The sequence below is a fragment of the Cannabis sativa genome, chromosome 6 (genome assembly GCF_029168945.1).
Source record: "Cannabis sativa cultivar Pink pepper isolate KNU-18-1 chromosome 6, ASM2916894v1, whole genome shotgun sequence".
Lineage (NCBI taxonomy): Eukaryota > Viridiplantae > Streptophyta > Magnoliopsida > Rosales > Cannabaceae > Cannabis > Cannabis sativa.
In genome coordinates, this window is record NC_083606.1 from 27,063,024 (window position 1) to 27,207,202 (window position 144,179).

At 33.9% G+C, this 144,179-nt stretch overlaps 9 protein-coding genes, 2 long non-coding RNA genes and 1 other non-coding gene across 12 annotated transcripts in view; 7 read left to right on the forward strand and 5 right to left on the reverse strand.

Annotated features, from left to right (window-relative positions):
* Positions 1-1,444, forward strand: part of LOC133039222 (uncharacterized) — a 3,572-nt gene extending 2,128 nt beyond the window's left edge. The window contains exon 4 of the mRNA XM_061118063.1: positions 1,260-1,444. Within this exon, the coding sequence (XP_060974046.1) occupies positions 1,260-1,444 (185 nt within the window). The remainder of the gene's footprint in view (positions 1-1,259) is intronic.
* Positions 1,445-25,892: 24,448 nt separating this feature from the next.
* LOC115724933 (protein CHLORORESPIRATORY REDUCTION 41, chloroplastic) lies at positions 25,893-26,853 on the forward strand. Its single transcript, XM_030654310.2, has one exon. The coding sequence runs from the start codon at positions 26,121-26,123 to the stop codon at positions 26,751-26,753; it is 633 nt and encodes a 210-aa protein (XP_030510170.1). The 5' UTR covers positions 25,893-26,120; the 3' UTR covers positions 26,754-26,853.
* Positions 26,854-33,842: 6,989 nt separating this feature from the next.
* On the reverse strand, positions 33,843-48,158 carry LOC115724932 (pentatricopeptide repeat-containing protein At4g04790, mitochondrial). Its single transcript, XM_030654307.2, has 16 exons — positions 47,766-48,158; positions 47,486-47,572; positions 46,377-47,000; positions 45,537-45,716; positions 44,988-45,052; positions 43,942-44,049; positions 43,624-43,737; positions 42,947-43,042; positions 42,768-42,866; positions 41,572-41,691; positions 35,923-36,027; positions 35,335-35,499; positions 35,062-35,189; positions 34,842-34,923; positions 34,406-34,623; positions 33,843-34,273 (listed from the first exon to the last, which is right to left on the reverse strand). Exons 1-16 carry the CDS (start codon positions 48,121-48,123, stop codon positions 34,099-34,101), a joined length of 2,724 nt encoding a protein of 907 aa, XP_030510167.1. The 5' UTR covers positions 48,124-48,158; the 3' UTR covers positions 33,843-34,098.
* A 17,898-nt stretch (positions 48,159-66,056) lies between these two features.
* Positions 66,057-66,901, reverse strand: LOC115702451 (uncharacterized). Its single transcript, XR_004008880.2, has 2 exons — positions 66,504-66,901; positions 66,057-66,276 (listed from the first exon to the last, which is right to left on the reverse strand). It is a non-coding gene; the product is annotated as an uncharacterized LOC115702451 (long non-coding RNA).
* A 6,407-nt stretch (positions 66,902-73,308) lies between these two features.
* On the forward strand, positions 73,309-73,847 carry LOC133038827 (uncharacterized). Its single transcript, XR_009688337.1, has 2 exons — positions 73,309-73,342; positions 73,422-73,847. It is a non-coding gene; the product is annotated as an uncharacterized LOC133038827 (long non-coding RNA).
* Positions 73,848-75,204: 1,357 nt separating this feature from the next.
* Positions 75,205-75,977, forward strand: LOC133039458 (uncharacterized). Its single transcript, XM_061118373.1, has 2 exons — positions 75,205-75,514; positions 75,615-75,977. The coding sequence occupies exons 1-2, from the start codon at positions 75,219-75,221 to the stop codon at positions 75,808-75,810; spliced, it is 492 nt and encodes a 163-aa protein (XP_060974356.1). The 5' UTR covers positions 75,205-75,218; the 3' UTR covers positions 75,811-75,977.
* An 8-nt stretch (positions 75,978-75,985) lies between these two features.
* Positions 75,986-77,187, reverse strand: LOC133039223 (uncharacterized). Its single transcript, XM_061118064.1, has 3 exons — positions 76,824-77,187; positions 76,305-76,730; positions 75,986-76,027 (listed from the first exon to the last, which is right to left on the reverse strand). Exons 1-3 carry the CDS (start codon positions 77,028-77,030, stop codon positions 75,986-75,988), a joined length of 675 nt encoding a protein of 224 aa, XP_060974047.1. The 5' UTR covers positions 77,031-77,187.
* Positions 77,188-77,276: 89 nt separating this feature from the next.
* LOC133039224 (uncharacterized) lies at positions 77,277-79,960 on the reverse strand. Its single transcript, XM_061118065.1, has 4 exons — positions 79,499-79,960; positions 78,336-79,036; positions 77,864-78,225; positions 77,277-77,746 (listed from the first exon to the last, which is right to left on the reverse strand). Exons 1-4 carry the CDS (start codon positions 79,523-79,525, stop codon positions 77,277-77,279), a joined length of 1,560 nt encoding a protein of 519 aa, XP_060974048.1. The 5' UTR covers positions 79,526-79,960.
* Positions 79,961-83,033: 3,073 nt separating this feature from the next.
* On the reverse strand, positions 83,034-83,139 carry LOC115703364 (small nucleolar RNA R71). The gene has a single exon (XR_004009136.1). It is a non-coding gene; the product is annotated as a small nucleolar RNA R71 (small nucleolar RNA).
* A 320-nt stretch (positions 83,140-83,459) lies between these two features.
* LOC133039225 (uncharacterized) lies at positions 83,460-84,263 on the forward strand. Its single transcript, XM_061118066.1, has one exon. The coding sequence runs from the start codon at positions 83,460-83,462 to the stop codon at positions 84,261-84,263; it is 804 nt and encodes a 267-aa protein (XP_060974049.1).
* Positions 84,264-124,110: 39,847 nt separating this feature from the next.
* LOC133039226 (uncharacterized) lies at positions 124,111-125,363 on the forward strand. Its single transcript, XM_061118067.1, has 3 exons — positions 124,111-124,546; positions 124,650-124,746; positions 124,850-125,363. Exons 1-3 carry the CDS (start codon positions 124,111-124,113, stop codon positions 125,361-125,363), a joined length of 1,047 nt encoding a protein of 348 aa, XP_060974050.1.
* A 12,619-nt stretch (positions 125,364-137,982) lies between these two features.
* LOC115724940 (putative multidrug resistance protein) lies at positions 137,983-143,004 on the forward strand. The gene is made up of 7 exons (XM_061118374.1): positions 137,983-138,165; positions 138,340-138,394; positions 138,499-138,686; positions 138,908-139,365; positions 139,471-140,011; positions 140,236-142,196; positions 142,523-143,004. The coding sequence occupies exons 1-7, from the start codon at positions 137,983-137,985 to the stop codon at positions 142,890-142,892; spliced, it is 3,756 nt and encodes a 1,251-aa protein (XP_060974357.1). The 3' UTR covers positions 142,893-143,004.
* Positions 143,005-144,179: the final 1,175 nt, after the last annotated feature.

The window sequence follows — 144,179 nt, forward strand, 5'->3', positions numbered from 1 at the left end:
TATATCGTGGAACATATAGATCACTCTATATAATTGATAGTGCAATTCCAAATCTATAGTGGTGCAAGGACGCATTAATAAGTTAGGAAATTTACTTGGTAAATTATAGATCTACTTATTGGAAGCTCGGTTATATAGGCTCATGGTCTCCATACTAGTTGAGACAATATTGCTTGTAAGACTCAGTTGATTGATTTTAATTAATCAATTATAATTTTAAATTAGACTATGTCTTATTTATGAATTTTCACTAAGTTATGGCTTGATTGTGAAGAAAAAGGATTTTAGGATTTATTTGTTAATTAAGAGACTTTTGTGGAGTCTAATTAATAATTAATATAAATGACAATTTTATTTGATAATTAATTATAATTATCAAATAAATAGTTTTGGCATTTATAGAATTGAAATTGAAAAATATGGTACTTGTGAAATAATAGATAAATGGTTGAAAAATGGCAAAAATATAATTATAGAGGCCCACTATCATGGCCGGCCACTATAGTCTTATTTTAGCTATCATTTTATCATTTTTGATTCCATATAATTCAATTCTAACCCTAAGTGAATTAGTACAAAAAGAAAAGAATAGTCTCATAATCCAACTAATGACTCTAGACCTAGTTTACATCTTGTCAGACAACTAGAGAGTTTTGAGACTTCTTCTTCTTCTTCTTTCCTTCTTCTACATTTCGAATCCTAGAGTGTTCTTCACATAAAATTTTGAGCCTTAGTGATTGAGTGCATGCGCACCCATAGCAAGTTAGTCCTCAATCATAGTGTGTAAGACTGTGAAGAATCCAAACAACTGAAGGAGAATCGGACTTAGATCTTGATAATACTCTGCGACAGAAAGGAACAAGGGTTAGAGATCTAAGTGGGAGGAGTTATTATATTCAGCTACAATCAATGTAAGGTTACTCAAACTTTATATGTGTTTAAGTTTCATTATTTTAGAAATTCATATTTAGGATATTAATAAACATACATGTTAGTAAATCTAGATCCTGGTAAAGTATATTCCAACAAGTAGATCCCCTAGTTCCGATCCATCTGCTCCAGTAGTCGTTGTAGTTGAATGCTGGTGTGTTGTTTGGTTCGGTGGCATTCCTGTGACCGCTGGACGTTGGCCTAAGTTTGTCATAAGAGTGGAATCAATGGATTCTAGAACACGAAACCTTGACTGAGATTCCGTCGTACTATGTTGAACGGACTCCAGTATCTCCACCTTTGATTTCAGAAGAGCATTCTCTTCCCAGAATCATTTATTCTCTTCTTGTACCATTTTGAGGCTTTCAGTTATTTCCCTCATTTGAGACATAAGAGTAGGTATCTGGACTTGAACGTCGATCTCTCATTCTTCCAAATTTGCCATGGTATTCGATATGTGTCCCTTGCTCCCGATTCAGTTTTCCAGGGCCCCACAGTGGGCGCCAAATTGTAGAGGGTAAAATCTTCAATGATCGAAATGGAAGGATCGCAAGCATTGACAACCTGTAGAACAAAGGAAAAAGGACCGTTGAGACCTTGGGACACTGGGATGGTGCCAGCAGAAGGGACTCTGATGATCAAGTCAATAAATAATTCAAATAAAGAATAGCCGAATGTAAATCAAAAAGATAGAAAATAAATATTTCCACAGTAGATTAATGGAAAAGGGCTGGTAATAATAATAGTAATGTATTGCGTGAATGCTTGAGTAAGTGTTCAGTGAGTGAAGATGAGATGATCCTTCAGGACTCTTGGGTTCTCCTTTTATAGAGCCTTTGATGGTTAAATTCATCAGTTTTGAAGAACGAACATGGGAAGTGGTCTTTTCCTTTTGCGGGAGGAAGGATCGATTCTTATGGATTAGTTATAAACTCGTTCATATCCTTTGTATTTGATTGCTCTTGTAGCTACTAAGCTCGTTTGGGCCTTGTTTTTTAACCAAAGCCCAATGTATTTTGGATGAGTGGGTTATATTTACGGACTTGGTTTTGAAGGATTGTAATTGTTGGAATTATTTTACCAGGATCTTAGATTTACTAACAAGTATGTTGTTTAACATCCTAAATATGAACTTCTAAAACGATATGAAATAAACACATATAAAGTTTAGGAAACCTTACATTGGGTGCAGCAGAATAATATGTCTCCTTCCACTCAGATCTCTAACCCTTGTATCCTTTCTGTCGCAGAGTATCACCAAGATCTGAGTCTGAATGTCCTTCTCTTCAATTTGGATTCTTCACAATCTTCCAGACTATGATTAAGATACCACTTGATGTGCGTGGGCACTACTCTATCCCTCAAGGTTTTTGAAAATTAGAAGAAGAAGAGAGAGAGGGGGGGGGGGGGGTCGGCTATAGAAGGATAGTGAGAGGCTCAATTTTTCTGATTTTCAATCTCTTGAATCCCCTGTTAAGTGTGAGCCATCACTATCTATTTATAGGTAACAACTAGGTTTAGGTTAGTAATTATTTGGTGTTATAGTGAGATTTCTCTCACCTAGAAACTCGAGACCAGACCCCTCTTTGAAGGACATGTGTATCCAGACTTCCAGTGAAGGCTGAAATGTCCAGGAGAGGCTTCTCGAAGTTTAGACCTCGCCCAGGATAAAACCAGCGAGGTATCGCGGATGCGACTTAATTCATACCGCATAACCGTAATCCTCATCATACAGGGTAGACCCAACTCGCATATGTCAGAACATGTGCGACTGCCTCCCTCTATACCTCCGCGGCAAGTATAGAGGCCAATGCCCTATGATGCAATTTTGGTCCCAATGACCCAATAGCCCTAACGGACCAATGTAAGTTCGCATGTCCAGATGTTACCAACTTCAGCATGCGACGTCTGTAACGAGCGATCATCTAAGGACGCAGACGTTCCAAACGTACGTGCGACCCTACGAACTCAACAGACGGAACACGAACGGTCAACTCGCAGATGCGAAGGACGCATACGTTGATGAGTTCAGTAACTGTCATATACTTATTAATGTTAACGTTGTCTGAGTTTAATCATGACAATTTAATGTGTAAATAATGGATTAACAATAAATGTGATCCTCATGTAACCGATTGGGCACCTGCTTTGTATATAAAGGGGTGATCCACCGTGAAAATGCAGCTACGAATCCCTTGCTACAGTGGACTAAGCAGAACAAAATCTGACTGAACCACTATATTTCATTGTCTTCTGTATTTTTTCCAGCTTTATTGTCTGTTATCGCATTCCTATTTGAGTACTCGCCGTTTTAGGTTGAATACTCGCATTTATCATCTCTCAAACAATTCTATCTTTTACCAGCTAAATTACACTTCTTGGTGTTGTGAAATTCTAGTAACAACATTTGGCGCCGTCTGTGGGAAAACTCTGATTGTAAGAGTTTATTTACCTCAAAGAACATCACTCAACATGGCTGGAAATCACGCTAACAGAGCTAACAATGAATCCATCAACATTGGAACGATGAACGTACCATTGCCTGGAACCGGAGTGCCACCTGTAGACGTCATCAATGGCGGGGTAGGGAGGAGCAACATCAGACCACTCAACCTGTTTCCAGAAACAACTGGTCCTCAAGCTGGAGGCACATCCACACCGCCGCAACCATGCACTTTCCCCCGTCACCCCACGGCCGTGTCCGAAGGAATGGTCCACTCACGACCGATCAATACGCCGCAATCCAGATCGACCGCGAGCACTACAAGCCGAGGTAGACGGAAGAGTCGCGCTCGACACCCTCCTCGGGTCCCTGCCGTTTCATAATGAAAACCCTCAGGTAACAGTTTCTCGACGTCAAACTAACCGTGTACGCAGGGAGCGAAGAACTGATCCTGAAATCTTGGATTTGAATCACCCGACGTCGAGAGACCAATATGCAAGGTTGCCTAACCAGAGCACGCGAACCGACGAGGATCCCGAGCGCCGCAACCCTCGCAGTCGTCATCTTCGAGATAACGACGCAGAATCAGCCTCTTCATCCTCGCATAACCGCACTCCAAGCAGATATACGAGGTCTGGCTCTGTGCAAACACAAGCAGGAGGACGCTACCGTGTACACCAAGGTGATCTGCGCGATCATCTCAATGCAGTCTTTAGGGCGCGCTCCCGCGCCCGCGCAACACGGAGACACTCCATGATCCCCATATGGGCGATCAGGGTGTCAACGCAGTTGCCAACCCGCCTATCGCGCCGATCGCGACCGCAGGGATTAACATCCCTTCAAACCTTGCCGCAGGGTCGCGAGCCCCACCGTTGTAGCGACTCCACCTCCCGCGACAGAGGAATCGATCAAAGTATGCTTCGCAAGCTTTGAAAATACTCGAACAAAGACGTAAGCCCGTATACAAGCCGCACGGCACCTCGCCGTTTACCGCAGAAGTACGACAGGCCCAACTTCCAAAGGGATTCCGTTTATCTGAATCCCTCAAGTATAAAGGTACATCTAACCCGTTAGACTACCTAGAGAAATTTAACACCATAATGGAAGTGGACCAGGTGCCGCAACTCGCGAAGTGTCGCATTCTCGCGGCTACGCTTGAAGAGAATGCCCATGATTGGTTCACCCAATTGCCAGAGGCATCGATATCGACATGGGAGAACTTCGTCGATCTATTTCTCACACACTTCCAAAGCCACGATGACGTATAGGCCACCCTATACGACTTTGGCGAACATCAAGCAAGAATGCGGTGAGTCTTTGCAGAATTATTTCAAGCGTTTTAACGCGGAGGTAACAAAAGTTGAGAAGGCTCCCGAGTCTTCGCTTGTTTGCATGTTAATAACGGGTGTCCCGCCAAGAACCGACTTCGGAAAGAGCCGCAGCCCGAAGGCCGAATCCTTGGTAGAATTCTTCGCCATGGCCGAACCTCATAAGAGAATCGAGAACTCCACCGGCGGAATTGGAAAAGGGCAAGAACAAGAGGCGATCACCCATACCGCGGTCGCGATCCCGCAGTCCGCGAGGAAAGAATTCCAGGGGCCGAAGCCCCAGAAGACGCAGTCCACGCAAACCGCGGAGCCCGAAGTTGGCCAAGTCGCCTCCTAAAAAGGAGTCCTCGCCCAAAAGAAAAGGAGGACCTCGCTTCGTCAACTATACTGAACTCGCCGTCCCTCGAGACCACATCTATGCGGTTGAGGAAAGGAACGGCGTCTTCAAGAAGCCGCCCCCCATCAGGGGCAATCGCGACCGAAGAGACCCCAAGAAGTTCTCGTAAGTACCACAAGGATATCGGTCACACTACCCTTGAATGTTGGGTCTTGCAGACGAGATTGAAGAATTAATCGGACGGGGAAAATTCGATAAGTATAGAAGAAACGAGGAAAGTCATCCCCGAGCGGATGACAAAGGAGAAAATCGAATGCGAGTGGCTCTGAGCACCTCGCAATATCTCGACTATAATCGGAGGACCACACATCGCGGGCGACTCTCGCAAATCCCAAGAACGGTATGCCGTAGAAGCCAAGGAAAAGCCGCTTACCAATGTGAACAATCTTGGTGAACGGCCGTAGAAGCTCTTCAAGAGAGACTGCGAGGACATTGTCTTCATGGAGAGCGATGCGAGATGGGTCCACCACCCGCATTCTGACGCACTTGTGATAATTGCCAATATAGGTGGAGATAACGTCCATCGCATATTGGTCGACAATGGAAGCTCCGGTAAATTTACCGAACTTCCAAGCTTTCAAACAAATGGGGCTACAAGAAAAAGATTTGCGGCCCATGACATCGAGCATCTATGGCTTCACGGGAGATGTCATAGCTATAAGAGGGATGATCAAACTCCCAATCACTTTGGGAACTGCCCCGCTCACTGCCAAGTCGATGGCCGACTTCGCGGTAATTGATCAATATTCGGCATACAACGCCGTGATTGGACGGCCGATTCTAAAGGAGATGAAGATCGTAACTTCGATCTATCATCTAACAATGAAGTTCCCCACTCCTTCCGGAGTAGGATCGATGAGGGGAGTCCAATCGACTCTCGAGAATGTTACAACGCAGCTCGTAAAGCTCGCGAGAAAAAGGACGGTGAACGTTATCCACCTTTTGGACGCACCACCACCTCGCCGGGAGGTCCTTCGGATCGAAGAGGTACCGCATATAGACAAACCGGACTTGGATCCGAGAATCCTTGATCACACCGCCGCAGCCTCAAGCCGCGAAGATACACTCGAGGTACCTATAGATCCTATAGACAATAACAAGGTTTTGAAAATTGGTTCTAGATTAAATAAACAATTGCGAGAACAATTAACGACTTTTCTAAAACAAAATCTTGATATTTTTGCTCGGAAACATTCGGTATATGGTCGGGATATCTCCACAGGTCATGTGTCATCGCTTGAACATTGACCCCGAAGTGCGAGGTGTCCGACAAAAGCGCCGCAAAATGGACCCCGCGAGGTACCTAGCGCCGAAAGAAGAAGTTGACCGCCTCCTTGCTGCGGCTTTATACGGGAGTCATTTTACCCCGACTGGTTAGCCAATCCGGTACTTGTGCCAAAGCCCAATGGCTCATGGCGTACCTGCGTTGACTTTACAGATTTGAACAAAGCCTGTCCCAAAGACAGCTTTCCTCTTCCTAGCATTGACCAGCTTGTCGATGCCACTGCAGGCCACGCACTTTTAAGCTTCATGGATGCATACTCGGGATATAATCAAATCCCGATGTACGAACCAGACCAAGAACATACCTCGTTCATTACTGATCGAGGACTATACTGTTATAAGGTAATGCCCTTTGGTTTAATAAACGCAGGTGCGACTTATCAAAGGCTAGTAAATATGATGTTCGCAGACCTCATTGGAAAGACAATGGAGGTATATGTTGACGATATGCTCGTAAAATCGCAACATGCGAAGGATCATGTCACGCACCTACAAGCCATGTTCGGCATATTGCGAAGATATAAGATGCGTCTAAACCCTTTAAAATGCGTCTTTGGAGTGGGTTCCGGAAAGTTCCTCGGTTTTATGGTAAATCAACGAGGAATAGAAGCCAATCCTGCGAAGATTAAAGCGTTGGTAGAAATGCCATCACCGACTAAGCCAAAGGAGGTTCAGAGCCTCACAGGCAAAGTCGCGGCTCTAAACCGCTTCATATCCAGATCCTCTGACAAGTGTAAAGAGTTTTTTCAGATCTTAAAGGGTAACAAGAGGTTCCAATGGGATGAGAAGTGCGAGCAGGCTTTTCAGGCGTTAAAGACGCATCTGGGGCAACCTCCAATTCTATCAAAACCGTTGCCCGGCGAGGTCTTGTCAATGTATTTAGCCGTCTCCGAATATGCGGTCAGTTCGGTACTTGTCCGCGAGGACCAAGGACATCAACACCCTGTGTACTACGTCAGTAAGCGATTACTAGACGCCGAGACACGTTACCCTCAGATGGAGAAACTAGCCTTTGCCTTAATAATATCGTCAAGAAAATTGCGACCTTATTTCCAGGCTCACAGCATTGAAGTTCTGACAAACTTCCCCTTAAGGCAAGTTTTAGCGAAGCCAGAGGCATCGGGGAGAATATTAAAGTGGGCCGTAGAATTGAGTCAGTTCGATATCAGGTATAAACCAAGAACTGCGATCAAGGGGCAAGCCCTCGCGGATTTTATACTTGAGCTACCGAGAACAGAGATAGCGGTTGTAGACGGTGGAAATGACGTCGTCATGACAGGCAAAGACATATGGACATTGTATGTCGATGGGGCCTCAAATAATGAGGGTTCTGGTAGTGGGATATTGTTAATCAGTCCCAACAATTTCAAGGTACACGCTGCTCTACGTTTCGAATTCTCTGCATCTAACAATGAGGCCGAGTATGAGGCTTTAATCGCAGGTCTGAAATTGGCCCTCGAGATGAAAGTCGAATACCTACAAGCATTTAGCGACTCTCAAATCGTGGTATGTCAAGTAAGTGGAGAATACTTAGCGAGAGGCGGAAGATTGGTTAAATACTTAGCCATCGTCCGTGAAATCATGCAGAAATTCAAACATGTAGTTATATCTCGAGTACCGCGTACTCAAAATGCCCATGCGTACGCCCCGGCCCGACCGGCCTCCACTGCAGAAGCCGAGTTACTCGACGTAATTCCGGTAGACGTATTGTCACATCCAACCATAGATCGAGAAACAGTCATGGAGATCGATGACGCTCAGGAAATTACCTGGATGAGTCCTATCGTCGCATACCTCGACAAGGGGGTCTTACCTAATGATAAAATAGAAGCAAGGAAATTGCGACAACGAGCAGCCCGCTATGTGATATATGACCAGAGCTTGTATCGCAGAAGTTTTAGTCAACCACTTCTCAAGTGTATCAGTGGTGAAGACTGCGGTTATATACTGCGAGAAGTACATGAGGGAATTTGCGGCAATCACACGGGAGGCAATTCCCTTGCCTTAAAGATCATGCGGCAAGGGTATTACTGGCCAACATTGCGACAAGATGCCCTCACATTTGCAAAAAGGTGTGATAGATGTCAGCGAATAGCCACCTACACGCACCAGCCTCCGAGTAACCTCCATTCTATCACGAGTCCCCGGCCCTTTGCAATATGGGGAATTGATTTAATTGGCGAGTTACCCAAGGGAAAAGGCGGAGTCAAATACGCCGTAGTCGCAGCTTGACTATTTCACAAAGTGGGTCGAAGCAAAAGCACTCGCGACTATCACCGCAAGGAAATTGCGCGAGTTCGTCTACACTTCCATCATCTCGCCGTTTCGGCATCCCGCACACGCTCATTTCGTATAATGGAAAACAGCTTCGATCCGTAAAGAAATGCGGCGTATGCGATGATTTGGGGATTAAAAAAGCCTTTTCCGCGCCGCTTACCCGCGAGTAATGGACAGACCGGCTACCAACAAAATAATTAAGCACACCCTAAAGGGAAAATTAGAAGATCGCAAAGTGGGCATGGCCGGATGAATTACCGCAAGTCTTATGGTCCTACAACACGACCCCTCGATCTACAATGGCGAAACACCCTTCTCACTTTCTTATGGGTGCGAGGCCATGTTGCCGCAGAGGTTGGGGCCGGATCCTTGCGCGAGAGACGCTTTGGACGTCTCGCGGAACAACGAGAATCGCTACTTTACCTTGATTTTTTAGAAGAAAAGCGTGATAAAGCGCAACTACAAAACGCGGCTTATCAACAACGAACTGCAAGGTACTTTAACTCGAAAGTTAAGATAAAACCTCTGCGAGTAGGGGACCTGGTCCTAAGAAAAGTAATGCCAAACACCAAAGTCCAATCCCACGGAGTCTTCGGAGACAATTGGGAAGGACCGTACATGATCGCAGATCAAATTGGTGATGCCACTTATCGACTCGCAACACTCGATGGGACCGCGATCCCACGAGCATGGAATAGCGAGAGTTTGAAATTCTATTATCAGTAATATTCGCGTCCTTTGATTCGAGTACTTATACTTAGACATTTATTATTCAACATAATTCCTAAGTATAGGGGCATGTATACCCGCATGTATTACTGATTGTTTGAATAAAAGTGCCTGTTAAGTTTTTTCTACTTTGTTACACCAATTTGTAATTAAAGTCGTATATATATATATAATCGCGGTCACACCAAGTTGTGATCAAAGTTGAAAATAAAATCGCAAGTACCCATGTACTGCGTAAATATTAAAATGCATACTATCCCCGCGAGGATAGAAATTTGTCCAAAAAGCAAGAGGAAATTCTTTAAGTACAAAAGTGCGAGTACCCGTGTACCGCATATATAAAAAAAAAAAAAAAGCAAAACAAGAGTGAAACTAAGATAGAAAATAATCAACGCGGGAGTAGTCTCATCAGAGCGGCCTCATCCACGATCTTGCTCACAACTTCATTCTCGACCTCCTCACCGCACTCCCTCGATTTCATCCGGAAGGTTGCCTTGAGTCCGGTAGGAGACATCGAGCGAAAGGCTTCAGCCATTTCGGCGGCTTCATCTCCAAGCAGCGAGAAGTCGAAGTCAGGGACCTTAGAGAGAGTAGTATAAATGTAATCAGACACAGCCTGATCATACTGTTTTTTCCCACTCTCTTTCTCTTCCTCATAAGGAATCTCGGCCAGTAATTTTTCCTGCATAGCCAGGAAGTCGCGAGGGCGAACCGGAGAATCAATGACAACCTTCTTCCCCTTATCCTGAGTGGTCTTGGCCAACTTCTTGGAGGAATCTCAGCCGAGCGTAGTCATCACATCGCTCTTCCTCTTCCGGGCGACGACCGGTGAAGATGCCGTGTCCCACCCTTTTGCTTGATCTTCAGACGAGTGCGTACTTCGGAAAGTCATGTCTACAAGCATAAAAGACGGATAAGTAAAAATCACGACTCTACCCATCACGTTATAAAGCAAAAGGACGAGTTACCCGAAGTTTCTCGAGGAGTTTGCTTGGAAAGCCGTTTATCTATCCGCTCCGCTCGTCTCTCGCATGGTTCTTTATATACCGGCTCCCGTTGAAGACTCGCGTTCTCGGGGATCGGTTTGTGTTCTCGCAATTTGGCGGTCGTACACAAGAATCGCCGGCCGCGATCTTGTACCGAAGACTCCCAAGAATTTCACTACCCCCTTCTTATGAGCGCTAAGCGTTGGTCGAGCTGGTCTATCTGCGATGACAACAAAAGAGCGAGTTAGCAAAAGATCTCGAAAAACAGAGTAACAAACTTTATCTAAGTCAACAAATATGCGACATACTGGGTCTGCGATTAAAGTCGGTTCTGATCCCAGGAACCTTAAAAACGTAAAACCATTTTGACTTCCAGTCACCCATGTTCGAAACCATCCCCTCAACCCCGTTGATTTCAGAAGTCGCCCATTTACTAAAGCAAAAGAAGCCGTTATGAAGGCCCACGCTCTTTATGTCATAAAAATAACTAAATTCCTCTACTGACGGAGCTCTATGGGCGTACTCCATGTACATCGCATAGAAGGCTAGAACAGTGCGATAACTGTTGGGTGTTAGCTGAAAAGGCGATACGTCATAGCGTCTAAGAATGGCTGCGACGAAAGGATGAAATGGGACTGATACACCACATCGAAGAATAGGTATTGAGATGACCACGTCCTCTGTGGGGATGATCGCAGGGTTGGTGAACGGAAGATGCGCTCTCTGGGAGGGTTTGGGACTTTGAAACGCAAGCCGCAACAAATTTAACCTCACGAAAGTGGTGAAGTCAGATTTGACGACTCTCGAGACTAGGTCTTCGCATGAGAAAGGCTCGTTCAGTTGGGAGTCGTCAACCGAGTCCGTCCCGCTCCCTTCCGCTTCCTCTTCTTCCCCACCTGACTCACGGGCTGGAGTAGTCCATCCCTCCTCCACCTCTTCGACCTCGATGTCAGGAGCCTGCCTCGTATGGATGAGGTAGTCGCGTGCTGACACTGTGGATTCGCTATCTCGGATATCGATTGCCCTGTGTTCGCAAGCTCCCGTACCATCTTCTCGATCTCCACAGAAGACATAGGACCTAACTCTATCTCCGCAGCCTCCATTTCGGAGATGTCCGTAGGGAGAAAACTGTCCCTCTCCTGGTCCGATTCCCCATCAAAGGCGCGACCTCCTGATCCGAGCTGCTGGCTGTCCGATAGATCGCTCATCTGAAAGATACAAGATCTTTTCAGCGTGATGAATGTGTGAAAAGATAAAGATAAGTGATCTCACCCGCAGTAAACTATAAAAGTCGCATTCAACAAGAAAGTCAGACTCTGTGCGAAAACTGACCCTTCTATCGATATGCGAGAAGAAACGTAACTATCTTTGGGCGAGTAATTCACGCATCTTCGGTTGTGCGGTTTACCTCCAGAAACGGCTGGGCGTTTCCCAGTGACTCAAGAAGTATGCATTTTCGAGCATAACCCTGAAGTTACTGGGAGACACCCACCGTTTCGAGACAACCTACCAACCAAAAAGTACGATCATTCGAGCATTAACGCACGTCAACAAATGGCTGGGCGTATCACAGTATCTCAAGGGACATATAATCGCGTATATGGCCATTAGAATACTGTGACACACCCACCATTTGAAAAGGCAGTTAATACTCTTACCACTCAGCCCGCGACACGAAAAGATCCTAAAAGGTCTAATCAACAGTTAAACAGAAATAAGTTTGGAAACATGCGATTATTCAAGTTGTTCAACCGAACCCTCGCGAGTATTCAAATTGTTCATCCGAATATCCGCGAGCATTCGAAGACGTGAATCAGTAGTGATCGCTTTGCGGTTATGTCAATTTACAGGCCCTACACTATGAGTATTACCCAGTATCATTGACCAAAACACGTAAATACCCACTAGCATACCCTCCTAAAAGAGTTTTCCATGAGCACCCAAAACCAGAAACACATTTTCTTCAAAAAACAAAAAACGAAAATGCAGGGATTTAGAAGCTAACCTTTAGTTTCGATTCCTGCGGTTGTTCTCGATCACTTCTGAGAATGAAAATGCTGTGGGAAATGACAGAAAAGTTGGAATGAATTTCTTTTTTCTGGGGTGTATATACTGGGGAGAAGTTAAGAGAAAGGAGGGAAAAATGGGATATTTGATTCGTATCAAAGCGTTTAAATACCCCTATCCCTTATTTATTGGGATTGTGACACGTGGCAACCAGAATGCCTAAGGTCGCCCAATCTAACGGCCAGCTATGGCCACGCCTACACGAAAACCGAAGAGTTTCGTGACGTGGCATCCTAGAGATAATGAAAATTAATCATTACAGCCGTCATTTTTCGAAACCCTCGATGGGACAACCAAAAGGTCACCTCCTCGTGACAACCTTTCACGTGTCTCTCGAGCAGTAGTTTCCCTCAGTGACCGCTCAAGTCACATCGCGAAACTAGGGGCATGTGTTATAGTGAGATTTCTCTCACCTAGAAACTCGAGACCAGACCCCTCTTTGAAGGACATGTGTATCCAGACTTCCAGTGAAGGCTGAAATGTCCAGGAGAGGCTTCTCGAAGTTTAGACCTCGCCCAGGATAAAACCAGCGAGGTATCGCGGATGCGACTTAATTCATACCGCATAACCGTAATCCTCATCATACAGGGTAGACCCAACTCGCATATGTCAGAACATGTGCGACTGCCTCCCTCTATACCTCCGCGGCAAGTATAGAGGCCAATGCCCTATGATGCAATTTTGGTCCCAATGACCCAATAGCCCTAACGGACCAATGTAAGTTCGCATGTCCAGATGTTACCAACTTCAGCATGCGATGTCTGTAACGAGCGATCATCTAAGGACGCAGACGTTCCAAACGTACGTGCGACCCTACGAACTCAACAGACGGAACACGAACGGTCAACTCGCAGATGCGAAGGACGCATACGTTGATGAGTTCAGTAACTGTCATATACTTATTAATGTTAACGTTGTCTGAGTTTAATCATGACAATTTAATGTGTAAATAATGGATTAACAATAAATGTGATCCTCATGTAACCGATTGGGCACCTGCTTTGTATATAAAGGGGTGATCCACCGTGAAAATGCAGCTACGAATCCCTTGCTACAGTGGACTAAGCAGAACAAAATCTGACTGAACCACTATATTTCATTGTCTTCTGTATTTTTTCCAGCTTTATTGTCTGTTATCGCATTCCTATTTGAGTACTCGCCGTTTTAGGTTGAATACTCACATTTATCATCTCTCAAACAATTCTATCTTTTACCAGCTAAATTACACTTCTTGGTGTTGTGAAATTCTAGTAACAACATTTGGCATTAAAATAATGAAAATATTACTTGGAAAAAACCTCTCCAAGTGGCCGGCCATAGAGTTAATGGGCCCCACTTGGTATTTTGCAATTTTGACAATTTTCATTTCTATTTTCTCAAAAACACCAATTTTCCAATTCTAACCATTTAAATGCCAAAACTAATTATGTAATAACTAAAATAAATTATTAAATAATCTTGTCATTTAATATAATTATTAATTAGACATTTAAAGTCTCTTAATTAATAAATAAAACCTAGAATCTCTTTTCTTCACAATTTTGCCATTGCTTAGTGAAAATTCATAAACTAGACATAGTCTAATTTTAGAATTATAATTTATTAACCAAAGTCAATTATCTGAGTCTTACAAGCAGTATGGTCTCAACTAGAATAGGTACCATGGACCTATATTACTGAGCTTCCAATAAGCTGAACCGAATTTACCAAGTAAATTCCCTAACTTATTAATTCCTTGTTGCATCCACTCTTAGAACTTAAAATTGCACTCTCAGTTATATAGAACGCTCTATATGTTCCACCATATAGATACGCTATCACATTTAAACATCGTTATAATCTCAATTGATCAAAGATCCTCTATATAGATGATTTACACTTAGTAGGGATAAATTTACCGTTTCACCCCTCAATGTATTTTGCTCCTTAAAACACTTAGCTACCTGTAAATGATGTTTTAGTGAACTAAAATATAATCACTGAAACAAGAGCTCTTCCATTTACCTCTATTTAGCTAAGCTTGAAGGAAATCATCACTTGACTTCTAAATACCTATAGAAGCTATAGATTCCATATTTATGTTTAGCGCTCCCACTCAATCATACTATCATGTTCCCAAAATGTACGTATCACCTTGACCAAAAAGTAGGCTTAACTAACAAATCAAAGAACATGAATAACACTCCTGAGATTGAACCTAAGCATATCAGGATTAAGATCTTTTGATCTAAGATCAACTAGTGATATTGTCTTGGAAAGATACAACGGTAAGTATTATAATATCTTAACTCAGATCAATATCGGTCCAGTCCAATGTATACTCCATACATTCGAAGCTAGTATACTTCGCCAATATTCTGGAAAGAACATAACACTTATGCAAAGTGTAAGTACACTTCCTCGCTGATTATCACATCAGTGTAAATCCAAAGCACTGATGAAACAGGGACTTAGTCTTTCGAATCATATAATCACAATCACATTCCACTGTGTTGACATCACTGTAACTGTGAATGATTATATGTTCTGTACTTAACACATTTTGTACATATATTAAACCATAATCATGAAAACAACATGTAAACATAAATGACTTCTAATCACTTATTGATAACAAATCAGATTAGATTGTAATGGGTTTTATTCAGGGCATAAAATCCCAACAAACTCCCACTTGCACTAACATAAAACAAGTTGTGCATTCCAATCAATCTGTTGTCTTGATCTTCAGATCAAGTGTGTATATTTGACTCAACCCAAAATTTCTGGAACCATGTTCATAAAACATTATGCAACATCCTTTACTATATGCATTACTCATCAAGGGATACTGAAATCCTTACTGCTTTTTAAGTACATCTGAATAAACAGAAGACATATCTCTCATTCTTTACAGAATGAAATAGAGATAATACAGTGTAGAATTTTCTTCAGTTGAATAACTTTCTGGTAATTTCGAATTTACAAAGTTATATATCTTCACTGATGGAGCTTGAATTATTATAGATGGGTTTTTACACTCTTCTAGAAAAACTCCTCTACCCCTAGAGTAACCACCATCTCGAATTCTTTATGAGTTGGTGTAGATATAAGGACTACTAATGTATAGTTCCTTATTATCTAACATATAGGTCACTTTCATAAATCTTTCTTGACTGTCCCCTAATGTTCCTTGTTTGATTACATCTCAGATGGCTCCCACTCAACAGTAGATGTCTGGTTAAATTATACATAAAAGTACATTTAACCTCTAACTATTGTTTTGAGGGATAACTTTGCAAGAAATTTAGGACATTGGGGTTTCCAGTGTCCTTTTTCATTGCAATAGAAGCATTTTCCTTTTAGTGTATCACCAAGAGTCGCAGCCTTTTTCTTTTTAACTGTTTTCACAGCTTGAACAGGCTTCTTGCTATTCTTCCACTTCTTCTTGTTCTTGGGTTTGGAAGTAGAGGCAAAGTTTTCCTCAGGTTTAGTCGTCCCATTACCATTTCCAGAATTATGAGGTTTACTCCCTTTCTTCTTCGGTCCTCCAATCAAATTTTCATATGTCTGAAGGTTATTGACTAACATGTGAAAGTCTTGTTCCTTCTTATTCATGACATAATTTGAGGTGTAGGGCAGAAAGGCTGGAGTTAGACTATTCAAGATAAGACTTACTTGAGTTGTTTGATCCATTTCAGCTCCATGATTCTGGGCTTCCTGGAAATAACTTGCCATCTGGAGAAGGTGATCACGCACATTCTGATCAGGTTCCATACGTGCATTGATAAATTTCTTTGTCGCGTCAAAGCGAGACTGAATTGATGCCATTCCGAATAGTTCAGTTAACTGTGTCATGATTTCTGCAGCCGTGACAGTGTTTGCAAACCTTGTTTTCAAGGTGTCAACCATGCTGGAAAGCATGAAGTATCGAGCTTTGTTGTTAGCATTCTGCCAACGTTCGTACTTCTCTTTTACAGCTTTGGTTGCATTGTCACCCAGCTGTTCAGGAGACGGTTCAATTAACACAAACAAGGCACTTTCACCTATGAGAGCAATGTTAATGTTCTCTCTCCATTTAGGGAAGTTAGATCCACTCAGCTTATTATCAGTCAACAGTGATAACATGGGATTGGTCATGGTCATATTGGATACTACAAATAACAATAAATAGAAATTAAGTAAGGTTTAACACAAAATCTAGCACATAGCAAGTAGGAGTGACAAGTGAAGATACTAAAACATACAATCCTAAATAATTTCTAAGGTTTTCAACAAACTGATATCAGCGTCCCGTTTAGGCGAGAGTCAAAGTTATCATCCATTGAATAGAGTTGTCAGCTCATCTAAAATGATAAACATCCTAGCAACATTTTATTCGATCAAGATGAGAATCTCCCGTTTAGGCGAGAGTCAAGGCTATTCTATCTTATGAGCTTCCACCATTGTTTCATACTTTTGTAAGCCCTATTAAAGTCGCCACCATTAGGGTGATCCATACTAAAATAAACACTTACAAATAGTACTTATCTTTCGAGATTTTACGGCATTAAGTTGCTAATGAACGTTCCTCCATTAGGGAGGATTACTCACTAAAACAATAACTATGTAAAACCAACAATGGACATCGAATATCCTATTGATAATAAAACTCATTATTTAAAATGTATTTTCTTCTAATATTCATTTTAATCTATTTATTTTAAACATATATTTATTCAATTAAAATTTCTAATTTAGAATAAAATTCTAAATAAAATTTTAATTGAATATTTATAAAATTATACTTAGATGGATATGAAAATAAAATGAATTATTTCCATCTTAGTAATAATTTTTCAATAAATATTAAGAAAATTATTTAATTTAAGTTGTATTAATTTAAATTAATTTACAACTCAAATTTAATTTTCTATAAATATATATTGCATTTTGAAAAATTAAAGTATACATAATAATAAAATTTTTGAAATGCTCTAAAATAAAAAAAAATAAATACTACTAGAAAAATACTTCAAGCAAAACAGATAATATCTATCTAGATTTTTATTGACTAATTAATTCACTAATTATAATATATTTTAGTTCTTTTCTTTTAAATTAATCATTAAATGAAAAAAATTATTGATTTAAGTTAGTTCAAAATTAATTAAAATAAATAATTAATTTTCAACTTTAATCTATTTTTCAAAAAAATTTCAAAAATATCTTGCATAATTAAATGCAATTTCGAAAATTGATTAATAAAATAAAAAAAATGTATATTTTGAAAATTATTCAAATTTAAGTTGTTATGAAATTTTTAAAAAAAAAATCAACCTTAAAATAATTCTCTGTTTAATTAAATATCATGAAAATAATAATATTTAAGTATCATGATGAAAATTAACTTAGATATTTTAATTTTCAATTTAATTAAATATTTTAAATTCAAGAAATAAATAATTAAGTATAGATGAGACTTAATTATTAAATCTAGTTTAATACTAGGAAAATATCCTTGATCCAAAATTAATTAAAATAAATAATTAAATTTCAATTTAAATCATTTTCCTATTTTAATATTAGAAAAAATAATTAATACTAGAAATAACTATCTAGAATATATTTCAATTAACTAAGTGTTTTTCTAAAATTTGAAAAAAAAAATAAATAAAAATAAAAAAATAATTTAAGTTGTTATAGAAAGAATCTAAAAAAAAATCCAACTTAAATATTTTTCAAATAAAATTTAATTAAATATCAAAATTAAGTTGTAACCACCTAATTTTAAAAAAAATATTTCATTTTAAGTTGATTCAAATTTTTTTAAAAAAAATATCAACTTAAAAAGAATATCTTAAGAATCTTCAATAACCAATTCCTAGAATACCTCAACTTAATTTTAAATTCAAAATATATTCAAATTTAAGTTGATAAAAAATTAGTTAGAAATAACTAATTTTCAACTTAAATAGGAATATTTAATGAAATAATTAAAAATAAGCTTCAGAAAGAATCTAGTTAGTTAAAATTCTTTATTTAATTAAATACAAGAAAAATACATATAGTTTATCTAGAAATAATTTCATTAAACTAAGTGTGTTTTCCTTAAAATTAACTTTAAAATATTAAAATGAAAAAAAAATCATATATTTTAAAAGTTAATTATGTTGCTAAATCAATTTTAATTAGGTTAAACTAATTTAATTAACCTAGTACAGTTATCCAAATCAGGCAAATGGGCCTTCAAAGTTGGGGTAGTTCATGTGAGGGAGGGTTGGGTCTAGCATGTCGTACCCACTGCTATTGGCTCCCTAACTCTTACACAAGGCCCAAAAGAGAGGAATTTAACCTTAAAATGAACAACTGTTATTAATTGAATAGGCCCAAAAACTAAATGGGCCTAAATAAAATCTATCATGGTGTGACATTTTATTTAGCAACCTAGTTCATCTTAATTAAAAAATTAAATGAACAACCTATATGCATCTAAACATAAAGTAAACATATAGGCTCACACAGGCACACAGATTTGGATGGATCCTATCATGTTACTAGGTCATACACAGATGAAAGAAGAATGTAAAATTTACTTGTTACAAATTATTTACTTGACCTATTGACCATTGAACCATGTGTTAAAATCAGATTATTGGATCTGTCAACAAGTTAACCATGACAATTTAGATCAAGCAATAATAGGTTCTATAAAACTTATAAACAAGCTAAAACACATACTCCTGCAACAAGTTGAATTGGATAGTTGGACGTAGGATTTATTTAATTTTAAATTAATTAATTAAAAAAATCAAAAATAATAAATAAATAAAAAATATTTTCGGTTTTTAAATTCAAATAAAAAAAAATTAAAATTAAAACCTACAATTTTGAAAATTAGGTTTAACTAACCTACATATCATTTCAAAAAAAATTTGCTAACCATCTTTTAAATTTCATGTTCTTTTATAAATTAAATATTCAATAAAATAAAATGATAATAAATATCCTTTTCTGATTTTATAATTTAATTTAAATAAAAAATAACAAAAATTTAAAAGTTAGCAAAATATCTTATTTCTATTCAAAATATCATAATTATAGTAATCTTAGTTTAAATTTAAATAAGGTCAAAAAATTTAAAATAGAATAATTTTAAAAAAAAAAAATATTAATATCTGACCTTAAATTTTTTTAAAAAAAAGATTAAATAATCAAATTTAAAAAACATAAGATAAAAAATTAAGCAAAAAGATAGATTTTTACCTATTTTCAAGTTTAAATTACACAAATATCTTAAATTAATTTTAAAAAATCTAATTAATTTATTTCTGATAATTAGATTTGAAATATGAAAAGTAAAAAATCAAAACACAAAACTACACAAAAAATCAGAAGTTGATTCCATGAAATAGCATGAAAAATCGAAGAAAACGAAGAAAATTGTAAGTGGTACGGACAGTATGCATTGCATAAATGCATATTGTCCACACGCATGAGATGGGGGGACTGACCGAGGAAGCACGGTGCAGGAGGCTGCATGCAGCCTCTCCGCGCGCGCCCAAGGTCGGATTCAGACAGACGCCCATGTCTTGACCGAGAAAACTCGGACACAAGGCTGTCCGAAGCCCACGCGTCCGAGGAATGAGGCTCATTCGCGCGTGTGCATGTGGGTGATGACACCTTAATTTTTCCGATTTTCAAAAATTCACAACTAATTCAAATAAAATCGAAATTAAGTTCTGTAAAAAAGTGAATTGTTTAATTTTTTTCAAACTATCCAACAAAAATAATTCCAGAAACAAAAATTCAATTATTTTTCATAAAATTTCACAAGCATCAATCAATCATCATATAACACACAGATCAACATGAAACCATCCAAATCACACACAAATCGTTTTAAGTCCAAATTTCTTGAAAGTAAATCAGTTACCATGGCTCTGAGGCCAGTTGTTGGAATTATTTTACTAGGATCTTAGATTTACTAACAAGTATGTTGTTTAACATCCTAAATATGAACTTCTAAAACGATAATAAACACATATAAAGTTTAGGAAACCTTACATTGGGTGCAGCGGTATAATATGTCTCCTTCCACTCAGATTTCTAACCCTTGTATCTTTTCTGTCGCAGAGTATCACCAAGATCTGAGTCTGAATGTCCTTCTCTTCAATTTGGATTCTTCACAATCTTCCAGACTATGATTGAGATACCACTTGATGTGTGTGGGCACTACTCTATCACTCAAGGTTTTCAAAAATTAGAAGAAGAAGAGAGAGAGAGGGGGGGGGGGGGTCGGCTATAGAAGGATAGTGAGAGGCTCAATTTTTCTGATTTTCAATCTCTTGAATCCCCTGTTAAGTGTGAGCCATCACTATCTATTTATAGGTATCCACTAGGTTTAGGTTAGTAATTATTTGACATTAAAATAATGAAAAATATTACTTGGAAAAAACCTCTCCAAGTGGCCGGTCATTGAGTTAATGGGCCCCACTTGGTATTTTGCAATTTTGACAATTTTCATTTCTATTTTCTCAAAAACGCAAATTTTCCAATTCTAACCATTTAAATGCCAAAACTAATTATTTAATAACTAAAATAAATTATTAAATAATATTGTCATTTAATATAATTATTAATTAGACATTTAACGTCTCTTAATTAATAAATAAAACCTAAAATCTCTTTTCTTCATAATTTTGCCCTTGATTAGTAAAAATTCATAAACTAGGCATAGTCTAATTTTAGAATTATAATTGCTTAATCAAAGTCAATTATCTGAGTCTTACAAGCAGTATGGTCTCAACTAGAATGGGGACCATGGACCTATATTACTGAGCTTCCAATAAGCTGAACCGAATTTACCAAGTAAATTCCTTAACTTATTAATTCCTTGTTGCATCCACTCTTAGAACTTAGAATTGCACTCTCAGTTATATAGAACGCTCTATATGTTCCACCATATATATACGCTATCACATTTAACCATCGTTATAATCTCAATTGATCAAAGATCCTCTATACAGATGATTTACACCGAGTAGGGATAAATTTATCGTTTCACCCCTCAATGTATTTTGCTCCTTAAAACACTTAGCTACCTGTAAATGATGTTTTAGTGAACTAAAATATAATCACTGAAACAAGAGCTTTTCCATTTACCTCTATTTAGCTAAGCTCGAAGGAAATCATCACTTGACTTCTAAATACCTATAGAAGCTATAAATTACATATTTATGTTTAGCGCTCCCACTCAATCATACTATCATGTTCCCAAAATGTACGTATCACCCTGACCCAAAAGTAAGCTTAACTAACAAATCAAAGAACATGAATAGCACTCCTGAGATTGAACCTAAGCATATCAGGATTAAGATCTTTTGATCTAAGATCAACTAGTGATATTGTCTTGGAAAGATACAACGGTAAGTATTATAATATCTTAACTCAGATCAATATCAATCCATTCCAATGTATACTCCATACATTCAAAGCTAGTATACTTTGCCAATATTCTAGAAAGAACATAACACTTATGCAAAGTGTAAGTACACTTCCTCGCTGATTATCACATCAGTGTAAATCCAAAGCACTGATGAAACATGGACTTAGTCTTTCGAATCATATAATCACAATCACATTCCACTGTGTTGACATCACTGTAATTGTGAATGACTATATGTTCTGGACTTAACACATTTTGTACATATATTAAACCATAATCATGAAAACAACATGTAAACATAAGTGACTTCTAATCTCTTATTGATAACAAATCAGATTAGATTGTAATAGGTTTTATTTAGGACATAAAATCCCAACAGTAATTCCATTTGGGTCGTAAGAGGCATTTGGGCCTGTGCAATTTTTGGCCATTATAGGCATCTTCATGAGTTGGTCAGTGCTAGACTTGGGTGGAGGAATCACCATTGTTGGGGAGCTGATATCCGATTGTCGTGGCTCGTGGTGGACGAGGAACACGAGGAGCCCGAGTAGAATGGGGTGATTGTGACTGAATAGGTGTAATACCCAGAATTAAGAAATGGATTAGCAAAACCCTATCTAGATAATTATGTATAATGGAGAAATTATATTATTATATAGTTCAATATATGTGATTTATATGAATTTTAATATATTAAAGACCCCGTTGGTGAGCCAGGGGCATTTTGGTAATTATGACCCGAGAAGGGTAAAATGATGAAATTAATTTAATTACGTGCTTAATAGAACTATATTATTATATAGTATGCCTGTGTTGTCTTTTCAGGTGTGTTCTGACAGGTTAGCGCGGTATAGTCACAACCGGGAATTTGAAATGTAAATTGGATTGATTATTTGGCATTTTATTTGATGAATGATAATCTGAAAATTATTTGAAATTAATTGAGTATTGAAATGACTTATTTACCCTTGTGAGGGTGTAGGTGTGAATAATAAGCCATGAGGGCATTTTGGTCATTTGACCCCTATTTACTATGTTTGATTAAAATTAATTTTTGATGAAATGAAATGCAATTTTCTGGTTTTGCTTTCAATCTTGGCCGACCCTTCCCCTCTCTCAAACCCTCTCTTAATTTTCAATCTAAGTTGTGAGAAATAGCTTGATTTTGTGGTGGATTGTGAGGAAAAATTTGTTGGAAGCTTGGAGCTTGTTTGGGCAAGAGATTAAGGTAGCTTTCCATGATCTTAAACTTGTTTTAGCTGCTGAATTATTATGGGAAAAAGCATGAATTATGTGATGTTCTCTTGATATGCATGTGTTTGGATTTAAGGGTTTTCATGATATTATGTCTTTGTTCATGCTTGAAGGTTGTTGTGGGTGATTTTAGGTTGTGATATTATTGAAAATTATGAGTTAGAATGATTCTTTAGTTGATCTTTGCAGCTGTGAATTGGTGTAGAGTTTATCCTTGAACTCAAGCTCTTGTATGTGTATTCATGGAGGAATTTTGCTCAAAGTATTGAGCTTGTGTTTATCTTGCTTAAATCTGAATTTTTGATGTGTTTTAAATCCTTAATATTTGCTAGCTGCTGTAAGTGGATTAATTGTGAATTTGGTTGTGAAAAGCAAGCTTGAGTTCATGGAACTCAAGCTTGGTGCTTTAATGGCACTTTTTGATTTTTAGTGCAATTGTTGGGTTTAAGTTGTGGAATATGTTTATTATGACATATATTGATGCTCTGGAAAGTTTGGGAATGTTTGGGGATGATTTGAGTGAGTTTTGGGGGTTTAAAGATTGAGAAATTTCGTGTTCTTCGCCGGACAACCTAATTCGGTTGGAGTTCATCGGGAAATGCTGAAATTTGTTTTGGCCATAACTTTTGACTCGGGACTCCGTTTGGGACGTTCTTTATACCGTTGGAAAGCTCTTTTCGAGCTCTATGTGATTATCTGTATTTGAAATGCCATGAATTTATTTTATGAATGTGAAATCAGGGGTTAACCCTATTTGTGAAAATCTTAGATTGTGTGTGACTAGGATTACCGACACCTGGTCAGGAGCACCCGGGGATTTGGAATCTCTACTATTGTGGGACAACAGGTAAGACAGTGATTAGCACGTAGAGTATACGCAGTGGCGCTTATATTGAGAATGATATGCATGAATGTTTAAGTAACCGGGATTAGGGTTATTACCCTAATAGGAACGATCTAATAGCCTAGGGTTATTACCCTAGTGATATATGTGTATAAATGCCATGCCATGTTAATTGAAATGAGATTTAAGGATTATGTGCTCAAGGCATAATCAGGTTGGACTCGGTACTCATAACCGAGATGAACCACTTCTAAGGCCTTAATGTATTTAGACGTGTGAGAGTAACACGTGGGTCTACGTCATGTAGATTTAATTAGATGTGTGAGCGCAACACATAGGTCTACGCCACGTAGACATAAATGGGCATGATGAAATAATGATCAGGTCTGTGCTATACAGACATATGTGAATGAGCATAATATATTTGTTATGATTTATATTGTCTTGCTGGGCTTGGCTCACGGGTGCTCTACTGTGCAGGAAAGGGTAAGGCATTAGCTGATCAGCCATGAGTTTCAGGAGCAGGGCGAAGAATGTACATGTTCATGCCACTTCAGACCAAGCGGGTTATGGGTCTAACAGTGTTGACTTTTGTATTCTGTTTTGCCGCTTAGGTCGGCTAGTAAGAAAGAACTTGTAATAAGTTTGTAAATATTTTTGGGATCCCAACTATTTTGAAAAGTTTAAATATACTGCGCTATTTTAATTAGTAATCCCGATTAGGGGATTAGGGTTTTATAAGCATTTTGGGTAGCGTGCCTAATTATTTAGGGCGTTACAATAGGTGTATGAGAGGTTTGGGCATCAACGTCAGAGTGTTGAGATCCATCAACGTTGGAGGTCTCATTGACAGTGCCAGCTCTGGCTCGCACCATTAAAGAAGGAGAGAATCGAAAAAGACTTAGGATTTTTTTGTTTCTAAGCGTGTGATACCATATTATGACAAAAAAGGAAATCTTTTATTAATGAATTGTCTAATTAATTAATTAATTATAGTCAAGCCTTACTAGACAATTATTTTGGGTATAACTAATTATAATAATATACTTAATACATGTTGTACTTTTTTTTTTGGCCGAATTTTTGTTCTGTTAGGTTTTTTGACAAGGTTTTTAATGAGACAGTGCTTATGGACATCCAATGAGGAGCGTTATGAAATATTATATATATAGATGTCCAATTCACCCAAATGTTTTCTATCAATTACCATTAATTGTAATTACTATTCCTCTCCTTAAATTTCTTAATCTATAACTCGCATATTTGTATAAACTAGATTGATGTTACGTGCAATGCACATATAATTAGTTTTTTTTTTAATTAGGTTCAATTAGGTGATGTTAAGTACAATACACGTATGTTTATTTTTTTTTTAATAAGGTAATGTATTTTTTTTTTTAATTTTTGAAATAAAGTTTGAGATTTTGATCTTTAAGAAAAAAAAATTAGCTATTGCTACATTAGTGTGTCATTTGAATGCGATGTGATTATATATATATACGTATTTTTAAATTTTTTAATTTTTTTAATCAAGTAACGTATTTGATAATGCATAATATATTGTAATTTACTTTATCCTTAACTAAATTCACATAACCAAATATTTGAGTGTGTTTATATATAAGTGTGTGAATTGGTTTACCATAACTTAATCAAAAAAGAATCAATTCTTTACTTCAACTATTTCAATTTAAAATATAAAATAAATAATAATAAAGTTAGGTTAATAAAGTGCTAAAAAAATCTCTTTTTTCTCTTTCTCTATTTATTTATCTATTCTATCTTATGTTAAAATAATTATTTAATTATTATTAAATAAAAGAATAAATTATTTCATATATATAAAATAAATTTTTTTAAACACACTCGTAAAATGTGGATTATTTACTAGTTTATTATTATTTCTATATTTTTTTTCCTGGACATTTAAATTAGACCATATTATCATCACAATAGTTCTACTTCACTAATTTATTTAAAAAAAATAAGCAAAATGTAATGATAATGATATTTACAAAGATTTTTGTAGTATTGGATATAATTTTTTTTTCAGAAAAAATCTAGTTCTTTGAGTCCGCCGATAAAAATTTGGTTTGCAATATTTTATTTTTGTACTATACGAAACAACGGAAAGGATAAATATCGTTATCTTACTTTGGAAAATCAAGCTCAGCCATGGCTTCTACTTCCACTCTCCTTCGACTTCACTTCCACACTGTCCCTCTTCCTCTTCTTCCATCACCCAACCCATACACATCTCACTTTCGTCCCAAATTCTCCATCAAATGCAGTTCCACTCCTACCCCTGAACCCCTCGATCCCTCATTCCCCATTCCCAGTTCCAAAACCACCATTCCTCCCGAATCATTCCCCATCGAAAAGCGAAGGAGATCCGAGATTATCCAAGACCCGAAATCGCGAACCGAGCTGACGATACCGGAGCCCCCGAGTTTCGAGATCGGCTGGAAGAGGACGAAGGAGATTAAGCTGGAAAAGCCAAAAGGATATGTGATAGCGGATTTCTTGGAAAAGTTGGAGGGCTTGATGGGGAAGGAGTTCGGGTCGACGGAGCTTTTGGCGAAGGCGGGAGAGATTGTGACGGAGAGGGCGAGAGAGGAGGCGGAGGTGCTTAGAGAGAAGGGGGAAGTGGAAGAGAGGCTAATTACAGAGCTGTTTAGGGTTTTGAGGTTGATTGAGATGGATATGGCAATGGTGAAAGCGGCGGTTAAGGAAGAGACTCTGAATGAGAGACTTGAGCAAGCCAAGGCTAGGTGTAGGCAAGCTATTCTTGTTGCTTTGTCGTTTTGAATGCCATTGCGTGCAGTGAATAGTATAAAACAGGTTAGGAATTAAATTAACTGAATCAATCATTTTTTGCTTATGAAATCATATAAATATAAATATATATATTTCTTACCTATTATATAAACGGATTGTTGTTGTGCTTTTGAGAGAATACACCCAACAAAAATTTAATTTTAGAATTTCACAACATTATTATAATTGCATCTTTTCACCTCTTTTCTTGTTTAAACAATTCCATCTTTTCCTTGTAAAAAAAAGGCACCTCCCTCTTTCCTTGTAAAAAAAATGGCACCTTGGGAAATTTGATTTTTTATGCTTACATGTAGTTAAAAAATTTTTTCTAAACAAATAATAACTAATATTTGTAAAATATGACAATTTTTATGATATCCCTAAAATACCCCTATTTACATCACCCCATTTACACCATCGGACCACCCATCGGGCTACCCATCGGACCATCCATCGGGCCACCCCATCGGGCCACCATCGGACCACTCATCGGGCCACCCATCGGACCACCCATCGGACCAAATCTGCTACCAATTTTTTTTTTATGTTTTTGTACATACAAAAGTAGCATCAGGTGACCATCGGACCACCATCGGACTACCATCGGACCCCATCGGACTACCAATTTTTTTTTTTTTTATGTTTTTGCACTAAAAAAATGTATGGAAAATTTGAGAGGGGTATTTTTGGGTTTTAGATAAAGTGGTCATATATTTTCAATGATGATATGTATTAGTTTAGAAATAAAATATTAGGTATATGTAAGTATAGAAAATCAAATTTCCCCTTTCCATATTGTTAGAATTGAGGTAGATTTATCTTAAATTTAGGTGCCGTTTGATAATACTTTTGTTTTTTAATTTTTTAATCACAAAATGAAAGTAAAATTTTTATTTTTAAAAAATTTATTTTTGAAAAACAAAAATGCGTTCTGTAACTACTTTTGTTTTTCAATTTTAAAAACAGAAAACAAAAGTGTGTTCTGTAAAATTCATTTTTATTTTTATTTTTTGATTTTATTTAAGTTGGGTCTAGGTCCGCGGTCGGATTCGAGTTCAAGTCAAAAGTCGGGTTCAGCGCCAGGGTCGTGGGGAGGGGATTTGGGTACGGGTCTGGTCGTAATCCAAAAGATTGATTAAGAAAAAAAAAAACTGTTTAAAAAAATATTGAAAGTGATTTTTTTTTTTTTTTGCTTTTAAAATTTTGATTTCTAATTATAAAATTGAAAAGTAAAAACAGTTTTATAGAACATGTTTTTGAAAAATATTTTCACTTTTCTACTTTTAAAAACAGAAAATTGATTAAAAAAATGTTACAAAACGCCACCTTAATTAACAAATTCATCTTATATATAGTATTTTATTTTTAGACATTATAGGACTAACTTAATACATATTGACAAAGCATTTTTTGCTCTTCATAATTATTTAATGAATAACAATATACTGTTAAGTAAAATTTTAACATTTAGAATATTAATTGGAGATCATTCTCGTGCGGGCAAGGAGATCCTCATAAAGACGGTGGCTCAATCTTTACTAAATTATGCAATGAGTGTTTTTTTGTTACCGGTGGAGATTGGTAAAGACATTGAGTGTCAAATGGCAAATTTTTTGTGGAAATCATCCTTTGGGGGCAACAAGGGGATTAATTGGATGTCGTGGGATCGTATGTGTCGTCATAAAATTGTGGGTGGCATGGGTTTTTGTAACTTGCGTGATTTCAATCTTGCTCTTCTTGGAAAACAGGGATGGCGTCTACTTTCTAGGCCTCACTCTTTGGTTGCAAAAGTGTACAAAGCGCGTTATTTTCCAAATGAGAGTTTTCTCACAGCATAATTGGGAAACAATCTAAGTTTTATATGGAGGAGTATTTGGGAAACTCAGGATATCGTTCGGAAGGGCATAAGGTGGCAAGTGGGGGATGGCGGTTCAATCTCTGTCTTGGGTGATCCGTGGTTGCCTGATGTTGATAAACCGTATGTTCTTTCATCCCATCCAGGCTTGGAAGGGGTTAAAGTTTGTAGTCTCATGCGCTTGAATGAAAGATGTTGGGATATGGAGATTTTGCAGGACATGTTTGGGGATCGGGATATCAGATTGATCATTAAAATTCCTTTGCAAGTGTCCCCGTTGTCGGATCAATATTTTTGGCATATGGAGAATTCAGGCCTTTACACAGTCAAAAGCACGTACAGTCTTATCGAACAGAGCAAGGGGTTAATCTATGAGGACAGCTTCTCCATTTTTTGGAAGCACTTATGGGCATTGCGCATTCCTCCAAAGGTCAAGAATTTGATTTGGCGTGCAGGTATGCAGTGTCTTCCAACTATGTGTCAATTTCTTACTAAGCGGGTAGCAGTTAGTGCGGTAGTCCTATGTGTGAACTCGAGGAGGAGACTATCCTTCACTGCTTGTTTACTTGCCATCATGTGCATCCTTGTTGGGACAGGGTAGGGATAGGAACTCAGATATCTGATAATCATAATTTCTTATCCTGGATGGCTTTTCTTTTTGAGAAGTTAGAGGTTGATAAAAGGGGGATGGTTGCTACTCTTTTGTTGGGCTATATAAAATGCCGGAAATGAGCTAGTGTGGAAATAGAAAAGTGTAACACCCTAACTAGCATAGGCGTGTTTACGTGATTTTTAAACGTACTATGCAGCTCGTTGCTAATCAACGAGGTTTATGGAAATCGTGATTAATTAAAATTTTGCTTATTTAATTAAATACTTATAACATTTCATACAAAATACTTTGGGATCCCATTTACAAAATACTTTACAAAAAGTTTACTATTCATTACAAAATACTTGTCGTCCAGCGACTAACTACAGAAGCCCTGATGTCCCGAGGATCATACGCTCCAGGCCTAACCGCCCTGACATGTACAATCTTCATCGGCTCGTCCTCACGGTTCCTCAGCTTTGGCCTTGCCCTTACCTACACATAAACATAGCACTGTGAGTCGACAGACTCAGTAAGAAAAGCATAAATCACAAAACATACATAAATCTCGGGTTATGATCAGACGCCCATACCCCTGACCACAACCCTAATCCTTGTGTCCCACACGGTACTGAGTCTCGAACGTTCGTACGACGGTACTTTTGACAGAGTAACAGCCTATACTCGGTACACTGGTCATACTCCAGCCGCTAGTCATACTCTAGCCTTACCAATGTGTTACAGTATCAGCCTATACTCGATACGCTAGTCATACTCTAGCTGCTAGTCATACTCTTGCCTTACCGATGTGATACAGTCAAACTGTACAGTACCATCGACCATAATATCAGCCTATACTCGGTACGCTAGTCATACTCTAGCCGTACCGATGTGATACTGTCGGATGGTACGAAGCCAACATACATATCTAATGTAATCTAACAGGCTTCCTAACATGCACGCTAAACATGTAAATACATATGCATTCTGTTATACTAATCTTACCTCGATTCCGAATTCAGGTGTGCCGGTCAACCTGAGTGGAACGAACTGCTCGGTGAATTACAGGCTCCTAAACCATAATAATCACAACACTGATAAGTCACACGCTAAATCACTTCCCGGGGACTTAAACTAGAAACTAAAAGTTTCCCTATCGATAAAAAGCATGGCAATACCCTAAGCAACACAAAAATGGGAAGAACTAGGGTTCCCAATTTTTCCCCAACCGGTAGACCGATTCTACAACCGGTAGACCGGTTCTACAACCGGTAGACCGTTTCTACAACCGGAATTCCGGTTCTAGGAGGAACCCAAAAGACCAACCGGAATTTCGGTTTTCACAGCCTATACTGAACCGAAATTCCGGTTCAGTGCAGGAAACTTAAAAAATTCATTTCTCATGCAATTCAATCCCAAACCATATCAAACCTTCCAGACCTGTTCTAAATACCCCAAAGAACATTCTCAAAGCATCAAAACAACCCAGTAAGCACAGATACAAAAAATGCCATTAAAGCTCCAAGCTTTGAGTTCAAAACTCAAGCTTGGCTAAACCCCACTAACATGCATCTAAACCAGCTTGAATCTACTCAAATATGCATAACTAAGTCTCTGAAAACAACAGCAAACAACTACAAACAGCACAGCAACAGATTTATCATTTCACCATAAAAATCCTAAGTTTTGAGTTAAAATTCCAAACTTGAACAAAACAACTAGCATGCATCACAACCTATTCTATTGAACTCCATTAAACATATATAAATTACAGAAAACAACCCATAAACCCAGCAGCAACAACATCAAATTACTAAGCATGCAACTTACAAACTTTTATTAAAATTCAAGAAATTTAGAAGAAAGCTATAAGAATCTTACCAACAATATGAGATCACTAAATCTTGAGAAACTAGCTTGAATTACCAAAGAAAACCCAAGATTTTTTGCTGCTCAAAGAGGGCCGAAAGAGAGAGAGCTAGAGAGAAAAATAGAATTTTACTTTTTCTTTGATTTTTTTCCAATTTTGAATAAATGACAAAATGCATAACCTTTCTTTATTTCAGCTAACATAACATCAAGTAATTCAATTATTTCATAACTCTAAGTCCACTAAAGGACAAAAGCTTATGGGGTAAAATGACTATTTTGCCCCTCCCACACTAAAAGGATTAAAAGACACTAAAGGGTATTTTCAGAAAACTCTAAATTCCCAACTAATCTCGACATTCCCAATGTCTAAATAAATTGCCCCAATATACTAAAATACTAAGTTGTGATTCTACTGAGCCATACACCGCGTTCCATGTTGTCGGGCACCGAAAATGCAAAATTATGAAATTTCACTATATGACACAAAAATGCATTCTGAATTCAAATATAACGACATAAATAATTATTCAAATATCTATAAATAATTTTCATAATTAAATCTTAATTAACTGCTAATTTCCAAATTTAAGCTAAGCGGTCTTTACAAAAAGAGTGTGTGCCTCGGATATTGTTGTGTTGGCGAGAAACTATCTTGACCAATGGAGAAATGCTCAGAAATCTCAAATTGAGATATCATGGCTTAGTTTTCAGGCGGGTGATGGAGCTGAGCAATGGTCATGTCCACCTGAGAATAGTGTCAAGATTAATGTTGATGCAGCGTTGTTCGACGATGGGAATCGAGCGGGAGTGGGAGTAGTAGTCAGGGATGCAAAGGGATTCTTCATTGAAGGTTTCACAAAAATGTTCCATGAAGCCTTAGATCCAGCTCTTGTGGAAGCAATTGGAGTTCGAGAAGCACTAAGTTGGTTTAAGAGAAGACCAAGGCAGCAAGCTTTTGTTGAAACCAATTGCCTTAGGGTGGTGCAAGCACTTCGGAGTCAGGTGAAGATGATTTCATTATTTGGTATTGTTATTTCAGATTGTAAATGTATTCTTCAAGAGTTGAAAAATATCTCAATTTGTTTTGTTAAGCGGTCAGCTAATATAGTAGCTCATAGTCTTCCAAGAGCTTCCATTTTACATCCTGATCGTAGTTTCAGTTCGGGGATGTCCCAACTGATCTGCTACCTTATTTGGTAGCTGAATTTGCTGGCTAATAAAAATTATTTTGCCTTCAAAAAAAATAAATAAATACAAAACATAATTTCACTTATGCCGAATTTATAGCATGAGAGTTTATTAATTTAAGTTTGACGATTTTAAGAATGATCTCTTAATTACAATCCTTTTGTTTTAAGGAAATACCTTTTGATTCTAATTACGATGATATTAAATAATTTGAAATAATGTGAGAAAATTTAAGGTGAATTTAGATTTGCAACTGAACTCAATAAATTTAACTAATCGAGCTGCCTACATACTTTTTTTTATGAAGGATCAAGCCACTTGTAGTACGGGATAAGGTATTTTAAAATTTGAATATAAAAATTCCTGTATATGACCACTTTCAAGAATTCATTGTTATTTAAAAGTTTGGAAAAATTCTTAGGTGTATGACTTTTTATGGAATTTTGAGATTTGTATTTTATACTTTTTTCCAGTATCGGTGACTTAGCCTTAGCAACTAAGTTGCATACGTATTCTTTTATTGGAATCAAGTTAAAGGTAGTTGCAAACGTTCAAAAAATTTGTATCTTCAAAAATTTTGTGGAGAATTAACTCACTTTAATATTTTGAGGTAGATGACCTCACTTGAGATTTTTGAGGTGAATGACTTGATTTGGAATTTGATGAGGTGAATGACTTCGTTTGAGATTTCGAGAATTTGTGATTGTAACTAATTTCAACAATTAAGTTGCCTATGTATCCCAAATGGGAACAAATCAAACTTAGTTCATATGTTGTGATGCTTTGGTGATTAAGAGATGAATATGATCTCTTTTTGAATGCCATTTAATTTATTAAGGCTTTGAATTTTAGTGCAATTTTAAATTTTTTAGGTAAAAATATCATTTTGAGATTTTCATGAGATTAATGACCTTTTTGAAATTTTTTGAGATGATTGACTCCCTTTAATATCCCTAGATTAATTTTGGTGAACTCATTTGGAATTTTATGCCATTTATATAACTTTAGAATTTTACCATTTTTTGTGACAAATTGAATCTTGAAATCCTAATACAAAATATAAAAATATGTCAAATAAAATATAACACAAACATAACACACGATGACAAGTTTTGTCACTCTTCCATAAAGTTAAGTGAAATCTTCTTATACCGCACGCGAGCTATTTCCTAATTTTTTTTAAAAAAAAAACAAAAACATACAAACAAAAGATATAGCGTATAATTGTAAATATTAAATAGATATTTTGTTAATAGATAATGAGTACTCTACAATGTTCTGTATGTACTATAAGGCTATATTTGAAAGTTAAATTTTGGCAAAAAAAAGTAAATAAGAAAAAAAAAAAAAAAAAGTGTAGAGAACAAAAAAAAAAAAAAAATTTAAATTTGATATAGAAATTTTGTAGAATAGAGTATTTTTCATGCAATTTTTTTAATACGAAAGAATTTATTATTTTTTATTTCTACTTTTTCTTTCTTACATTTGCCTTTTTCTTTTTTCACCAAAATTCAACTTTCACCTAAAAAAACAATAAATTTCAGCTGGAATGTTTGGTAGGAGAAGACACCAGTGGATTTAAGCTTCTGAATTAAAACGGGTACCTCATTATTTTATTATGAAAAATTAAGGTACCTCATTGTTTGAACAGAAATTTTTTCAGCTGAAAATTGGTTGAACAGCACTTGCTAACTACAGTGGCTACATTCAAACGTACTATAACCCCATTTAAATCAATGGGTTGACGAATTAGGACAAAACAGCATCCAAATTATTTTTTTTTTTTGCTATTTGTGCTCTCCCCCTATTCTCTTGGCATATGCATTTGATCATCTCTTTTCTGTTTTCATTTTCTTTGTATTGGTTTTTGTTTTTATGGACTCTGAGTACGTTGTTTGACATGCTTTGATAATAAGTCGAACATGGGGATCGTCCTTGGGAATTTTAGTAAGCAAGATCTTTGCAGCCTTATGGTCCCCTGCAATCAACAGAGCTTGATACATCCTGGAAGTATTTCAAGATAAAAATCCATCAACATAGATAGAGGTTAATAAAAATCGTTGCTCATGCAGGAAAAGCAAAGGAATTCGTTAAAAGGAAAAACTATAAAATGTGAGAATTTAATTGGTTATTTACCTAATGAAATTTAAAATGTTATGGGGAAGGCCGACTGCATCGTATTCCTTCCAAATCAAACGGGCATTATCCAAATCTTTGGCGTTAGCACAAGCATGGAGAAGAAAATCTAGACATTTTCGTGGAGGCGAGAGACCAAGATTTTCCTTGACAACTTTAAGTAATTCCAGACCTATCTGTAAATGTGTAGACTCCAAGTCTCCAATTAGGCAAAACACCTGCACATTGGTACTATATCATTACACTGTTCAATGTAATACTTCCTACAAATCATTACACTGTTCAATTTCATGATCTATAGTTTGTGCAATTTCATGATCAAAGAGGAAAAGACTGAAGTATATGGACATAACTTGAGAGGCATTTGGTAAACACATGAACTAGTACCTTAGTGAAACAATCAAAGCTACAATAAAAGATGACAATAAAATCAAACCTCATCAAGGAAAGCTTCTAGAAGCATATCATCATCATAACAGGCTTTATGCTTGAGTTGCATAAGCAAATCAACTGCAGCACTGGAAAAGAAACTGTGTCAGCTAGTATCATTATATATACATATATATATACATATAAATATTTTAAGCAATATGTGTGTATATCTATCTATATATATATATATATATATATTGAAACAGAGTTTGAAATCAATGGACCTTAAATTTTTGTATCGAACACAATATAAAATGACTCGGCAGCAACCATCAAACCAATATTCAGGATCATTCAATTCCTCTAGTAACTGAATTAATGTACTTGACCCTCCATCAGATTCATAATGCTCCTAACAAATGGAAGAGAAGCTATCAAATGGTCGAAAGGTGGAAAATATTAAGCCAGTCTCAAGATACTAGTACCTCCAAAAATCTCTTGTAGCAATATGCTATAAAAAGAAAACAAAATATACAAAACATTAACTAGAATCTCACAATAAGACTTATAACAGCTTTGGGACCTAAACTGCATCCAGCTTGTTTCATCTTGTCATACATATTGAGGGCATCGGAGATTCGCCCATGTGATGCAAGTGCTTGGACAAGCACACCCTTAACTTCTGTCAAGTGATTTGCTGGAACCCATTTTTCTGAGGCTATCTACAAAATAATAAGGTAACTCTAATATCACAACATACATTAATAGTTATGAGTGCAAGAAAGAGCTAGAAACCAAAGGAGCTTACATTGTCTACTTATCTTCATGTAAAGTTTATATCACAAAAACTCGAGGAAGATGCTACTCAAAGTGGCAGGAACAGGAAGAATTTAATACTAAATTCATATTAGATTAAACACAATGCAATCAAAGGAGCTTACATTGTACATTGGTCATTAGCATATGTATATTATTTGATAGAGTATAGCCGAATAAATACTTTAACCAAGTAGTTATTACCATTGTAAGGAAACAAAACGATGTTAAAATCATTGTTCAATGGTACCCAACATTTAAAAAGATATCCTGTTACTCATATACAATACCAAATTGGTAATCAATACAAGAAAATTGCTACGCAATACCTGTTTTGCCTTTTCAAATTGTCCACAAGTTGCATATGCATTTATGAGCGCCATGTATACATCCCTTGTAACTTGGATTCCAGAATGCTTCAGTTGTTCACAGTACTATAAGCAAATATACAGATCAGCACCTCTTAAGATCAAACTCGAATCAAACGGTGGCTTAATTTTCCACAAACATTAACACAGAATAACTTCTGTAACAATTGACATGAAGGCACAAATGTTGTTCGAAAGTAAATTCAAAACTATTCTGTAATACACAATAACAAAGAAAATATTTTTCAAATAAAAATTTGTTTGCAAAACATTTAGAGACTACCAAGTATAATATGGCTTTGTAACAACTGAAGCTTCTAAACATCTTTTATTTATTATGCAGTTTATTGTGTTTTTATTCCAGATTGAACTATAAACCACTTATATTTGAAAGAAGGGTAAAATTTTACCTTTTTGATAAACCTCCACTTAGGGTCTTTCAATGAAGGGTACTATTGTAATTGTAGCTTAGTGGACTGGGATTAAGTGTACCTAAGACTATATATATGATTATATTTTCAATGAAATTGTTCATTGCTTTCAAAGAAAAAAAAAAGAATATAGATGAGAATAGTTTTCATTGGGGTTATGGAATAATTAGAGATTACACTCACTGTGGAGAGCCCCATTTCTCTTAGATTATTGGGAATAGGAGAGAGCAAGCCTCTCGAAAGCTTGCAATTGTGTAAATTTTGGTGTTTTTCATTAATAAAGATCAAGTTTATTTATGCTACTGCTTGTGTTCTAATAAGGAAGATTCTAACTAATAAAAGCTTTATCAAATTGGTTCAGTGAGCGTGGATATGGAACCTAAGAAGACAGATGCAACTACCATGATGGAAGGCGACATTGAAACTTTGAAAGGAGACATGACAGCCATGAGAGAATCCATCCAAGACATGGGTTGGTAATGGCAGCAACAACTTCAGCTCTTCTTTGATAATCAACAACGACAAGGAAAACATCAAGAACCTCCAAGAAAGTGCTGCAAAAGGCAAAAAGACACTCAAGAAAATTAAGACCATGTCAGGATTTCCACATCTGACCGTGACAAAGAATCTCAAATAGCAGCCACAGGAGCGGATTTGAGAGGGACCAGGCACGCGGGGAATTCAATGACGGAAAGATATCATTTGGGGGTCAATCAGCATCATGAGCAGTGAATCAAGAACTGGAAATGCCCACCTTTCATGGAGAAACCCAGCTGGCTGGATAATGCGAGCAGCGCAATAATTTGCTTTGTTACAATTATGATGAGGGAGAGAAGATAGAGGCAGCGTTTATTTCATTTTTGGGAGATGCCCTTCTATGGTATCAATATGAGAATAAGATACGAGCCACTCTGAGTTGGGAAGAGATGAAATGCTTGGTATTATGCCATTTCCACGACACTGAAACGGGATCACTATATGATTAGTTCTTGGCAGTGAAACAGGAAGGTTAGGTCCTAGAATATAAGAAATTTTCATTAGATTATTAGCTCCCCTAGACAACATTTCCTTGGAAGTGCAACTTGGGACTTTTATCTATGGCCTACTACCTACAATTCGAACAAAACTAAGAGTGCAGCGACCAAGAAATGTGGATAAAGCCATGGAGATAGCACAAGACATTGAAGAAGAGGTGATTGCAGTGGCTTCATTTCAGGCAGCGGATTTCAAGTTACCATCGGACTTCTCTCAAATTTTCTAGTACATAACAGTGTATTGAGATAGTATATAACAGTGTATTAGAAAGGGTTGTGGGTGTGAATCATTTAAGTTATGTGAGCTTTAGCTCTTGGGAGAGACCTGGGTCTCTCGAATACCCAGCAATCCACTTGCTCCTTTATCTTTACTATTTCTTTCTTTGCTACTATTTGTACTAAAGTGCTAAGATATTCCTATCAAGTGGTGTCAGGGCACATCGATCAATGGGACCCAAGGTCATTTGAGCAAGGGTGCCACAGATAAGATAGCAACCACACAGCAAGTACGGATAATGGAGACAAAGCCTACTTCACTCGAAGTACAAATGGTAGGGAGAGCTTATGTCATATTAAAAGTGCCAGAAACGTCAGACCATCTGACATGCTGATCTTCCTAATATGAAAGCAACCTTGCATCCTTAAACTAGGGGACCACATGTAATTCAAAATTGTACGAGACCCATTATAAATAGGTCCTTTAATGTATTTGTAAAGGGGACTTTTTTGGAAAAAAAATCAATAGAACAATGATTTTCTGGAGAGAGTGGGAGAGTTTTATTTGATTGTTTTCAATTCCAAGTTCTGAATATTGCATTTGGTTTTTAACATTCCATTGACAAGTTCTTACCGTCAACAAAACCCAACAAAGACAAGTATGGTCTTCTATAAAAGTTACAAACCATTTTTTTCCAAAATTAATGGTGACTTTAGATGGTCCCCAAACATCACTATGAAAAGATAAAATAGGTTTGGAAGAATGATAAACAATTATAATATAAGATTTGAGTTGGCTTTTGGCCAATAAACAACTCTCACATTGAAAAGACAAAGGATCCAACTTTATAAACAAAGTGGGAAACAAATGTTTTAAATAAGAAAAAATAAGATGACCTAGCTTATATTGCCAAATCATTATTTGATCATAAACAGAAGAACTGATGCTACTAAGCTATTGAGCAATTTTATTCTTAGAAATATTATCTTCAAAATAATAGAGACCATTAATCATCCTAGCACTGTCAATTGTCTTCCCCGAACTCTGGTCCTGGAAAAGACAACAAGATTCATGGAAGATTACACAACAATTAGAATCCCTTGATTATTTACTCACAGATAGAAGATTGCAGGTTAGATTAGGAACATGAAGAACAGATTTACGATCTATTCCTTTAGATAATCTTATAAGACCTTTTCCTACAATAGCTGAGAAATTACCATCAACAATCCTAACTTTTTTATCACCTGAACAAGGTATATAGGAGTCAAAACAAATTAAAAGAATTTGTCATATGATCAGAAACTCTGAAGTCAATTACCCGAGAAGCATAAGTTGGAAAGAAACAATTTAAAGCATTTATTTCTTCATCTGATTGTGCAACAGAAACATTAGGAACAAGAATACCGAATGAGGACGAAGTGGATTTCAACAATGCATGAAGTTGAGCCATCTGCTCCTTAGTGAAAAGACTAGCCTCGACTTCATTTGCAGTAGGGGTGCAGCTATTTCTTTCAGCCTTGCTCTTCCAATTAACTGGTTTTCCATGGATTCTCCAGCATGTATCTCGAGTATGGCGAGGTTTATTACAGAAATCACACCAAACATGGGGTTTCTCATAAAGTTTTGGCAGTTGTGAAGTGTTCGTACTGTAGCCTCCTCCAACAGCAAGGGTTGATCCTTCAATAGTAGTGTCAATAACCTTTTTCCCAGCATAACACTCCTATTCTCCTCTCTTCTAACCTCAGAAAAAACTTCACCAATAGAAGATAAGGGTTGCCTTCCAATAATTCTCCCCCTTACCTCATCAAACTCAACAATGAGATCAGACAAGAATTTATAAATCTGGGTTTTCTCAATTGTTTTCTTATGGTGTTTACCATCTTACACAGATTTCCATTTATAGGTATCGAAGAGATCCAATTCTTGCCATATATGCTTCAGTGAATTAAAATACTTCGTAAATTGTCCTCCCCTTGCTTGATTTCTCTAAGTTTAAGGTTCAATTCGAATACTTGAGAGTGGTTTTTGAGATCAGAATACATCTCGATAACGTTGTCTCATAGTTCCTTTGTTGTAGGATAGCACATATTGTTCGAGTTGATATCCTCCATGGAATTAACAAGCCATGCCATAATTATAGAATTTTCAGCATTCTAAGTGTTGTAGGTTGGATCTGCCTTTGCTGGAGCCTTCTTCTCATTATTCAAATACCCCATCTGTCCTCAACCTCTCATATACATCTTAACCGATTGATACCATCTCAGAATGTTGTCACCATTCAAGCGAATAGTAGTAATTTGGACGAGTGGGATTCAACAGTGGTAGATTTGGCTGGAACAATAGTGGTCACAGAGGGATTGATTTTTGTGGTGTTTGACTCGCTGCTATCAGACATGGTGGAATGGAATTAGAGAAAAGCAGGCTACGATTAGGGTTTAGGGTTGTGCGTTGGCTCTGATACCAAGTCAACAAAGAAGGTAATTTCTTGTATATTATTTCTCATACAAAACCATGTATTTAACATGTACAAGGATCTCTTAAAAGGGAAATAACATCAAATAATAATGACAGACTAAAATTCTAAACTATACCCTAAAAATAGGGAATCAATAAATTACAATAGTTGATTTACAACTACACAAGAATAATACTAAAAATAGAATGATTTTGCTAGAGGAACACATCCAACACTTAGACCTTGTGTTGAATACCTTAGCGGCGCACTATCAGCTAGTTGTCAACCAAAAGAAGTGTGATTTCAGCCAATGAAAGATTTCATATTTGGGCACATTATTTCTGAAGACGGGGTAGCTGCTGATCCTAAAAGTTTTTGGGCCATGCAAGCTTAGCGTACATCAAAAAAATTGGAGTAAAAAGGATTTTTTGGTCTCACAAGATACTATAGAAAATTTGTAGCCAACTATGCTAGAGTGGCTCAGCCTTCGATAAATCAACTCAAAAAATATTTTGGTTGGAAATTTGAAAGTGGAGAAAGCCTTTCAAACACTCAAAACCGCCATGACTACCGTTCTGGTACTCCCCCTTCCCATTTTTCCAAACCCTTTATAGAAACAGATGCTTCAGGCTTTGGATTGGGTGTTTTTTTTCTCAGAGATCAAAAGCCAATTGCATAGTTCAACTAGGTTTTGGGATTGTAAGCTAGAAAATAATCTATCTATGAGGAGTTGATGGTCATAGTCTATGCGGTAGCTAAATGGCGTCCTTACTTATTGGGGCGCAAGTTTCTGGCACAAGCAGACTAGCAAAGTTAAAAATACTTACTGGAACAACGGGTTATTGGCTCTGAATATCAGAAGTGGGTCTCCACATTGATGGGAATCAATTTTGACATTGATAGCAAAAGTGGTGCAAGTAATAGGGTGGTCGATGGCGATGCCCTCTCATGACAACCCTAGATCCAACTTTGATTAACATGGTCACGGGCCGATGACCCTTTCCTTAAGAAATTACGAAAAGGAACTTCAAGCAAGATACCACCACCACAGCTTCACTTGCATGATAATGTCCTTTACTACAAAAATCATTCGATCATTCCTAAGAAAAAAAAATGGCTTCAGCATATTATCTACTACAACTTCTGTTCTAAGATAAGAAAATTTCTAACTAAGAAAAAGCTTATCACTTTTCTCAAGACAAAATATGATTGCCAAAAATTAGGTGGAAAGAGCCATAAAAGTCTAGACCACGCACTATTTTCATTGCAAAACATGTTCCAAAAAATATCATTCACTACATCATGACTATTTCAATTGAGTAATGATAGAAAGTCTCAAAAGGGATATTTTTAAGTGGGGATCACATCACTTTTAATTGTGGTTGGGATTATTCACACGTCATTGTGTGTAAAGAAGTGTGTGCAATTTGAATCGTTTCAATCTTTACTAATTACAAAAAGAATTTATACCTTATTAATATCTTCTTCAGAAACACAATTGCTTATTAAATAGCTTAAAGTTTTGGAATCCGGTTTGACTTTTGATTCTTCCATTTGCTTGAGAACCATCAAAGCCCCGCTAAAGTTTTTCTGCAGAATAAAAGAAAGAAAAGTATCAAAGGATGTGCACTTCAAGCAGACCAAATGGACTTATATTGCAAGAAGATAAAAATAAAACTGCAAAACCATATATTCAAGACACTTGGAATCTCTCCCCAAAGAGCAAATGCTCTCAACTTCAAAATACATATTTTCCATGACCTTTGTCAAGTTCACTCTCGATATTTACACCCAATCACCTAATAGCTAATACCCAAAATGCCATGTAACTAACTTCTCTCAGCACACTCTACATAATCATTCTCAACACTAAATTTTATCCCCAACCACGTGAATAGCTACAAACATGTCAAGTGTATAGTACCCATCAGTGCCCCCCAAAATACCCTCTATGTCTTATCATAGAACTCAAGGACAACTAAACCATTGTAGTTTAGATTTGAAACCTATAAGACGGGAAGGAAAGCGGAAGGGGGGAGAGTGGCTATCTTCAACACTAGTAGAATTTAGGGTTCAATTTTTCAATCTCTATTTTTAAGAAGTGTGACCACTTTGGACTGTTGTTGCAAAATAAGCATGTATGTGAAAATCAAATTACATAATATATATACATATCACTTTTATTTCTTAAATGTCATTATGCCTACAATACGCTTAACCTACAATAGAAGGAATAAAACTAAAGCAATTAACATATGAATTAGTTAATTGATGTTGGTTGCAGACCTGGAATTCTTTCGTAATTAGTTTCCTTAGTCACCAAGTGTGTTATGTCAATTTGTTCTGTACATTATTTCTCTATCCTATAGCCTATAGGAGTGTATAAATACTAGCTTAGGCCTTTCAATCTTTTTCATCTAATTATTTTGTATAAAGAGTAAGAGCAAAACTCTTGTGGACATGCCAATTTGTCCCGAATAACTTGGAACCATTTGTAAATCATCTTTGATATCAATAAATAAACACAGAGATTAGATTATTCATTTGAGTTTCTGGGTTAGTTTCTACCATATGCATATGCATATTGCATATGTTCGTAAGTTTAAAAATACATATAAGCATGTACGCTCATCCAACAAAAACATATGATGAATCAGAAATAATACCTCGCGGAAATATCCTGCCATTATAACATTATACATGTTGACAGTGGGCACCATTTTCATTTTCTCCAAATCGCCGAGTAGGTTGTATGCACCAGCCATCTACAAAACTAAATTACCTCAAAACCCAACACTTTGGGCTAAATAATTGCAAGGCAACAGAAACAGAGGCAAGTGTTTACATCTTTCATTCTCACGCACAAACTTATCATCATCCTAAAAGTTTCAGCATTTGATTGTAAGTTGTGATGACAGATCAGAGAATACACTCGATGAACCTAGAGAAGAAAGCAGAACACAAGAAAAAGTCAACATTATATTAAAGCAATACAACTAATGCAAATCCATAATTATAAAGACAGACATTTCCACTGAGAACTTTACGAATGAAATCCAAAAAGAAAGATCAAACAAACATGACTAAGGACAAATTGGCAATATGACGAGGTCAACAAAATGTAGATCTTCAGTTCCAAAATAGCCAATCATTGTCATTATTTTTTATTTTATTTTTTCTTGTCTATGTTTTTTAATTTATTCTTCTTTTTGGATCCCTTTCTACAGAAGATATATATAAGGGTGAGAGAGAGGACATTGTTTTCAAAGGTATTATAATCAGTGTATTAACCAAGGCTTCGACCAACTGTAGTTTTGGGGTACAAGTGCCTTTCACATGAAGTTTTCCAAGTAGCTACTACAAATTACAATTAGATACAATGGTCATGAAAAGTGAGAAAGTTCTTCCCAATTGAAAATTTTCAGTTTCACAACTTTTCAGAAACAAAAGACTAAAAGTATTTCATTTGGAAAAAAAATGAGTATTCATTATACATATGAAAATAATAAACAAAAAGTTTACCAGGTTGAAATTGTGGCTTAGTCCACAAGCAAGCAAAAGGTTGTTTATTGCCTCTGTGGAGACAGTCAAACCTCCTTCACACATTTCATCAACTAAACCAAGAGCAGCATGCACCTATATTAAAAAAAATTTAACACATTGAGTAATCTCAAATCAATCTCCAAACTAGGGAAAAGTTTACAAAACATAATCATTAATTGAGTAAGCAAAGAGATTACTATTTTCAACATACCTGACAAAATAAAATAAAATGGGGAGCTATATTTTAGAAGAAATATCTTGTAATTGTATTTAGTCAAGTCAATAGATTAATCTTACCTTGCGTAAATCGCAGCAGTATTTGACAAGCTTTTCATAAGATGCACTGGAAGGCGTCACCTCTAATTTAGAGTGCAAGTTTTTGAACGTTAAGATGACATCTTCAACCTTCAATGCCCAACAAAAAGTAATTAAACGTAAAATAGCATAGTCTTGTGTCACAATATTACAATACCACATTATACATAAATACGTTGACAGCCACATTAATAGGAAGAACTAATCTTAATCAGAGTTTCCAGGGTAGTGTTAAGACATCACGAATATCACTCAAGATTTATTAGTAAAGCATACTTCAGCATCTTTTTAAATGTTCAGCATAGGTCATACTTCTGCATACATGATACATTGCATCTTATTTGCTTAATTGTTCAGCATCTTGACTCGAGTAATGTTATAATTTGCGAGCCTTTTAAGGTTCCAATTACTGGCCCTACTGCCTAAGGAAACTTCAAAAGTTACAGTAAAAGCCCAGAAAAAGATTTGGAATGTAGCAAGTGCAGTTATATGTTGGTCGTGAAGAGACAAAAGAGCTTCTAAAGATTGTGAATAGGGTAGTGCCTTTTCATGGGATAAGGTTAATGTTTGGGTTTCTTTGGCTGTGAACATAAAAGAGTTTAACAATGCGATATTTTCAATCTTGTCGTCAGGGATGGAACTTCTTGCTGTATAAAAAATACCAATGTTGTTCTATCATATTTGTACATCAAAATTTGCATTAAGAATAAAAGTATGCTATGTATAAATAAATAAATGCCCAGCTGTAGAAATAAAAGTCTCTTTAATGTTCCAACCTATTCTTTAGAATACTTGTCCTCCAAAAGTTGAGAGAAAAATTAACTATTCTATCTAATTCAGCCTGTTTATCTTTCAAAACCCCAAGATATCACCATCTAAGACAAGAGAAGTTCAAAATATTCAATACATATGAAGAGAATGCATTATTTGGTACAGAAGCAAACTGCATGAAAAGCAGAAGTGCCTCTTACACAGGTGGGCTCAAGGGAATTAGTAAATACTAGCAGCATTCATAAGAAGATCCTTACCGCTAAATTTGGATCGCCAACAGCATAACTGTAGAGCAAATGTGTAAAATTTTCTTGTCCAGAATCTGCAATTTGACCGACATGACTACATCTATTAATAGCAAAGTACCCAAAACCTAAGAAACCAACCTAAGCCTCAGATCTATAAAAAAATATTAAGTCATGGTTGACATACATTTAAATGCAATTCTAGAGTTTCACTTTTTTTCTTGTATTAGAAGTCATAATTGGTGGGGGGTTGAAGAAAACAGCAAAATGAGACATGTACATCCTGCGCTCATATCTGATGAGACAAAATACAAGGCTTGGTGCATATAGAAAGTGAGTTAATTATTAGGAAGTTGGTAAAACCCCTTGAGGAATAAATAATTTTAGTTTTCAGGAAGAAAAAACCTCAGATGCCTACAAATATGAAACCACATGACATAAGTTCATGGCGTGCCCGGAAGTAAGTTCAGCAATTGCTTGTGTTTCCATTAAGAAGGAAGGAATTCTAAAGGGATGAATTGATACAAGGGTTGATAGGAAAATTCCAGCTCATGATCATACCGTGAGTTTTAAGTGCAAGAAAGAACTTCTCCGCAAGCAACTCCAGTTGTAGCTTTCCCAATGATTTAAAGATAATATCTACACAGTCCACTGAAGAGAATTGTGTAATGTCTACAATTTTTAATAGCTGCAAAAGCTCCGCATCTCGCCCTCCTTCATATAGTGCTAACAAGTAATTTTCTGCATCACAAGTTAAAGCCAGTAAGGTATCTAAAAAAGGCAACAATAGCAAGAAAGGACCCAAATGCACGACAGAATTTAAAAGTAAAGGATAACATGTATCACTATTGGAACAGTTTGTTTAAACAAAACTGTTTCATAAATCAGAATGGATATACAAGGCTGTGGGAAAACCACAGGTATCACAGCAATAAAATGTGATACATACATAAACAAACAATATGGCAAACATTAAATATATAACCTCACTCTCTTAATAAACTAGAGAATAGAATTCCTTTAAAGCACTTTACATTATGAAGCCAAAAGGCAACCCCAAGCCCTAAATCAATTATTCAAAGAAATCTGTCAGGCAGGAGTAAATATTTCAATAAACTAAACGATACACAACAGACTCAAACACGACACCATAATTTCCAACAATGTCATCTACAGAAGTATAGCTCAATCCTGGATCAGTAAAGGAAATATCATATGAAGGATCTATCAAGTATTTTATTATAGATCAATTAGTAAAGGAAATATGTACTAATACTTTGTCAGAAAATATAAATACGTAACTAAAAAACCTAATTGCAGAGACTGGTGCCTTTCCATAGAAGTAAAGTCAACCTTGAACCAAAAAAACAAAAAGCTAGCCTAGAAAGCAGAAACACAAACCTTGTAAGCTAGACTTGGCTTGACCTTCCTTGCTGACAATGTAATGACACAGCTCTTGAATTTTTTTTTCATTATTGACTTTGATCCATAGCAACATCTCATAATAGCCTAACTTAGAAAATGAAATACAATTTGCATCTGTGATAACTTCACAAAAGAAATGAAATTCTTCAACCATAGCCATGTCAATTAAGTAAGCTAGAAAGGGACCATAAGTTTCCTCTTCTAGTGGAAAACCTTTTTCCGTCATTGATTTAAAAAAACGAAAAACCCTATGGATCTGTTCTAGAGCAACCTCTTCGTCAGTGGTGCTCCTAGCCTTCTCTATGCAGATCTTAATCAATGAAATGTATTCTTTTACACCAGTTTCTCGTCCCAACTTACCAAAAATCTCAACAGCAATGTCCGATCCTACTTTATCAGCACACATTTTAACTAATGTATTAAAACGACCAACCTGGGTGCATTTATAAACCCACTTTTGCTTTCTTTCACGTACTACTTCTTTACGATGCACTGATATGCGGCCATTTGTAATAGACGGAAACCATGGTATTTCTAATTCTCTCCCTAGCGACTTTTCACCAACAATTTCTTGATCAGGTGAACTTTCCACAGCATCAGCTGCAAAATGAGCAAACCAATGACATTATAACTTTGACTTTAAAAAAACACGCAAATGAGTTAAGGAAACGAACACCAAGCCCATGCTCATTTTCAGAAAGTAAGTTACTTCAAAAGATAGTGGAACCTCGAGGAAAATTATGGATAAGGTCAGTCAACAAAGCTTATTGAACAGAGCTTTCTAAATGTATTAAAGCCTCTTAAAAAAATGACTGATTCTGGAGAATCTGGAGTAAATTACAGAAAAAAACAAAAAATTACTCCAATACTTTTTTATTTTTTGAATCAGAAATGTCACACAAATACATCACGAATAAGGCTAACTTTCTTATAAGAAAGTAGCAATTACATGATAAGTTAATCATTCATTCAACGCTTGTTATGAAATAAGCTATGGAAATTTAGATACCTTCTTCTTTTTAAGACAGATTTATCACACATTTACATTACTTAGCAACCAATGTAAATGGAAAAGCAGAACATACCATTTAATATAGAAGATATCTTGTTTGAGAGCACATTCCTCGTAGTCAGACCAAAAATCGTAGCAGTATCCAAAATTGTTGGTTCCTCTTCAGTCAGATGAAAAAAAAAAGTATATATATAAATTTATATATATTAACAATGTAAGATATTTTCTGACAGCAAACATAATCCACGTTATACAAATTCCACCTTCTTAGGCCGTTCTTAACTTCACAGAAGTGAAACCCCAAAAGAAAAATTAAACAGAATTTAATTCTTGTTTAAGTTATACAGCCATACCATTATCTAGGACGGGTGCCACTTTCGGAGTTGAAAGAGCAAAAGCAGGTTGATATTCTTGAGGAGGGTTTTCTTCTTCTGATGAAGTAGAATGTGAAAGTATCTTAACGCTCTTCTCAGAGAGGACTCTGGAAATGAGGGAGTCGGGACTAGGAGAGTGGACCGAGAAGACGAAGTGTTTGAGAGCTGGGTCGTCGACGACGAGGGAGGTGGTAGAAGTAGAGGTAGAGGTAGAAGAAGAAGAAGAAGAAGGTTTAGGTGGTTTAACTTTCGCTTTGGTTTTTGCAGCGGTCCGGAAGAGAGAGCTGAGGTGTTTGGTCTTGGAGGCGGGCATTTGAATTTCCCTTCTCATCTCCATATCTTCATTGCTCTAATAACCTTTACTTTACCGTCTTTGCTTTTTTTAATTATTATTATTATTTCTTAAAAATATTTTTGATTTTGTGTTTTGCATTTCATTAAGCATGTTATTTTATTAAATGACAAATTAAACCATGTATTTTTAAAAAATATACTAGTGATTTGAGCTAATTTTTTGTCAAAATAAAACTTAATAATAATCTCATATAGATGTGTTGTAATAAAACTAGTTACATTTTCTACATATATTCGTGCTAGAATTTGTATTCATATTGGTTATTGTTATTCTAATTTTTACCCACTTGACGTGATAATTACATGTGGTTTTATTCAACTGACTCTTGGCATAACGTGGAGCTTTCGGGCAAGAGTAGGTCGGGCAGTTCCCACATAAGGGTTTTTTTCTTTTTTTTTTTTGATAAGTAGTTCCCACATAAGGTTGTTATTAAAGAAATGCATATTACCTTCCAAGAAGCATCTGGCCGGACTACCAATATGATGGCCAGAGAAAGGGAAAATCAACATACCATGCAAGATTGCATCTCGTCAGAAAGATAAGTCTCAAAGAGAGCCTAGTCAGGCTATCAACACCTGGCCAGGGAAATAGACTCAGAAAGTTCGGGCAAGACCAAACAGGCTTCGATTTCTTCCTTAACAAACTCCACGAATATCTCAACCAACATCTTACAAATACGTGTTTAACTCTTCAGCTCAAAAGTATAGGAGTTTCAAACAGATTGTAACTACGCCCTAGAATAGAGGGATATTTACTTTTTGTTGCTACATTTAAGGAGCTAATTGTAACAATCTTCTCCCTATAAATAGTTAATGAATTCATAGGGGGAAGGGACTTGAAATTATTATCTCGACTCTAAGAGTACTTTTGTGAAAAATATTCTCTGTAAGCATCTTGAGAGTTGTAGCTAGAATTCACTTTGTCTTCTTTATTGATCTGCGCAACATTATCTCAATATCAATACAACAAAAAGGAGCGTAGGTCATTACTAATATCTAAGGGGTCGAACCTCTATAATCCTGGTGTTCTTTTTATTTACTTATTATTTCTAACTCTATACTGGTGATTAATTAGCATTTATTAGACTCTGAGTCAGTTGGCAAATTCTCTAGTCAGCATTTTAGTGCTTTCATTGAGAGCTTCAAAATCCCATGAAGATCTCATCATTTCCTTCCTAATAATCACCATGGTTCTAACAAGGATAAGTGCATCCACCAAACCCCAAGATCTGATGGTTGTGGACCCCAATGTTCAAGTTCCATCCATTGTTGAAAACTCGGCCAATCCTGTCCGGCCACCTCGGGCAAGCACATCAACAGGGTCCCAAGCCGAAGGCCCAACAAATACCGGGCAGGTATCGATTAATGCCGGACAGCTTGCCCAAAGTATTGTGGGGGTTCCTTTAACAGGAGCTACCCCTAGGTATGTGATAGAAAAACTGGGCCCAGAGTTGGCCAACCTAGTGTCAAAGAGCCCCATGTTGACTTGGGGGACGATTCTGAGCTAGCCAGACTGAGAAAGGCCATAGGGCTTGTAACACCCTAACTAACATAGGCGTATTACGTGATTTTTAAACATGTTGTGCAGCTCGTTGCTAATCAACGAGGTTTATGGAAAACATGATTAATTAAAATTTTTGCTTTTTAATTAAACTTATAAAATATTTATACAAAAGACTCGGGATCCCGATTACAAAATCATTTACAAAAGTTTACTGTTTATACAAAATAATTGTCGCCCAGCGACTAGTTACAAAAAAATAGCCTTGCTGTCCCGAGGATCGTACGCTCCAGGCCTAACCGCCCCGACATGTACAATCTTCATAGGCTCGTTCACGGTCCATCAGCTCTAGTCTTGCCTTTGCCTACACATAAACATAGCACTGTGAGTCGACAGACTCAGTAAGAAAAGCATAATAATACTCATACATAAATCCCGGTCATGATCAGACGCCCATACCCCTGATCATAACCCTAACTGCCGTGTCCAACACGATATTGAGTCCCCCTAACTGTCGTGTCCAACACGGTACTGAGTTCTGAACGTTCATAGGGACGGTACTATTGACAAGTAACAGCCTGATCGGTCGAACCGGTCATACTCCGGCTGCTGGTCATACTCCGGCTGTCTGACGTGTTACGGTATCGGCTGATCGGTCGAGCCGGTCATACTCGGCCGCTGGTCATACTCGGCACAATGCGACGTGATACGTCAAATAGTACGGAACCACCAACCTAAGTATCGGCCTAATCGGTCGAAGCCGGTCATACTCATTTCTTGGTCATACTCCAGCCTGTACCGACGTGATACAGAGTCAGCCTAATCGGTCGAACCGGTCATACTCCGGCTGCTGGTCATACTCCAGCCTGTACCGATGTGACACAGTTGGATGGTTCGAAGCCAACAGACATATCTAATGTAATCTAATAGGCTTCCTACATGCACGCTAAACATGTAATCTACATATGCATACTGTTATACTAATCTTACCTGGATTCCGAATTCAGGTGTGCCGGTCAACCTGACTAGAACTATCTGCGCGGCGAATTACAGGCTCCTAAACCATAAAAATCACAACACTATAAGTGATACGCTAAATCACTTTCCGGAGACTTAAACTAAGAACTAAAAGTTTCCCTATCAATAAAAAGCATGGCAATACCCCAAAAAAACATAAAATCGAGGAAAACTAGGGTTCCTGAATTTTCCCCAACCGGTAGACCGGTTGCCCAACCGGAATTCCAGTTCTGGGAAATTTCAGAACCCCATCCGGAATTCCGGATGCACAACCGGAATTCCGGTTCCTCGCAGGCAGAACTTCAAAATTTCACACAATGCTCAAATCAACTCCAAATCAAACCAAAACTTCCAGACCTGTTCTATACCTCCCCTAGAACATTTCAAAAGCATCAAATCCACCCAGAACTCACAGAATCTAAAATCACCATTAAAGCCCAAGCTTTGAGTTTCAAAACTCAAACTTGGTTAAAATCAACTAACATGCATTCAAATCAGATTAAACCTACTTAATCATGCATATAAAAGCTTCTGAAAACACAAGAATTCGACCTCAACAAACACAGCAACAAAACACACAATTTCATGTTGAAAACTCAAGCTTTTGCATAGAAAATTCATAACTCAAGCAACCTAACTATCATGCATTAATAATAGCTCAAATATCCTCAACTTAACATGCTTAAATCTCAGAAATTAACCACAAACTCACAGCAGCAACAACATCAAATAATCATGCATGCATTACACCAAACTTTTCTTACAACTCAAGAAAACACAAAGAGGAGTTACTAGAGATCAAACCTTGACTTGGATTACACAAAGAGCTGCTGAAAATCACAAGAATTAAGCAAGAACACCCAGCCCTAGCAGCTCCTAGACTTGGCCGAAAAGAGAGAAAGAGAGAGCTTTGAAAATTTTTTATTTTTCTAACTTAGAATTTTTTTTTTTGAATAAATGAGAATAAAAGCCATTACCCCCCATATATTTCAGCCAACAATTAATAAAATAAACACATAAAATTCATTTACTAAGTCCACTAAAGGACAAAATATCATTGGGGCAAAAAGACCATTTTGCCCCTCCACACTAAAATAACATAATTAACACTAAAGGGGTATTTTTGGGAAATTCTAAATTCCCGGCCATTCCCGACATTCCCAATGTCTAATAAACTGTCCCAAACTACTAACATACTCAGTTGTGATTTTACTGAGCCAAACACCGAGTTCCAAAATACCGGGCACCGGAATGCAAAATTATGAAAACTACTACATGACATAAAAATGCATCTCTGAATTCAAAATTAACAGTATAATAATTATTTAAATAGCCATAAATAATTTTCATAATTAAACGTGATTAACTGCTAATTTCCAAATTAAACTAAGCGGTCTTTACAACTATTCCCCCCTTAAAAGGATTTCGTCCCCGAAATCTAACCTGAATAACTCTGGATATTGAGCTCTCATATCTGACTCTAGCTCCCAGGTGGCTTCCTCCACCTTGCTGTTTCTCCAGAGAACCTTGACCAATGTTATGGTCTTATTCCGAAGGACTTTATCCTTTCTATCAAGGATCTGCACTGGTTGTTCTTCGTATGTCATATCTGGCTGCAGTTCTAGGCTCTCATAACTGAGAATATGAGAGGGATCTAAAACATATTTTCTCAACATCGAGACATGGAATACGTTGTGAACTGCTGATAAAGCTGGAGGCAACGCTAACCGGTATGCCACTTGACCTATCTTCTCGAGAATCTCGAAAGGTCCTGTAAATCTAGGGCATAACTTGCCTCTTTTCCCGAAACGTTTGATCCCCTTCATTGGAGATACTCGTAAAAACACATGGTCCCCTACTTGGAACTCAACATCTCTGCGTTTCGGATCTGCGTAACTCTTCTGTCTACTCTGTGAGGCAAGCATTCTAGCTTTTATCTTCTCTATTGCCTCATTGGTCCGCTGCACTGACTCTGGACCTAGGTATTTTCTCTCCTCTGTCTCATCCCAGTGGATGGGAGATCTACATTTCCTACCGTATAACAGTTCATAGGGAGCCATCCCTATCGTACTCTGATAACTGTTGTTGTAAGAAAATTTTATCAACGGTAGATATTTATTCCATGAGCCTTCAAAATCCATAACACAGGCTCGCAACATGTCCTCCAATATCTGAATTATCCTTTCGGACTGACCATCTGTCTGAGGATTGTACCCATTGCTCGTTGCAAACTCTGCCAAAATTTGGAGGTGAACTTTGGATCCCTATCCGAAACTATAGACTTTGGTACCCCGTGAAGTCTTACTATCTCTCTGACATACAATTCTGCCAACTGATCCACTGAAAATATTGTTCTAACCGGCAGAAAATTAGCAGATTTTGTAAATCGATCCACCACTACCCAGATGGAATCAAATAAACCCGTGGTCCTAGGTAACCCGACCACAAAATCCATCGTGATATCTTCCCACTTCCATTCTGGTAGGGTTAGAGGCTGCAACAACCCTACTGGTCTCTGATGTTCAGCCTTAATCTGCTGACAAGTAAGGCATCTCGATACAAATTCTACCAAATTCTTCTTCATACCGCTCCACCAGAAGTACAGTTTCAGATCTTGGTACATCTTAGTGGTGCCGGGATGCATAGAATAAGGGGTAGAATGAGCCTCCTCAAAGATCTCATTCCTGAGTTCCACACTATTCGGAACACAAACCCTAGCTTTATACAAGAGCATCCCGTTGTCTGACACTGAAAAGTCCCTGGCTTGACCAGCCAAAATCTCATCTCTGATCTTCACTAACTCTGGATCCGTCATCTGAGCGACTTTTATTCTTTCCAACAGATCAGATTGCAGCGTTAAGTTGTGAAGCTGACCTACCACAAACTCAATGCTGGATCTAATCATATCCTCTGCTAGCTGAGGTGAGATCTGAACCATACTAGCTACTTGCCCGGGACCCTTTCTATTCAGGGCATCGACCACTACATTGGCCTTCCCAGGGTGATAAAGAATCTCACAGTCATAATCTTTCACTAACTCTAACCAACGTCTCTGTCTCATGTTCAAATCTTTCTGAGTAAAGAAATACTTGAGACTTTTATGGTCGGTATAGATTTCACACCTTTCCCCGTAAAGGTAATGCCGCCAAATTTTCAATGCGAAAAACCACTGCGGCCAACTCTAGATCATGAGTCGGGTATCGTTGTTCGTAATCCTTTAACTGACGAAAGGCATAAGCGATGACCCGATCGGCTTGCATCAACACACACCCCAGACCCTGTCTGGATGCATCACAGTAAACTACAAATTTCTCGTTGTCTGAAGGCAAAGCTAGCACTGGAGCGGTAATCAATCTCTGCTTCAGCTCCTGAAAACTAGCTTTGCACTTGTCTGACCAGACAAACCGCTGATTCTTCTTTGTAAGTTCGGTTAGGGGCATTGAAATTTTAGAGAACCCTTCCACGAACCTACGGTAGTACCCAACTAAACCCAAGAAGCTTCTGATCTCTGTCACTGTCTTCGGTCTCGGCCAATCCCTGATGGATTCGATCTTCCCGGGATCTACCTTGATCCCATCTTTGCTCACAATGTGCCCTAAGAAAGATACCTGAGATAGCCAAAATTTGCATTTCTTGAACTTGGCATAAAGCTTGTGTTCCCGAAGCCATTGCAGTACCATCTGAAGATGTAATTCATGCTCCTCTTCCGATTGAGAGTACACGAGGATGTCGTCGATAAACACAATCACACAGATATCGAGGAAATCCTTGAATACTCTATTCATCAAATCCATGAATGCTGCAGGAGCATTGGTTAGTCCAAACGACATAACCAGGAATTCATAATGTCCATACCTAGTGCGGAAAGCCGTCTTCGGAATGTCCTCCTCTCGGATTCTCAGCTGATGATAACCTGAACGGAGATCAATCTTAGAAAAGACCGTCTTTCCCTGAAGCTGATCGAACAAATCATCGATCCTAGGTAATGGATATTTATTCTTCACCGTCAGCTTGTTCAATTCTCTATAGTCGATGCACATCCTCATAGTTCCATCTTTCTTCTTGACGAATAAAACCGGAGCTCCCCAGGGTGACACACTAGGCCGAATAAACCCTATGTCAAGCAACCCTTGGAGCTGAATCTTTAACTCCTTAAGTTCAGCTGGAGCCATTCTATATGGAGCCTTGGAAACCGGTTCCACCCCTGGTGCCAAATCTATCACGAAGTCAATCTCCCGCTGAGGTGGTAACCCTAGAAGTTCTTCGGGAAAAACGTCTAAAAATTCTCGAACTACCCTGATGTCCTCTGGCCGAATGGTATCTGCCCGAGTGGTGTCCACTACCACGGCCAGAAACCCTAAGCATCCACCATGCAATAATTCTCTAGCTGACATGGCCGAAATCACCGGGATACGAGATCCCCGAACTGAACCAACAAACACGAATGGTTCTTCACCTTCCGGTTGGAAGATCACCATCTTCCTTTTGCAATCAATACTCGCCGAATATTTAGACAGGAAATCCATTCCCAAAATAATATCGAATTCTACTAAACTCATCTCTATCAAGTCAGCACTTAACTCTCTACCATCTATCCTGATCGGCATAGACCTAATCCACCTGTTGGAGATAACCAACTCTCTGCCAGGTAATAGGGTTCCAAACCCTGATTCACATCTATCGTACGGTCTATCCAATTTACTAAAGACTCTGGCTGCCACATAAGAATGTGTAGCCCCAGAATCAAACAGTACTGAGTAAAGCGAGTTATTAATAGAAAGCTGAGGACATCCATAATACATAGTGAGGCATCTACCTCGCAATATGTAGAGAGGTGTTGACAAGGTGAACTGGACGTTAGAACACTTAGTGTATAATATACATTATATTAACTAAGTGTAACAGCTTGAAGGACATAAATAACGGATAACGAGACATCCATCTCGCTATAGGAAGGCATACTCCTGGTAAACTCCAGCTCGCTGCTAGGGTTATTGTTGCTATTGAGAACCCCCAAGACATGATTGTCCAGTGTGCAAGGCCTTATGGTCAAAGAGCAGTTCTTAAGTTTGCTTAGTACACTGGTGCTCATGCCATTGCTGGAAGACTTATGAATAAACTAAGCTATTCATGTACCAAGCGAGATACGTTTTGCAGCGTATCTTAATTCACATCAGTGTTGACTCTTTAAAAGCAGTTTAAATCACGGCTGTGGGATTTTTTAATAATAACTGCATTTATTTACGTGGAGCGTAATTAAGGCTCACAATTTTGGGGAAATATTGTTGTGGGATTCGAATATGAATGTAATTAACTGCCAACGTATGTTATTGTTGTCGGAGGAATTTTGACAACACCAATTTTGTGTGAGTATTCAAGGACTGCATGAATACCAAAAAATAGATATGCGAGTACTCACTTAGAATAGCGAGTACTCAAAGAATATAGTGTATAATATATACGAGTATTGTAAATAGTATAAAATAGACACAGAAAAGTATAGTAATTCAGTAGGAGCTTAAGGCTCGGCCTACCTAATCCACTGTTGAAAAGAGTACTCTGGCTCTGTTTTTTTATTCAGATCAGCCCCCTTTGAATGGAGGGGGAAGCCTCTACTTATAGGTAGTAGGCATCGGTTACAAATAATGGTCATAATGAGACCGTTACAAAATAATAATGATAATGATAATAATTGGCTTATTAATCAAATTAATTACAACGGTTATAAAATATGTGTAACGTTTGTCATGAATGCTCCTTGAATGTTTGACTGTTGACTTTCGTTGATTGGCGTATGTATTTGCGTCTTTCCCTATTGAACTGCGACTTCATCAAATATGCGAGGTGTGCCTTTCTTAATATAGCGAGGTCTCTTTTAGTTAATATTGCGAGATCCTTTCTTTCGGTACTGCGAGTACTATAATATTGCGAGCCACCTTCAATACAGCGAGTTCTCTATAGACAAGTCCTTCTCGCGGGGAGGGTAAATTTATGCCGATAACAGTTATTATAAATAGGGGCAGATTACACAGAAAAAGGGGACAAAAAGTCCTTGAAAGAAAAAAGAATACACTGATTGTAAAGAACCCTAGTTCTGTATCAAAAAAAGTTTGAATAAGATTGACTCGTGGACTATGCAGAGTTAACTGCAAAACCACGTAAAAAACTTGGTGTTATTTTTGCTCCTTTTATTTTCTATAATTTATGTGCTAAACCTATTACGAAAATAGGCTCATATTCGTTAACGAAAATCTGTGTTAACAGTTTGGTGCTTTCATTGAGAGCCTACTAGATAAAAGCTTAGAAAAATCCCTCCTAACCAAACAAGGAATTTCATCTCCATGGTTGATAATGAGGAAAACGATAACACTCATCCTAAAGAGACTACTCACCGTCCTAGAAAAGAGCTAATGGGCTCACGGAGGCCACCCAATTCACAAACAATGCGTTCAACACGGTCAACACTTTCGAGAAGAAGCCAACATGATGGTGACCCAAACCCAAAAACTGGGAATGAAGAACCTAACACAGATGCTAGCGGTTCTCTTGTGAGTGAGGGTGCCTATGACCCCACCAAATACGTACCGTTGGTCGAGTTGGAAAATCGTCAACTCCGGCGACATTTGGAGGAGGCAAACCAACGAAACGCTGAGTTGGAACGGGAGGCAGCCGCAGCAAGGGCGTCATAGGAAAACAACACACAAAACTAACCTGATCTTGGAGTGAGGAGGCCACGAGGCAGACCTCACAAAGCACAAACCAGGAGGTAGGAAACGGCTTAGGAAAACCCCTAGAACACTCAAGAGGAGCAACCTGGGGAAACTGGGGATGCACTTGAAGATGAATAACCAGATGACCAGGCACCTCGTCAAGAAGTGCCACGTAGACCCCGGGGATTTACAACCCAAGGGATTGCAAACCGTGATTTACTAGAATCATCTCCCAGGAATGCGAGCAGAAGGCAATCCCGGACTAGGGAACAGGAAATCCCTCGTGGTAATGAGAGAGATCCTAGGACTCAACCTGGGATAGGTGGGTTGCCACTGAAACACCGTCAAAACGTCTTTCTTAAGCTGATAAGGAAGGGGCACATACAAATCCCAGCAGGGGCATGTATCAACCCGTTCCTAAAGGAGAAGGCCGATACGTGATGAGGCTGTTGGAATATATTTTACCAGGATTTAAATTTACTACCATGTATGTTATTTAACATCCTAAATATGAATCTCTAAAAAAATGTAAATAAACACATATAAAGTTTCAGAAACCTTACAGTGGGTGCAGCGAAATAATAATGGCTCCTTCCACTCGATCTCTAACCCTTGTATCCTGTCTGTAGCAGAGTATCACCAAGATCTGAGTCTGAATCTCCTTCTCTTGAGTCTAGATTCTTCACAGCTTTACACACTATGATTGAGTACCACTTGATGTGTGTGGGCACTGACTCTATCACTATAGGGTATGAAATTATGAAGAGATGAAGAGAGAAGAGTGGTTCGAAATAAGGTAGAAGTGATGGCTCAAAAAATTTGACTGAAGGCAAGTGTTCATCATTTGTTGATATGAGGCATCACTATCTATTTATAGGCAACTACCTAGGTTTAGGTTAGAATTATTTAGCATTAAAATATTAAAAAATTAAATGGTAAATTCCATTCAAGTGGCCGGCCATAGGATGTGGGCCCCCACTTTGCAATTTTTGCCATTTTTCAACAATTTTTCTTTATTTTCTCAAAAACGCCATTTTTCTAATTTAACCACTTAAATGCCAAAACTATTTATTTAATAATTAAAATTAATTATCAAATAAATTTACCATTTAATATATTTATTAATTAGACTTAATAAAGTCTCTTAATTAACAAATAAGCCCTAATATCTTTTCTTCACAATTAAGCCCATGCTTAGTGAAAATTCATAAACTAGACATAGTCTAATTTTAGAATTATAATTGATTAATTAAAATCAATTAACTGAGTCTTACAAGCAGTATGGTCTCAACTAGTATGGGGACCATGGGCCTATACAACCGAGCTTCCAATAAGCAGAACTAGAATTTACCAAGTAAATTCCATAACTTATTAATTCCTTATTGCATCCACCATAGAACTTGGAATATCACTCTCAATCATATAGAACGCTTTATATGTTCCACGATATAGATACGCTATAAACATTTAACCATCGTTCTAATCCCAATAATCAAAGATCCTCTATAGATGATTTACAGCGAGTAGGGACAATTTTACCGTTTCACCCCTCAATGTATTTTATCCTTACAACACTTATCTTTTTATAAATGATATTTCAGTGAGCTAATATAATCACTAAAACAAGAGCTCTTCCATTTATTTCTATTAAGCCAAGCTCGAAGGAAATCATCGTTTCACTTCTATGTCGAGATAGAAGCTATAGATTCCATAGTTATGTTTCACTCTCCCACTCAATTCCACTATCATGTTTCCAAAATGTACGTATCACCCTGACCAAAAAGTAGGCTTAACTAACAAATCAAAGAACATGAATAACACTCCTGAGATTGAACCTAAGCATGTCAGGATTAAGATCTTTTGATCTAAGATCAACCAGTGATATTGACTTAGAAAGATACAACGGTAAGATTATAATATATTTACCAAGATCAATATAAGTCCCAGTCCAATGTATACTCCATACATCCAAAACTAACTTACTTTGCCAATGTTCTGGTAAGAACATAACACTTATGCAAGGTGTAAGTACACTTTATCGCTGATTATCACATCAGTGTAAATCCAGTGCAGTGATGAATCAGGGACATTGTCTTTTGAAGCATATAATCACAATCACCTTCCACTGTGTTGACATCACTGTAATTGTGAATAACTATATGTTCTGGACTTAACAGATTTTGTACACATTAAACCATAAACATGAAAGCTACATGTAAACATAAATGACTTCTAATCTTTTATTGATAACAAATCAGATTAGATTGAAATGGGTTTTATTTAGGGCATAAAATCCCAACAAACTCCCACTTGCACTAACATAAAACAAGTAGTGCATTTCAATCAATTTATTGTCTTAATATCCAGATCAAGTGTAGTATATTTGACTAAATCCAAATTACAGGAATTGTAAATCTGTGGTAAGCAACTGCTTTCTCCACCATTACTTCCTTTGTGTTCATAAAACATTATGCAACATCATTTTCTATATGCATTACTCATCTAGGGATACTGAATTCCTTACTGCTGATAAAGTGCATCTGAATAAACAGAAGACATATCTCTAATTCTATCCAAAAATGGAATGGAGATAACACAGTGTAGAATTTTCCTCAGTTTGAATAACGTTCCAGTGTTTTCGAAACAACAAAGTTATATATCTTCACTGATGGAGCTTAAATTATTATAGATGAGTTTTTACATCCTACTAGAATAATTTCTCCACCCCCAGAGTAACCACCATCTCGAATAGGTTATGAGTTAGTGTAGATATAAGGATTCTAATATATACCCCTTATCATCTTACATATAGGTCACTTTCAAAGATTTTTCTTGACTGTCTCCTAATGTTCCTCATTTGATTACATCTTAGATGGCTCCCACTCAACAGTAGGAGTCTGGTTAAATTCATACATAGAAGTACATTTAACCTCTTACTATTGTTTTTCAGGGATATCTTGTTGTGACATATTATCTTAGTCTGAAACTGTAAGTTCCTTCTAGACTAAGTCATCAACATAACAATCTCGTATTAACATTAATGTAAAATACTTACTTAAGATTAAGTAATCATTCGAGATACCATAAAATATTTCATGAGGATAAGGAATTTTGCCTGTCATTCGAATAGACTATGCAAAATTCTACTATCTTATTCTCAAAATTCTGATAAGTTATTTCTATCCATATGAATGGTTAGATTTACTTTCTCAGTTGTATTCTAAAGTTCCTATCACAAGTTTCATCCAAATAAAGATGGGCTTAGAATTTTAAAATTCTCCCACTCAAATAAGGTACTGTGACACTATGTCTAAGAACTTTATTGGTATCAATTTATTACAACAATAATATGTTAATTGGAACAAAAATTAAGATTAGGAATAAGTTCTAATAAATATTATATCCATGTTTAATCAAAAATATGTGTGCCATAGAGATACTGTGGTGTATTGAGTATAGTCTAGAGTTCAAAATGAACACTACAAGAAAAATGTGCATCAATGAGGACAAATTTCGTTGGTAAAAAGTCTTGTTTTCGTCAGTGTTTCTCATCAATGAGGACATTTCGTTAGTGAAAAGTCGTTGGGAATAGTTCGTCGATAAAAACGATTATCAACAACGACTTTTAAAGTCATTGGCAATTAATAATATCAACAACGACATTGTCGTTGGGAATAATAGTTTATTTATTTTTTTTATTTTAAATTTGGGTACATCAACAACGACATTGTCGTCATTGAAGAGTGTGTCGAAAAAAATTAAATTTTCAATAATTATATTAAAATATTTTTCATTTTTTAAAAAATAATAATTCTAATTGAATTTATTTTTTAAATAAATATTTTTAAATTAAAAATATAATAATTATTAAAAAATATAATATATATAAATCTATATATATAAAGGAGAAGTATGAGGCGTGACGTGGCGCCTTAAATCTCTCTAAAGCTATTTTTCATTTTTCTCCTTAATTCTCTTAATTTTTTAATTTTTTATTAAAGCATAAATTATAGAAAAGATAAAAATGATGACATGGCGCTCTAAAATAAAATAAAATTCTTATATAATACAACCCTAACCGATTTACCACTCACCATTTACTAAAAGTGGATTTACAATTTCACTATATTATTTTCAAAAAAAAAAAATATCAATATTTAAAGATCTCAATTTCCCTATATCAATATTTACAATTTCACTATATCAATATTTAAAGTTCTAGAGATGCATAATTACGTGTGAGGTAATATTTAGTTTTTTTTTTTTTTCTATTTTTTTTTTTGTTCTTTAATGCATATATTCTTCATTTATCTTTAATCCTATTTGTTTTTTTTGTTCAACATCAATATCTCAATTTTCAATTGATATTTTTAATATTCTCTATCTTTATTCTTCTTCTTTTTTTATTTCTTTTTATATATATATATATATATATATATACATTTTTAATCTTTCTCACACTCATCAAATCTATCTATAATTTGGAGAAATATAGACTTTTTTCTATGTTGATAACTTGACCACGCACATAAATATTTCTAATATAATATTTTTATTTTTTTTTATTTTTTTTTGGAGGGTAACCAATACAGGTTAAAATAACAAAGGTAACAAAGCTACACAACCAGAGGAGAATTTTCTTCCATCTATAATAGTTTATTGTCTATCCTAAGAGCATGCAGAGATACCCTAGGAGAGCTAGACAATATAATATTTTTATTAAACCTAAATCTATATATATAAGAGTAATCCTAATGTGATATATATTCAATATGCTTTTTTTTTTAATTAATTTTAAATATTCTATCAATACATATTATTCTTCTTCTCCATACTCAATATATTTTTTCTTTCTCAAAATTTATGATTTAGTGACGACGGTCAAAGAGATGCAGCGACAAACAACTATGAACATCAATTGGTGAAGAAAATGATGGGTTGCAACAATCCTTTTTTCGACAATGGCTCTGAGAGATGGTGGTTCGACTATGAGATTTTATTGAAAAAAAAAGAATCATCTTCATGGTTTGGATATTTGACAATCTAAATGTGTAATTTGAGTATTCATTAATGATTTTTTTTAATCCTTTTATGTCTTTACCTTGAGTGTATATGTATTGAATTTTCATAGGTTGCTCTATTATGTAACTTTATTATTATTTATAATTATAATTGACAATGTGATTTAGTTATTTGGGTGTCGTTTGGTAACATTTTTATTTTTTAATTTTTTAATCACAAAATGAAAGTAAAATTTTTGTTTTTAAAAAATTTATTTTTGAAAAACAAAAATGCGTTCTATAACTACTTTTATTTTTCAATTTTAAAAACAGAAAACAAAAGTGTGTTCTATAAAGTTCATTTTTATTTTTATTTTTTGATTTTATTTAAGTCGGGTCTAAGTCCGGGGTCGGATTCGGGTTCAAGTCAGAAGACGGGTTCAGCGCGAGGGCCGTGGGGAGGGGATTTGGGTCCGGGTCTGGTCGTAATCTAAAAGATTGATTAAGAAAAAAAACTGTTTAAAAAAATATTGAAAGTGATTTTTTTTTGTTTTTAAAATTTTAATTTCTAATTATAAAATTGAAAAGTAAAAACAGTTTTATCAAACATGTTTTTGAAAAATATTTTCACTTTTCTACTTTTAAAAACAGAAAACTGATTAAAAAAATGTTACCAAACGCCACCTTGATTTTTTTTTTAAGTATTAGTGTGTACTTATGGGTGCAACTAAATTTTCCAAGAAATAATTGATTGTTGTTTTATTATGAATTATCATGTTCATAACGATCAAAAATATAAATAATTTATTTATATAAAAAAGAAATACTTATTAAAATCTACAAATTACTTTATCTTTTTTATTTGTTCAGAAAAATTATAATAAATATAAATAAAAAATATCTTGAGATTATTAATTTAAATGTAATTAGATTTTTATTTATGTTAACTAACTATTTTTTAAATTATAAAAGAAAAATAAAGAATATTTTAAACTATAACCATAAATTTAGTTATTTTTCAAAGTGTAGGTGGTTAATACTATATTTTAATTGTATTTTTTATTGGTTATTCTATCATGATGCGGTGACGTAACATCTTAAAATCGATTTAAAGTCATTTATTTTTTTTCCTTAATTTTCTCATTTTTTATTTATTTTATTAAGTTTATAAATTACTTAAAACTTAATTATTTATTATTTTCTCCGATTTTCTCTCTTTTTATTCTATTTTCTAATAAAAAATTAAATATCTAAGTTATAAATATTAACTCATTAAAAAAAAAAACTTTCGTGCCATTGAATGAAAAATCTAAAACAACATACTGAATTCATTGTAGACCACTTTTTTAGATGATTTTTTCTTTTGAAAAATATGTCTATTGGCACTCTTTTTATTAAAATTTATATCATGGTTGTATCATAGATACAAGAAAAGAGTAAATTTTTTGTGTAAAGATGAACTATCATAAATATAGTAATTTTTTAGACTTGGAGGACAATTACCATTCCTTGCGTTTGGTTGGGAGGAATGAAAATATAGGAATAGGAATGGGAATGGGAATAGGAATAGGAATGGAATGGAATAAAATTTAAAATGCATAAAAAAAATTGATAAAAAAATAATTAATTTTTTTTTCTTGTTACATTGGACTGGTCATTCCTTCCTTTTTAAAATGGAATAGCCATTCCACCAAAATGGTGGAAAGAGCATTCAATTGGAATGTCATTCCAATACTTTAAAATGCAACCAAACAAAGTAATGGAATGAAAATTGTTTCCTTTCTATTCCATTCCATTTCATTACCTCCAACCAAACGCCACCTAAGAGTTTCTTTTTATTTTTATTGTTGTTGCTTTGTTCAGTGTAGAAAGCTTTCATTATATATTATTTCTCTATACATATTTCATGAAATTATATACAAGTAAATTTTATATTTATTCACATAGTATTTTTTCACAAGTTACAACTTATTTTTGCTCTATTTTTTTTTTAAAGTAACACTAAAATGTATATAAAAAAAGCTTATCAATTTAAGCCTCACATAAATTATCACTTTAAAATAAGTATATTTGTTTTTCTGAGTTTTTTTTTTTTTTTTATTTTTTTTTATAGAATCTTTATTATTATTATTATTATTATTATTATGTAAGTATTATACATTAGTGGAATTGAAGATTTTTTTTTTTTTTTTAAAAAAACAATTATTTTTTCGTTATTAGTATATTGATATTTTTCATTAGTATCTATTATAATAATTATATGTAAATTATGTAATATTTAAATTAATATCTAATTTTTTTTATTTTTTATAGAATCTTTATTATTATTATTATTATTATTATTATTATTATTATTATTATTATTATTATTATTATTATTATTATTATGTAAGTATTATACATTAGTGGAATTGAAGAATTTTTTTTTTAAAAAAAAAACAATTATTTTTTCGTTATTATTATATTGATATTTTTCATTAGTATCTATTATAATAATTATATGTAAATTATGTAATATTTAAATTAATATCTAATTTTTTTTATTTTTTTTATAGAATCTTTATTATTATTATTATTATTATTATTATTATTATTATTATTATTATTATGTAAGTATTATACATTAGTGGAATTGAAGAATTTTTTTTTTTTTAAAAAAACAATTATTTTTTCGTTATTATTATATTGATATTTTTCATTAGTATCTATTATAATAATTATATGTAAATTATGTAATATTTGAATTAATATTTAAATTCAAATTTAGATATTAATTTATTATTTTTTATTCTACTTTTTAATATAATTTATGATTATTAAATTTATAAATTTTAAAAATAAAAATTTAACTAAATAATTGACAATAAATTAAAGGGATCAAAATGCTCATTAATCTAAAAACTTTCCACCAACTCCAAGAGGGTGGAAGTTATAATGTTAAGAAGATAACTTTTAAAGAAGATGACTATTCAAAAATTATTAGAGACTGATTGGACTAATACGGTGATGACAATGAGTGAGATACGATATTTTAATGATACAGTGATGACAATGAGCGAGATACGGTAAAGATACAGTGATAGGTGAGATACGATAAGAGACAACAGGTGAGATACGATGTTGAATGATCGGATATAAAAATAATCCATTATATTTATAAGAAAAAAACACTAATTTTTTTTTCCTAAACCACTCTTTTTATTTATTTATTTTTATAATAATAATTTTTTTTAACAAAATAATTCAAAATTCTATATAATATATATATATATATAAATAGTATAACTTTAAACTTTATAATATTAAATAAATCAAATAATAATAGTCAATACCAAATAATAAATAATTTTCTATAAATTTATCAATTATCTTTTTTTAAATATTTTATGTGAGATATTTTTTCAATTTATAATATCTTTTTCACGATTGAGGGTATATGATGATTTTTTTTTCACAATATTAATTTATTTTATGAGAAAAAATTAAATTAAAGTTTATTAGAATAATTACTTTTATTATTAAAAAAAACATAAATAAAAAATATTAAAATTTGATATAGTTTTATGACTTGATTATTACAGCCGCACGCGAAGAGCGGTTTGTTTCCTAGTTAATTGTAAGCATGATATTTTGTATAACAATGTAATTTAATAATATATCAAAATTTACTATTCTAAAAAATGTAATATACAAACTTATAATAAATTTATTCTAACAAATTTCATTAAAAACAATTATACATTACATATTAACTATTCTAAGACAATTACTTCTCAAACTTAAAATCATCATCACATCTTCATATACATTCAAATCAAATAAAAAAAAAAAAACTATATTGCATCTTTGCAGTAGTTCCATCTTTGCATTAGCCCTTTGAAAAATTTTCATATTGGGGAAGCTCCCATCTGCCAAAGAAAATAAAGCAATTTCAAAAGTTATTGATGAGCAATATATTTAATTCACAATCTTATTTTTCTTAGCCTAAAATGAAATAGCAGAAAAATCCATATGAAACTCTAAACTTATAACAAGAATCAAAACAGCAAATAATAGATTTGTAAAAAAAATCTCAGTAGCTCTGTGAACAAATAAGAAAACCCTTTGAAGAACCAAAGAGAGCAAATGGAGTGACCTCTTTGAAACTCAGTCGAACGACGTTGCCTCGTTGGAAAGGAGCACCGCTGGCCGACCATTGTGTTGCCTTGTTGCTTGCCGAGAACTAACACCTCCAAGAGTTTTACTCGCCGCCGCATCACCTACCATACAGAAGGAGGTGAGAGAAAGAGAAAGCAGCAAAAAAAGATTATTGGGCGGCTAGGGTTTGTCTAAAACATTTTGTGTGATATATTTATCTCTTATTAATTTATTTAAAAATTAATCCTTACAAAAATAAACATTAAATATTAATAAAAGTAATTAATATTTGTATAGGAAATAGAAAAAGATGTATGGAGCCCCGTGCCTATTATATCTCTATATTTACATAAATATATATGGAAGAGGTTTCAATGGTTACATTTTTATTATAACCATCATGGTTACATTTTTTTAAACCATTGGATTACTATTAAATGGTTGTGATTAATTTGGAAATTAAATAAAAATAAATAATAAATAACTTGTAACCTGAAAGTAACCTAATCATTTATTTCCTTATAAAACTTTAATTAAAATTAATTATATTTTAAAATTAAATTAATTATAATTATTAATTAATTTTTTGCAATTTATTACTATATAAGGATCTTTTAGCAATTTATTTTTTTATACTTAAATTATTTAAAATTTATAGCAAAACTTTTTATAATTTAAAATTATACACATATAATTTCATAATTTAAATTTTATTATACTTGTAATCTTAATTTTAAATTATTACACTTAATTATTTAATTTTTTTATTTAAATATTTAAAAAGTAAAAAATGAAATAAGTTGAAGGATTTTTTAGAAAAAAAAAATAGTTGCACTTGTTATCGATTGATTAGCTTGAAGCATCATACTTAGTTCATATAATTGTAACAAAATAATTAAATATCATTTAAAAATAATTAATTATTTGAAAATTTATTATAAGAAGAGAATTTTAATTTGTGTCAAAAGAAGTTTAATTTTTGTAAAAAAAATAAATTTTATTGTTAATGTTATAATTATGGCTTAATTATTAAAATAATTCAAGTAAGGATTTAAATATAAATATTAATTGCTAAGAGAGGTCTTGTTGAATATTTAATTAATTATTTTAAGAAAATAGTTAATTATAATTAATTAATTTTAAAAAAGGAATGTCTACTATTTAATTAATTATTTTAAGAAAATAGTTAATTATAATTAATTATTTTAAGAAAATAGTTAATTATAATTAATTAATTATAAAAAAGGAAAGTCTACCTATTAGTAACCTGCTATTACAGGTCAAAGAAAAATGTAACCATATGGTTACAATAAAAATGTAACCATTGAATAGTCACCCAAATATATATATATATATATTAAATTATTTAAAAATAATTAAGGGAAAAGAGAAGGCATAGTTGGGATTTGGGAGCCAACTCTGTGGAACACACACCAATGTAATAAAAAAAATATGTATTTTTTTTCTTGATGGAAATTAAAGAAATATTTCAGTAATAACACAAAACAATTCACAAAAATCAAAGCTGAAAATAAAAGAAAAACAAACAAATAAAAAATAAAATAAGATTAAGAGATAGGAAAAATAAGAAATAGATTTTACAGATGAAAACTAATACAAAAAAAAAAAAAAAACAGCCAGATACGAACTTGGATACGTCCGGTGACAACGGAGGATGTTGCGAAAATGAACGGCCGAGATCGAAATCGCCGGAGAAGTGGGACGAGCCTGGGAGCACTGAAGAAAAGTTGAGAGGGTTTTAGAGACGAGCTGAGAATGGTTTAAATATGAAAAGCTAAAATATGAAAGGGTGAGCTTTAATGAAGCTTTTAGAGGGAAAACTCCCGCTTTTTTCAACATTCTTTTTTTTTTTTGAAAAAAATGAAACCATTACTGATGACAATGACGTCAGTAATGTATAAAATCGTCATTAATTTATAATTTTACAAAAAAAAAAAATTATCAACGACGACAATTAAATGTCGTTAGTGATATTCTCACTTTTAGTAAGGACTTCTTACCGTTAGTAATAGTGCCGTTGGTGATGCTATTAATTCTTGTAGTGGAACTACATATGTCAATAACTTTGTCCACCCCTAAGTGAAATAGAGATCATGTGGAGTTATGAATATAATCCAGAGTTCAATGGATATAAAAGATCGTTGAACTGCATATATTATTCTTAACTTCTTCCACCCCTATCAGATCAAAAGATCTTTTTATTAAACAAAATCTTAATAATTGCTTTAGAATTAACAATTATTCATAAACATTAAAATAAAATTCAAAGTTTTTATGTGGTATTATCTCTTTGCAGAGAAGATTATACCATAGATTTTGTGTCAGTAATAAAACACAAACACATACAAACATTATAAACATTTAAATATAATTGGTATTGGCATACACAAGATAAAGAAATACGAAGCTCAACTCATAAATGCAATTCATTATCAAAAGAGAAATTTTTATTATAATATTCTCAAAAAAATGAATTGTCTGCAATAATATGAAAAATAGGGAATAAAAATCCCAAACCAATAATTGAAATCGAATTGTTCATAAATTAAAACAATTAATTCAAAAATTATTAAAAGAAGATTTCGAGCTTCATCTTCAATCTTGGACAATCTCCACCCTTCTGTCACATTATCCGACTCAACTCGCTAGGATAGCAATCCAAGTTTAAGCAGTTGGAGCTGAAATAAGAAGAAAAACAAACATGGTTAGTAGATCCAGAATTAATAACCCAAGGGGATAATTATTCTCTAAAACACATGAGTTTATAGCATAGAAAGAAATACCTTGTTTCTTTGCTTGAAACTTAGGGTATTGGGGTTTTCAGTGACCCTTTTCATTCCAATAGAAACATTTTCCTTTTGGCTTTCCATCAGATTAGCAGCCTTTTTCCTTTTAACTATTTTCACAGCTTGAACAGGCTTCTTGATATTTTTCCACTTCTTCTTGTTGTTGGGTTTTGAAGTAGAGGCAATGTTTGCCTCAGTCTTAGCCGCACTATTAGCAGTCCCAGAATTAGGAGCTTTAGCTCCTCCTTTCTGTGGTCCTCCAATCAAGTTTTCAAATGTCTGAAGGTTGTTGATTAACTCGTGAAAGTCAAGCTCCAACTTGTTCATGACATAATTTGAAGTGAAGGGCAGAAAGGCTGGAGTCAGACTGTTCAAGATCAAACTCGCTTGAGTTGTCTGATCTATAACAGTTCCATGGTTCTCAGCTTCCTAGAAGTAACTAGTCATCTAGAGAAGGTGATCACGCACACTCTGATGAGGTTTCATCCGTGCATTGATGAAATTCTTAGTCTCTTCAAAGCAAGCTTGAATCGATGCCATCGCGAACAGTTCAGTTAACTGGTTCACGATTTCTGCAGCCGTGAGAGTGTTTGCAAACCTTGTTTTAAAGGTGTCAACCATGCTAGACAACATAAAGTATCGAGCTTTATTGTTGGCATTCTGCCAACGCTCGAACTTTTCTTTAACTGCCTTAGTTGCATTCTCACCCGGCTGCTCAGGAGCCTCTTCAGTCAACACAAACAGGGCATTTTTACCAATGAGAGCAATGTTAATGTTCTCTCTCCATTTGATAAAGTTAGCTCCATTGAGCTTATTACCAGTCAATAGTGACACCATGGGATTGGTCATAGTCATGTTGGATACTACAAATAACAACAAATAGAAATCAAATAAGGTTTAACACAAAATCTTATTCAAAAATTATTAGCACTTTTATAACTCTAGAAATTAGAGTTATTTTCACATTTTTTTTTAAAACTAAAATTGGTTTAGTTCTTAAGTTTTTAATTAATATATTAAGTTTTTAATTATTTTTGAATTTATTAGCTTTATTGTAATTTATATGTTTTTGTGTGTTTTTATAATTATTTTGTTATAATTTTTATGTGGTATTTATTTTTAATTTTATTTTAGTTTTCTAATTAATTTTAGAGATTTTTACACCTCATGTCAAAATTGACACCTTTTTTACATTTTTATCCTTACCCGGTTTTTTAAACATTTTTAACTTTTACATTTTTCAATTTTACTTTTCAAAAAGTTTAATAATTACAATTTTACCTTTTCCCTTCTTCCTTACACACGTACACGCACGCCACCTCATAAATCCTTTCTTTTTTTCTTTTTTTGAATTTTTCATCTATCTTATTCAGCCACTCTTCAAACAGAGCTTCCCACGATCACCATTATCAAGCCCTAACCATTTTTTTCTTCCCACGATCACCTTCTCCAAGCCCTCACCCACGTTTTCCTCAACCTACATTGTCTTCCTCCTCTATTTTTTCTCTATATAAATGGCAACCACTAGAAGTGGTTCGAAATCACCATCTCCGGCGAAGAAAGTTTCTAAAAAATCGAAGAAGGCTCCAGCTGTTACTTCCAAAGTCGAACCTAAAATGGGGTTAAAAAAAATTGCTAAAAATTTAGTGGCTGATGTTCCAGAGACATCGGCCTCTAAGAAAAGAGCCCTTCCTGTTAAAGTAGATGCTCCTAAGACTAAGAGAGCAAAAATTTCCAAGTCTGCACGCGATGTAAGTTTCTCTTTGTTGTTTTTAAATTTTTCTTTAGTTTTTTTCTGGTTGTTTTATTTCTGGTGTTTCATTTGATGATTTAAAGTTTTCCCCATTTTTTGTTCTAGGTTTCCTCAGATTCCGATTTTGAGGATGAAGTGCATGGTGAGGACCAAAAGCCCAAAGTTAAATCAAAGGTAATTTAAATTTGCTTGGTTTCATTTTATTGTGTTAATTTTTACATGAGCTTTTTAGGTCACTGGTTTAGGTGTTTATTAGGATGTTTTTATGTTTTTTTTGTGTTCTTTATGTATTTCTGTCCTGTATTGTGGTTGATGTTGTTTTGTTGTTTTTATTCAGTTGTTGTTTGGTTGTTGAAAAAAAACCCAGTTCAATTCGTATTTTGTCCAAGTTTTGAGTTGCTTTTCCCCATTGGTTGGTTATATGTTTTTTGTGAATTTGTTTTCGGTTGTTTTACACACTATTGGTATTGAAAAGCATTTTACTAATTTCAATTGCAACCAGATCTTTCAGTTTATTCTTTAGTTTTGTATATGTTTATTGTCAGTTTTTTCTCGGTTGTTTGTCACACTACTATTTTCGACTACCATTTTCGAAATTTCATAACAACGAGTTTGTACAGTGTTGTTTTATTTTAGTTGTTTATGTTTTTTTGAAAGTTGTTTATCTCTTACATTTATCATACTGTAAGGGTTTAGGAAAACGTTGTTTTTAGGTTTTTTATTGGCTGTAATTTGGTTACTACATTTTCATATATTCATTGTTATTGTATCTAAGATTTGTTGCTTTTGTTTTTCTTTTTTGTTGCAGGTCCATGCTAGGACCTCAGTGAAGGTTGAAGGATTTGACCTACCAAAGAAAAATCCTGCTAAGGTGTCTTTTTTTAAAAAAAAAAATATTATTTTTATTATTTGTTTTCTATTTTTTTTTAGTTTTTTTTGTTTTTGTCCTGATTTATTTTGTTTATATTGCTACAGGAATGGGATTATATATATGACCAGAAGAATCTGTTCATTGCTAAAGCCTTTTCCACTGCTACTTTCCAGGTGATAGAGAACATTAAATCTTGTCTTTCAGATGTACAGCTTGAAATCTTTTCAAAAACCTGTTTTGGTCATTTCCTTGACCTTCCCGATTTTAAAGTTCAACCCCAAGTGTTTCATGGGTTGTTGCTCCGAGAGGTTCAGCAACCTAATGATGCTGAGTTGTGGGTTATGATACGCGGTGTTAGGCTTAGGTTTAGCATTGAGGAATTTGCATTGATTACTGGGTTAGACTGTGAAGGTGACTGTAGTGTCTTAGATTTTAAGCAAGAGGTTAATAGTCTTTGTGAAAGATATTGGCCAACTTCGTCCTCTATCACTAAGGAATCTGTTAGGGAATGTTTTACCACCAAGAGGTGGGGTGATTCTGATGAGGATGCTGTGAAGTTGGCAGTTTTGTATTTCGTGGAGTGGTTCTTGCTTAGTGGCACTAAGCATAAAAATGTACCCAAGTCTATTTTAGATGTTGTAGATAGTGGGAGGTACAATGAATTTGCTTGGGGCCGGAGTTCTTTTGAATTGACTATTTCCTCATTGAAGGGTAAGCTTGATAGTTGGGTTGACGGGGTTAGGAAGGCAAAGAGTTCGGGAAAGAGGCCGAGTGTTTTTTACACTCTGATTGGTTGTCCTCATGTTCTACAAGTTTGGTTCTACGAGTGTTGTAAGTACATGAAAGGTAAGTACTGCCAAAAGGAAAGCTCTCGTATTCCAAGGATCACTCAGTGGACATGCAATAGTCAACCTACTTTCAAAGTTTTGAAGACTACTATCTTTGATGTTTCCAAAGATAAGGTATATCTGTTTGTTGTAATTTGGTTTTTCAGTAGTTGTTTTTGTGTTGTTTTTTATTATTATTAATCTTTATAATTGAAATTTTAATTTTGGTGTTTTTTGGTCAGCTGCAACTTTCAAATATGAGGCCCACGGCTGGTGAGTTCAAAGCTTTGAAACTGAGCAGTTTCAAGTTCGACACCGACTTCAACTCTTACAAGAGTCTTCCTGTCCCCGAAGAGCCAACTGTTGCTCAGAGTGACATTTCTGTCAAGCTTGAGGCCTTTTCTGAGAAATTTCATGGGTTGGAGGTCAAGATCGATTCGTTGCATACTTCCCAACAGAAGATTTCATCTGATTTGGTTGAGTTGAAAGAGTTTGTGTCTGCACAGTTTGTTTCTTTTGGTGCTCAGATGGCTTCAATGCATACGGTTTTCTACTGTTTTTGCCGATTCCTATGCCAAGGTATTTTAGTTTTTCAATAGTTGTTTTTCGGTTTTTTTTAAGTTGTTTTATACTAATTTAATATGTAATTTCAATATAGGAAAAAGGCAGTGACTCTTCCAATGATGATGATGGAGGTGGTGATGAAGCAGATTTTGATTTAAATGAATCTGAAGAAACTGATGAAAATGAAGAAGAGAATGTTATGGGTGATGACGAAGGGGAGGGTAGTGAAGGTGAAGAGAAGGATGATCAACCCGATGAAGATTCTGACTCAAAAGAAAAAAATGATAATGACAGTGATGATGATGCCACTGATAGTGAGGAGAAGGTAGATAAGTAGACAATGTAACTAGGTTTTAGTTACTTTGTGTGGTTTATTTTGTTGTAAGTCCGTTTTAGGTAGTGCTCTTGTAATTCTATGTTATTGTTATGTCTCTTGTTATGTTTTATTTTTCAGAAATTTGCAACTATTTTCAGACTATTTATTTGTATTTATTATGTTATTTATATGGCTGTGTTTGTAGATTTTGTTGTTCGGAATTTATTGTTGGTCTTATTATTTTACTTGTTGTTTTTATTTTGTTATGTAGTTTTTTTTTAGTTGTTCAAGTATTTCACAAAAAATAACTTCACTTTTTTCCATTTTCTTTTTCCTTTATTTTCTGTATCAAGAATTTCGTTGATTTCAATGACGGCCCTACTCAAATAGATGTTGAGGCTACTGTTTCATCCGGGTAAAAGCGAGTTGAGCTTATGGTAATGTTGCTTTTGTGTTGTTTTTTGGTTGTGTAAAGGTTGTTATTTTTTAACCATGCTCTAATTCCTTTTTAATACCATATATAAACGGATGTCTTCGGATGGAATTGGTGGTGATCCTTGTAAAACGATTTCAGTTTCTGAAAATGTTGAGGTTACGGATCGTCGTCTTGTTTGTATTGAGGTATATTTTTTTTTTGGTTGTTTTTTAGTTTCTTCATACTTTTTGTGTTTAACACTTGTCTATTTTCTTTCATTTTTGTGGAAAAAATATATTAGATGGGTGCAACAGTCTCAATGTTGATTCTAACATTGAACTTGAAGATGACCCAATTCCCGTTGAAGAAACTCCTCTTGTTGACAAGAGGAAATCTAAGAAACCCATAGCGCTGACGTCTCCGTTTATGGAGTATGACTCTTCCATTTCTAGTTCTAAAGATGGTTCGGTTATGGAGTTGTTAAGTATGTGGTGGGTTGTGTCCTCTCGATGATAAGATTGGTGAAGATGTAGAACATAAAGACGAGATTGATTTTGACTTGTGGCTTGGTGAAGGACGCCGATCGAAGAAAGATCCGTAAGTGTTTATTTTCAGCACCTTTGTTGTTTTTTTGTATTTTTTGTTTTTTACTTTACTATTTATGTTTCACTTTTTTTTTAAAAATGTTAGGCATGATAAGGAGAAGGTTTACTTGAAGGGTAAGGATAAGATTGTTCCCCCTTTTCGTTTTGGCGTGGAAGATGTTGCAACCAAGATGTGGTTCCACAAGCTTGCATATCCTGGCCAATGTTTGACTAGTTCTGTAAGTTAATTTATTTTTTCTTTTGATTTTTTTCAAAAATTTCAGTCTATAGTTTTATTCATGTTGTTTGTTGGTTGTTTTTAAGTTGTTGAAATATAATTCATTTTCTGATTTTCCAACATTTATCATTTTTTTGTTCAACATCTGGACATCATTTTTTACTATCTACGTAAAAAAGGAAAGTATGCAAAGGAGCCAAAGGTTAAGTTCACAACCACCGATTGCTTATTCTTCAAAACCATTCATGCTTTGTATGAAAAATTTATTGCACGTAAAAAAATCTTTCTTTGATAAGCTTGCCAAAGATGCCATTGCCGATTATATAAGAGGTAGAAAAATGTTATGTGGTTCCCCTTGGCATTTGTGCGATCATGTTTTCTTTATCATCCATATGGAGACTGAATCACATTGGATTCTTGGTCGATTGAATATTGAGGAAAGGCGTGTGTACATGTACAACTCCTTGTCGACTGCTATGAAAGATAGTCTTGCTATCAAAGCTTGTCGACCATTTGCGGTGTTGTTGCCCCACTTTTTTGCTTTGTTTGATGAGTTCAAAAAGGAAAACAAACCGATTTGTTTAGACCCTTTCGAAGTTGTTAAGGTTGATGGTTTGCCTCAACAAACCTCTAAGTAAGTTGTTTTTATTTTTTATTTTCAAATGTTTTTAAAATTTGTAATGTTATTTTCCTTTTCTAAGTTTTTCTGCTGTTGTTTTTTGGTTGTTTTGCAGTGACTGTGGTTGTTTCGTTGCATCGTTCGCCGAATACTTTATTGATATGAAACCGATTCCTCCCATATTTGATGTTGAGAAACACCGTGATAGGCTTGCTGTGTTGTTCTATAAGTATGCTCGCATGAAAGAAGTGGAATTTATTGATAGTGAAGATGAGGCTCCTCCAAAGGGTCCAAAGAAGAATTTGTCTTAGTTATCTATTGGTTGTTGTTGGAAATACTACTTTTTTTTATGTAGCTTTTGTTTTTCTATTACCAGATTATGTTCATAATCATAGACAAGTTGTTGTTTCTGTCATGTTTTTTTCTTAATTGGAATTGGTTTTTAATTTGTTCATATTTTTGGATTTTTAATCTTTATATTTACTCTTAATCATGACAAGATACTATTAACAACCTTATTACAACCATCTGATAAACAACTAAATTGCATTTGTAATCACTTTATGTAGTTTATTTTTCCTTCTTATTAATTTCAACCTTCTTCCACTCATTTAATTAGTTATCTATAATATTTGATGTTCTTTTGTATATTAATGATAATAATACCAATTTCCTATTATCAATATCTCTCCACATAAAAAATCACAATAAAAAAATGTATGTAACAACCAATCGTAATATGCAGTATGTGTTTTCTAAATGTTTTAATATAGTTGTTTTTTGGTTGATGTGTAGTTGTTTCCACTTCTATGCCGTAATTCTTCTTGGTCTTTTTGTTATGTCCCTTTTGTCCACACTTGCCACACTTGTTTTGTTTCTTTGTTTCCCAAGCTGCTGCCATTCTTCTTTTCCTCGGCCTTCCAGACTTGATTCTCTCCTTTGGAGGCAACACTATGATTTCTTCAAAAAAATCTGGAAGTTCCCATTCTCTTACGTTTCCAATCGGGTATATTGTTTCTTCATATGTTTGCAGCCATGCTTTTGATGTGTAGTATTGTGCACAGTAGTTGTATGTGTTTATGTTCAAGTCCTTCATGACGGCGACTGCATGGTTACATGGCATTTCATCTTTTTGAAATCTATTGCATGTGCACGTCTTCTCCTTCAAGTTTACTATTCTTGTTCTGTATTCATCTATCACCTCAAACAGGTTCTGGTTTGCTGGTTTCACCTGCAAGTTTTAAACCAACTTTAAAACAACCAAAAAACTATGCAAACACAACTGTTTTAATTTTACTTTATGCGAACGATAATCTGAACTTACTGTTAGTCGCAATGACTGTACATAGTTCCCTATGAGTTTTTTCTCAGATGATGGTGTCAGCCTTGTTGTGCATTTTTGTGCCTCCTTTCTATTATTGTATGTCCACTCTTGCATTTGTGCCCTCAAGCACTCCATTAATGTTGTCACTGGTGTTTCCCTTGCTGCTAAATTTGCTGAGTTCAGTGCCTCAGCTATGTTTGATGTCATGGTAGAGTACCTACAATTTGGACAGTTTCTGTCATAGTTCTACTTTTGGAAAAAAAACTCAAACGCAACGCAAAAACAACGCAAATACAACGCTATAAATAGGTGAACATATCATTAATTTTATCCTCCTTATTAGTTTTCACCTGTTGTTTTCTGAATGATACCTTGACCATTTTTCATGGCCAATTTTCTCCGGAGTACGGTCTTATGCGCTTATCCAAGTTGTCTAGCTCCCTCATATGGAATTCAAACTCCATTTCGTGTAAGCTTTTGCGAGTTTGCAAAGAATGGCACTCTGAAATGCTTTGCATTTTTCTTGAATTTTGTTTTGAGGTTCGACAAGAGGTGGAAGATGCAGTAGCCATGTGTTATTTCAGGGAACACTTTCCTAGTTGCTTTGATGATGCTTTCATGTCTGTCTGATATTAGGCATTGACATTCTCGAACCCCGAATGCTTCTCTTATTTTTTTTAAGAACCACTCCCACGATTTATCGTTCTCAGAATCAACTATGCAGTATGCTAGTGGAAAAATTTTAGATTCTGCATCTTGTGTGTTGGCAGTGAGCAACGTGCCTCCATACGCGGCCTTTAGGAATGTACCGTCTACCACGATGATTGGTTTGCAGTTTGGCCAACCTTTTATAGCAGCATTTAATGCAACAAATGCATATTTGAAACTGTCATCATCATCTTTCTCTATGTCTATTAATGTTCCTGAATTTTAATCAAACAGGATTGTTTCAAACAACATGTACTCAACGAAATAACAACTCAAAAACAACTGTTTTTCCACAAATATTATCAAAGTAAAATTTTTAAATTTTTTTTTACCTGGATTTGTTTTCTGTAGCATGTACAGGTATCTAGGCAAGAGATTGTACGACTCTTTAGCATTTCCATGTAGCTGGGTTTGTGCTCGCTCTTTACTACGCCATGCTTTCATGTAATTCATCTTTATTCCGTATTTGTCTTTCATTTCTGTCTTTATGTCTGCAGGGCTGCACTTTGTTTTCAGGTTCAAGAATTTTGGTTTTACAAAGTCTGCTATCAACTTTGATGTAGCTTGTCGTTGATCTCCAAATCTTATTGTAACTGCACATGTGTGTTCTTCTTCGTAGCTCCTTATTATGAATGTTTCTGTGTTTCCATTTTTTGTAGCCTTTAAACTCCATTTGCGGTTGTGTCCAAACACACTATGTTGTATTCTTTTGTGCAAGATTTCACTACTTTGTATTGAAATGTCTTCTTGATTGCAAAGTAGCATAGTGTACTTATCAATGTTTCTTTGTCCTTGTAAATTTGCCCCTTCTCTATTGTTTCATGTCGTTTGTCATTGATGATCATCATTTCTGTGTTGTCCACTTCCTCTTCTTCTTCCTGGTTGTTTTCTAGTTGCTGTACCATTTCTGCAGCCACAAGCTTTGCATAGTCGGTGAAGTCAAAATATTCATCTACTGCTGTAGTTTTTTCTCTGTTGTTGTCTGGTTGTTGTATGGTTGATTCTGATGACACTGTTACTGTTTCTAGGAAAAATGCATCAACTTCACCGGCATCCCATCGTCTGCAGATAGTTGTTGCTTGGAAGTTGTTGCCGTGTTGTTTCCGGAGTTCTTTGCAAGTCTTCTGTCTTGCGTTGTTCTCATACGATTCCATGATCATATTGTTCCACACCATTGTTTGGTTAGGTGGTGCCGTGTTACTGGTTTTGTTCACACACAATGGGTACCTTGTGAAATCAACCTCCTTCGTTAATAGCTTTATGTAGAACAACAGACTTTTGTCATCCTTGATGTGTAGTGGTTGGCCTCCTTCCTTCAGTTGATATTTCAGTTGTAGTTGTGTTGATTCATGGTTGCATTGGAGTTCTTCCATCATTATTCTCATTAGTTCCTCAAAAGTGCACTTGGTCGAAATTAATTCTCCACTTGATTCATAATCAACATAGTTTCTGTTGTCATCCCAATGCCCATTGCTCTGCACCAATATTTGTAATGGTTCCGTTTCCTGAAATAATGTAAATTATTTACTTGGTTCAGTTTTTGTAGTTGCAAACAACTATTTTAATCTGTCAAAACAACCAATAAACAACTATTTCCAACAATAACTTATGCATCTAACACTTTCATCTGACCGACTATTTATATAGGTTAAATCAACTATCAAACAACTATTTCAAAACTGATCACCAATTAATAACAGTAGATTCATATTTTCCAGTTTCTAGATCCCAAACAACTATTATTCCACTGTAAAACAACTTGTAAACAACAGTTTCAGAATAAAACACTGTAGCAACTATTTATATGCCTTAATGTTTATTTTCATGCAAACCGTTGTTGTTTTTTTCTCAGATTCATCAATATTTCATTATTTTTTCAATTTAATCCGGTTTTCATCAATTAATATCAAATTTCTATTCATCTACACTAAAATTTTTTTTCCACGTTCATGAAAAAATTTGTTTACCTTCAATTGTCCTTCTGATTCAATCATGGGTGAGTTTCTTTGATTTCCAGCTCTCCTTCTACTCGGTTCTTCTCCTCTGATCGCGATTTCTTTGTTCAATGATTGTTGTTTTTGAGTTTTTTTTGTACATCAATGGAGGTTTCCTGGTTTTTTTTTTTCCCTTTTCGTTTTTGATTTTGGATTTTCGGGATTCAGCTGGTTTCCTAGGAGTTCTACATTTTTTTAGATTTTGATTTTGCTGGATTTGGAAGAAAAATGGTTGAGAATGGGTTGTTGGGGTTGGATCGCTGGGTCACGAACAAGCTGCGGCTGGTCACGAAGAAAAATGGTTGAGAATGGTGGTTTCCGTTTTCTCAGCCGGTATTTTTGTAATTACCAACTTTTTAGTTTCCACTTTTGTTTATTTCCTTTTTTAGGGCCATAAATGTAAATTTCATCTATTTTTGGTCTATAATAGAAAAAATCTCTTAATTTTATGTATTTTTAGGTGTGTTTGGAAGAAAAATATTGGAATTAAATTGAAGAAGTATTGGAGAAATGGAGCCAAAAATGTAATTTTCAAAAGAAAATCAAATGAGGCCCTTTGCAAAGCTCACTCTCGGTCAGCTCTTTGACCCAATCAGAGCCGTCCACCTACAGATCTAACGGCTCAGACGCGTGCGTGAGGCACACCCTAGACAGCCGAGAGTGGCACTCTGCTTCCTACTGGTGCCTTTCTTCCACGCGGGTCCCACTGGTCCCCAACTCGCCAGCCCCACAATGAAGCAGCTCGCGCCACATCGCCCAGTCGTCAGCGCCCCATCGAACCAGCAGCCGCCACGTGTCCGCCTGCTGAAAAGAAAGAAAAAAAAAACAAAAATTAATTGGTTTATTCCTATTTTCTCACACCCGAAATTACACATAAAAATACCAAAAAATTCCTACTTTTTCTCACAACTTACACCTAAATATCTATTTACTCTTTCCAATTTATTTCACCTAAATAAATATTTCTAATTTATTTTTACCCTATCCTTTTCACTATTTTTCCATCCAAACAAACATTCATTTTTTTTTCCAACACTCTTACACATACTCTATTTATCCCTTCTCTTCCCAACACTAATTAAATTAATCAATTTATTATAATTTGATTAATTTAATCCCTCAATTTTGCCTATAAATATGGTGTTGGAAGACCATTTCAAAAACTCCTCTTCACCCCCCTAAACACTTCTCCATTCCACACCATTTCATTCCACACTTTTCGTACTTCTACCATTTTCTTCTTATCATTTTTTCTACCATTTTTACATTTTGAAGAGCATGTCAAGTATGTTTATCTTTTGTAATTTTTATCTAGTTATGAGCTTCTAATCTTTTTTCAAGATTATTAAGATAATGATGAAGTAAAATGTAACTAGATAGTGTTTATTTTTGTATGTTGATTTCCCATTTGTGCTATAAAGTTCATGGATTTTTTATCAAAAATATATCTTTTTCATCTTCAATATCATGTATTTTTGATTGTTAGAGCATGTTACACTTGGTTCTTCATTATGCAAAAATATGATAGTCTTCCATTAAATTGTTTACATCTAATTCTTAGAACATAAGTATCATATTTTGCCTAAACATAGTTTCTTTGATTTTGTGTAGTTCCATTAAATTGTAACACATTTAATGCTTAGAAATTATACATTTTATAAGTGAAGAAAAATCCCATCTTTTTGAAAATAACTTGTGCTTAAATAGAAAATATAGTGTGATTTATTTCAACTATATTTGAATTTGGAAATCAATATGCTTATAAATATTATTGAACTTGCATTTTGTGGATTCTAATATCTTAATTATCTTATTTTACACATCTTATTTGAAAATTATTTTCATACTCACTCATATTTAATCTTAAGTATTTTAGTTACTTGTCTTTTATTTTATTTTGCAAAACCAAAATCCCATCAAATATTTGGAGCTAGGTTAGAATATTCTTGTTTTGTTTGAAATAGTTTCTTTTGATGTTAGTCAACTCCCATGGGTTCGACCTTGCACTTACATGAACACTTTATTTCGAAACGATTCGTGCATTTGCGAGTATAAATGTTAAAACACTCACTTTTGAGGACAACAAGTTTTTGGCGTCGTTGCTCGGGAGTTGCAAGAAAGAAACGATCTTTCTACAAGGTAAGTAATATTCTTCTACTAGTTATTTTTTTTTATTATTCTCACTTTCATCTAAAAAAAAGTAAAAAAAAAATCGAAAAGAAAGGTTCGAAAAAAAGAGAAAGTTATACATATTTATACATATATATTGTTATATATTATATATTATATACTATATATACATATTTATTAGTAGTTGATGACATTTTGTGCCTCCTACATACTTGATAGTTGAGTGCATTTTTTGCCTCCTAACCCTTTTTTTCTATTTTTCTTTAGTAGTTGAGTGCATTTTGTGCCTCTTACATACTTGATAGTTGAGTGCATTTTTGCCTCCTATTATCCCTCCTCTAGTGATGGCATTAGTGTCTCCTAGCTTTTATTTTTGTTTATCATTTTAGTTGATGACATCTTGTGCCTCCTAAAATTTTATTATTATTATTACTACTACTATTATTATTATAGTTAGTTGATGACATTTTGTGCCTCCTAACTTTAATATAACTATCTATCATTATTATTGTCATTTTTTTATTGTATTTATTTAGTTGTAATTTTATTTACTTTGCTTAAGAACATACTTGAACAAAAAAAAAAAAAAACTAAAAACAAAGCTTGTTCTTTCAACATAAGCAATTTTTTAAAGGAAATTTGGCAAAGTTCCCATCCACACTTAATAATTAACCCCTGGGAGTTTTTATTAAGTTGTGAGTAAGTGGAATCAAATAGGCCTGAGAACAAGTCAAATAAAAAAAATTGAAAAATTAATTTTTTTTTAAAATCATAATCTCTTCGTGTTATAAGTATGCTCTGTGGTTGCGGTTTATAACTGATCTTCCACATTAGAAATTTATCTTCTTGAGATTATTTTGTGTTACTTGGTGTTTCTTTGTGAAATTTGTGACATTGCATGCATCATTGGCAACATGATTCTAAAAATCGTTCGGTAAAAAGAGTAGTAACTTTAGGTGAAATTGAAAGTGTTTTTGAAAATCTAAGCATAATGGAACAAGAACCTAATATTACGCAAGAAAAAACGCTACTTGAATATTTTTCACTTATTTCATCTAATGCTCCATCATGCATTGTTTTGCCTACTACTAATGCCACTCATTTTGAACTTAAACCACCCATCATTCAATTGTTGCCTTCTTTTTATGGTTTAGAAAGAGAAGATCCTTATATGCATGTAAAAGATTTCTTAGATATTTGCTCAACTTTTCGTTTTCAAAATTTTTCGAATGAATCGGTTAAGCTTAGGTTGTTTTCTTTTTGTTTAAAAGATAAAGCCAAAGCTTGGTTAAACTCACTTCCAACAGGAACCATAACAACTTGGGATCAACTTTTTAATAAATTTCTTGCTAAATTTTTCCCCATGTCCAAAACTGATAATTTAAGAAGAGAAATCTCCGAATTTTATCAAAAAGATAATGAAGAATTTTATGAATGTTGGGAAAGATTTAAAGATTTATTATTAAAATGCCCCACCATGGTTTTGAAAAATGGAGACTTGCAAAATATTTTTATGATGGTTTAACCCCTTCAAACCGACAAATGATTCAATCTATGCATACCGGAAAATTTTTGAAATTACAAGGGCAAGAGGCTTGGGAAGCTCTTAAAGAATTGTCTGTTACTTCACAACAATGGAATTATTCTGAGCCTAGGTCTAGAGCAAATAATTCACCTAAAAGAGGAGGAAAATATGAAATTAAAGAAGAAACTGATTCGAGAACATCTTTTGAAAAATTAGCAAGAAAAGTAGAAGCCTTAGTCATAAGTCAAACTATGAATTCTCATGTTCAACCTAAAAAAGATGTCTGTGCTAGTACTTGTCATAATGATCAATCATGTCCTTTTCTTGAAACATTTTTTCGAAGAGGCTAATGCATTACATTCATATGGTAAACCAAATGATAGCCCATTTTATAACACATACAATCCTAATTGGAGAAACCATCCCAATTTTACATGGAGACAAAACCAACCACAAATGAACCAAGGAAACCAATTCAACATGCCAAATCTGAATCATGCCCAACCAAGTCAACCTTTCCCTCCACAAAGAAAGCCTTCCTTAGAAGACACTTTACAACAATTCATGCAATCCACCCAACAAATCATGCAAAATCAATCTCAATCCATTTCCAAACTTGAGACACAATTTGGTCAACTTGCCAATGCCGTAACTGAGAGAGAAAAAGGGAGATTTCCTAGCCAACCCGTCCCAAATCCTAAAGGCCAATATGAAGTAGGAGTTCCTACTCATAAAGAAGAAGCCAAGTCTATTTCAGCACTTAGGTCCGGAAAACAAATTGCCAAACCCGATTACATACCTCAAGTTAAAAAAGATCAAAGCCAACCTCAAAGTTCCAACACAAATGACTTGTCAAAAGATAATGATCAAATTCTTCCTTCCATTCTAAAAGCTCCTTTTCCGCAAAGATTACTCTCACTCAAGAAAGGCAACCAATATAGTGACATCTTAGAAGTGTTCAAACAAGTAAGTATCAACATCCCATTCTTAGATGCCATTAAACAAATTCCTGCCTACTCCAAATTCCTGAAAGACCTTAGCACTGTTAAAAGAAACACTAATGTTCCAAAAAGGCATTTTTAACTAGACAAGTTAGCTCCATAATTCAATATAAAATCCTTGTGAAATATAAAGATCCTGGTTGTCCAACAATTTCATGCATCATTGGTGATCATTTTATTAACAAATCTTTACTTGATTTAGGAGCTAGTGTGAATTTATTGCCTTATTCTGTTTATAAGCAACTTGGTCTAGGAGAATTAAAACTAACTTCTATAACACTTCAATTAGCTGATCGTTCTGTGAAAATTCATAGATGTATTATAGAAGATGTTTTAATTAAAATGAATAAATTCTATTTTTCTGTTGATTTCATCGTTCTTGATACTCAACCTGTTGAAAATGGTCATGCTCAAATACCCATCATTTTAGGTAGACCATTTTTAGCTACATCTAATGCAATTATCAACTGTCGTAATGGTGTATTGAAATTATCTTTTGGAAACATGACTGTTGAATTGAATGTTTTTAATGTTGCTAAATCTGTTGAGTGTGAGGAAATACATGAAATGAACATGATTAGCACGTAAAATATGTTTAAAATGGACATGAATGAATCTTTTAAAACTTATGCAAAAATGTTTGGAATGTGCTTAAATGTTGATGATTTTATTCATGATGTCAATTCTTTGCTTGAGTCTACCCCACTAATGGATACTGAAAAATGAAAAGCCAAAATTGAACCATGTATTCCATTAGAGCATGTTGAGTCAACTCCTGAACCACCAAAGTTAGATCTCAAACCTTTGCCTGACACTTTGAAATATGCATTTCTAGGAGAGTCTAACACCTATCCTGTTATCATTGCATCTGATTTAGATGAAAAACAAGAAGCAAAGTTGTTAGATATCCTTAGAAAACATAAAAAGGCCATAGGTTGGACCATGGGAGACATTAAGGGAATTAGCCCAGCTGTGTGCATGCATAGAATTCATTTAGAAGAAAATGCTAAGCCCTCCCGAGAAAGTCAAAGAAGATTAAATCCAAACATGAAAGAGGTAGTAAGAGATGATGTAATTAAAATGTCAGATGTAGGGATCATTTACCCTATTTCTGACAGTCCATGGGTTAGTCCAGTTCAAGTTGTTCCAAAAAAGTCTGGGATCACTGTTGTTAAAAATGAACAAAATGTTGGGTTTTATGCCCTAAATAAAACTCTTTACAATCTGATTAGTTATCAATATAAGAAATTTGAAGTGATTGATGTTTGCATGAATTTTACATGCTAATGGTTTAATATGTTTAATATGTTTATTACATTCATACACACAAAATCAGTTAAATCCAGATCATATGTTTATTCACAATTACAGTATCGTCAACACAGTGGAATGTGATTGTGATCATATGAATCAAAAGTTTTGGTCCCTGTTTCATCAGTGTTATTGGATTTACACTAATGTGATAATCAGCGATGATGTGTACTTACACTTGGAGTAAGTGTTATGTTCTTTCCAGGACATTAGTAAAGTATACTAGTTTCGAATGTATGGAGTATACATTGGACTGGACCGATATTGCAACTAAGTTAAGATATTACAAACTTACCGTTATACATATCTTTCCAAGTCAATATCAGTAGTTGATCTTAAGATTAAAAGAATCTAAATCCTGATATGCTTCTCAACTCAGGAGTGCTATTCATGTTCTTAGATTTATTAGTTAAGCCTACTTTCGGGTCAGGGTGATACGTATATTTCGAGAACATGATAGTATGATTGAGTGGGAGTGCTGAACATAAATATGGAATCTATAGCTTCTACTGGTGTATAGAAGTCAAGTGATGATTCCCTTCGAGCTTAGCAAATAGAAGTAAATGGATGAGCTCTTGTTTAACTGACTAATTATTAGATCACTAAACACCATTTACAGGTAGCTAAGTGTTTTAAGGGGCAAAATACATTGAGGGGTGAGAACGGTAAAGAAATCCCATCTCGATGTAAATCATCTATATAGAGGATCTTTAAATCACAATAAGATTATAACAATGGTTAAATGAGATAGTATATTGATATCGTGGAACATACAATATGCTCTATACAAGTCTGAGAGTGCAATTCTAAGTTCTAAGAGTGGATTCAACGAAGAATTAATAAGTAGGAATTTACTTGGTAAATTTGGTTCACTTATTGGAAGCTCAGCATATAGATCCATGGTCCCCATTCTAGTTGAGAACATTCTGCTTGTAAGACTCATTAATTGATTCGTGATTGATCAATTATAATTCTAAAGTTAGACTATGTCTAATTTTATGAATTTTCACTAAGCAGGGGTGAAATTGTAAAGAAAAGAGTTTCTAGGTTTATTTATTTATTAATGGACTTTATATGTCTAATTAATAATTAAATTAAATGACAACATTATTTAATAATCTATTTTAGTTATTAAATAATTAGTTTTGGCACTTAAAAGGTTAGAATTGGAAAATTGGCGTTTTTGAGAAAATAGAGATAAAATTTGATAAAATTGCAAAATTAAGTGAGGCCCAATAACACCATATGGCCGACCACTTAAATAGATTTTTCAAATTAATATTTTCATTATTTTAATGCCAAATAAATCCTAACCTAAACTTAGTAGTTGCCTATAAATAGAAAGTGATGGCTCAGTCTCACACAATGCTTTCATTAGTAATCTGACAGAAATTTCTCTCTTCAGAAAACTGAGCCTTCCCACTTTCTATCCTTGGCCGAAATACCTCTCTCTCTTTTCCCTTCATCTTTTTCGTGACCCTAGTGAAAGAGTAAGTGCCCACACACAGCAAGCAGTAACTCAATCATAGATTGGAAGACTGTGAAGGATCAAACTTGAAGAAGAAGGACATTCGGGCTCAGATCTTGATTATACTCTGCTACAGAAAGGAATCAAGGGTTAGAGATCTGAGTGGAAGGAGACATTAATTCCGCTGCATCAATGTAAGGTTTTCTTAACTTTATATGTGTTTATTTTATCGTTTTAGAAAGTTCATATTTAGGATGTTTAAACAACATACTTGTGAGTAGATCTAAGATCCTGGTAAAATAATTCCCAACAACTGGTATCAGAGTCATGGTAATTGATTTACTTACATGAAATTTGGACTTTAAAACGATTGTTTGTATGTTCTTTGGATGGTATCATGTTGTATTGAGTGTTATTTGATGATTGATTGATGTTTGTGAAATTTTCGTGAAAAATAATTGTGATTTCGTTTTTGGAATTATTTTTATTGGATAGTATGGAAAAAATTAAGCAAGTTAGCCTTTTACAGAACTTAATTTGGATTTTATTTGAATTAGTTATGATTTTTTGAAGATTTGGAAAAATCGGGGCTGTGCTAATATTTTCCTGCGATCGCAAATCTGTCCGTACAGTTTCGAATTTTTTCGTTTTTCTTCGATTTTTCATGCTTTTTCATGTAATTAACTTCCGATTTTTTGTATGGTTTTGTATATATACTATTACTATTCCTAATTCAATTCTAATTATCATTTTGAATTAATTTAATTTTTTTTTTAATTTAATTCAAGATATTAGTGTAATTTGAATTTGAATAGAATTAGTATCTATCTTCTTGCTTAAAAAATCTATCTTATTTTTAAATTTGATTATATTTTTTTTTTTAAATTTAAGGTCAGGTTTTATAAGATATTTATAATATCTTTTAAGATATTTTAAAAATATCTTATCTTTTAAGATATTTTTATTAATTATATCTTATCTTTTAAGATTTTGTTTAAGTAAATCTTTTTAGATATTTTGACCTTATTTAAATTTAAAATAAGATATTTATAATCATGTAATTTTAAATAGATATAAGATATTTTGCTAACTTTTAAATTTTGTTATTTTATTTATTTAAATTAAATTTAAAAATCTGATAAGATATTTCATTTATCTTTTCTAATTTTTATTTAATTTTTATTTTAAAATAACATTTAATTTTTAAAAGTAGTTAGCAAATTTTGAAATGATATTTAGGTTGGTTGAAATCTAATTTTTCAAAAAGTAGGTTTAATTTTAAATTTTTTTATTATTTTCGAAATTTAAATATTTTTTTTTTATTCCGAAATTAATTTTTTTTTTCAAAAATTAAATATTTTTTTAATTATTTAATTATTTATTTTTCGAAAATATTTATTTAAAATTAAATAAATCCTACTTCCAACTATCCAGCTAACCTTGTTGCAGGAGTATGTGGTTTTAACTTGTGAATAAGTTTTTCAAAACCTATTATTACTTGATTGTAAATAGCCATGGTTACTTTTTGCCAGATCTAATGATCTGATGGCTCCCTTGGTCAAGTTAATAATTTGTAACAGGTAAATTTTACAATCTTCTTTCATCTGTGTATGACCTAGCAACATGATAGGATCCATCCAAAGTGTGCCTGTGTGAGCCTATATGTTTATTTTATTATATAGATGCATATAGGTTGTTGCTAAATAAAATGTCACACCATGATAGATTTTATTTAGGTCCATTTAGTTTTTGGACCTATTCAATTAATAACAGTTATTCATTTTAAGGTTAAATTCCTCTCTTTTGGGCCTTGTGTGAGAGTTGGGAGCCATAGAAGTGGGTACGACATACTGAACCCAGCACCCCCTCACATGAACTACCCCAATTGTGAAGGCCCGGTTACGATTTGAATAACTGTACTAGGTTAATTATATTAGTTTGACCTAATAAAATTGAATTAGCAACATAATTAACTTTTAAAATATATGAAATTTATTTTCATTTTAATATTTTAAAGTTAATTTTAAGAAAAACACTTTCAGTTTAGATATTGTTTCTAGACAAACTATTTGTATTTTTCTTGTATTTAATTAAATATAAAATTTTAACTAACTAGATTCTTTCTGGAGCTTATTTAATTAAATATTCCTATTTAAGTTATAAATTAGTTGTATCAACTGATTTTTCTTAACTAACTTAAATTTGAATATTTGATTTAAATTTTAAATCAAGTTGAGGAATCCTAGGCATTAGTTATTAAAGATTCTTAAGATATTTTTTAAGTTAATATCTTTTCGAATATTAACTTAAAATGGAATATTTTAGATATTTTTTGGTTAATATCTTTTCAAATATTAACTTTAAAAAGATATCTTCAAATTAAGTGGTTACAACTTAATTTGTGATATTTAATTAAATCTAGATTTGAAATTATTTAAGTTTTAGATTTTTTCTATATAACTTAAATTAGATATTTTTCAAATTTTGAAAAGATACTTAGTCAAATAAGATATTTTCTAGATAGTAATTTCTAGACTACTTATTATTCTAATATTTAAATAGGAAAATCATACTTTGTGAAATTAATTATTTAAATAATTAATTTTGGTACAATTTTATTAAGTATATTTTTCCTAGTATTAAATAGAAATTAATAATTAAGCCTTCTCTACACTTAATTATTATTTCTTGAATTTAATACATTTAATTAAGTTGAAAAATCTAAATATCTAAGTTGATTTTCATCATGATACTTAAATATTTATTGATTTTTTCATGACACTTAATTAAATAGAAAATTATTTTTAGGTTGAAATTTAATTTTTCAACTTAAATTTAAATAATTTTCAAAATATATATTTTTTCTTTATTTTATTAATCAATTTCGAAATTTGCATTTTATTTATGCAATATTTTCGAATTTTTTATTTTGAAAAATAGATTGGATTGTAAATTAATTATTTATTTTAATTAATTCTTGGACCAACTCAAGTCAATGATTTTTTCATTTAATTGATTAATTTAAAATAAATGAATTTAAAAATATATATATTATTAGAAATTGAATTAACTAGTCAAAGAATATCTAGATAGGTGATATTTTTGCTTGAAGTATTTCTTTTCTATTTTTATTATTTTCGAAAATTGTATTTTTATATACTTTAAATTTTCGAACCCAATAAATATATTCTCAAAGGAAATTTTTAAGTTGCTAATTATTTATTTAATTCAACTTAAATTAATTTCCTTAATATTTATATTTAAGATTATTACTAAGATGGAAATAATTAATTTTATTTCAATCACCATTTAAGTATAATTTTATAAATATTATATTAAATTCTTATTTTTGAATTTTAATTCTTTAAATAGAATTTAATGAGATTTATTTATTAGAATAATAAAGAAAATACATTTTAAACAATGAGCTTTATTATTATTAAGATATTCGATCTCCATTGTGGGTTTTACACCGCGTTTGTTTTAGTGAGTAATCCTCCCTAATGGAGGAACGTTCATTAGCAATTTCGCACCGTTTAATCTCGCATGATAAGTGGTTTGTAAGTGTTTTATATGGTATAGATCACCCTAATGGTGGCGACCATATTTGACTTGCAAATTGCGAAACAATGGTAGAAGCTCATGAGATAGAATAGCCTTGACTCTCGCCTAAACGGGACAACGCTGGATTCTGATCTTGATCGAATAAAAGGTTGCTAGAATGTTTAACATTTTAGATGAGCTGATAACTCTATTCAATGGATGGTAGCTTTGACTCTCGCCTAAACGGGACACTGATATCAGTTTATTGAAAACCTTGGAAATTATTTAGGATTGAATTTTTTAAGTATTTTCTCATATCATTCCTACTTGCTATGTGCTTATAATTTCTGAATAGATTTTGTGTTAAACCATTATTTAATTTCTATTTGTTGATTTCTATTATTTTGTAGTATCCTGTTTACCAAAATGAATCCCATGTTATCACTGTTGACTGAAAACAAGCTGAATGGATCTAACTTTAATAAATGGAATGAGAATATTGCTCTCATAGGAGAAAGTGCCTTGTTTGTTTTAACTGAGCCGTCACCTGAAGTGCCTGGGGACAATGCATCCAAAGCTGTGAAAGAAAAGTATGAGCGTTGGCAGAAAGCAAATGACAAAGCTCTATACTTTATGCTTTCTAGCATGGTTGACACCCTCAAAACTCGGTTTTCTAAAGGCGAGAAGGCTCGAAGTTATGACGAAGTTAAATGAGCTATTCGGTAAGGCATCACTTCAGTCACGCTTTGACGCGACTAAGAAGTACATTAACGCACGGATGGAACCTCATCAAAACGTGCGTGATCATGTGCTCCTCATGTCCAGTTATTTCCAAGAAGCCCAGGATCATGGTGCTGAAATGGACAGTGCTACTCAAGTTAGTCTTATCTTGAATAGCCTGACTCCAGCATTTCTACCATACACATCAAATTATGTCATGAATAAGAAGGAAATTGACTTTCATGAATTAGTCAATGACCTTCAAACTTATGAAAATTTGATTGGAGGACCCAAGAAGAAAGGGAGTAAACCTCACAATCCTGGTAATGGTAATGGGACGATAAAACCTGAAGCTAATATTCCCTCTGCTTCAAAGCCCAAATCTAAGAAGAAGTGGAAGAACACCAAGAAGCGAACAAAAGCCATGAAAAAGGCTGCTCCTTCTGGTGATGCTACACTTAAAGGAAAGTGTTTCCACTGCAATGAAAAAGGTCATTGGAAACCCCAGTGTCCTAAACTTCTTGCAAAGAAACAAGGTATTTCCATTTATAAACTTTAAGAGTTTTAGTGAATTATTATCCAATTGGATTTATGATTCTGGACTAACTTTGTTTATTTTTTTTCTTCTTCTTATAGGCCAAGCTACTTGAACTCAATTGAGTTGGATCAGAAAGCTGGACCAAGAGTGAAATCGTCCAGATGAAGATGAAGCTCTTCAAATTTTGAATTAATTGTTTTAGTTTAAAGACAATTTGGATTTCAAATTTTAGTTAGGGATATTTATCCCTGTTTCTCTCATATTATTGCAATATTTTTTTTTTATTATTAATAAAGTTTTATTTTCGAAATCACCATTGCAAATTATGTGATTGAGCTTCATTTAATTTATCTTCATCAATAATTACCACATTATATTTGTATGTTTGTATGTGTAAGTGTTTTTATTATTGATGCAAATTCTATAATATTTTCAACTCTTCATAGAGTTATATTAAATAAACACTAGAAATTATTTCTATGTTTATTAATAATTGTTCATTCTAATACAATTATTAAGAATTTGTTTAACAAAAAGGATCTTATGATCTGATAGGGGTGGAGAAAAGTTAAGAAAACTATGCAGTTCAACGATCTTTTATATCTAATGAACTCTGGATAGTATTCAACTCCACATAAACTCTATCACACTAAGAGAATCATGATCTTTACAACCTTTAGGGGTGGATCATAATCTCTATATACTTAGGGGTGGAGGTTATCCATAGTACCCTATATGTATATTCTTAGGGGTGGAGTCCATTCATCAATTCCCTATGAAACACATATCTAGTTTAAACATGGAAGTAATATAATGAGTCAGCTATTGTCAATATAAATTCTTGATCTTGATTGTATGTTCCATTTCGTTTTTACTGTTGTAAGTAAAAGTTTGATACCTTTGAAAGTTCTTTGTTAAAGTTTCACACTACCTTAATTGAGTGGGAGAATTTTAAAGTTCTATACCCATCTTCATTAGGTTGATAATTGTGATAGGTACTTAAGAACACTACTGAAAAGAAAATCTAACCATTCACATGGATAGGTATAGCTTATCAGAATTATGAGAATAAGATAAAGAACTCTAGTTCAGTCCATTCAAATGACTTGAACCAAGAATTCTTAATCGTCATAAAATTTGATGGTATCTTAATTTTGATTACTTTATCTCTGGCATGTATTTTTCACTTCAAATACTAGTCTGCTATGTTGATGACTTAGTCTTAACTTAAAGTTTTAGACCAATACAAAAGTCACAACTAGATAACTCTCTAAACAATCAGAGGTTAAAAGTATTATTTAACCTGACATCTGCTATTGAGTGGGAGCTATCTGAGATGTAATCAAATAGGGAACATTAGAAGATATTCAAGAAGGATTTATGAAAGTGATCTATATGTTAGATATTAAGGAACTGTGTATCAGTTGTCCTTGTATCTCACCATCTAATTTCGAAAATTCTGTAAGATGGTGCTGTTGGAAATTATTTTACCAGGATCTTAGATCTACTCACAAGTATGTTTATTAACATCCTAAATATGAACTTTCTAAAACGATGAAATTAAACACATATAAAGTTTAAGAAACCTTACATTGGGTGCAGCGGAATAATATGACTCCTTCCGTTCAGATATCTAGCCCTTGATTCCTTTCTGTAGCAGAGCATTATCAATATCTGAACCTGGATCTCTTTCTCTGAATCTTTTATGCTGAAACCTCCTTCTTGCTGAAAGTCTTTCTTCACGATCTTCCTCACTATGATTGAGGTATCACTTGCTGTGTGTGGGCACTACTCATACACTAAGAAATTTCGAAATTTCAAGAGGGAAGAGAAAGAAGAAGTGGCAGCTAAAGATAGGGAGAGAGAAAGGCTCAGGTTTTTCTCTGAAGGAAAAAATAGAAAATTTTAGTGTAATTTTCCTGAAGCCTTCACTATCTATTTATAGCATTCCACTAGGGTTAGGTTTGAATTATTTGGCATTAAAATAATGAAAATATCAGTTTAAATTTCCTACAAAAGTGGCAGGCCATACACTTAGTGGATTGGGCCTTGCTTTTTGCAATTTTGCAATTTTAACACCTTTTGTATCTGATTTTCTCAAAAATGCCAATTTCCTAATTCAACCATTTAAATGCCAATTCTAACTATTTAATAACTATAAATAATTATTAAATAATATTGTCATTTATCATATTTATTAATTGAACCATACAAAGTATCATAATTAACAAATATGCCCCTATTAACTCTTTCTTTACAATTTCGCCCTTACTTAGTGAAAAATTCACAAATAGACATAGTCTAATTTGAGAATTATAATTGATTAATCAAAATCAATTACATGAGTCTTACAAGCAATATTATCTCAACTAGTGGGGGGACCATGGGTCTATATAACCGAGCTTCCAATAAGTAGATCAAGAATTTAGCACTAAAATTCACTAACTTATTAATTCTTCGTTGAATCCACGCATAGAACTTAGAATTGCACTCTCAGTATATAGAATGCTCTATATGTTCCACCATATAGACACATCATTAGTTATCCATTGTTATAATCCTAATGTGATCAATGATCCTCTATATGAATGATCTACACTGTAAAGGGATTAAATTACCGTTACACCCTACAATGTATTTATTCCTTAAAACACTTGACCCCGTATAAATGATATTTCAGCTTATGTGAAATGAGTACTCCACCATTTATGTTCGTTTGGTCAAGCTCGAAGGAGATCATCCTTTGCTTACTATTTGCCAGATAGAAGCTATAGATTCCATGTTTATGCTAGCGCTCCCACTCAATTGCACTACCGTGTTCCCAAAATGTACGTATCACCCTGACCTAAAAGTAGGCTTAACTAACAAATCAAAGAACACGAATAGCCTCTCGAGATTGAGCCTAATCATATCAGGATTAAGATCATTTGATCTAGGATCAACTAGGCGATATTGACTTGAATAGATTTTACGGTAAGTTTAATTAAATCTAAGTCAAAGTTCAATATCGGTCCCTTCCGATGCATACTCCATGCATCCAACCTGAGCTTTACTTTAACCAATGTTCTGGAAAGAACATAGTATTTCTCCAAATACAAGTAAACTCTTGTTGTAGATTATCATATCGGTAAAACCACGTGTACGATAAATCTAGGAAACTTTATTCACATAGTCATGTTTACTTTCCAATGTGTTGACGGCACAATAAACAGGATCAAGTATGTGAAAAGAGTTTCAGATGAATTTATACATTATGTACATATAATCATGAAATAAATCATGTGAACCATGCAACATTAAATGTTATTTCTGATCTATATTAATAAGCAAATCTGATTATATTGAAATGAGTTTTATTTAGGGCATAAAACCCAACAAACTCCCACTTGCACTAATATAAAACAAAAAGTGCGTTTCAAATAATCTCAACACCTTGATATGCAAATCAAGTGTAGTAGTAGTAAACTCCTCGTAATAGGATCTGAAAGGTTGAATTAACCACAACCTTTTCTCCACTATTACTCTTCCTTAATCACAAAATCATTGATAATGTGAAATTCCTCTCTATATGTTTACTCTCTTGGGATACTGGATTCTATATCTTTGGCAACTACTTTTGGTTAATTAGGAAATTAACACTAGTAGTTTAAGGCAATTTGGAATGATGCCAAAAATGTATAGAACTTTCCTTAGACTGAATAAGTACCTTTCTGCTGACTTTAACATTCAGTCCCTCTCTGGTAGACCTAGAGACTTCAGATAGGTTTTTACACTTCTCCAAAATCACTATTCCACCCCCAGAGTAACCACCATCTTATCAGAAAGATTTACTAGCACAAAGGCAAATTTCGAAATCTGACATGGTGTAGTCTAAGAGTTTTAAACACACCCTTATAGACTAACATATAGTTCCTCTTCTTTATCTTAAGATTTACTTGATTGTCTTCCAATGTTCTTCTCCTGGATTAATCTGATACCTACTCATTACTCCCACTCAACAAGCAGTGTCTGGTCTAAGGCATACAAAAGCATATCTAAGACCTCTCACTGTTGATGTAAGAAATTCTTTCATGGCTTTATCTTTTCTGGAATAGTTAAGACTTTTCCTTAGATAAATAAAATCTATGCCTAAGAAGTTGTGAAGCTTCTATAGATTGCCATTAGAAAGAAAATGCTTCAGCATCTTACTTAAGTTGCTTGCATTAGAGTAAGTAATTACCAGGTATACCACAAGCCATAGGTTTAGATAAACTCAAACCTATAATACTAGGAACAGGAAGTTTTGTTCAGTCCATTGAATGGACTTATAAACGAAAATTTCCTTTTATGTCCTTGTAATAGAAAACTTTAGGTTATTCCATGTGAATGGATTAAACCATAGTTCTATTCGCTTTCTTATTAGTTTCTTATCTTGACAATCCATTACTTGTTTAAACTCACAATGGATTTTAATCACTTGTGTCTCCCAAGTCATAAGAAGGTGAGTTCCTAGAAACTCTCCCACTACGACAAGGTACCGTGAATTATGTCGAAGAAAACTAAATGGTATTGATCTCTTCGGTTGTGACAAGACAACAGAGGCAGTGGGATCATCATATGTTATATAAGATGATAGAACACTTTTGGAATCAAGAATTAAATATCTCCTTTATTTGCTACTTGTTTTCAGACTTAGTCATTTTCTTAGAAAAGTAGTATTTGTTTGAACAAACACTTTCTTATCTATTGACAATGGGATGGTCCACCCCTAATCACTTAGAATAGTTAAGAAACCATGGTTAACAGTTCTAGCTTTTCTTAAGATTTTGATTAGGTCATCCATGAATCTAGTAATGATTTACATTAAGTATACAACCATTACATCATTCTGAAATTGTATTACCATAGAAGGAATTAGGCAACGACTAGTAACTAATCATCAATATGCAACTCGAAATTTCTGGGGAGGTAAGTTTGGATATAATTCAAAAATCAATTTAATGATCTTTGAACTGCATATCTACTAACTATTTCTCCACCCCTATCAGTTCGCAAGATCTTTAACCACTTACCTTAATGGTTTTAACCATTGCTAGAAATTAATGAAATTTTTCAAACATTTCAAATTTCTTGCTAAAAGGTATAATCTAGAGTTATCGTTTGAAGAATACAACGAAAAACTCATATCCACCCCTGAATGTACATCCATCTGCGAATGAGATGAACTACTTTCAGTGGATATAGGCATATTAACTCTTTGCAGAGATTGATCTTGTCAAATCCACTATGAACAAGATACATCGCCATAGATTAAAAAAAAATGGTAGTGTCTATTGATGACATAGGTTTAGTTACATCAAAGAGTTCTTAGAATACTGCAAGTGGATCCTGGTCACAGAATACCTAACTCATATTCCATACAGTTTTAATCCATTAATAGAAGATGGATATAAACACTTGAAAAAGTGTAACTGTATTGTATTCTGGAATTAGAAATATAAGAAAATTTCTATTTGGATTCTAAAATTAAAGTCAAAGACTTAAATTCAACCAAATATAATGAGTAATTCTTCTTGGACCACCACTACTAATACAAACTCTAAGTCAGATTTGCCCATACAAGTAGGAGATTTCTAAGATTGAGGATTTATATCAATTGGAAATAGAATTTCGGGATTATAATCATATGCGTCATTTAATTTCTTAAGAGAAAATATAATGACATGAAATGATTTATAGACCATTCATCCAATGATATGTTTTTAAAGCTAATTCGAAATGAATAAGCTAAGAGGAATTAGGATAATTTCGTTTATAAATAAGAATCCAACGATGCTTCGATTAACGAGAGTCAAAGTAATCTTATTATGTAATCTTCTTGTTTCATATTGTAAAAATACTAGTCTAAGGTGTCATCAATTGATGAACAGCTAGATGTTGCATATACAATATTTATCTTTCGAGATCTTACACTATTATGTATGTCTAATGGTGAAAATCCACTAGGGATTTATCTCATTAGATAAACAAATATGTTGGACCAACAATGAAGATTCGAAATTAAACTACAACTTAATAACAGAAAATAACATGGTTCAATATAAATTCATACACAATTCAGAAATTATAAACATATAGCAAGTAGGAATGACTAGTGAAAATACTAAAACATACAATCCTAAATAATTTCCAAGGTTTTCAACAAACTGATACAGTGTCCCGGTAGGCGAGAGTCAAAGCATCATTTATTGAATAGAGTTGTCAGCTCATCTAAAATAGAAACCATTCTAGCAACCTTTTATTCGATCAAAATAAGAATCCAACGTTGTCCCGGTAGGCGAGAGTCAAGGTTATTCTCATTTCATGAGCCTCTACCATTGTTTCATGTTTCATAAGTTTATCTCTAAGTAGTCACCGTAGGGGAGAGTCTAATAGAGACGAAAACTTACAAAACACTTATCAAATGAAATCTTACGGTGTTAAATGCGTTCAACGAATAACCATCCATAGGGGGACGAAGTCTAGCGTCTCGAGGTTATATTGAAAACATTTAACTTTTGTAAGACCAACAATGGAGATCGAATATCTTAATAATAATCAAGCTCATTATTTAAAGTGAGTTGTATTTTCTTTGATTCTCCTTATTTATTCTATTTATTTTAAATATATATTTATTTAATTAAAATTTCCAATTTAGAATGAAAAATTCTAAATATAAATTTTAATTTAATATTTATAAATTTTACTTAGATGGATATGAAAATAACATGAATTATTTCCATCTTAGTAATAATTTCCAATAAATATTTAGAAAAATATTCAATTTAAGTTGTTACAAAATTAATTTAAATTAATTTACAACTCAAATTTAATTTTCTATAAATATATATTGCATTTCGAAAAATTAAAGTATATAAGAATACAATTTTCGAAAAATGCATATTAAAATAAAAAATAAATCCTGGAAAAATTATTCTAATTTAATGTTGGCCCAAAATTAATTAATAAAATTAATCTACAACAAAAAATATAATTTTCCTATTTAATTAAATATATAAGAAAAATTTAAATATTTAAGTATGATGATGAAAATCAACTTAAATATTAATTTTCTATTTAATTAAATACACTAGAAAAATACTTCAAGCAAAAATATCATCTATCTAGATTTTCCTTTGACTAATTAATTCAATTTCTAATAATATACTTTAATTCAATTTATTTTAAATTAATCAATAAATGAAAAAATCATTGATTTAAGTTGGTCCAAAATTAATTAAAATAAATAATTAATTTACAACTTAATCTATTTTTCAAGATAAAATTCGAAATTCTAGCATTTAAGAAATGCAATTTCGAAAAAAAATTGATTAATAAAATAAAGAAAAAATATATTTTGAAAATTATTTAAATTTAGTTGAAAAAATAAATTTCAACTAAAAATAATTTTCTATTTAATTAAATGTCATGAAAAAAGAAATATTTAAGTATGATGATTAAATCAACTTAGATATTTTATTTTCAAATTAATTAAATGTATTAAATTCAAGAAATAAATAATTAAGTGTAGAGAAGGCTTAATTATTAATCTCTAGTTTAATACTAGGAAAAATATACTTAAAATAAATTGTACCAAAATTAATTATATAAATAATTAATTTCACAATTTATAATATTTTCCTATTTAATATTAGAAATAATAAGTAGTCTAGAAATAACTATCTAGAAAATATCTTATTTGACTAAGTATCTTTTCCACAAAATTTGAAAAAATATCTAATTTAAGTTGTATTAGAAAAAATCTAGAACCTAAATATTTTTCAAATTTAAATTTAATTAAATATCAAAAATTAAGTTGTAACCACTTAATTTGAAAATATTCCATTTTAAGTTAATATTCGAAAAGATATTAACTTAAAAAATATCTAAAGAATCTTAATAACCAATGCCTAAAATTCCTCAACTTAATTTTGAAATTTGAAATTCAAAAGATATTCAGATTTAAGTTGGTTAGTTGAAGATAACTAAATATCAACTTAAATAGGAATATTTAATGAAAAATTTAAATTAAGTTCCAGAAAGAATCTAGATGGTTATAATTCTATATTTAATTAAATACAAGAAAATACATATAGTTTAGCTTAGAATATAAAATTCCTTAAACTATATTTTTCTTAAATTAATTTCAAAATAAATGAAATTAATTATGTTGCTAATCAATTTTATTAGGTTAAACTAGTTTAATTAACCTAGTACGATCATTCAAATCGAGCAAATGGGCCTTCACAATTGGGGTGGTTTGTGTGAGGGAGTCTTGGGTTCGGTATGTCGTACCCACTTCTATGGCTCCCAACTCTCACACAAGGCCCAAAAGAGAGGAATTTAACCTTAATAAGAACAACTGTTATTCATTGAATAAGCCCAATAACTAAATGGGCCTAAATAAATTCTATCAAGAACTATGATAATTTATTTTAGCAACAACAACCTATATGTATCTATAATCAAATTAAACACATAGGCTCACACAGGCACACTTTGGATGGGTCCTATCATGTTGCTAGGTCATACACAGATGAAAGAAGATTGTAAAATTTACCTGTTACAAATTATTAACTTGACCAAGGGAGCCATCAGATCATTAGATCTGGCAAAAAGTAACCATGGCTATTTGCAATCAAGTAATAATAGGTTTTGAAAACTTACAAACAAGCTAAAACACATACTCCTGCAACAGGGTTAGCTGGATAGTTGGAAGTAGGATTTATTTAATTTTAAATAAATAATTTCGAATAAATAAATAATTAAATTAAAAAAAAATTTAATATTCGAAAAATAATTTAAAAAAGAATTAATTTCGGAATTTAAAATTAAATTTCGAAAATAAAAAAAATTAAAATTAAACCTACTTTTTATCTTATATCTATTTAAAATTACATGATTATAAATATCTATTTTAAATTTAAATAAGGTCAAAATATCTTAAAAAGATTTAAAAAAAATCTTAAAAGATAAGATATTTTTAAATATCTTAAAAGATAAGATATTTTAAAATATCTTAAAAGATTTTATAAATATCTTAAAAGATATTTTTAAAATATCTTAAAAGATATTATAAATATCTTAAAAGATATTATAAATATCTAAAAAATCTGACCTTAAATTTAAAAAAAAATATAATCAAATTTAAAAATAAGATAGATTTTTAAGCAAAAAGATAAATACTAATTCTATTCGAATTCAAATTACACTAATATCTTGAATTAATTTAAAAAAAAATTAAATTAATTCAAAATGATAATTAGAATTGAATTAGGAATAGTAATAGTATATATACAAAACCATACAAAAAATTGGAAGTTAATTCCATGAAAAAGTATGAAAAATTGAAGAAAAAGGAAAAAATCCGAAACTGTACGGACAGTTCTCGATCGCGAAACTATCAAGACAAATTTCCGATTTTGTCAAATCTTCAAAAAATCATAACTAATTCAAATAAAATCCAAATTGAGTTCTGTAAAAGGCTAACTTGCTTAATTTTTTCCATACTATCCAATAAAAATAATTCCAGAAACGAAATCACAATTATTTTTCACGAAAATTTCACAAACATCAATCAATCATCAAATAACACTCAATACAACATGATACCATCCAAAGAACATACAAACAATCGTTTTAAAGTCCAAATTTCTTGCAAGTAAATCAATTACCATGGCTCTGAGGCCAGTTGTTGGAAATTATTTTACCAGGATCTTAGATCTACTCACAAGTATGTTTATTAACATCCTAAATATGAACTTTCTAAAACGATGAAATTAAACACATATAAAGTTTAAGAAACCTTACATTGGGTGCAGCGGAATAATATGACTCCTTCCGTTCAGATATCTAGCCCTTGATTCCTTTCTGTAGCAGAGCATTATCAATATCTGAACCTGGATCTCTTTCTCTGAATCTTTTATGCTGAAACCTCCTTCTTGCTGAAAGTCTTTCTTCACGATCTTCCTCACTATGATTGAGGTATCACTTGCTGTGTGTGGGCACTACTCATACACTAAGAAATTTCGAAATTTCAAGAGGGAAGAGAAAGAAGAAGTGGCAGCTAAAGATAGGGAGAGAGAAAGGCTCAGGTTTTTCTCTGAAGGAAAAAATAGAAAATTTTAGTGTAATTTTCCTGAAGCCTTCACTATCTATTTATAGCATTCCACTAGGGTTAGGTTTGAATTATTTGGCATTAAAATAATGAAAATATCAGTTTAAATTTCCTACAAAAGTGGCAGGCCATACACTTAGTGGATTGGGCCTTGCTTTTTGCAATTTTGCAATTTTAACACCTTTTGTATCTGATTTTCTCAAAAATGCCAATTTCCTAATTCAACCATTTAAATGCCAATTCTAACTATTTAATAACTATAAATAATTATTAAATAATATTGTCATTTATCATATTTATTAATTGAACCATACAAAGTATCATAATTAACAAATATGCCCCTATTAACTCTTTCTTTACAATTTCGCCCTTACTTAGTGAAAAATTCACAAATAGACATAGTCTAATTTGAGAATTATAATTGATTAATCAAAATCAATTACATGAGTCTTACAAGCAATATTATCTCAACTAGTGGGGGGACCATGGGTCTATATAACCGAGCTTCCAATAAGTAGATCAAGAATTTAGCACTAAAATTCACTAACTTATTAATTCTTCGTTGAATCCACGCATAGAACTTAGAATTGCACTCTCAGTATATAGAATGCTCTATATGTTCCACCATATAGACACATCATTAGTTATCCATTGTTATAATCCTAATGTGATCAATGATCCTCTATATGAATGATCTACACTGTAAAGGGATTAAATTACCGTTACACCCTACAATGTATTTATTCCTTAAAACACTTGACCCCGTATAAATGATATTTCAGCTTATGTGAAATGAGTACTCCACCATTTATGTTCGTTTGGTCAAGCTCGAAGGAGATCATCCTTTGCTTACTATTTGCCAGATAGAAGCTATAGATTCCATGTTTATGCTAGCGCTCCCACTCAATTGCACTACCGTGTTCCCAAAATGTACGTATCACCCTGACCTAAAAGTAGGCTTAACTAACAAATCAAAGAACACGAATAGCCTCTCGAGATTGAGCCTAATCATATCAGGATTAAGATCATTTGATCTAGGATCAACTAGGCGATATTGACTTGAATAGATTTTACGGTAAGTTTAATTAAATCTAAGTCAAAGTTCAATATCGGTCCCTTCCGATGCATACTCCATGCATCCAACCTGAGCTTTACTTTAACCAATGTTCTGGAAAGAACATAGTATTTCTCCAAATACAAGTAAACTCTTGTTGTAGATTATCATATCAGTAAAACCCTGTGTCTGATAAATCTAGGAAACTTTATTCACATAGTCATGTTTACTTTCCAATGTGTTGACGGCACAATAAACAGGATCAAGTATGTGAAAAGAGTTTCAGATGAATTTATACATTATGTACATATAATCATGAAATAAATCATGTGAACCATGCAACATTAAATGTTATTTCTGATCTATATTAATAAGCAAATCTGATTATATTGAAATGAGTTTTATTTAGGGCATAAAACCCAACAGGTGCTTACTTTGGGGGTGGAGGAATTATTGAATAATAATTCAAGCTCTACCAGAGAAGAATTATAATTTGGTCTATTCGAAAATACCAGAAAGTTATATCACTGAAGAAAAGTCTACACTAGATTATCTCAATTACATATTTTAAAATATGAGAGATATGTCCTCTATTAATTCAGATGTACTTTTAAAACAGTAAAGATTTCAGTATCCCTTGATGAGTAAAGCATATAGTAAAGGATGTTTCATAAGAGTATTTATGAACTAGTTTCCAAAAGTTTGGGTGGATTCAAATATACTACAATTGATCTGAAGATCAAGACATCAGATTGACCTATTTGCACAGTTTGTTTTATATTAGTGCAAGTGGGAGTTTGTTGGGTTTTATGCCCTAAATAAAACTCTTTACAATCTGATTAGTTATCAATATAAGAAATTTGAAGTGATTGATGTTTGCATGAATTTTACATGCTAATGGTTTAATATGTTTAATATGTTTATTACATTCATACACACAAAATCAGTTAAATCCAGATCATATGTTTATTCACAATTACAGTATCGTCAACACAGTGGAATGTGATTGTGATCATATGAATCAAAAGTTTTGGTCCCTGTTTCATCAGTGTTATTGGATTTACACTAATGTGATAATCAGCGATGATGTGTACTTACACTTGGAGTAAGTGTTATGTTCTTTCCAGGACATTAGTAAAGTATACTAGTTTCGAATGTATGGAGTATACATTGGACTGGACCGATATTGCAACTAAGTTAAGATATTACAAACTTACCGTTATACATATCTTTCCAAGTCAATATCAGTAGTTGATCTTAAGATTAAAAGAATCTAAATCCTGATATGCTTAGGCTCAACTCAGGAGTGCTATTCATGTTCTTAGATTTATTAGTTAAGCCTACTTTCGGGTCAGGGTGATACGTATATTTTGAGAACATGATAGTATGATTGAGTGGGAGTGCTGAACATAAATATGGAATCTATAGCTTCTACTGGTGTATAGAAGTCAAGTGATGATTCCCTTCGAGCTTAGCAAATAGAAGTAAATGGATGAGCTCTTGTTTAACTGACTAATTATTAGATCACTAAACACCATTTACAGGTAGCTAAGTGTTTTAAGGGGCAAAATACATTGAGGGGTGAGAACGGTAAAGAAATCCCATCTCGATGTAAATCATCTATATAGAGGATCTTTAAATCACAATAAGATTATAACAATGGTTAAATGAGATAGTATATTGATATCGTGGAACATACAATATGCTCTATATAAGTCTGAGAGTGCAATTCTAAGTTCTAAGAGTGGATTCAACGAAGAATTAATAAGTAGGAATTTACTTGGTAAATTTGGTTCACTTATTGGAAGCTCAGCATATAGATCCAATGGTCCCCATTCTAGTTGAGAACATTCTGCTTGTAAGACTCATTAATTGATTCGTGATTGATCAATTATAATTCTAAAGTTAGACTATGTCTAATTTTATGAATTTTAACTAAGCAGGGGTGAAATTGTAAAGAAAAGAGTTTCTAGGTTTATTTATTTATTAATGGACTTTATATGTCTAATTAATAATTAAATTAAATGACAATATTATTTAATAATCTATTTTAGTTATTAAATAATTAGTTTTGGCATTTAAAAGGTTAGAATTGGAAAATTGGCGTTTTTGAGAAAATAGAGATAAAATTTGATAAAATTGCAAAATTAAGTGAGGCCCAATAACACCATATGGCCGACCACTTAAATAGATTTTTCAAATTAATATTTTCATTATTTTAATGCCAAATAAATCCTAACCTAAACCTAGTAGTTGCCTATAAATAGAAAGTGATGGCTCAGTCTCACACAATGCTTTCATTAGTAATCTGACAGAAATTTCTCTCTTCAGAAAACTGAGCCTTCCCACTTTCTATCCTTGGCCGAAATACCTCTCTCTCTTTTCCCTTCATCTTTTTCGTGACCCTAGTGAAAGAGTAAGTGCCCACACACAGCAAGCAGTAACTCAATCATAGATTGGAAGACTGTGAAGGATCAAACTTGAAGAAGAAGGACATTCGGGCTCAGATCTTGATTATACTCTGCTACAAAAAGGAATCAAGGGTTAGAGATCTGAGTGGAAGGAGACATTAATTCCGCTGCATCAATGTAAGGTTTTCTTAACTTTATATGTGTTTATTTTATCGTTTTAGAAAGTTCATATTTAGGATGTTTAAACAACATACTTGTGAGTAGATCTAAGATCCTGGTAAAATAATTCCCAACACAAAATGAGTTAGTCCCTACTAGAGTCCAAACTGGGTGGAGAGTGTATAGACTATAGAAAGTTGAATAGTGTCACTAGGAAAGACCACTTCCCATTACCCTTCATTGACCAAATGCTTGAAAGGTTAGCTGGCCATGCTTATTATTGCTTTCTTGATGGGTATTCAGGATATAATCAAATCCCCATTGCCCCCGAAGATCAAGAAAAGACTACCTTTACTTGCCCTTTTGGAACCTTTGCATATCATCGCATGCCTTTTGGTCTTTGTAATGCTCCTGCAACATTTCAAAGATGTATGATTGCAATATTTTCTGATATGGTTGAAAGAAATCTTGAAGTGTTTATGGATGATTTTTCTGTGTTTGGAAATTTTTTTGATGATTGTTTGCACCATCTTTCTCTTGTTTTAATTCGTTGCAAAGAAATGAATTTAGTTCTTAATTGGGAAAAATGTCATTTTATGGTTAAAAAGGGTATTGTCTTAGGTCATGTGATTTCATCTTAAGGAATAGAAGTTGATAAAGCAAAAGTAAATCTTACTTCAAAACTTCCTCCACCTAAGACAGTTAAAGAAATTAGATCATTCTTAGGCCATGTCGGTTTTTATAGAAGATTCATAAAAGACTTTAGCAAAATTTCACGCCCTTTATGTCATTACTTGGAAAAGAAATTTTTTTTGTCTTTGATAATGAATGCCATGTTGCCTTTGAAAAATTAAAATCCCTTTTGACTAGTGCACCCATTATTTGCCCTCCTGATTGGAATGTTCCTTTTGAAATAATGTGTGATGCCTTTGATTATGCAATTGGTGCTGTGTTAGGACAAAGAATCAACAATTTACCTCATGTAATATACTATGTTAGCAAAAATTTAAATGAAGCTCAATTGAATTACACTACAACTGAAAAAGAATTGCTTGCTGTTGTGTTTGCATTAGAGAAGTTTAGGTCTTATTTGCTGGGATCTAAAATAATTGTCTATTCTGATCATGCTGCATTGAAATATCTCTTGTCGAAAAAAGATGCTAAATCTCACTTAATCCGTTGGATCTTGCTTTTACAAGAAATTGATTTAGAGATACGTGATAAAAAAAGGTTCTGAAAATGTTGTAGCTGATCATTTGTCTAGAATTGTTATTGAAACTAATCATGATTCCACCACTATCATTGAAACTTTTCCTGATGAACAACTCATGCATGTATCTTCTTTTCCTTGGTATGCTGATATTGTCAATTATTTGGTCACTGGTGAAATTCCTTCTCATCGGTCTAAACAAGATAAATTTAAATTTTATGCTGAAGTGAAAAATTTCATGTGGAATGATCCTTATTTGTTTAAATATTGTCTTGATCAAATAATAAGGAGATGCATTCCAAATTGTGATCAACCTAAAATCATATCTTTTTGTCATGATCATGCATGTGGTGGACATTTTAGTGGTAAGAAAACTGCTTTGAAAATTTTACAATGTGGATTTTATTGGCCTACTATCTTTCATGACACTTATATGTATTGCAAATCTTGTGAGCGTTGCCAAAAATTAGGAAGTGTAACTAGAAGAAACATGATGCCTTTGAATCCTATTCTCATTGTTGAAATATTTGATGTTTGGGGCATTGATTTTATGGGTCCATTTCCTAATTCTTTTGGTAATTTATACATTCTTGTTGGTGTTGATTATGTGTCAAAATGGGTAGAAGCTATTGCATGTCACACTAATGACCACAAAGTTGTGCTTAAGTTTTTGAAAGAAAATATTTTCTCACGATTTGGTTCACCACGTGCCATCATTAGTGATAATGGTACACACTTTTGTAATAGGCCTTTTAAACATTGAATGAAACAATATGGCATTACACATAAAGTCACTACACCTTATCACCCACAAACTAGTGGCCAAGTTGAGATATCAAATAGGGAGATTAAGCACATCTTAGAGAAAACTGTCAACCCCACTAGGAAAGATTGGTCCCTAAGACTCATTGATGCATTATGGGCATATCGTACTGCATACAAAACGCCCATTGGAATGTCTCCCTATAGACTTGTTTTATGGGAAGACATGCCACTTACCCGTTGAGTTAGAACATAGAGCCTATTGGGCTATCAAGCAACTAAACTTTTCCTTAGACAAAGCGGCTGAGAAAAGAAAGCTTCAATTGAATGAGTTAGAAGAGCTTAGGCATGATGCATATGACTATTCGAAAAAGTATAAGGACTGAATAAAATTTTACCATGACAAAAATATTTTGAGAAAAGATTTTTCTCCCGGTTAAAAAGTCCTTTTATACAATTCTCGTTTGTATCTCTTTCTGGGAAAGTTACGCTCTAGGTGGGTAGGTCCATACATTATTCGCACTGTTTTTCCACATGGAGCCATTGAAATAGAAAATCCTAATAATGGTAATGTATTCAAAGTTAATGGACAAAAATTGAAACCATTTTTAGAATTGAAAAATGTGGAAGTGGATGAAATCCTCCTTGAGGATCCAATTTACCATGATCCTTAATTGCTCTCATCAATTCTTGGTAATGTGTGTTTTTCGTTATGTTTTAGATTAACTATTTGTTTTGATTTTTGTTATGTTTTTGTTGCTCTTGACATGCTCCAAGATGAGGTATGACCATTCTAAACTCTCAACTCTTCTACTTTCAATTTATATTTGTATTTTGATAAATTGAGGACAATGCATAAATTAAGTTTGGGGTGGTGAGTTCCTATGGTTATTTCTTTCATTTGCTTATAAATGGTAGAGTATTTTTCACTAAGAAGAAAAAATTGTTGTTTGGATGCTAAAGTAGTTATATTATATACTTTTATTAAAAAAATGATTATTATTGTTTTTCTAGTAAAAAAAAAAAACTAAAAATATATTTATTTTCTATATATATATTTATGCTTTAAAAAAAAACCTTTGGTGATATCTCTTTTTCCTATGATAATACTTTGATTGAGTTTGATTTTAGTTTATAAAAATATGAATCTCTTTTAAGCTTTATTTTTAATTCTTGGGTCAATTTTGCTAAAAAATTATATTTGAAAAAAAAAAATTATTCATCTTGTTATGTGAAATAAATATTTTGTTACAACAATTTTTCCAAAATTCACATAATAATTTGACGAATAGATTTTAGATTTAGAATTTAAAATATATTTTCAAAGCAAGATTGACTATGAATTAATTACATAAGCTTAATTTTTATTCATATTTTATATAAGCTATTTTTAATGTGCAATTTTTTAGGACATTTTTGATATCACCAAAATAATAATAATAAAAAAATGTGTGTTTTTAATTTTTCTTTTGCTCGAGGACTAGTAAAATTTTAAGTTTGGGGTTGTGATATCACCATTTCACATTTTTTTAAACTAAGATTGGTTTAGTTCTTAAGTTTTTAATTGTTTTTGAATTTATTAGCTTTATTGTATTTTATATGTTTTTGTGTGTTTTTATAATTACTTTGTTATAATTTTTTATGTGGTATTTATTTTTTAATTTTATTTTAGTTTTCTAATTAATTTTATGTATTTTTAGGTGTGTTTGGAAGAAAAAGATTGGAATTAAATTGAAGAAATATTGGAGAAATTGAGCCAAAAGTGTAATTTTTAAAAGAAAATCAGATGAGGCCCTTTGACAAAGCTCACTCTCGGTCAGCTCTTTGACCCAATCAGAGCAGTCCGCCTACAGATCTAACGGCTCAGACGCGTGCCTGAGGCACACCCCAAACAGCCGAGAGTGGCACTCTGCTTCCTCCTGCTGCCTTTCTTCCACGCGTGTCCCACTGGTCCCCAACTCGCCAGCCCCACAACGAAGCAGCTCGCGCCACATCGCCCCATCGAACCAGCAGCCGCCACGTGTCCGCCTGCTGAAAAGAAAAAAAAAACAAAAATTAATTGGTTTATTCCTATTTTCTCACACGCGAAATTACACATAAAAATACCAAAAAAATTCCTACTTTTTCTCACAACTTACACCTAAATATCCATTTACTCTTTCCAATTTATTTCACCTAAATAAATATTCCTAATTTATTTTTACCCTATCCTCACTATTTTTCCATCCAAACAAACATTCATTTTTTTTCCAACACTCTTACACATACTCTATTTATCCCTTCTCTTCCCAACACTAATTAAATTAATCAATTTATTATAATTTGATTAATTTAATCCCTCAATTTTACCTATAAATATGGCGTTGGAAGACCATTTCAAAAACACCTCTTCACCCCCCTAAACACTTCTCCATTCCACACCATTTCACTCCACACTTTTCGTACTTCTACCATTTTCTTCTTATCATTTTTTCTACCATTTTTACATTTTGAAGAGCATGTCAAGTATGTTTATCTTTTGTAATTTTTATCTAGTTATGAGCTTCTAATCTTTTTTCAAGATTATTAAGATAATGATGAAGTAAAATGTAACTAGATAGTGTTTATTTTTGTATGTTGATTTCCCATTTGTGCTATAAAGTTCATGGATTTTTCTATCAAAAATATGTCTTTTTCATCTTCAATATCATGTATTTTTGATTTAGAGCATGTTACACTTGGTTCTTCATTATGCAAAAATATGATAGTCTTCCATTAAATTGTTTACATCTAATTCTTAGAACATAAATCATATTTTGTCTAAACATAGTTTCTTTGATTTTGTGTAGTTCCATTAAATTGTAACACATTTAATGCTTAGAAATTATACATTTTATAAGTGAAGAAAAATCCTATCTTTTTGAAAATAACTTGTGCTTAAATAGAAAATATATTTTGGAAAATATAGTGTGATTTATTTCAGCTATATTTGAATTTGGAAATCAATATACTTATAAATATTATTGAACTTGCATTTTGTGGATTCTAATATCTTAATAATCTTATTTTACACATCTTATTTGAAAATCATTTTCATACTCACTCATATTTAATCTTAAGTATTTTAGTTACTTGTCTTTTATTTTATTTTGCAAAACCAAAATCCCATCAAATATTTGAAGCTAGGTTAGAATATTCTTGTTTTATTTGAAATAGTTTCTTTTGATGTTAGTCAACTCCCATGGGTTCGACCTTGCACTTACACGAACACTTTATTCTGAAACGATTCGTGCACTTGGGAGTATAAATATTAAAACACTCACTTTTGAAGGACAACACACTTAGCAAGTAGGAATGACAAGCGAAAATACTAAAATATACAATCCTAAATAATTTTCAAGGTCTTCAACAAACTGATATCAGTGTCCCGTTTAGGCGAGAGTCAAAGATACCATCCATTGAATAGAGTTGTCAGCTCATCCAAAATGATAAACATTCTAGCAACCTTTTATTCGATCAAGATGAGAATCTAGCGTTGTCCCGTTTAGGCAAGAGTCAAGGCCATTCTATCTTATGAGCTTGTACCGTTGTTTCATACTTTTGTAAGTCTTACTAATAGGCACCACCATTAGGGTGATCCATATTAAAAATAAAACACTTACAAATAATACTTATCTTTCGAGATTCCACGGCGTTGAATTGCTAATGAACGTTCATCCATTAGGGATAAATACTCACTAAAACAAGAACTATGTAGAACCAACAATGGAGATCGAATATCCTTATAATAAAGCTCATTATTTAAAATGCATTTTCTTCTAATATTTATTTAATTAAAATTTCTAATTTAGAATAAAACGTTAAATATAAATTTTAATTTAATATTTATAAAATTATACTTAGATGGATCTGAAAATAAATAAAATTATTTTCCATCTTAGTAATAATTTTCAATAAATATTTCGAATATTATTCAATTTAAGTTGATTCAAAATTAATTTTTTAAATTAATTTTCAACTCAAAATTCATATTCTATAAATATATAATGCAAAATTTGAGAATTAATGTATTTAAAATAAATACATTTTTCGAAAATGCTTGAAAATAAAATAAAATAAATCTTGGAAAAATATTCTAATTTATGTTGGTCCAAAATTAATTAAAAAATTAATTTTTAACACAAATATAATTTTCCTATATAAGCTTTTTTTTTTTTTTTTTTTTTTTGATCAAGAAGGAACAGTCTTCATTAATCACCAACAAATGAAGTCTATACAATGCAAAGCCAGGAGAAAAAACAACCTGCTTTTACACAAAAATATTCTCTACATATCTCTTCTCATGAGCTTTCAAGCTTCTATTTTTTTGCTATTTGTAATCTATAGTAAACTATTTTCTTGATATCCTGTGTAAGTTTAGTTGTTGTACTCGAGTAATTGTTGAAGAGACAGTTGTTTCTGTTGCTCCATATGCTGTAAATCATGGCAGCCATTATAGAGATGTGGACCCTTTGCTTCTTGTCTGTGCTGGTTTGCAACAGCCACTGCTGCCAGGCAGTATACCCAGTCGGCCATCCACTAATACCCAACCACGAACAGATTTTTGCCATCACCTGCTGAGAAAAATTGTAGTAAAAAAAAAAAAAGATGAGCATTGCTCTCTACTACTAACTCACAAACCGGGCAATTAATGTTGTCAAGCTTGATCTGAAATTGCTCAAACTTGTCACGAGTTAAAAGTTGAGCATTGATAGCTTGCCAAAAAATGAATTTGTCCTTCAGCATGTTGAGGGAATTCCAAATACATTTGTTGAAATCAAACTGGGTTTGAGGAAGGCTACTATTATACAATAAAGTGGAATTGAATTTATGCCTTCCTGCCCCTGCCTTTTCTATAGCTTCCCGAGTGAATTTGCCCCTTAGATGGCATAATTTTCTCCAATACCAGCTAGTATCATTCTTAAGCTGATAGTCCCACCAAGACTTGTTCTTAAGATAGATATTATTGACCCATTTCACCCAAAGGATATCCCTCTTCGAAGAAATAGCCCAAACATATTTAGCTAGGATCGCTTGATTCCATTTGACTCCGTCTTTGAATCCCAATCCACCATAAGCTTTTGGGAGGCAAACTTTTTTCCCAATAAGCCACATGGAGTTTGCTTCTATTTCCATTCCATTCCCATAAGAACCCTCTGCAAAGTTTCTCAACTTCTTTTGTAACACTATGAGGAAAAATAAAAATGCTCATCCAATAGTTTCTTAGCCCAAGCAGAACAGAATGAATAAGTTGAGCTCTACTTGCAAAAGAGAGATGCCTTGTTGCCCAGGTATGAAGTCTTTGCCTTATTTTCTTGATTATCACACCACAATCTTCAGCTTTCCATTTTGTTGGTCTTAGAGGAACTCCTAGATATTTTAGAGGATAGGATCCTTCATGAAGGGCCAGTTCTGTCATCATAGCCTGTTTGCCTTCCTCTTTCACCCCCCAAAATAGAGGTGAGACTTGTTAGTATTGATGGCCAGACTTGAAGTTGCACTAAATTCATCCAGAACCTCCTTTATCTCCTGAATTGAACTTAAGTTCCCTTTGCAGAAAAGCATCAGGTCATCCGCAAAGCAAAGATTGATAACTTTAAGATTCTTGCATAAAGAGTGATACCTGATCTTGGATTGGTTGGCTGCTAGCAATAATCTCCTGGTCAAATACTCCATTATCATGACAAATAAGAGGGGAGATAATGGATCTCCCTGTCTTAATCCCTTCATGCCTTTGAAGATGCCTTGCACTCTTCCATTCATCAAGATCGAATAGGAAGTGGCTTTCAAACAAGTCATTATCCACATGATAAATCTCGATGGAAGTTTAAAGTGATTCAACAGAACTTCCAAGAATTCCCAACTAACTGTATCATAAGCTTTACTGATGTCCACTTTGAGAGTGCACCTTGGGGATATGTTTTTCCTTTTATAATTCTTCAAAAGGTCTTGAAGAATCATGACATTGTGGGCTATCGATCTCCCTTGAACAAACGCTCCTTGATTCTAATTAATCAGCACAGGAAGCACTTGAGAAAACCTAGAACATAACAACTTCGAGATGCACTTGTACACGGTTGAGCAACATGCTATAGGTCTGAAATCCACAGCCTTGGTAAGGGTTTCTGTCTTTGGTATGAGAGTGATCATGGTAGCATGTAATTCTCGAGGCATAAAGCCTGTCTTAAAGAAGTCTTCAACTGCTTTAGTGAATTCCACTCCAAGTTCAGGCCACATAGTCTTGAAAAAACCAGCTCCATATCCATCTGGCCCAGGGGATTTTGAATCAGGAATACTAAAGAAAGCCTTCTTTATTTCCTTGCTTGTGAAAGGTCTTATCAAACTCAATTGTTGTTCCAAGTTGAGTCTATTTCCCAGCTCCATACAATCAGATCTCAGGTTCTGAGTGGTGATAGAACTAGTCCCCATGTACCCTCAGAAATGTTGAATGAAGTGATTAACCACTTCATTAAAGTCATCTATGATCTCACCTTGCTCATCTGTATAAGTAACAATGCTATTTTCCATCCTCCTTTTTTTGTTTTTTTTTTAAGAAAAGCATGGAAATAAGCATTGTTCTCATCTCCTTTACACAACCAAGTGACCTTGCTCCTTTGTCTCAGAAAGCTATGATACATCTTTTCTTGGGAATTAAACTCCATAGCTGCCTCTTTCTCTGCCAGCTGGTAGGACATGTCATGACTATGTTCTTGAGCTTGCAATCTAGTCTCCCTATAATACTCCTTGGCCTCATGATACCTCTTTCCAACATCCCCAATTTTCTCTCTGTTGAACCTTTTGATAATGTGTTTCAAATGCATGAGCTTTAAGTACAAAGCATTCATTCCCTCTCTCTTCATTGGCCTATGCCAATCTTCAAGCACCACAGCTTTAAATTCAGGATGATCTGCCCAGAAATTGTAGTACCTAAACGGTTTGTGCCCAATTTTCTCATTAGAAGCCATCGAGATAACACATAAGCAATGATCAGATATAGTCTCCCAGCTATAGTGAGCTTTAGCTGAGGGAAAGATGTCTGTCCAGTCTTCATTCACAAGGGTATGATCAATCTTTGAGTAGATTCTCTTGTCCCCATCTTGATTGTTGGTCCAAGTAAAACCCGATCCAGTTTTAAAGAGCTTTGCCATATGGCTTAGATCCATCCAATTAGTAGCATCGCTGATGTCATTCATGTTGGAATTTATTTTACCAGGATCTTAGATCTACTCACAAGTATGTTGATTTAACAACCTAAATATGAACTTCTAAAACGATAATAAATAAAACACATAAAAGTTAAGAAACCTTACAGTGGGTGCAGCGGAATAATGTGTCTCCTTCCACTCAGATCTCTAACCCTTGATTCCTTTCTGTCGCAGAGTATAATCAAGATCTGAGGCCGAATGTCCTTCAGTTGGATGTGATCCTTCACAGTCTTCCAATCTATGATTGAGGTACTGTTTGCTGTGTGTGGGCACTTCTCTCTCACTTGGGATTTCGAAATTCTCTCTCTCTTGCACTGTATATTTCGTGTGTTATGAAGCATTCAAGAGGAAGAGAGGAGGGCTGCTATATATAGGGAAAAGGGAAGCTCAACTTTCCAAAATAAACAGTTTCCTCATATACTGAGTAATTGATTAACTGCTTTATTTGGTGTGATCCACCACTTTCCTATTATAGATAACTGCTAGGTTTAGGTTAGTAATTACTTGGTAATTAAAAAATTGAAAAGAATAATTGGGAAACACAAAACCATGTGGCCAGCCATGGTGTGACTGGGCCTCACATGGATTTTGCAGTTTCCACAATATTATTTCTATTTTCCCAAAAATGACATTTTTCCAATTCTAACCATTTAAATGCCAAAACTAATTATTTAATAACTAAAATAGATTATTAAATAATATTGTCATTTAATATAATTATTAATTAGACATGTAGAGTCTCTTAATTAATAAATCAACCTAGAATCCCTTTTCTTTACAATTTCATCCCTTCTTAGTGAGAATTCACGAATTAGACATAGTCTAACTTTTAGAATTATAATTGACTAATCATAAATCAATTATTGAGTCTTACAAACAGTATGGTCTCAACTAGAATGGGGACCATGGATCTATATTGCTGAGCTTCCAATAAGTTGAACCAAATTTACCAAGTAAATCCCTAATTATTAATTCCTTGTTGAATCCACTCTTAGAACTTGGAATTGCACTCTCAGACTTATATAGAGCATTCTATATGTTTCACGATATAGATATGCTATCTCATTTAACCATTCTTATAATCTTAATGTGATCAAAGATCCTCTATATAGATGATTTACATCGAGATGGGATAAATTTACCGTTTTCACCGCTCAATGTATTTGGCCCCTTAAAACACTTAGCTACCTGTAAATGATGTTTTAGTGATCTAATATATAGTCACTGAAACAAGAGCTCATCCATTTACTTCTATTTAACTAAGCTCGAAGGGAATCATCACTTGACTTCTATACACCAGTAGAAGCTATAGATTCCATATTTATGTTCAGCGCTCCCACTCAGTCATACTATCATGTTCCCAAAATATACGTATCACCCTGACCCAAGAGTAGGCTTAACTAATAAATCAAAGAACATGAATAGCACTCCTGAGATTGAGCCTAAGTATATCAGGATTTAGATTCTTTTAATCTAAGATCAACTACTGATATCGACTTGGAAAGATACAACGGTAAGTTTATAATTGTTGGGTTTTGTGCCCTAACTAAAACCCATTTCAATATAATCAGATTTACTTATTAATAAAGATCAAAAATAACATTTTTTGTTGCATGGTTCACATGATTTATTTCATGATTATATATAATGTATGAATTCTATTTAAGTCCAGAACATATGAATTTGTTAATGATTATAGTGTTGTCAACACAGTGGAATATAATCTTAATTATATGTTCGAAAGTTTATTCCCTGATTTGTCAGAACACTGGATTTAGACTGACATGCTATAATCAGCGATAGGTATTCTTACACCTTGGAAAAGTGTTATGTCCTTTCCAGGACATTGGCAAAGTTTACCAGTATCGGATGTATGGAGTATACATCGGAAGGGGCCGATATTGAAATTTGATTAGATATATTAAATTTACCGTAATATCTATTCAATTCAATATCACTTGTTGATCCTAGATCAAATGATCTTAATCCTGATATGATTAGGTTCAATCTCAAGAGTGTTATTCGTGTTCTTTGATTTGTTAATTAAGCTTACTTTTGGGTCAGGGTGATACGTACATTTTGGGAACACGGTAGTGTAATTGAGTGGGAGCGCTAACATAAATATGGAATCTATAGCTTCTATCTGGCGAATAGAAAGTAAAGGATAATTTTCTTCGAGCTTAACCAAACGAAAATAAATGGTGGAGTGCTCATTTCCCTTAGCTGAAATATCATTTATACAGGGTTAAGTGTTTTAAGGATAAAATACATTGTAGGGTGTTACGGTAATTTAATCCCTTTACAGTGTAGATCATCTATATAGAGGATCATTGATTACATTAGGATTATAACAATGGATAACTAATGACGTGTCTATATCAAGGAACATATAGAGCGTTCTATATGACTGAGAGTGGAATTCCAAGTTCTAAGAGTGGATTCAATAAGGAATTAATAAGTTAGGGAATTTACTTGGTAAATTCGGTTCGACTTATTGGAAGCTCGGTTATATAGACCTTGAAATTTGAAAATAAAATATCTTAAGTTTGAAAATTTTATGGTTATATTCGGTTCGACTTTATGGTTAGGCTATTATCAATTTTATTAAAAAAAAATATCTTAAGTTTGAAAATTTTATGGTTAGAGACCCTGAAATTTCTATTCAAACCTAAACTAACAATTTTTTTCAAAATTTCATGTTATTTTGCTAAAAATTAATTTTAATTAAAAAAATATCTAATGAGATAAAATGTTAAAACTAACATTTTTCAAATCTTATAATTTTAATTTAATAAAATATATTTCAAAAATAACAAATTTTGAAAAAAAAAATATGATATGGTTAGAAAATTTTGAAATTTAAACTAGATTATTTTATAAAAATAATATTTTAATATCAAAATAAGATCATTCAAATTTTAATAATAAAATTAGTAATATCTGATCTTATAATTAAAATAAATAAAATAATTAAAATTTCAAAATTAACCATAAGGCTATTTTTGTAGAAAAACAAATTTTTAAATTCAAAGCCTACTAATATCAAAAATTAATTTTAATTAATTAAAAATTAATAAAAATGAATTTTATTCTGGTAATTAGATTTTTAATTAAAAATTTAGATTCTACACAAAATGCTACCAAAATTTGAATTTGTTTCAATGTATTATTTTTGAATCAAAAAATATGACAAAAGCTAGTTTGGTGCATAGGGGTATGCATTGCATACCCCTGCACGTGCAGAAGTGGGGTGTCTGACCGAGACAGAAGCTGCACGCAGCCTCAATGGCCGAGGCTGCGTGACACGGTTTCAGAAAGCTCTTGTCCGAGTTTCCTCGGTCAGGCTGTCTTTAAACGCGTGATGGTGCCGAGTGTCTCCCTTGGTGCGCGGGCGTGTGTACTTCAGCTTCAGATATTTTCATCCAAATTCAAAAAAATCATAACTAACTAATAAAAAATTCAAATTGAGTTTTGTAAAAGCCTAAATTCATTAATATTTCGTGTACTTTCCAGTAAAAATATTTCCAAAACGAAATAAAAAATATTTTACAACATACATTGCGATTTCCATACAATCATCAAATAAGCACATAATCCATCATGCAACCATCCAAATCAACATAAACATCGTTTTAAATCCATATTTCATGAAAGTAAATCATTACCATGACTCTAAGGCCAATTGTTGGAATATGTTTACCAAGATCTAGATTTACTACCATGTATGTTATTTAACATCCTAAATATGAATCTCTAAAATAATGTAAATAAATACATATAAAGTTTCAGAAACTTTACAGTGGGTGCATCGGAATAATAATGGCTCCTTCCACTCAGATCTCTAACCCTTGTATCCTGTCTGTAGCAGAGTATCACCAAGATCTGAGTATGAATCTCCTTCTCTTGAGTCTAGATTCTTCACAGCCTTACACACTATGATTGAGTATCACTTGATGTGTGTGGGCACTTACTCTATCACTATAGGGTATGAAATTATGAAGCGATGAAGAGAGAAGAGTGGTTCGAAATAGGGTAGAAGTGATGGCTCAAAAAATTTGACTGAAGGCAAGTGTTCATCATCTTTTGATATGAGGCATCACTATCTATTTATAGGCAACCACCTAGGTTTAGGTTATAATTATTTGGCATTAAAATATTGAAAAATTAAATGGTAAATTCCATTCAAGCTGCCGGCCATAGGATGTGGGCCCCCACTTTGCAATTTTACCATTTTTCAACAATTTTTTCTTATCTTCTCAAAAATACCATTTTTCCAATTTAACCACTTAAATGCCAAAACTATTTATTTAATAATTAAAAACAATTATCAAATAAACTTTCTATTTAATATATATATATATTAATTAGACTTAATAAAGTCTCTTAATTAACAAATAAGCCCTAGAATCTCTTTTCTTCACAATTAAGCCCATGCTTAGTGAAAATTCATAAACCAGACATAGTCTAATTTTAGAATTATAATTGATTAATTAAAATCAATTAACTGAGTCTTACAAGCAGTATGGTCTCAACTAGTATGGGGACCATGGGCCTATACAACCGAGCTTCCAATAAGTAGAACTAGAATTTACCAAGCAAATTCCCTAACTTATTAATTCCTTATTGCATCCACCATAGAACTTGGAATTGCACTCTTAGTCATATAGAACGCTCTATATGTTCCACAATATAGATATGCTATAAACATTTAACCATCGTTCTTATCCCAATAATCAAAGATCCTCTATAGATGATTTACACTGAGTATGGACAAATTTACCGTTTCACCCCTTAATGTATTTTATCCTTAAAACACTTAGCTTCCTATAAATGATATTTCAATGAGCTAATATAATCACTGATACAAGAGCTCTTCCATTTATCTCTATTAAGCCAAGCTCGAAGGAAATCATCGTTTCACTTCTATGTCCAGATAGAAGCTATAGATTCCGTATCTATGTTTAGCGCTCCCACTCAATTGCACTATCATGTTCCCAAAATGTACGTATCACCCTGGCCAAAAAGTAGGCTTAACTAACAAATCAAAGAACATGAATATCACTCCTGAGATTGAACCTAAGCATGTCAGGATTAAGATCTTTTGATATAAGATCAACCAGTGATATTGACTTTGAAAGATACAACGGTAAGATTATAATATCTTTACCAAGATCAATATCGGTCCTAGTCCAATGTATACTCCATACATCCAGAACTAGCATACTTTGACAATGTTCTGGAAAGAACATAACACTTATCCAAGGTGTAAGTACACTTTATCGCTGATTATCACATCAGTGTAAATCCAGTGCAGGGATGAGTCAGGGACATTGTCTTTTGAAGCATATAATCATAATCACATTCCACTGTGTTTACATCACTGTAATTGTGAATAACTATATGTTCTGGACTTAACAGATTTTGTACACATTAAACCATAAACATGAAAACTACATGTAAACATAAATGACTTTTAATCTTTCATTGATAACAAATTAGATTAGATTGAAATGGGTTTTATTTAGGGCATAAAATCCCAACAGAGGCAAGTTCTAGCTCGGGACGTACAAGAACCCGAGATCATAGTCGATGTACGCGAGGAGGGGATAGAACTCGTCGCAGTAATGATCGAGAGAGTATAGACACAACTAGAACTGAAAGTTACTCAAGGATGAGGTCTGTAAGTAACTATGATCCACAACGGCCGAATCTTCATGAGCAATTAACCAGAAAAAGCCTGACTTACGTCAACAACTCAATAAAAAGCAAGAGGATCCTATCCAATTGTAAATCATCGAGTTAGAGGACAAATTCTAGAGATACCAAGATGGGGAGTATGGGAAACTACCTAGTTATGACTTGGATGAAGAGCCCGAGCCTTTCTATCCAGAGATTATGAGCGCTGAATTCCCCTAGGGATTTAAAAACCCTCACGTCTTCTCATACGATGGGACTACGGATCTGGTCGCTCACCTAAATAATTTTAATACCATCATGTGAGTTAGCAATGTTACGAATAACTTACGCTGTATTTTATTCCTCACATCACTAGTTGGGCAGCAAGCAGCTGGTTCAACAAATTCACCCACACTCGATGACCTCTTGGGAACAGCTGTCTAAAGACTTCAAGAGACAGTTCCAGGCAGCAAGAGACAGGCGACTTGAAGCGTCTTCCCTTAATAACATAAAGCAGCATTCGAGAGTGACGCTTAAGGCCTACTTAAGTCCTTTCAATACAGATGCTGCGAGGGTTAGAAACTTGAACAACAACATCCAGCTTACTACTCTTCAAGCAGGGATCACAACTGATCTCTCGACGGTTGGAGGCGAACTATGGGATGATTTGCAGGCTCATACAGTGAAAAACATCAACAAGTTCAATAAAAGAGCTCAGGTGTTTGTTCGAAAAAAAGAAGCAAGTAAAGAGATGAAATTGTTAAAGACTAGCTTGGGAAGTAAACCCAGTACTATCTCGACAAGCACCGTCTCGAAAAAGGCTAACAATCTAGGAGGCTATAGTACAAAGAGGAAAGACGACTCTAAGGAATCAACCAAAGATAAGAAAAAATAGAAGAAGCACGACAAGTATGTGCCAATCTACACTATTTATACCGAGCTTAATGAAACTTGAGAAAATATCTATCTCGCACATGAGCATAGGGTCGCATTCTGCAAACCTAAGCCCATGAGGCATGCGAGACACAAAAAGGATGCAACGAAATTTTGTAAATTCCATAAGGGTATACGGCATACGACAAAAGAATGTCGTCAATTGAAAGACGAGATAGAAGGCATCATCTTGTGTGGTTAGTTCCGACAATATGTGAAACGACAAGGCAATGGACAAAACCAGCCAAATCTGCCCAATAACCCGAGCAACCAAGGATTACAACCTCCCCCTATTGAAGGGGAGGAATTTTGCTTATCTCAAGAGGGCCACATCCTGCTGGAGAAAGTAACAATGCCCAAAAGAGATATGTTAAGGAAGTTAAGAATGAGCAATCAACCTTCGCTCCTGAATCATCTAAGAGAGCTAAGGCTGAGGAACCTCCAATTGTGTTTTCATGGGAAGACACAAAGCACGTGAGGTACCCTCATGTCGACCCGCTTGTGATCACCATCCAGCTCACCAATAAAAGAATAAAGAAGGTGTTGGTGGATAACGGAAGTTTAGTAAATATCTCTTATAAGGATACACTGAAAAAAATGGGACTGGAGAAAGCAAAGTTAAAACCTTGAATGGTAAATCTGTGTGGATTTACAGGCGATAGTGTCACCAGTCAAGGAATAATTGAACTCCCATTAACTGTGGGCGAGACGCCTTTATCCACTACCATAATGCAAGACTTTCTAGTTGTCGACTTGCCATCGACCTACAACATACTGCTAAGTCGACCAGCGTTAATTGGACTAGGGGCAATCAGTTCAATTAAACACCTATCCCTAAAGTTTTAGACACCCACATGTGTAAGGGTGGTGCGAGGTGACCAACTTCTGGCTCGTGAATGCTACCGCATAAAGCTACAGAATAGAAAAGCTGGTCATCAACTAATGGAAGTCATAATTGAAGAAGGCGAGAAGCAGTATGAGGATCTTGATCCTCAGATTCAAGATGAACAGAACCAATTGAAACCAATCGAGGAATTGGAAGAAGTTATTTTAGATCCAAAATATCCCACAAAGTTTGTATTCATTGGGAAAAACCTAGATGAAAAACTAAAATAGCAACTAATATGTTTTTTGAGGGCAAACAAGGATCAGTTCGCCTGGAGCCACTCAGATATGATAGGGATTGACCCTAAGATTATTTTTCACCACTTGAATATTGACCCAAATCATCCAGCCAAGAGAAAAAAGAGACGGCCCTTGGATTCTGAGAGATAAGGGGCACTCAAGCAGGAAGTGGATAAGTTGTTGAGTAATGACTTTATACGCGAGGCATTTTATCCCTCGTGGATATCCAACCATGTCCTTGTCCCAAAACCAAATGAAACTTGGAGAACTTGTATCGACTTCTCAAATTTAAACAAGGCGTGTCCAAAGGATTGCTTTCTGCTACCAAGGATCGACCAGTTAGTGGATGCTACTGCTGGACACGAGCTTATGACGTTCATGGATGCATATTCTAGATATAACCTGATTAAAATGCATGTCCCTGATCAAGAACATACAAGCTTCGTAACCAACATGGGACTTTATTGTTATAAAGTCATGCCATTTGGTTTGAATAATGCTGGGATAACGTATCAACGACTAGTAAATGAAATGTTTACAAAATAGATAGGAAGAAACATGGAGGTCTACGTCGATGATATGTTGGTGAAGTCGATAAAAAGTGGAGATCACACAAAAGACCTCACGGAGTGCTTTGAGATACCGAGAAAGTATAATATGAAGCTTAACCCAAAAATTTGTTCCTTTGGAGTCTTTTCAGGAAAATTTTTGGGATTCATAGTCAACGCGAGGAGCATTGAAGCAAATCCTGAGAAAATTAAGGCTTTGATAAAAATACCATCACCAACAAAACCAAAGGAAGTCTAGGCCTTAACAGGAAGAATGTCAGCTCTTAACAAATCATCTCGAAATCAACTGATAAGTGCGTACAATTCTTTAATGTATTACGAATCAACAAAAAATTCGAGTGGACAATTGAGTGCGAGGAAGCCTTAAAAAGCATAAAGAGGCACTTGTCAACAACTCCAGTTTTGGCTAAACCAATAACTGGAGAAACATTACACCTTTACTTGGCTGTCTCAAAAAATGTGATTAGTGCAGCGTTAGTGCGAGAAGAGGGAAAGCACCAACAACCAGATTACTATGTTAGTAAAAGGTTACTGGGGGCATAATCAAGATATCCACCACTTGAAAAACTTGCCCTATGCCTAATTCATACATCTCGCATATTAAGGCCTTACTTCCAGGCACATTCAATTAAGGTGTTAACTGATCAACCCATGAGACAAGTTTTGTCAGAACCAAATGCGTTTGGAAGATTGATAAAATGGTTAATTGAACTGGGGCAATTCGACATAACTTATCACCCAAGAACATCCATCAAGGGCCAGGCTTTGGCAGATTTTCTGATAAAAAGGATAGCTCAAGATGAAAATCCACTTGTTCAATGAGACACAAACACTTGGAGGTTGTACGTGGATGGAGCATCCAATGAGCATGGCTCGGGTGTAGGGGTGATACTAATTTCGCCAGAAGGCTTTAAATTTCACTATGCCTTAAGATTTCAATTCAACACTTCAAACAACGAGGCTGAGTATGAAGCCTTGATCTCTTGTTTAAAGATAGCTAAAGTGTTAAAGGTAAAAAATCTTATATGCCATAGTGATTCGCAATTAATTGGGAATCAAGTTCTAGGCAAATACCAGGAAAAGGGTTTAAAAATGGAAAAATATTTAGAGAAGGTTCGAAAGAACTTGGAAAAGTTCGATTATTTTAAAATCAAACAAATTCTGAGAGAACAAAACTCTAATACCGACTCCCTGGCAAAACTAGCCTCGCAGAACGAACTTGATGAATTAAACTTGGTACCGGTGGAAATGTTAAACGAGCCGAGTATATGTGAAAGGGAAGAAGTTGAGATGATAGATAGCTCGCCTACTTGGATGACACCCATAGTCAATTATCTTCTCAACGGGCAACTTCCAGCTGACAAAGACGAGACACGTAAACTCTTGTATTCGCTGCCTCGCTACACGATAATAGAAGGAAAATTGTATAGAAGGGGCTATTCAATGCCTCTCCTACGGTGTGTTCTCCCCATAGAAGCAAATGAGATTATCAAAGAAATCCACGAAGGCTTTTGTGGAGATCACGCAGGTTGGCAAAGCTTGTCAAAGAAAATAATTCGACACACACGAATTTGTCAAAAAATGCAATAAATGTCAAAGGTTTTCACATATACCTCGCGTACCACCAACAGAGCTAAGGATGATGACCTCGCCTTACCCATTTGCAATATGGGAGATTGATTTGATTGGAGCACTTCCACAGGGCGAGGAGGAGCAAAGTACGCAGTGGTAGCGATTGACTTCTTTACAAAGTGGAGAGAGGCTGAACCTCTGGTTTCCATAACCTGCAAGGAAGTTCTCGCAACTTTGTCATCAAAAACATAATTTGTAGGTTTGGAATACCCATTAAGATAGTGTCTAATAATGGAACAAAGTTTGATGGTGAGTTATTCACTAAGTTCTGCGAGAGGAACAAGATTATTAAGAGCTTCTCGTCAGTATCAAGGCATCAAGCGAATGGGCAAGTAGAAGTTGTTAATAAGACCTTGAAGGATACTATCAAAAAGAGGTTGGATGCCGCAAAAGGTAGATGGGTCGATGAACTACCACAAGTTCTTTGGGCTCACAGAATAATTAAGAAAATAGCAACAGGGCATACTCCATTCTCGCTAGCATTTGGCTCGGAAGCAATGTTGCCAGTAGAAGTCAATATTGCGACCCATAGACGAGATTTTTATAATCAAGAAGAAAACCAAGAACTCTTGAAATTGTCCTTGGATCTACTTGAGGAAGAACGTATTGAGTCGCAAATTACTAATGCAACCTATCAACACCGAGTTACGAGATATTTTAATAAGAAAGTGAAGAAAAGGCTCTTTAATGTTGGTGATTTGGTGCTAAGGTGAGTATTTGCAAACACGAGAGATGCATCTGCAAGAGTATTTAACCTAAACTGGGAAGGGCCTTATGTGATAGAAGCAATAGTGGGAACCGGGGTTTATAAATTAGCTCAGCTTAACCACTCGTTAATAAAGAGCCACTGGAATGTGGAGCATTTGCGGCCCTACCACCAGTAAACTAATGTTGTAATTTCCCTTTCTGATATAATATTTTGAATTTCAATTATTAATAAAGTTGAATTATTTTCCAAGTAATTACAAAGTTTTGCTCTTTAGAATTACTTAGGGGACATATGTATAGGTGTATGATCAACTAGAAATTATCTGAAAATACATAATATATTGCAAACCCTCCATTTTAAAAATTTTCAAAGTTTTTTAAGTGGTTGATTGAAGTCATCTATGGACGATACAAAATCAAAAGTAGTAGTTGTAAATGAGATTTAACTCATAAAACAACGATAAGCTACATGCGGAGCTGCATGTTTAACGACCCGCATTTTATGGGAATGTATTAAAATGAAGCACCAAGATGGCTTGAAAAAAATACTTAACCTAAGGTGTGAATAGAAGGCTTAACTATTCATACAGGCAATAAAAAATATACAAAGTAATTCACGAGATGAATTATTTAAAGTATGTTTAAGTTTGTCTAAAAACAGATTATAACTGTTTATGCGAAGCAGAATTGATAACTGCTCACAAATCAAAAGCAAAGCAGATAATAACTGCTCATGCACATAGTAGATTACTAACTACTTAAACAATATTAAAGGAAGATAAGAGCAATGGAAATGCTTAAAGTATTTTAAAATTTGATCAAAGTATAATTGTCTAAGTTGTGAGCAAAAACGCAAGTAAACAAATATATTAAGTTTGAATGCAAAAATACGAGGCCATTAATAAAAGATAAAATAAAAGTAAAGTTGGCCATCCAACGATGCAAATTTGTCTTTACAAAAAAAAAAGAGCCACAAAGGGCAAACCATTGTCTCGGCCATATGGCTATTTTCCTAAAATAAGAAAAATAATTAAAAACCAAGCCTACATAGTAGGAGACTTGGATGGTTCTTCTTCTTCTTCTCCTGCTGCCTCGGCCTCCTCCTCTGCCTTTCTTGGCCTGCAGTAGATAAGGACTTCCTCCATGCCCTTTCCTAGGAAACTCAAATCTATTTCTGGATTTGCCATCCAAGCTCGATAGATGGAGCGCTTGGCAATGGTGTTGCATCACTTCTGGTGTTGGTCTCGACCCCCTCAAGCTTTGCGGTGGCTGCACTAAGCTCTTCCTAGAGTTTTCGACACAACTCGGACTTGTCCTTGGCCTCTTTCTGAGCTGCCTCAAGTTCATCTTTGTTAGCCCTCTTCACCTCCTCATCCTCTTTGTTTAGGCGAGAGATCTCTGACTGAGCCTTATTCCACTCTCTAGAAACACCCTTGCACTGACCAATCACCTTCTGGAGCTCGCTCTCCAGTTGCCTTATCCTGTCGAGACCCCGACGTTGGGCGACAAAGGAGATGAAGGTTTGCTGAACACAAATAAAATAATGTTGGCATGCAAAGCTTCGTATAATCTGGGCAGAGTTTTTTTGCAGAGAATCTCAAGATTTTTATGAAATGGCAAAGTGATGAAAGGTGGTTCCTAACTTTTGTAAAAATAAAATTTTATGGGAACAAGCTCGAGTCTATTTTTTTCCTCCAAAATCTACATTTGTTTAAGTAAACATAATATTTTATTTAGTTTAATTTCTAACTTTTTTTTTTAAAAAATAATTTTCTATTTTTACTGAATTTTTAATTATTTTTCTTCATTTTTTAAGAGATTAGTTTATAAATATAAATAAGTCTGATTTTTTTTTTCAAAAAATCTTAGTTTGTTTACATTATTGGTTGGATTTTCAATAATTTTTGTTTGATTTTTTAAGATACGTGTTTATAAATAAAATTAAGTTTGGAAATATATATTTAGGAATAAATTAGGTTTTTTTTTTGGTAAACTTAATATTTTTTAATAAATTTAATATTTTAATCAGGTTTTTTTAATAATTTTTATTAATTTTCTGAGGATTAATAGGAATATTATAATTTTTAAAATTAATTTTTTTTTTATAAAAGGAGGTAAAATTTTGTATTGGTCAAAGTTCAAAGGGTAAAGATACTAACTTTTAATGGTAAAAGAAATAGAACTTAACATGAATGAGCTCATCTAGACAAAGTCCTACTTGTAATCAATCTATGAGAGTGAAAAAACAAAGACTTGTAAAAGCTACAGAGTCTTTGATATGACCCTTTATTTATAGGGAAAAAACCCAAAGAAGCAGTAGAAAATACAGTTGAAAATAACAAAAAAATAAAGAACAAGAACTGTTATTACAACTTGAAACTACAGCTCACAACACAGGCTAAGTAACAAAATTAGTTACACTATCATCCCCCCTAAAGCGAAAGGGTGATACACACACTTGAAGCTTGGTCTTGAGGTAATTGAACCTGTCAGTCGACAATTACTTGGTCAAGATATTAGCTATTTGATCAATTGAAGGAACATAGCGCACCTCAAGCTACTTTGCCAAAATTTGGTCCCGAACGAAGTGGAGTTCTATCTCAATATGCTTAGAGCGAGCATGAAAAACTGGGTTGGCAGCAAGAGAGGCAGCACCTTGGTTGTCTACCCAAATTATTGGTGAAGAGGGTAATTGAATATTAAGTTCTTTTAGTACAGAGCACCACCATTTTATCTCAGAGGCAGTGTTGGCAAGCGCTCTGAATTCACTTTCGGTGATTGAGCGGGGCAACAACTTGTTGCTTTTTGGCAGACCACGAGATCAAATTACCTCCGAAGTAAACAACATAACCTCCCGTAGAATGTTTGTCATCAGGGCAGCTAGCCCAATCAACATCAGAATAAGCTTGTAAACATAGCCTGGCTGCTGGTCTGATATAAAGTCCCTCATGTAGAGTTCCTTCCGAAAAGGTCTCTTGCAAGCTTCCCAATGGGTTGTTTTAGGGGTGTGAATAAATTGACTTAACCTATTGATGATAAAAGCCACATCTGGCCTAGTTAAAGTCAAGTATTGAAGTGCCCCTAATGTGCTTTGGTAAAGACAATGATCCTCAAATTGTTCTCCATAGTTTAAGGACAGTTTATGAGAAGCACTAGTTTGTGATGGACTTGGTTTAGCTCCATCAAGATGCAACTTAACCAAGAGATTAGATATATATTTAAACTGAGATAGGTAAATGCCACTACTATCTCTAACTATTTCAACTTTAAGAAAATAGTGAAGAGAACTTAGGTTTTTGACAGAGAAAACCCTGTTGAGATCAGCTATAAGGCTTGCAATTATCTTCTCATTTGGTCCTGTTATTAGTATATCATCAACATATAGTAATAACATTATCAAATCTGCACCAGAACCGTGTATAAACAATGAAGTATCAAACCTGGAAGCTTTGAAACCAGTGGTGTAAAGAGTTTGTTTAAGCTTCTCGTTCCAAGCTCTCGGAGCTTGTTTTAGACCATATAGGGCTTTGTGTAATTTACACACATGATTGGGCTTTTCAGGATCCATAAAGCCTTGGGGCTGGGACATATATACTGTCTCTTCCAATCTCCCTTTGAGAAAAGCGTTGGAGATATCCAATTGAGTGACTTTTCAATTGTTAAAGACAACTAGTGTGAGCAAAACACGAGCAGTGACAGGGCAAACAACTGGACTAAATGGGTCAGTAAAGTCAATACCTAGAGTTTGATGGTAGCCTTTAGCCACAAGCCGTGATTTGTACTTCTCAATAGTGTTATTAGGTTTGAGCTTCACTTTTTGCACCCATTTATTGCCAACCAGGTGCATTGTAGGATCAAAAAGGACCAATGTCCATACGCCATTTTTCTTTAAAGCAAAGATTTCTTCCTGCATTGAATTGAACCAGTTGGGATCATTTAAAGCTTTTTGCAAGGTTTTTGGCTCTTTAGTTAAGGAGGTGAAAGGGAGAGGATATTTTGTGGCATGGTAGGCTTTAGGTTTGTAATCCTAGCTTTGGACCTTGTTTGCATGGAGTGGTGATTGGTGGGTTGAGTAATGGAAGGGGGATTGGTGTTTGACTTGTTTGTAGATGGGAGTGTGGTAGTAGGAGCACATGAGTCTGAGATATTATTTCGTGTCTCAATCAAGACATCACCTTGAGCCGAGACCTGAGCAGGAAGTGTAGTAGCAGCCCAATGATCAGTAGGCAGTGCAGCTAAAGTGGAAACTGCTGCTGGTGCAAACTATGGAGTTGTGATCATAGGAGGAGGGACATGGGAAGCAAGGCCACCATTACTAGGAAGTGTAATTGCAGCAGGAGTAACCTCGGGTTGTAAAAGAGGAGTGTTAGTGAACATAGGTTCTGTACAAAAACTGGCAGTGGGATGTTCATTAGGAAGAGAAGAAGGTACCTGGTTTATTTTTTTGTTGGACATGGTAGGGAAGTCCATCTCATTGAAGGCCACATTTCTGGTTATATTTATTCTTCCTGGGGGTGTTGACACATGTACCCCTTGTGATGCATTGAATAGCCAACAAAGGTGCATTTGTTAGATCTGAGATTGAATTTGTGCTGTTGATAGGGCCTCAAGTGGGGATAGCAGGCACACCCAAACGGTTTAAGAATGTCATAATCGGGAGCCTTATGAAACAAACACTCATAGGGACACATATCTTGGATTACTGGTGATGGAAGCCTGTTAATCACAAATACTGCATGCTGAAAAGCTAACCACCAAAATGTTAAATCAAGATCGGATTGTACAAGTAAAGTGAGGCTATGTGCCTATGTTTTCGCTCCGCCCTACCATTTTGTTCATGATCATGAGGACAAGGATGTTGGAACTTAATCCCATGCTTAGATAAGAACTTAGAAAATGACCTATACTCACCACCCCAATCAGATTGAACTTTCTTAATAGTGAGACTAAATTGGTTTTTGACAAGTTTTTTTGCACTCGAGAAAGGTGGCATAGGCTTGAGACTTAACCGTGAGGGGAAAAATCCAAGTATATCAATTAAAGTCGTCGATAAAATGTATGTAGTACCTATAACCTTCTATAGATGACACATGGGAGGGACCCCGCACATCGGTGTGAAGCAGTTCTAAGGGCTAGGAGGCACGAGAATCAAACAAGGCATAAGGGAGTTTATGACTTTTCCCAATTTTGCATGCTTCACAGAACTGAAGTTCTTTAAGATTGCTTTTAATTCCTATGGTAGATAACACTTTGGCAAGTGTTTTAGGAGCTGGGTGGCACAATTTAGAGTGCCAAAGATTAATGTCAGGTTTAGTTTGAACATTAAAAGTTGCACAAGGACATGAAACAGAACAAGAAGAACAATCCATTTGATTTATTATTGAATCTTTACAAGAAATTGCAGCTAGGGAACCAGCTGATTTATTACAATTGGAAGCATGAAAAGATTGTACAGAGGAACTAGATTGAGAGGTGGCAAGGTGACATTGGAGCTCCACATTTGGAGAAGAAAAGTGATTTTGAGGAAGCACATAAAGACCATTTTCAACCCTCCCTTGGAGCAAGACTGTCCCTGTGACTTTGTCCTTAACAAAATAACATTTGGAATGAAATTCTAAGAAAACATTATTATCCTCAGTTAGTTTAAGAACACTAACAAGATTTTTAGTAATGTCAGGAACTTTTAAGATAGAATTTAGCAGTATAGGTTTTGAAGAACCAGTCAAAGAATGATTACCAATACGAGAGATGGAAAGTCTCTTACCATTACAAACAATAAGGGATTTAGAACCTGAGTAAGGATGTTCACAATCAAGGTGTTCCATGCCTAACGCAACATGATTGGTAGCCCCGGTATCCGTATACCAGTCATGGTCAATGTTAGGATCGGGTACGCTTGAGGTCATGTAGGCTTAAGGATCATCAGCTTGATCTATCTCAGTCAAGAAAGCACGAGATTTGCCAATTTTGGGGGTAACAAACGATTTGTCAAACCGGTAATGGCAAAAAGTAGTTGTGTGCCCAATCTTGTGGCAAACTTGGCAAACCAGTCTTGAATTGGGGAAATTACCTCTCCCAAATGGTTTGCCTAGAGGTCTATTTGGAAAGTTTAGGGTGTTGCCACGACTCTTGTTCGGAGAGAAACGATTTTGACTGAATCTTGATGAGGAAGTGGTGAGATTGACAGACATGTTTGAGGTGCGATCCTCGGTGTTGAAGTGGCGTTCCAATATGCTTTCATGAGTAAGAAGCAATGACTGAATAGATTCAACAGATATATCATCCACTAAGCTGGTGACATGGACAACGACGGGATCAAACTTAGGGCCCTAGCCATTCAAGAGATGCATGATGAGAGCACTTTCCTCCATGGGATGGCCAGAAGTAGCTAAAGTGTCAGCAAGAACTTTAACTTTATCATAGTAATCTGTAATTGAGAGATTGCCTTTTCGAATGGTGGAGAGTTGTGATTTGATCTGTAGTAAGCGAGTCTTGGATTGACTGGAGCAGCGTTGATCAAGAGCTCTCCAGATAGCATGAGAAGAATTATGTTGGGCTAAAGATCCAAGAATTGTCTTGAACATAAACGAGTGAAGCCAACAAAGAAGGAGTTGATCTTTCCTTCTCCAAGTGATGAATTCTGGGTTCGGACCCCCTGTAATTAATCGTTCATGCAGAGGAATTCCAGTCAGGAGAATATCATCAAGACCATGACCTATCACTGTGGGAAGAACCTGTGATTTCCATGGTAGGAAATTGGAGCAAATCCAATTTCACAGTGAAGGAGGAGTTGAGGGAGTTCTAAAAGAGATTCCATTGTTGGGTGACCGGAGCTGGGGTGGGAGCGGGAGCAGCGAATTGTTGAACAGAGGAGCGTGGTGGATTTTTAAGGTGACTAGGATTTATCTTCGACGCTTGTCAATGACAATTTGATACCATGAATGAGCTCGTATATACAAAGTGCTACCAGTAATCAATCTATGAGAGTGAAAAACAAAGATTTGTAAAAGCTACAAAGTCTTTGATATGAGCCTTTATTTATAGGGAAAAAACCCAAAGAAGCAGTAGAAAATATAGTTGAAAATAACAGAAAATAAAGAACAAGAACCGTTATTACAACTGAAAACTACAGCTCACAACACATGCTAAGTAACAGAATTAGTTACACTATCATAACAAAATGAATATAATTATATAACTGTTATATTTTAGGGGAATTTCTAACAAGCCGTATATTTTAGAAGACAAACTTAGATAGTGTCGAAAGTTCAAGAGACAAAAATATCAATTACTCATATCTATATATAGTGTGTACTATACTTTGTTAGACTTAGATGGTTCATATTTGTTTTGGCCAGTCGGATTGTCACTAAATCTTATCCTATTATCAAAACTTTTATAGGTAGTTTTTCCTTTCCATAACTTTGTTTAGTGGTTTAATACTTTTTTGCTATAATATATGCAAAGTATACTTATTATTATCTTTTCTAATATGAACAACAAGATATTCAAAGGTCTAGAGAATCATTGCTTGAAGAATTGCAAAAAAGCAAAGCAAAAATTATAATTTAACCTATCTCTATTAGTTTGGACTCGTTTGTCTTAAGATATAGATCAAGTTTAGAAGCTTGTCAGGATCAATATGAATATCAAGTTTGATTTTTCTTAAACTAATGTTGCTTTATAATGAAGTTTTCTTATTTGAGAAATAATGTAAATAGTTTTTGAATTTTGATATTCGTATTCTACTTTTTTGTTAATTTATCTATAAATTTGATTTAAAATTAAAGAGAAGATATCTTGATAATTTATAAGGTATTAATAAAACATTTTTAGTCAATTTTTTTTAATGATTTCAATTTAATTTAAAATTTAAAAATTTTAATTTCTTATAATTAATGAATTTTAGTTATTCGGGCAAATAACATAACTTGCAGTAATAAAGATATAATTAAGTATAACTAAATATAATTAAGTATACGCGGTATTTAATTTCAACTTAGTGTATATATATAGGGTAAGATTATGGTAGTACCTAGTAAAAGTTCCCTACCGGTAAAAAATTTTTTTTGACCATTGATTTTAGATCATGTGGTTATTATGATGTAAGGTGTATACTCTTACGATAAGACTGCTTACATACAATTAAAATCTTATACATATTATAATAATATTTTTTTTATAGATAATATTAATAATTAAAAAGATTTATTAATTTTTATTCTGAATTATTATTATTTTTTATAAAAATTTAAATTATTTTTATATATGTATTTATTTACAAAAAATAATTTTACTTATAAATTTTGATATCAATTTTTTTATACTAATAGTTAACTATAACAAAATTGATTACTTAAGTACTTTTGCCACCAATTTATTTACATACATAATTCTACCATAATTATCTTTTAAATTAATTTGCTATTATATTATTATAAAATTATGTATTAATATTTTTATTTAAGATATTTTGTTAATTTTTTTATTTTGAAAAAAGATAACTTTTATCAATCAAACTGAGTTAATTACGTCTACAAAGTATTCTTCTTCAAAAGAGAAACTTTTGTTTCGGTATCTAACAGATTTTTTTAGTCATTTTTTTTATATATAGTGTATATTATAGTTATTTAAGACATCCTATAAAATTTTGAAAAATTTATAAAAAATTAAGACGCCGAAAACAAACTTCTTTAAAAGTGGCGCACTGATATACTCCTACATATTTCAGAATTCAAGAGACGTTTTGGTCTTTTTTTTTCATGGTCGTGTACATTATAGTTAATTAAGACATCCTACAAAACTTCGAATTTTTTTTTTTAAAAAAATTAAATTGCCGAAAATTATTAGTTAAATATAACAATTGTGGTGATTTTTGTTAATTAATATGATATTAATTTTTTTATTTTATTAGAAAATTAATATAATAATAAGAAATATTTTTTTAGTTTAATTTTTAATATTGTGATTGGAGTAAAAATATTTTTTAAGACAAAATTTAATAATAGTGTAACACTAAATTTAATGTGTCTTTAGATATGCTCTAAGATCACCAGCCCACTTAAATCCACAATAGCAGGACCCACAAGTCTCATTGCATATGTATAAATAGGTGGCGTTTGGTAACACTTTTTTAATCAGTTTTCTGTTTTTAAAAGTAGAAAAGTGAAAATATTTTTCAAAAACATGTTCTATAAAACTGTTTTTACTTTTCAATTTTATAATTAGAAATCAAAATTTTAAAAACAAAAAGAATCACTTTCAATATTTTTTTAAACAGTTTTTTTTCTTAATTAATCTTTTAGATTAGGACCAGACCCGGACCCAAATCCCCTCCCTACGGCCCTGGCGCTAAACCCGACTTTTGACTTGAACCCGAATCCGACCCCGGACCTAGACCCGACTTAAATAAAATCAAAAAATAAAAATAAAAATAAACTTTATAGAACACACTTTTATTTTCTGTTTTTAAAATTGAAAAACAAAAGTGGTTACAGAACGCATTTTTGTTTTTCAAAAACAAATTTTTTAAAAACAAAAATTTTACTTTCATTTTGTGATTAAAAAATTAAAAAACAAAAGTGTTACCAAACGGCACCATAATATTTAATTTTTTTAAAAAAAACTCAGATGTATACCAATACACCAACATAACGTGTACAACTAAAATACTTTAATTTTTATTGGTCAAATAACCTTCCCCATACTATAAGGAAGAACTAAAGAGTCCTACATTAGATTTTCCCTATATATAGGGAATATCTATAGTAATACATCCTCTTTTGTCCGTATAGTATAGGGTAGTAATCACACCATTTATCTGATAAAGAAAATGAATTCCATCATATATATGATGGAGTACATGCATGTAATAATTTTTTTTTGTTCACTTATTTTTTTTTTTTTAATTTTGTATGCAATTAGATGAGGAGAGCAGCCTCATTCACACAAAGCACAATAAATGGGGCCCACGAATCAATGCAGAAGTGACGTGTAGAGTTTTCATGGGCTTTGGGTAATTTTATTTTTATAGTTTTTACAAAAAATACTAAATTTTGGGTAAAATTTTACCACTTTACTTTTACAGAACTTTTTATAAAGATACTGCTTTTTTTTTTTTTTTTTAATAAAAATACTGTCTTTTTAGATAAAGAATTTCATCTTCTCTATCTTTAGTTCGTGAACTAATATTTATTAACGTCACAACCACGTAAAATTCATAATCTCCATACTCTCTTTTCTTTTCTAACTCTAAATTTTCATTTATTTAATTAAGTATCAAAAATCTCGGTCAACAATTATTATTTAACAAAATAAATAAATTGATTGGTAATTTTTATAAACCACAAAACTTAAAATAATATTGACAGTTTTTAAATTTTAATTAAAAATAAAATAATTTTACTACACATATTTTAAAAATATTTATCACTCTTTTATTTAAAAAAATAAATAAACTACTAATATTTATTGCACAATTACATTCAAAGTTTTATTATTATCATTTTACAAAAGTTTTGAATCAAAATTATTTTTACATTGCAACAAAAAAATTATCATAAAAAATTATAAAAAACACATACAAACATAGGTCTAATATATACACTACTGCAACTGCAAGCACGTAAAAATAACAAATAAAAAATATATAATGGGTAATTCTACTGTAAAACCCTTAGTTTGTACCTCATGGCATAGTGTAATTTTTTTGGCCAATAAGATTAAGTCAATTAAAGATTACATTGTATAGTAGTGTGTAAGTACACTTGTGATTTTTTATTTGGTTAAAAAAGTGGTCGCTTTATAAAAGAAATTATTTAAAAAAAATAGATTAGAGGGCTGCTTTAACTTTGTTATTTTAATATTTTTTTTTTGTTATTAAAAAAATATATATGTTAAAAAAAACATATAATTTTAAAAATAATAAACAAAATTAGAATGTGTCATAAAAATTATATTATGTTCATAAAAATGTGTTAGCATGTGTAATTTATGACATTTGGCTAAACTAAAATTTATGTATAAATAAGAAAAAATGTATGAATCCAAATTGTATAGATAGTAGCATTAAAGAGAGTCTCAAAAGTAGATTTAATCTTGTACAAGAAAGGAAGTTGTTTAGCATAGATAAAATTATGGGATTATTTCACAAATACACAAAAATAACAAAAAAATTATAAAAATATGATTTCACGAAATTTTAAACACTTTTACGTTTTTTTTTTTATTTTATTTACAGAAAATATGGTTTTTTTATACTGTACTCTTGTTAATTTGTTGTTGATATTTTGTTATCTGTATGTTATTTTTTGTTGTTATTTTGATGTTATTTAAATGTTATTTTCATGTTATTTTTATGAAGTTTTCTTGTTCTTTTTGATCGTGTTATTTCTATGAAAAACCGTAAAAGTGTAAAAAAAATTCTATAAATGTAAAAATGTAATTTTTTTTTTTTTACAAAAAATGGTACCAGATGTAATTATTCTTAAAATTATTCTTAAAAATGTAAAAGAGTTGTAAGTTTCTCTTTTAATAGACTCGGTTTGATTAATATAAATTATCTTTCTTGGTAAAAAAAATTAATAAAGAAAATCAATTTAAAAGATAATTATGGTAGAACTATATATGTAAATAAATTAGTGGCAAAAGTACTTAAGTAATCAATTTTGTATAGTTAACTATTACTATTAGTATAAAAAATTGATCGCAAAATTTGTAAGTAAAATTATTTTTTCTAGAAAAATAAATAACTATAAAAAATAATTCAAATTAATTAAAAAAAAAAATAATAAATCAAATTAAAAATTAATTTTTTAATTATTAATATTATTTTATTTTTTAAAATAAATATATAATTAAATATTATTATAATATGTATAAAATTTTAATTGTGTACGAGCAGTCCTATCGTAAGAGTATACACCTTACATCATAATAACCACACGATCTAAAATAAATGGTCAAAAAAAGTTTTTTAGCGGTAGAGAACTTTGCTAAGTACTATAATAGTCTTACCCTATATATATAAATGAGAATAGCAAAATAATGTTGAAAACTTATAATATGGCAAAATAAAGAAAAGTATGCTCTTATCAGCAAGGCAAAAGACACGAAAGCTGGTGCCAATCATCACATAGTTGGTTTGAACAAGATCAATCCAAATCATATTCTTGACTTAATCTTACAGATTAAATTAGACACATAAGTTAATTTTCCAACTCTATTATATATATGGGAATCATTCCATTCAAGTGGTATGATGTAGCTCAAGACAAAATAAACACTAATAGCTAGGTTACAGGTAACCCAATGAAAGATCCTTTAAGACGGCAAATTAACTAGTGTGTTTCCCGTATAAAAACAATCACAGGCTTAGTGCCGACTCTTATATAATAATATGTATTTGTAATTTGAAATGAAACCCATTATTTTTTTCCACTTGGCAAGCTGGCATTGGAATTTGCGAGTGAAAAGAACAAAACAGTAGATAAAGAACTAAGATGATCAAGAAAATAATCTATATATAACTATTAATTATATTGGATTCAAATAATGAATGTTGGAGATTCCATAATTAACTTTAAGGAATTTGGACAGCTCTTCTAGCTAGGAGCAATATTGGAAATGGGAATGAAGGATGGTATGTTTAGGTATGCAGATTGGGTGGACAAGTGGTTGATGTTCTTTGGGATTTTGGGTAGCTTGGGTGATGGGTTACAGAACCCTCTCATGATGTACATTCTTAGCGATGTTATCAATTCATATGGATCTTCTAATAGCTCTCTATCCAATGATGATGTAAACAAGGTAAGCATATGAAGTGCATGAAAAAATTCTAAGGTTAAAATGCAAGTGTAATTGTCCGCTTAAAAAAGATGAATATTGATTAGGACTGCTACACTATTTTGTGTGTGTTTCTTTGAAATGAATATTTAATTGTTGAATGGATGCATTTGGTGTCTTGTGGTTTTTCATTTGCAGTTTGCACTTAAACTTTTGTATGCTGCAATTGGAGTTGGAGCTGCTGCATTTGTTGGTAAGTTAGTATAATGCACTTTTTAATTTCACTGATGAAGAAGAACTGAAGGCCAAATGAAAACCATGTCTGAGATTATCTATTCTTGATGTTTGCTTCCACAGAAGGAGTTTGTTGGTCAAGAACTGCTGAGAGGCAGACTTCTAAGATGAGAAGAAAGTATCTGAAATCTGTTCTCAGACAAGAAGTCGGTTTCTTTGACACGCAGATAGCTGGTTCTTCCATGACTTCTCAAGTGGTGTCCGTTATCTCCTCTGATGCTAATGCAGTCCAAGCTGCGTTGTGCGAAAAGGTTTGTTTTTTTTTTGTTGAGCACCTTTCATTATTCAAATCAAATTTAGTAAAAATTGTTAAACAAGAGTTTATGAACATTTCTTATGATCAGAGAGTGGTGAGATGCCAAATTGAGTAGTATCTCAGCTAAAAAGCAAAACTAAAAACAACTCCTATCAGTTATAACATTCTCACTTATGTTTTAATATTCTAATGAATTCTTATTTTTACCTGCTGTAGATTCCTAACTGTTTGGCTTACATGTCAACCTTTCTTTTCTGCCACATATTTGCCTTTGTATTGTCATGGAGACTCACATTAGCAGCAATACCTCTTTCGATTATGTTCATAGCTCCAGGTCTCTTTTTTGGGAGTGTCATGATGGGGTATGTCATGAAATCAATTGAAGCTTATGGAGTTGCTGGTGGTATAGCTGAACAATCACTTTCCTCTATAAGAACGGTATATTCTTATGTAGGAGAGATCAAAACACTAAGTAGATTCAGCATTGCACTTCAGAAGGTTCAGGAACTTGGAATAAAACTTGGTCTCACAAAGGGGCTGATGTTGGGGACCATGGGAGTCATTTACATAGGCTGGGGTTTCCAAGCCTGGGTTGGAACTTATTTGATTACTCAAAAAGGAGAAGAGGGTGGCCATGTTTTCGTAGCTGGATTCAATGTTCTTATGGGAGGCCTGTGAGTTATTTTTCTTTTTAAAACATTTCATTTTTTATGGAATATAATATTGACAAGATTCACTTACTTCAATTTGGAACTCACAACTTCATTTTGTTACTTTAGGAGTATATTGAGTGCACTCCCAAATTTAACTGCCATCACAGAAGCATTAGCCGCAACTACTCGTATTCATGAAATGATCAATCGAGTTCCAGCTATAGACTCTGAAGATAGAAAAGGGAAGGCTTTATCACATGTGAAAGGAGAAATAGAATTTAAAGAAATTTACTTTAGTTACCCATCAAGACCAGATACACCGGTCTTACAAGGTTTAACTCTGCATGTTCCAGCAGGTAAGAGGGTAGGTCTTGTTGGAGGCAGTGGTTCTGGCAAGTCTACCATCATTGCGTTGCTTGAAAGGTTTTATGATCCCACAAATGGAGAAATACTCTTGGACGGATACAGAATAAGTAGACTTCAGCTGAAATGGCTGAGGTCACAAATTGGTTTAGTTAACCAGGAACCAGTTCTTTTTGCAACATCTATACAAGAGAATATAAGTTTGGGCAAAGAAGGTGCCACTATGGAACAAGTAATTATTGCTGCTAAAGTTGCAAATGCACACGATTTCATCGTCAAGTTGTCAGATGGATATGAGACTCAAGTAAGCAAATGTCTAGATCTTCCCTTTTCATTTTTCAATACCTTCTTTTCTCCATGTTTGCTAGGTGTATAAAATAAAGAAGCTGTAAAGTATGCACTCAAATTAGGATTGACAAGAAAGAAAGTTCTTCTTTAATGCAACACCAATCAATATTATTAATGGCCTCTAGTTAAAAGTTAGTTTTAAAATCTTCTATTTATTTTTGTTCTGTGTTTTTCCTCTAGGTTGGTCAATTTGGATTCCAAATGTCAGGTGGGCAAAAGCAACGCATTGCCATCGCAAGAGCCCTATTGAGGGATCCAAAGATTCTGCTTCTTGATGAAGCCACTAGTGCATTGGATGCACAATCTGAAAGAGTTGTGCAGGAAGCAATTGATCAAGCATCAAAAGGAAGAACCACAATCACAATAGCCCATCGCCTATCAACAATTCAAACAGCAAATACTATCTTTGTTCTTGAAGCAGGTAAAGTAATTGAATCGGGTACACACAATGATCTGATGCAACGAAATGGGGGACAAGGAAGTGAATACTCAAAGATGGTAAACTTGCAGCAATTGACAGCACAAAATGATTCGAGTACAGAAATAGATGAAACGCCTCGACGCGGGAAGAATGTCACCCCAAGCCCACATAGAACTCCTTACAGTGTTAGATCAAGTGCTCCAGGCACTCCAACATTATTTCCTTTTAGCACAACAATGTCTGCCTCCATGGGAACCCCCTACTCTTACTCTGTCCAATATGATGTTGGTGAGGAAAGCGAGGAAGAATATTCGAAGTATTCATCCCAGAATCTTTCTCAAATGCGTTTACTGAAAATGAATGCACCTGAGTGGGTACCAACCATACTTGGATGCTTAGGGGCAATTGGTTCTGGCGCAGTACAACCTATTAATGCTTACTTTGTTGGATCTCTTATATCAATCTACTTTCTTAAAGATGAATCTGAAATGAAGTCCAAATCCAGAGAAGTATCTCTCATTTTTATAGGTATTGGTGTTTTTAACTTCTTCACCAACATCCTCCAACACTACAATTTCTCTGTTATGGGAGAAAAATTAACTAAAAGAGTAAGGGAGAAACTACTTGAAAAGTTAATGACGTTTGAGATTGGGTGGTTTGATGAGGATGAGAATACAAGTGCTGCGATCTGTGCAAGGTTAGCTACTGAGGCTAACATGGTACGATCCTTGGTCGGAGACAGGATATCATTGCTTGTCCAGGCAATTTTCGGATCTGTCTTTGCTTATGGGCTTGGACTAGCCCTCACATGGAGGCTAACACTTGTGATGATAGCAGTGCAACCAATAGTTGTGGGGAGCTTTTATGCAAGAAGTGTCTTAATGAAGAGTATGGCTGGAAAGGCTCGAAAAGCTCAGAAGGAAGGAAGCCAGCTAGCAAGTGAAGCTGTCATCAACCATAGGACTATCACTGCCTTCTCTTCTCAGAAGAAAATGCTTGCACTCTTCAGTGCAACCTTGAATGGTCCTAAGAAGGAAAGTATCAAGCAATCATATGTTTCAGGATTTGGCTTGTTTAGCTCCCAATTCTTTAGCACAGCTGCTACGGCTTTGGCTTATTGGTATGGTGGGAGGCTACTGGTTCAAGGCCTGATAACAGCAAAGCACCTTTTTCAAGCATTTTTGATATTGCTTTTCACTGCTTACATCATTGCAGAAGCTGGGAGTATGACATCAGACATATCTAAAGGAGGCATTGCCATCCATTCAGTTCTTCAAATTTTAGACAGAAAAAGTGAAATTGACCCGGAAAGCAAATGGGGGATTGACTTAAAGAAAAAGGTAAAAGGTCGCGTGGAGTTAAAAAATGTATTCTTTTCATACCCAACAAGGCCTAACCAAATGATCCTTAAGGGGCTAAGCCTTATTATTAAAGAGGGCATAACAGTGGCGCTAGTAGGTGAGAGTGGTTCTGGAAAATCTACAATCATCGGGCTTATCGAAAGGTTTTATGATCCTATGAAGGGATCAATACACATCGATGAACAAGACATTAAGAACTATAATGTAAGAACTTTAAGATCCCATATTGCACTTGTTAGCCAGGAGCCAACTCTTTTTGCTGGAACAATTCGCGAAAACATTACCTATGGGACAGACGAAGCTTCAGAATCTGAGATAAGGAAGGCTTCAAGACATGCCAATGCTCATGAGTTCATAAGGTATGGAAACGAGGTCTAATTATTAGTTTCAAAATAAAAATAAGTAGTTCACAAAAGTATAGTAAAATGATTGTTTTCTTTTTAAATTTGTATGAAATTACAGTATCATGACACAAAGATGTGATCCAATGTTGCTGGCTAAAGAAATAGTTTTCTTAATCGAAGGACATGCCAAACTCAGAAAAAATGGCTTGAAATTTGAAAAAATAATTATGAAGAAAGGATTTTAACCATGTCTTCATTTTTATAGAATGAGACTAAAATATGAAGCCATATTTTCTAGTGCTAATATTCATATATTTTTTGTTGGTTTAATTTTCTTTTAGTGGACTTAAAGATGGGTATGATACTTACTGCGGAGAAAGAGGAGTGCAGCTGTCAGGTGGTCAAAAGCAAAGGATTGCTCTAGCCCGTGCGATTTTGAAGAACCCGTCAATCCTCCTACTAGATGAGGCGACAAGTGCCCTTGACAGCATTTCTGAAAATTTAGTTCAAGAAGCACTTGAGAAGATGATGGTTGGAAGAACATGCATAGTCATAGCTCACCGACTATCTACCATACAAAAGTCAACCTCAATTGCAGTTATCAAGCATGGAAGAGTTGCAGAACAAGGTTCACACAATGAATTGATTTCTTTAGGACGTAATGGGGCTTACTGTTCCCTGATCAAACTACAAAATAGAGCTTTACCATAGTAAACCGGGAGTGGCAAAAAATTATGGAAGTTTCTTATAATGCACAACCTTAATTATCATGCATGCCTCCTATGAATATGAGACGACTCTAGATAGGTTTTTATAATTAATAGTATTGTACCATTAAAATTTCTCTTGTTATCAACTATATGCATCCAATGTTTTTGGTTGAGAATGGTGGACAAAAAAACAAGTTTTACCATGTAATATTTTTCTATAGAAAATAATTTGATTATTTTTCTACGAAGAAGTAGCAGGCTCATTGTGGTATCTGTTAACCCAAAAACTTTTTTTGGTGACGTGGATATAAATGTTTGCCACGTGACATGAAGGATGACGTCACAGAATTGAGCAGACCCGAATCATAGCAGTCAACTTGGGAGGGGACCCTAGCCCTGCACCGAGGTTGACTCCGGGATGGAAGTTCAAATCTCAATAACTTGAATCCAACCCACTAACTTTCTATATTTTGTACCATGAAGACATGGAGCAACCTAATCCAAGCCTCCGGAGATAAAATTACACCAACCTACTGTTGGATATATTTTACCAGGATCTAGATTTACTAACAAGTATGTTTCATTAACATCCTAATATGAATTCTGAAACAATGAAATAAACACATAAGAGTTTAGGAAACCTTACATTGGGTGCAGCAGAATATAATGACTCCTTCCGTTCAGATATCTAGCCCTTGATTCCTTTCTGTAGCAGAGCATTATCAATATCTGAACCTGGATCTCTTTCTCTCCTTCCTTTGATGCTGAATCTCCTTCTTGTTGGTTGATTTTCCACAGTCTTACACACTATGATTGAGATACCACTTGATGCGTGTGGGCACTCACTCATTCACTCAAGGAATTTGAAATTTAGAGAAGAAAAAAGAGGGAAGAGGTTCGGCCTATAGAGAAAAGATAGAGGCTCAGTTTTCATCTGACAGAAGTTCACAAAAGTTAAGTGTGAATGAGAGCCATCACTATCTATTTATAGGTAACCACCTAGGTTTAGGTTAGAATTATTTGGCATTCAAATAATGAAAAAATAAATGATAAAACCCATAAAGTGTGGCCGGCCATGGGCTTGGATAATGGGCCTCACTTATGCAATTTTGCTATTTTATCATTTCTGCATCTCATTTTCTCAAAAACGCCAATTTTCAAATTCAACCATTTAAATGCCAATTCTAATTATTTAATAACCAAAAATTAATTATTAAATAATATTGTCATTTAATATATTTATTAATTAGACATATAAAGTCTCTTAATTAATAAATAAACCTAGAAT

Coding starts and splice junctions, on each gene's coding strand:
- LOC115724933 (XM_030654310.2), top strand. CDS start 26,121: ATGGCTTCTACTTCCACTCTCCTTCGACTTCACTTCCACACTGTCCCT.
- LOC115724932 (XM_030654307.2), bottom strand. CDS start 48,123: ATGGAGATGAGAAGGGAAATTCAAATGCCCGCCTCCAAGACCAAACAC. Junction 47,001..47,485: donor GATATCTTCTATATTAAATG/GTATGTTCTGCT, acceptor CTCATTTTGCAG/CTGATGCTGTGGAAAGTTCA. Junction 45,717..46,376: donor AGCCAAGTCTAGCTTACAAG/GTTTGTGTTTCT, acceptor CTTGTGATGCAG/AAAATTACTTGTTAGCACTA.
- LOC133039458 (XM_061118373.1), top strand. CDS start 75,219: ATGTTATGTGGTTCCCCTTGGCATTTGTGCGATCATGTTTTCTTTATC. Junction 75,515..75,614: donor TTGCCTCAACAAACCTCTAA/GTAAGTTGTTTT, acceptor GTTGTTTTGCAG/TGACTGTGGTTGTTTCGTTG.
- LOC133039223 (XM_061118064.1), bottom strand. CDS start 77,030: ATGACATCAAACATAGCTGAGGCACTGAACTCAGCAAATTTAGCAGCA. Junction 76,731..76,823: donor TACAGTCATTGCGACTAACA/GTAAGTTCAGAT, acceptor TAAAACTTGCAG/GTGAAACCAGCAAACCAGAA. Junction 76,028..76,304: donor AGAAGAATTACGGCATAGAA/GTGGAAACAACT, acceptor GTTGTTTATCAG/ATGGTTGTAATAAGGTTGTT.
- LOC133039224 (XM_061118065.1), bottom strand. CDS start 79,525: ATGATTGAATCAGAAGGACAATTGAAG. Junction 79,037..79,498: donor AATCAGAAGGACAATTGAAG/GTAAACAAATTT, acceptor ACATTATTTCAG/GAAACGGAACCATTACAAAT. Junction 78,226..78,335: donor CATGAAACAATAGAGAAGGG/GCAAATTTACAA, acceptor AATACAACATAG/TGTGTTTGGACACAACCGCA.
- LOC133039225 (XM_061118066.1), top strand. CDS start 83,460: ATGTCTGTGCTAGTACTTGTCATAATGATCAATCATGTCCTTTTCTTG.
- LOC133039226 (XM_061118067.1), top strand. CDS start 124,111: ATGGAAAAATATTTAGAGAAGGTTCGAAAGAACTTGGAAAAGTTCGAT. Junction 124,547..124,649: donor CTTTTGTGGAGATCACGCAG/GTTGGCAAAGCT, acceptor TACCACCAACAG/AGCTAAGGATGATGACCTCG. Junction 124,747..124,849: donor GAGGAGCAAAGTACGCAGTG/GTAGCGATTGAC, acceptor CATAATTTGTAG/GTTTGGAATACCCATTAAGA.
- LOC115724940 (XM_061118374.1), top strand. CDS start 137,983: ATGGGAATGAAGGATGGTATGTTTAGGTATGCAGATTGGGTGGACAAG. Junction 138,166..138,339: donor CCAATGATGATGTAAACAAG/GTAAGCATATGA, acceptor TTTCATTTGCAG/TTTGCACTTAAACTTTTGTA. Junction 142,197..142,522: donor AATGCTCATGAGTTCATAAG/GTATGGAAACGA, acceptor ATTTTCTTTTAG/TGGACTTAAAGATGGGTATG.